Below are 144179 nucleotides of genomic sequence, written 5' to 3'. Positions count from 1 at the left end.
CCTTCCTACATGGACCACGACATCTGGCTGCTCACCCTCCCTCCTGAAAATGCCATGGACTCAATCTGAGATATCTTGGACTCCAGAGAGGCAACATAATGTCGGGATATTCCATCTCTTCCACAGAACCTCTTATCTGTTCACCTAACTATGGAATCCCCTATCACTACAGGTTGTCTTTTCTCCTCCCTTCCCTTCTTAGCCACAGGACTAGACTCCATGCCAGAGACCTGATCGCCATGCTTGTCCTTGGTAGGTCCCACCCAACAGTATTCAAAATGCTATACGTTATTGAGGGGAACAGCCACAATGCCCTGCAATGTCTGACTGTTCCCTTTCTCTCTCGTGACTGTCATCCATCTCCTACCTCCTAGGTGATAGTGTCCCTGTTACTCCTGTCTATCACCCCCTCTGACTCCCAAATAATCCAGAGTTCATCTAATTCCAGCTCCAGTTCCCTAACTCAGTTTAACAGGATCTGGAGCTGGATGCACTTCTCACAGATGAAGTCGTTAGGGATACTGCTGGTTTCCCTAAAGACCCACATTCTGTAAGAGGAGCATTCACTTGCCCAGGCTGAAATTCTCACTGTTTATGACTGGAGGAAAAAAATACTCTACCTGCTGAATACTCTTGGTTCCTTATATAGGATGGCCCTTTCTTTGTTCAAACCCTACTATCCCTTGCCTCTAACCTGTTGAGCCAAACCCTTACCACTCTGACTTAGTCCACTCTGACGATGACTGCTTCACTACTCAGTCCCTCACTTTTATAGGGATACTCGACTGCTTCCTCCAATCAGCTTCTTGCTGTTTCTCAGGTCACCTGACCACTTCCTCCAATCAGCTTCTTCCTCCATTCAAGGCAAATGGAATGCAGCATTTCTTTTGAGAGGGATAGAATATAATTTCTCAGTAGAATGTCATCCGGCCCCAATATTCTGTAACAGCGCCAGTGATCAGGACTGGGGTTCCAATCCCGTGTTGTCAGTAAGGAGTTTGTACGTTCTTCCTGTGTCTGCATGGATGGGTTTTCCTCCTAATGTTATGGTTTCCTCCCACTGTTTGAAATGTATCAGGGGTTATAGGTTAAAGGGATATAATTGGGCAGCATGGACTCGTGGGCTGAAAGGGCCAGTAACCGTGCTGTATGTCTAAATAAAAGCAGGAATGTAATGAGGCTTTATGAAGCATTGGTGAGAGCACAGATTTGGGCTCCATATCAAAGGAAGGGTGTGTTCCATTGGAGAGGCCCAGAGGAGGTTTCCAAGGATCTCTGGAGTGATGGATTTTCAAACAAGGAGAATGCGAAGGCCCTGGGATTGTACTCGCCGGGGAATGAGGCCGGAGGCCCCAATGAAACCCATGGAAAACTGAAAGGCCTGGATATAGTGGACGTGGAGAGGGTGATTCCTGTGGTGGGGGAGTCTGTGACCAGGGGGCACAGCCTCAGAATACAAAATGTCCCTTTGTAACAGAGAGGAGGAGTTTCTTTACACATATGGTGGTGAATTCGTTGCTGCGAGCAACTGTGGAGTCCAATTCATTGGGAATATTTAAGGCGATGGTAGGAAGGGAATCAAGGATTGCTGGGGTGGGGGGAATGGGATTGAAAAGAATAGTAAATCAACCATTCAATGGGCCAAATGAACTAATCCGCTTTTGATCTTAATGTATTACAGACAGCAACAGACCATGAAATTTGCCGCATTGGGAGAGGTTTCTTCTCCAGGATTTTAAATCGGTCTCTGTGTGTCAGAGGCAACTCCAGCTCCTAGTGCCCGACCATCACTCTCCCCACCTGCATTTTCAAGGTGGGGGTGTTAGCAATTCATCCCAAGTAAGGTGCCAGGAGCAGAGCACAGCATCGGGTCCTGGGACGGAGGGCTTCCGTGCTTCAGCTGCTAGCAATGCCCGACTAGAGGATGTTGTGCCCTAGGTCCCGGCCCTAGTCCCAGCCTGGATGTTGATTTAACCCTCTGCGCAGCTCTCTGGGAGCTTCCATCAGACTGAGCAGGTGCTGTGCGCCACGTGGCAGGACTGCATTGATATATTCCCCCAGTCACACCCTCTCATCCCCACAGCGATGAACCCATTTCAGTGCTCCATCTGTTGGAAGAACTGTAAAAGTTCAAGTGAGTTAACGAAACACCGGCGGATCCACACCGGGGAGAGGCCCTTCACCTGCCCTGAGTGCGGCAAGGGCTTCACCGAGTCATTCCAACTGCTGACACACCAGCGGGTCCACACTGGGGAGAGACCATTCACCTGCTTCGAGTGTGGGAAAGGCTTCACCCAGTCCTCCAACCTGCGGAGCCACCAGAGGGTCCACACCGGGGAGAGGCCCTTCACCTGCTCTGACTGCGGCAAGGGCTTCGGCGAGCGATCAAAGTTGACTACCCACCAGAAGATCCATAGCAGCAACAGGCCATTCGTCTGCCCTGAGTGTGGCAAGGGCTTCACCCAGACCTCCGACCTGTTGAGACACCAGCGGTTCCACACTGGGGAGAGGCCATTCATCTGCCCTGAGTGCGGGAAAGGTTTCACCCAGACCTCCAACCTGCTGAGACACCAACGGGTCCACACCGGGGAGAGGCCTTTCATCTGCCCTGAGTGCGGAAAGTGCTTCACCGAGTCATCCAGCTTGAGGACCCACCGGCAGCTTCACACAGGAGAGAGGCCCTTCATCTGCACTGAGTGTGGGAAGGGCTTCACAAAGTCCTCCCACCTGCTAACCCACCAACGAGAACACACCGGGGAGAGGCCTTTCGTCTGCCCCGAGTGCGGGAAGGGGTTTGCCCGATCGTGCCACCTGCTGAACCACCAGCGGATCCACACCGGAGAGAGGCCATTCACTTGCCCCGAGTGCGGCAAGGGCTTCACTCAGTCCTCCCACTTGCTGACCCATCAAAGAGAACACTCCGGGGAGAGGCCATTTGCCTGCCCTGAGTGCGGGAAGGGCTTCACCCAGACCTCGAGCCTGCTGAGACACCAGCGGGTCCACAATGGGGAGAGGCCGTTCATTTGCCCCGAGTGTGGGAGGTGCTTCAACCAGTCAATCCACCTGCTGACCCACCAGAGGATCCACTCCGGTGAGAGGCCGTTCGTCTGCCTCAAGTGTGGAAAGGGGTTCACCCGGTCCTCCCACCTGCTGAGCCACCAGCGGGTCCACTCCGGGGAGAAGCCATTTGTCTGCTCCCAGTGCGGAAAGGGCTTCACCCAATCGAACAGCCTGGTGAAACATCAGCGAGTTCACACATAAAGTTTGCAGAGTGGAATATTTAAACATTACTCACTCAAACACCAGGAAGAACTGAAGTCTTGTGGTTATTGAGGCAACAAATCCAAACAGGCCTTGGTCTTATTGTCAATTTGCAAGTTGTTTTCAGGTTCAGGTTTATTGTCACAGGCAGTGAGGAAGTTTGTTTTGGAACAGTCCAGCTGGACATCCCATACATAGTCCAGTGACTAAATCACAGTGCAGGAGTGTAGTTACAGGGACAGATCAGTTGGTACAAGGTAAAAGCAGCAGGTACGAGGATCATTCAGGAGTCTAATAACAGGAAAGGAACTGTCCATGAATATGGTGGAGGGTGATCCACGCTGGTGAATCTTCTCCATGGGAAGGAGGGTAGAGGGACTATGTCTGGGGGGGCGGGGGGGGGGAAAGAGTCTTTTAATATGTTGGTTGTTTTCCCAAGGCAGCGGGAAGTGGAGGTAGAATGGATCATGTCCTGGATCTGGACCAAATAAAGCAGCTGTTTGAAAACGGTGTCTCATCCCCTTGTATCTCTGTAATACACTCAATGTAGATACAAAGACAAGGTCATTCAGTCCAGCTGGGTCCACACTGGGAGCATCCTGGTATCTCCCCTCCTGTCCGTGTTTTTGCTTCAGACCAGCCCCCCAACCACCTCACCGTGCTGGAATACTCTTCAGTTTCTTTCTCCTTTCTGTGTTCACTGAGCTTCCACTTCTAGACATCTGCACTGTTCACCTCAAGGTGAGAAACAGGAGCAGGAGTCGGCCATCTGGCTCTGCCAGTCAATAAGGTCTTTGCAAATCTGGCCGTGGACTCAGCTCCAGTTACCCACCTGCTCCCTTACAACCCTTAATTCCCCAATCCGTTAAAAATCTACCCATACATTCAACAAGGCAGCCTCCACTGCTGAATTGGGTGAGAATTCCACGAATTCACCCTCTGCGAGAAGCCAATTTCTGGTTCCACCCAGATGGCGAGACACCAACATGCTGGAGAAACTCAGCAGGTCATCGAGCATCGGAGGAAGTAAAGGGGAACCAAGGTTTTGGGCCTAGAATGGTCCTTTATTTCCTGCGGATGCTACGCGACCTGCTGAGTTTCTCCAGAAAGTTTGTGTTTTGTACTTGACCCCGGATCTGCAGATCTTCGTGTTTAACTCCAGGCAGATGGTGTCAATATCAACCTCCAATTTCTGGTTTCCCCTTCCCTCTAATTTCCTTCTTCTCATTCCCACCCTCATTCCTTTTCTGTATCAGAGAGCAGCTTTTTCAGACTCTGACCCCCTCCCCTATCACCTCTCAGCTCCTTGCACCTGTATCCATTTGCTGATCTTTTCCCTATCCCCCAGCCCCTATATTCTTTGCATATTTGCCTGGTTTTTGGGCTCAAACAGCTGATCGCTTTCCATGGACACGACAGGACCTGCTGGGTTCCTCCAGTACTTCTATACTTTCTTCTTTGGCTTGGCTTCATGAATGAAGATTTATGGAGGGGCATCTCCACGTCTGCTGCAGGCTTGTTGGTGTCTGACAAGTCCAATGCAGGACAAGCAAGCACGGTTGCAGCGGTTGCAAGGGAAAATTGGTTGGTTGGGGTTGGGTGTTGGGTTTTTCCTCCTTTCTCTTTTGTCAGTGAGGTGGGCTCTGTGGTCCTCTTCAAAGGAGGTTGCTGCCTGCCGAACTGTGAGGCGCCAAGATACACAGTTGGAGGTGGTATCAGCCCACTGGCAGTGGTCAATGTGGCAGGCACCAAGAGATTTCTTTAAGCAGTCCTTGTACCTCTTTGGTGCACCTCTGTCTCGGTGGCCAGTGGAGAGCTCGCCATAGAACACGATCTTGGGAAGGTGATGGTCCTCCATTCTGGAGACATGACCCACCCAGCGCAGTTGGGTCTTCAGCAGCATGGATTCGATGCTTGCGGACTCTGCCAGCTCGAGTACTTCGATGTTGGTGATGAAGACATTCCAATGAATGTTGAGGATGGAGCAGAGACAGCGCCGATGGAAGCGTTCTAGGAGCCGTAGGTGATGCTGGTATAGGACCCATGATTCGGAGCCAAACTGGAGTGTGGGTATGACAACGGCTTTGTACACACTGATCTTTGTATGTTTCTTCAGGTGGTTGTTTTTCCAGACTTTTTTGTGTAGTCTTCCAAAAGCACTATTTGCCTTGTCCTTATTATCCCTGCCTTAAATCTACTCCCCTGTGTCTTGAGGCTCTGTCCCCAGTTCCGGCACCAGTTGCCAGTGGAAACAACCTCCCTGCTTCTATCTTTATTCCTTTCATGGAAATTATTTTCCTGACAACACCTTCGACCACAAGGCCATCAGGCTGTGAACAACATGGAACGTCCTGTAGATACTGAGAGATGAAGACTTGTTGGATCCGGATCCGGTGGGGTGGTTCCCTGAGCCGACCATCCAGGTCATCTGGTGAAATGCTTCATCATCAGGGCTCACAAACTAGAACCAGGACGGCCTGGCTGGTGGTGAGATTTCACCCAGTGAAATCCTTGTACAACTACAATATTACCCTCCACACACATTGTCCTGGGAAGAACCGAGATGAAGTGGAGATTGTCGCCCCATGTCTTTGCTGAATGCAAATGCGCCAAGAGTGAGTGGAAAAGGATGCAAGGGTTCTTGTTATGGTTCATCCCCAGCAGCTGCATGACAGAGGAATCTGATCTACAAGCTGTTCCCAGAGACACATTCTGAGTCCAACATCCAGAACTGCTGGAAGACTATCACTTGGTGAAATACCTCTTTTGTTCTGCCTGAAACCTGTTGATCTGTCAGCATGTGGAGATGTCGGCTGACCGCCTCATTCCAGGCTGCAGGAGTACGTGCTGAGGGACACATTGAGGCTTGGTGAAGCCAATATAAGGGGTCTGTGGGGAAGGACCACAGTCTTGAGTCTTCCCATTACCTGGCACCGAGGGGATGAGACTGAAGAAAGCCCCTAAATCAATATGGAGGGGGGAGCCACAAGGGGCCACAGAGAAAAGAATGTAAAATGCACAACGATGAGAATATATCAATATGATTGACATTATGAATGTAAAAAGTCTGGATGGTTTTCTTGTCTTGTAAATAATCTATTGTGAGTAAAGTAGAATTTGGAAAAAATTCCATATTGTCCGCATAAGACCCCTCCTCAGCCATAGAACACTACAGCACAGAAATGCCCTTTGGCCCTTCAAGTCTGTGATAAAACATTCCACTAGTCCCACTGACCTGCACCCATTCCATTATCCTCCAGACCTCTTCCATCCATGTATCTATTCAATTAATTCTTGAACTGTAAGGGTGAGCTCACATTTTGTATGTCAGAAGACAACTCGCTCCACACTCCCACCACTCTCTGTGAAGAAGTTCCCCCAACCCTTTCACCCTAAAGCCACATCCTCTTGTATTTATCTCTCCTAATCTAAGTGAAAAGAGCCTACTCAAATATACTCTGTCAAAACCTCTCTTAATTTTGTAAACCTCTATTAAATCTCCCCTCATTCTCCTACGGTCCAAGGAATAAAGTCCTAACCTGTTTAATCTTTCATTGTAACTCAGCTGAAGACCTGGGAACATCCTAGTAAATCTCTGAAATCATTCAGTCTTAATGATATCCTTCCTATAGTTTGGTGACCAGAACTGCACACAATTCTCCATATTTCGGCTCACCAATATCTTACGCAACCTCACCATAACATCCCAACTCCTGTACTCAATACTTTGATTTTTGATGGCCAAGATGCCAAAAGTTAGTTTTACAACCCTGTGACACCTGTTTTAGGGAATTATGGATCTTATTCCCAGATCCCTTTGTTTCTCTGCACTCCTCTGTGCCCTACCATTTACTGTGTATGTGCTCCCTTCATTTGTCCTTCCAAAATGCTACACCTCACATTTGTCTGCATTAAATTCCATCTACCATTTTTCAGTTGGCCCAGATCCCTCTGCAAGCTTTGAAAGCCTTCCTTGCACAACACCCCCAATCTTGGTGTCATCAATAAACTTGCTGATCCAATTTACCTCATTATCATCCAGAAACTCCAATGTATACAGACTGAGGCCACAAATCAAGCCCCCTTCTCACTGGAATCATCCCAGTTAACTTTCTTGGCACCATCTCCAAAGCCAAATTTTGTGAGAATGGTGTTCACATTGTCACTACTCTCTGAGGGAAGAAGTGGCTCGTGAATTGCCCATTGGATTGAGGTTGTATGTTGACCACAATTCTGAAAAGCACCAGTGTCCGGGGTTCATGCTTAAAGATTCGTGTGAAAGATACCACCCCCAATGACAGCACAGTTATTTAGCAGATTGTGCAATGGTGTAGTACCACCAACACAGGTCCAAATCTGGCGCTGTCTGGAAGGAGTTTGTACATTCCATGTTTGTGTGTGTTTTTTTCTGAGTGCTGAGGTTTCTTCTTGCCTTTCAAAAATGTACGGTGTTATGCAAGTTAAAATGTTTTTGACATACAGCACGGTAACAGGCCTACGAGCCCATCCCACCCAATAACATACAATTGACCTACCCCCCCCCCCAGTTCATCTTGAATGGTGGGAGGAAACCAGAGCCCACACAGACACAGGGAAAATGTACAAACTCCTTACAGTGGGATTTGCACTGGTGCTGTAACAGCATTGTATTAACTGCTACACTAATTGTGCAGAGAAACTTGTCCGTGAACTACTCTTTGCAGATGATGCCGCTTTAGTTGCCCATTCAGAGCCAGCTCTTCAGTGCTTGACGTCCTGCTTTGCGGAAACTGCCAAAATGTCTGGCCTGGAAGTCAGTCTGAAGAAAACTGAGGTCCTCCATCAGCCAGCTCCCCACCATGACTACCAGCCCCCCCACATCTCCATCGGGCACACAAAACTCAAAACGGTCAACCAGTTTACCTATCACGGCTGCACCATTTCATCAGATGCAAGGATCGACAATGAGATAGACAACAGACTCGCCAAGGCAAATAGCGCCTTTGGAAGACTACACAAAAGAGTCTGGAAAAACAACCAACTGAAAAACCTCACAAAGATAAGCGTATACAGAGCCGTTGTCATACCCACACTCCTGTTCGGCTCCGAATCATGGGTCCTCTACCGGCATCACCTACGGCTCCTAGAACGCTTCCACCAGCGTTGTCTCCGCTCCATCCTCAACATCCATTGGAGCGCTTTCATCCCTAACGTCGAAGTACTCGAGATGGCAGAGGTCGACAGCATCGAGTCCACGCTGCTGAAGATCCAGCTGCGCTGGATGGGTCACGTCTCCAGAATGGAGGACCATCGCCTTCCCAAGATCGTGTTATATGGTGAGCTCTCCACTGGCCACCATGACAGAGGTGCACCAAAGAAAAGGTACAAGGACTGCCTAAAGAAATCTCTTGGTGCCTGCCACATTGACCACCGCCAGTGGGCTGATAACGCCTCAAACCGTGCATCTTGGTGCCTCACAGTTTGGCGGGCAGCAACCTCCTTTGAAGAAGACCGCAGAGCCCATTTCACTGACAAAAGGCAAAGGAGGAAAAACCCAACACCCAACCCCAACCAACCAATTTTCCCCTGCAACCGCTGCAACCGTGTCTGCCTGTCCCGCATCGGACTTGTCAGCCACGAACGAGCCTGCAGCTGATGTCTTTTTTACCCCCTCCATAAATCTTCGTCCGTGAAGCCAAGCCAAAGAAAGAATTGTGCAGCCCATGTAATGGATTTGTGTTAGTATTAATCTTTAAAGTTAAGGTTTATATATATATATATATATATATATATATATTAGTAAAGTTAGTGTGGGCTGGATTCAGGGTCACACAGAGACACATAGTTGTACTCAACCATCTTTGGAGTCAATGCATCTGGAAAAACAGAGCCATAAAGCTGAAATAGCTTATTAATTGAAACTCAAGGACAATGGATGTTGGCTTAAAAGGGAACAAATGAAACAGTAAATTTTAAAATGTAAGGACTTGTTTCCAGATGTGCCATGATGTTGATGTTGGAGATACAAAACTTATAAAACAGCATCCATGTAGAATGAATATTGAAAAGTGTGAGCTGGTAGATCAAGAAACTGAATACATGTTAAACAATGATATTATTAGATATTCTACTTCAGATTGGAGTTCACCTTGTGTCCTGGTGTCTAAATCAGATGGGACGGTTAGATTTTGCACTGATTATAGAAAAGTTAATGGGGTAACAAAGACAGATGCTTATCCTAACCCGAGGGTGGATGATTGTGTGGAAAAAGTTGGAAAAGCTACATTCCTTCCAGAGATGGACTTATTAAAAGGTTACAGGTGTGTTCCTTTAATAGAAAGAAGTAGAGTACATAACTCCGACAGGTTTATATGAATACAATGTTTTACTATTTGGATTGAAGAATGCTGCAGGATCATTTCAAAGAATGTCTCAAAATTTACAACAGACAGATGCTTATACTGATGATTTGGTCACAGGGAATGATACTTGGGAAGCACATCTGTTTGCAGTAGAGGAATTATTTAACAGACTTTTAGAAGCAAAACTTACTGTTAATTTTGCTAAAAGTGAATTTGGTAATGCTACAGTTACATATCTTGGTTATGTTTTTGGTCAAGGAAAATTGGCACCTGTAGAAGTGAAAGTTCAGACAATTTTTGAATTTCCCATACCCTCGGGTATGTTAGGAGAGGTTTTATTTTAAGGAATAGTTAGATATTACAGAAAGTTCTGTAAAAAAAATTTCTGACGTCACCATTCTTCTGACATATTTTGACAACCAGTTGACAGGAAGCTTTTAACAAACTAAAGTTATTTTATGTCACAAGCCTGTGCTTAAATCACCTGACTTTGAAAGCCATTTTCTTTAGCAGTAAATGCTACTGATAAAGCAACAGGAGCTGTTCTGTAAAATAAAAAATGACTGTGAACATACTTTATGTATGTTATGTATGTATCAAGAAATTCAATCAACACCAAAAGGATTATTCTGTTGCAAAATGAATTGTTGTGCTTTTTATTGTGCTTTTTATCGGCTTTGCAACATTTTGAAGTTTATATTTGCAATGTTATGGGACTATTTACTGTTTACACTGATCTTAATCCATTAGTGTTCTTGAGTAAACATAAAAAATAGATGATTATATGATTTAATGATAACTCATATTAAAGGTAAAGATAATGTGATTGCTGATTGCCTATCCAGATTTTGAATTTGCATGTTGTTTCTGCAATATTTTTTTGCATTATATTGCATAATCTTAGGATGTAAAATCGATCAGATAAATGGTAGATTGCAGTTTAAAATTATGACCTTTAAGAAACTCAAATTTCTTCTATGGGAGGGTGGTGTAACAGATTTGTGTTAACATTAATCTTTAAAGTTAAGTTTTAGATATATATTATCTTAGTAAAGTTAGTGTGGGCTGGATTCAGGATCACACAGAGACATACAGTTACACTCAGAAAGAGAGGTTATTTTCAGAGTCAACATATCTGGAAAAACAGCCATAAAGCTGAAGTGGTTTCTTAATTGAAACTCAAAAATAATGGGTGTTGGGGGTGTGGTGCGATGGCATAGGTGGGAGACATGGAAATATGCCTCTCCTTGCAGAATTAATTAAAAACTGACCAAAAAGTTTTTTGTTTAAATTTTAACAAAATTACAAGCTTTCAGAACCTATCTGCAAAGCAATATACAATGGCCTCAAAGAAAGGAAAACCTCAAACGAGTAAGAAGACAGTCGCTAAAGAGGTCCATGTGGCTGAAGAAGTTGGGTCTACCTTGACAATGGAGCCTTGAGCTCGTTTCTCAGCCCCCGAGATCAACTCGTGCTGCAACAGCATGGATCCATGTGACCCAGGCACCATACCTCCAGAGAGCCAGAAACAAGCTGTTTCCATGTGGGGAACAGCTGAACCAATGAAAGCTGTCATTAGCAGCATTGCTATTCAAACATAGCCACAAATTCCACTATGTGGAATCTGGATCACCTGGAAGTGCTTCAAATGGACAAAGGGATTAAGATTAAGACAAAGAGAAGGAGGGAAAAGGTGGAAAAATTGGGGAAAGCAGGATCAGAATGTGAAAAGGATGAAGCCCAAGGTATCCTGAAACCAGAACTCAAGGTTATGGAAACACAAGAGCAAAGTTCTATATTAATTAATCAAATGCAATTAATGTGTAAACATATTGACCTGCAATTTGTATCTATCCAAAGTGATGGTAAAACACAATTTGAATATGCCAAAGAAAAAATGAAAAATATTACAGAAAAAAATGACAAAATATATGCAATTGGTTGATAAAGTGAAAGTTCGAGTTCAGAAAATTGAAGACAATATTCAAGATTATTGTTATGAAATGGAACAATGCAAAGATACAGTTAATAAAATGGAATATTCTGTTACAGCTTGGGATGTGCAAAGGAAAGAACTTTTACAAAAGATTGATGATATGGAAAGCCATAGCTACAGGAATGTGAAGATTGTTGGGTTGGTTGAAGATTATTTTGAAGGCTCTTGCCCTGTGCAATTCTTTCAAAAATGGATTCCATAAGTTCTGGGCCCTGAGAACTTTCTGAATGGACTTGAATTGGATAGAGCACATAGGACCAATAGAAAGAAGCCATTACCAGGAGAAGTCCCATGCTCTAGACAAAGAAACAATATTGAGAGTGGATGTTCAAACTGCCCTAAGGCCCATTAATGGCCCCAAGGTCCATTAATAGTGGCAAGTAATAGTTATTTTCTATGCAGATTTAAGTATGTCAATAGTGAAAAGAAAAAGGAGTTTAACACTCAAAATCAGTTTTGTTGGAAAAAGGATATAAATTTCCCTTTCGACATCCAACCATACTGTTTTCAGGAGAAAATCAAGCACAATTCTTTGCAAATGAAGGAGCAATTTTGAAATTTGTGAATTTTCTTCCAAATATTAATCATCATCAAAAAATGGATAAGCAGAATTCAGCTACCCAAGTAGTTTTGGCAGATCGATCTGAGATGGTACATGTCGCAGGATGTATCGATGCAGCAAGAATCGGTTGAGATTGATGATGATCAAGTGAATAAAGACCTTGAATAAGATCATTATACCTATAAGTGACTATTTAATAAAAGTAATGGGTATTCTGACCAGACGAGGTGGAGTTTTTTTAATCTTCTCCTTCCACAACCATCAGCCACTTTGTGGCGAGATCCACTTCCTGCACAATAGAGGGAATTAGTACTGGCCCTCTTTTTATTCTGTACTTTTTCTTTTAGGGGGTTTTCACCTTTTTTTTCAGTACTTCCCTTATTTTTTTCTTTTTTTGGTTGGAGGTGTCAAGTGTTATTGATGGTTTTGTGGAGTCGGGGGTCCATTGGAAGTGACAAAGGGAGTTCTTTAATTTTTGGATTTAAGAAATATCAGCTAATGAGGTATTGAATTTTGTAAGTTTTAATATAAATGTGCTTAATTGTAAAATTAAGAGAAAAAGGTTAACCCTTATATTAAAAAAATGAAAATTTATATTACTTTTTTTTCCAAGACACACACCTAACAGAGAAAGAACATCAGAAATTTTTAAAAAATGATTGGGTAAGACAAGTCGTAGCTTCATCGTTTAATTCTAAAGCAAGAGGAGCTTCTATTTATTACCTGTTAAAAATTAATCTGTCATTATGGATCATGCAGGGAGGTTTATTAAGAGATGTGGACACTTATTTATGATCCAAATGTTGATGGTGAAGGTTTTATTCATGATACCTTTATGCATTTAGTGAAGCTTATGTAAAATGTTTTAGTTGGAGGGGACTTTAATTGTTGTCTTGATTCAATATTAGATAAGTTGCAAAAAAATCAGTTGCAAAGATGATTTTGAGTTTGATGAAAGATCTGAATTTGATACATATTTGGTGAAAGTTAAATCCAAAGGGAAATTATTATTCTTTTTAGTCATCCAATAGACATAAATGATCTGGAAGAGAGGTGGGAGTATTGTGTATCTAATTTTGAAGGTAACTGTAAATTGAGTGGAAAAGAAAATCACTAAAGGATGAAGAGAGTCTGTGGAGAGATATAAATAGATTAAGTCAATAGGAATTTGGAAGATTGAGTAATTTCTTGCCAAATGTGAGATTATCCAATTTGGAAGGAAGAATAGTATATCAGAATATTATTTCAATGGGAAACGATCAAAGCATCTTGACGTGCAGAAGGATTTGTGCACGAACCACAAAATGTTAGTTTGCAGGTACAGCAGGGTATCATGAAGGCACATTGTACTTTGGCCTTCATTGCACAAAGGATTGACTAGAAGAGTAGGGAGGTTATGCTTCAGAATAACAAAGTACTGATGAGACCACATCTGGAGTACTGTGTAAGTTGAGCTCTTCTTGAGGAACTGGACTGGCTTTGGAGGCGGCGCAGTGGAGGTTCACCAGGTTGATTCCGTGAATGAATTGGCTGCCTATGAGGATAAATTGAAGTGTAGTTGACTTATCAAAAGTAAAATGGAGTGAGGATCCAAGAAGCACTGGAATGGAAAGCATTTTGTGCAAATTTAACCGCCATTATAACCCATTGGCTTGGTTATGAAAATATAACCAAAACGTGAGGTGACAGATATTTACTGCCCAATAATAAAACCTAACATTAGGTAGCACCAGGCTTCCATTCCTTTTTGACTCCAGTAAATAAACATTATTTAGATGAGGGGGCTTACCCTTCCAAATATAAGATGATATTTGCCAAATCAAACGAATCAAATAATGATCTTGTTGACTTAAGGGACAAAACTGTAAATGAGGAAGAGATTAAGGAAATGCCCTATGGATATTACTCGAAGGGTGAATTGTTGATGAGGAAATGGAGACTGCTTGATATTTCTGCTAATGAAGAGTGGGCGATGATTTATCAGGTAGTCATTCGTAGAATTTACCGGAATTAATTTTTAAATTTCAGGTGAAGAATTTTAAGACAGGAAGTATTTTTTTGATTTTGATTCCAACACATGACAATTCTTTGAGAGCAATTTTTTCTGGATCATAGGAAGTGAAATCAAAACTCAATGATGTTAATTATGTGATAATTAATCCAAATCTGTTTTGCAGAAACTGCCAAAATGTTTGGCCTGGAAGTCAGCCTGAAGAAAACTGAGGTCCTCCATCAGCCAGCTCCCCACCATGACCACCATTCCCCCCCCCCCCCCACATCTCCATCGGGCACACTGAACTCAAAACGGTCAACCAGTTTACCTATCTCGGCTGCACCATTTCATCTGATGCAAAGATTGACAAAGAGTTAGACAACAGACTCGCCAAGGCAAATAGCGCCTTTGGAAGACTACACAAAAGAGTCTGGAAAAACAACCACCTGAAGAAACTCACAAAGATCAGCGTGTACAGAGTCATTATCATACCCACGCTCCTGTTCAGCTCTGAATCATGGGTCCTCTACCGGCATCACCTACGGCTCCTAGAACGCTTCCATCAGCGCTGTCTCCACTCCATCCTCAACATTAACTGGAATGACTTCATCACCAACATCGAAGTACTCGAGCTGGCAGAGTCCGCAAGTATCGAATCCACGCTGCTGAAGACCCAAGTGCGCTGGGTGGATCACGTCTCCAGAATGGAGGACCATCACCTTCCCAAGATCGTGTTCTATGGTGAGCTCTCCACTGGCCACCGAAACAGAGGTGTACCAAAGAAGAGGTACAAGGACTGCTTAAAGAAATTTCTTGGTGCCTGCCACATTGACCACCGCCAGTGGGCTGATATCGCCTCAAACCGTGCATCTTGGCGCCTCACAGTTCGGCAGGCAGCAACCTCCTTTGAAGAAGACCGCAGAGCCCACCTCACTGACAAAAGAGAAAGGAGGAAAAACCCAACACCCAACCCCAACCAACCAATTTTCCCTTGCAACCGTTGCATCCGTGCCTGCCTGTCCCGCATCAGACTTGTCAGTCACTAACAAGCCTGCAGCAGACGTGGACATACCCCTCCATAAATCTTTATCCGCGAAGCCAAGCCAAAGAAAGAAGAAATCCAAATCACAGGTTTGTTACATAAATATGTTGAAAGCTTATTATGAGGCTAATGGTAGTGGAAAACAACCTGTCTCAGAGGTGTTAGTTGTTGATGGGGTTGACTAAGTTATGGATCATAAGATTATGGAAACAGAATCTTGTGAGGATAACCTTAAAGAAACCATGGTTCACTTTTGCCTGTCTAACTCAGCAATTTTGGAAAATCTGAAGGAAATGTTAGGCCATCTTAAGTCACAAGAACAGATGCAGTTGAAATATATAAATTTGTTTTCTGATGTGCCAAAGAAGACATCAGTGATTTATCATGATGTGGACATGGGAGAAGCAAGTCCCGTAAAACAATACCCATATAGAATAAACATTCAGAAGAGTAAAATCATGGATCAGGAGGTGGAATATATGTTGAAAAATTATATTATTAGGCCTTCAAACTCAGATTGGAGTTCTCCTTGTATTCTGGTACCAAAACCAGATGGAGCTGTTAGGTTCCATACAGATTATATAAAGGTTAATTCAGTAACTAAAACAGATGCTTATCTTATTCCGAGAATAGAATACTGTATTGATAAAATTGGAAAAGCTAAATGTCTTACTAAGTTGGATTTGTTGAAGGGTTTCTGGTGTATGCCTCTAATTGATAGAGGAAAGAATATTTTGGCTTTTGTAACTCCATCTAGTGTATACGAATATAATGTGTTACCTTTTGACATGAAAAATGTCCCTGCAACATTCCAAAGGATGATTAATTTGATAATCCAAGAATTGACATATACAGATGCTTATATTGATGACTTGGTTACAAAAAGTGACACATGGGAAGAGCATCTAAGGGAATTGGACACATTGTTTGCAAGATTATCCAAAGCAAATTTAACTGTCAATTTAGCAAAGAGTCAATTTGTACATGCTACTGTGACATACTTGGGTTATGTACTTGGCCATAGCTAAGGTGAATGCATTTTCTGAATTTCCTATTCCCAATGGCAAGAAAGCAGTGACAAGGTTTTTAAGAATGGCAGGATATTATAGGAAATTCTGCAGAAATTTTGCTGAAGTTTCTCTTCCTTTAACCAATCATTTGAAGAAAGGGAAGAAATTTGTGTGAACTAACGTTTGTCAGGCAGATTTGGAAAATTTAAAGGAGATGCTATGTCATTGCCTTGTGTTACAATCTCCTGATTTTGACAAACCATTTTCTTCAGCAGTGGATGCCAGAAAGGGAGCAGCAGGTACAGTTTTATTGCAAAAACAATATGAAATTGACTATCCAGTTGCCTACTTTTAAAAAATAATTAATGTTCATCAAAGGAACTATTCCACTTTTGAGAAGGAACTGTTGTCTATAATATTATTTGCTCTGCAGAATTTTGATGTATATCTCGGTATCTCTCATGAACCAATTGTGATATTTACTGATCATAATCCTCTGGTGTTTTTGAATAAAAACAGAAGATTGTTAAACTGGAATTTAATATTGCAAGAATATAATCTGTAAATTAATCATCAGAAATACAAATAATGTATTATTTTTGATTGTTTGTCAAGATATTAAAATTGATCATATATAGAAATATATACTCTCAACATTGGGTTACTTTATTATAGCATGTTATATATTGTGTATTATCACTTTAGTGATTTTTAAGTCAGTTTAACTGAATTTTAACTCAAGAGTTAAAATTCCTTTGATGGGGAAGTGTGATGGATAATGTTATATTTTATATTGTATATAGATATGTATTTTTAAAAGAGATAAATTGTGGGGGTTTCACCGCAAACAGAGTAACACTTCACATCACATTTAAAATGCAAGAGCTTTGCTGAAAGTGAGACAATGAGGCCCCGAGAACCTTTGCAAAAACAATAAAAACTATTTTGGAAATGCTTTGCCAAGGAACTTCAAAAGCAGGTGCAAATGAAGCAGTCCCGCTCAGAGGCTGATAAGATCTTTCAGAGACTGGGTCTTGAACCCTGCAAGAAGGTCATGTGGTTTTGCAAGCAGAGAGAGAGAGAGAGAGAGAGAGAGAGAGAGAGAGAAAACACAGTTATGTAGTGGCTTTTGAGTCTGTAACATGCAAGCTGGCAGGCTGGATTGAAAAGCCCATTTTGAAGATGGGTTATGAGTTCTGAGTTCAGCCTGTTCAAAACCTTGTGGTCCCTATAAGAGGAAAGGGCTAGCGAGAGTGTTTCACCTAAAATAAGGCAAACAAGAGGAACTCTGTGGAAGAAGAGATTATAATTTGGAAAACCCTGATGGGGCAAGTTTCTTAGCCAAAACACTGAAGTGACTGATGGAAGTAAATTACTTGTGTGTGTCCAATGAGCAACAAATCTCTCTCTGAAACCAACAAGAACCTTCCTGAGTGGTAATCAATTATCTTTAAGCACCAGAGCCTGGTGAAATACATCAACGTTAAATTCTGTGCACAGTGTAAGAATTGCCTGATCCCAGTGAACTTGGAGAAGTGAATGATTGGACTGTGAATCAAATAACTTTTCTGAATTATAGACACATGTGCACTTAGAATTAGAAGGGGGTTAAGTTAATAGTAACAAGTTTGATCCTGTTTTTATGCTTAAAGAAAATTAAAAGTAACTTTTAATTAAAGTAACTATTTGTCTTGGTGAATTTCTATTGCTGCTGGGTTTGGGGTCTTCTGGGCTCATAAAAGTACAAACTCCTTACTGACAGAGATAGAGCAGGATTCGATCCCTGGTGCTGTAAAGGTGTTGCACTGACCATTGCGCCAGCCATGCCTCCCCAGGTGAAGTGGAGATTCCAGATGAAAATGGAAACAACAAGGAATACTGACAGCTGTGGCGGGGTGGAAATTCCATAGCCTGTTACAAAACCAAATCCAGTGAAGTAGCAGATGGCAAGGTTTCTCTCCCAGAGGAATTCAATGCCTTCTACGCTTGATTTCACGACAGTAACAGTGAAAAACCACCCCTCCACACCCCCTCGCCCTCTGATGATCCCATCCTGTCTGTATCTGGGGATGATGTGCATACTGCCTTCAGGAGAGTGAATCTGAGGAAAAGCATCCAGCCCCGATGGAGTACCTGGCCGAGTATTAAAGATTTGTGCTGACCAACGCACAAAGGTATTCATGGATATCTCCACTATATCGCTCCAGCAGGGTGTGGTATCCATCAGCTTCAAACAGACATCAAAAAGAGTGTAATGACTATCAACCAGCAGCACTGACATCAAGAGTGATGAAGTGTTGGTGTTGAGTGGCGACATAGATCTGTTCCAGTTCACCTACCATTGTAATAGGTCTACAGTGGCTGCCATCTCACTGTCTCTACACAAAGCCTGGACAGCACAGATGCCCACATCAGGATGCACTTTATGGACTACAGTTTTGGATTTAACACCATCATCTCAGCAAACCCCAAGGCCTGGGACTCAACACCTCACTGTGTAATTGGATGATGGATTTCCTTAGCTCAGGACCACAATCAGTAAGGATTTGGTGGTACAGTTCGTGTAGCCATTAATGAAGTGCCTTTACAGCACCATAGATCATGGGTACAATCCCGCGCTGTCTGTAAGGAGTTTGTACGTTCTCCATGTGTCTGCGTAGGTTTTCCCTGGGGACTCCAGTTTCCTCCCAATGTTCGAAATGTAAATTGGATGGCCAAAGGGGCCTGTTCCTGTGCTATATGTCTGAATTAAAAATTGAAATTAAATTAATAAATTAACAATTAATATTTCCTCCACAATCTCCATTAATACTGGAGAACCACAGGATTGCGATCTTAGACCCTGCTCTACTCACTTCCCACCAATGACTGCATGGCATGTGCTGTGAGTAAGGAAACATGTTGGGAAGGCACGGACTCTGGCCACAGTTTTGGTGGAATGTACAGAAAGAGAAGGTGGGAAAAGGCAAATGATGCACCACACCCCCACCCACAACCACACCCCCACCCACCCTCACCCAAAACCACATTCCAACCCACCCCATCCACAACCACATCCCCACCCACCCTCACCCACAACCACATGCCCACCCACCCCCACCTAGAACCATACACCCACAAACACACACACATTCACACCCTCACCCACCCCACCTACAACCATACACCCACAAGTACACCCTCACCCTCACTCACCCTATCCACATCCACAGCCCCACTCACCCTCAACCAACCCATGCAAAACCACATCCCCACACACCCCCACCTACAATCACAGACACAAAAGCATACATACACACACCTACACCCAAAATGACATCCCCACCCACAAACACACACACACCTACACTTCAACCCACCCAACCCCACCAACCCACCCACCCACACACACACACCCACCCACACACCCACCCCTACCCACACACCAACACACACCCCCATACCCACACCCACACCCGCACTCAACCCCACCCACACTCCAATCCAACCACACCCCAACCCACACCCACCCGCACCCCACCCACACACACTCACACTCACACACACTTACACACCCCCATCCAACACCACTCACACTCCCACCCACCCACACACATACACCCAGCCAAACCCACCCATACAGTCACCTACCAACACACACCCCCAAACACACATACACTCACACACCCACACATGCACACATACCCACCCACCCACACCCCCCACACACCCACACTCCCGCACACACACACTCACACTCACACACACTTACACACCCCCATCCAACACCACTCACACACCCACCCACCCACACACATACACCCAGCCAAACCCACCCATACAGTCACCTACCAACACACCAACACAAACCCCACACACCCACACTCCCACACACCCACCCCCACCCACACACACATTCACACATACCCACACACACCCACACACTCCCACAACCACACTTCCAACACACAATGTCCCACACCTACAACCATGGACACTTACACACACAGACCCTCTCTCACACACACACCCACACACACATCCACAAACTTGCACCCACACCCACCCACAAACATACCCCCCATACACACTTACATACATCCACACACATACCCAGACCCCCACACCCACATACACACACACACACACACACACACACACACCCCCTTCCACACACACTCCTATCCACCCCCCCCCCACACACACACACACTGAACTGGTACATACAGTGAACAAGGAAAAATCACTATGATGCCCCACCACCACTTGACCCAGTGCAGGCACAATGATATGCTACAAGAGACATGAATTAAACACTCCCAACCCTTTTAACAGTGCACATCTTACCAACAGTTTCTCCAGCACCCTTCCACATTTCTCAGCCTAGAGTGAAGCAGGGTGGTTCTCTCTCGCAAAGAGAGAGAACAAAGAATACATGGCACCCTTTTAGTGCTGGAGGATCCAGCCCAGGTCATTAGCAGGGTTAATGGCTTGGTGCCAGAAAGGTTGATCCAATTATATCAGCCAATGGCCTAAGACCAAGTACAGACAGGCTGTAGAGTCCAGTCCAGGTCATTTACATGGACCAACAGTGAGGTGTGAACTAATGAGTGGGCACAACCAAACCTTGATTGGCAGCTGGTGTGTCATCCGACTGGGTATGAAACAGTGCTGTCATATGACAGCCACAACCCTTCCCAATACAGCTCAGTTTGACAATAACACTATCTATAAATTTGCCAACAATGGTGGGTTGAAGAAAGGATGGGGATGAGCCAGCATACAGGATGGAGATTGAAAACTTGGCTGAATGGTGCACCAACAACAACCTCGCACTCAATGTCACCTAAACTAAGGAGTGGACTGTGGGTTTGAAATGTACCGGGGGTTGTAGGTTAATGTGATGTAAGTTGGGTATCACGGGCTCATCCAAAATGCCCTGTTACCATGCGGTATGGCTACATTTAATTTAAAAAATTAAATTTATGCTAGGAAGGGAAAACCAGAGGTTTTCCAGTGAACCAGGATCCAGTGATCATTAAGGGGTCACTATCTCAGAGGACCTTTCCTGAACCCAAAACATGAAGAAAGCACATCAGCACCTCCATTTCTCAGGAATTTGTGGGTACAGAAAACTTAGGCAATCTTCTACAAGTATACAGTGGAACATGTGCTGACCGGCTGTATCATGGGGGCATCACTACCACTGCTCTTCAAAATGTAGTGAACACAACCCAGGACATGACAGGTAAAACTCCCCATCGAGAAAACACATGAACGCTGTTGACAAAGGCCCTCACCACCCAGCACATGCTCTGTTCTCGCTGCTGCCATGAAACACGAGATATTAGGGCCACAAGACTCGCAGCCACCAGGTTCAGGAACAGCTGCTCCCCCTCCACCGTCAAACTCCTCAATGACAAACTCAATCAGAGGCTCATTAGCAAACTCTAACTTTGCACATTATTTATTGTTGAATATTTATTTCACTGTTTGTTTACATTTCTTTCTTTTGTGGATGCATTTTTTCTGGAGCATAGTTTTTTTTTGCATGACCGATCAATAGAAATTCTTCCTGGCCAACAGGAAAAAGAATCTCAGGGTTGTATGTAATGCAATTTTAATTTAGACATTAACCTTTCTGGCCCATGGACCTGCGCCGCCCAAATGCCCCAATCACCTGTGACCCTGGTACACTTTAAAGGGTGGGAGGAATCCAGGGAGCCCAGAGGAAACCCATGCAGATGTGGGGAAAATGTACAGTTCCTTACAGACAGCACTGGATTCGAACCTGGATCACTGGCATGAGTAACAGCGATGCACAAGCCGCGATGCTAAACCTGCTGCCCATGTAGGTTCTCTGACCATAAATCTAAACTTGGAAAACTTTATTTTCCTTGCACCTGTCTCTTTTGAAAGTCCCGTCTGCACCACCAATGCCAACAATGTATTCCAGGCACCCACCACTCTCCAAGTTAAAAAAAAAACTTGTTTCTGACATCCTCCCTGAAGTTTCCTCCGCTCACCATTAACTGATCTCTTCTGGGATTTGCTAGTGTCGCCAGGGGAAGGTTCTGTCTGTTCACATTATCTCAGCTCCATTGACATCTTTGATTTAGTCACCCCTCACTATTCATTGCTCCAAAAGGAAAAAGCCTTTGCCCTGTCAAAATTGCTTCCTATTTACATGCTTCCTAATCCAGGCAGCATCCTGGTAAATCTCCTCTCCAAAGAATCTACCTCCTTCCTGTAATGTTGAAATTAAGGAGGAGAAAATGTTAAATCTTCTTAAGAACATTAAGGTTGGTAACTTCACGGTGCCATATGCAATGGTCCCCAGGTTGCTGTGGGAAGGGAGGGAAGAGAGAGCTGGGGCAGTGGCCGTGATCATTGAGTCCTACTTGGCTCGGGGAGGTGCCAGAGGATTGGTGAATGGCAAATGTGGACCCCTTGTTTAAAAAATAGCTGATGGGGAAAATCCTGGGAATTATAGACCAGTGTGTCTTACGTCAGTGGAGAGGATTCTTAAGGGCAGGATTTATGAGCATACCAGTCTTCTCAAGGATTGTCAGAATGGCCTTGTGAAGGGAAGGTCAGGCCTCAGATGCATAATTGAGTTTACTGAGGAGGTAACAAAGGAAATTGATGAGGGTGGAACAGTAGATGTGGTCGACATGAAATTTAGACAGGTATTTGACAAAGTCCCCCAGGAAGTTATGAGACCTTTGGAACCTTGGGTGTGTGAATAAAACATTGGCTTGCCTGTAGAAAGCAGACAGTACTGGAAGGAAAGGATTCTGCCTGGAGTTCAGTGACGAATGGAGGTCTGCAGGGATCTGCTCTGGGAGCCCTGCTCCTTGTGAGTTTTGGGCAGAGGTGGAGGATAGGTCGGTAAGTTTGTGATGAAACTGTACTATTACTGACTGTCACTCAAATAGATGAACTTGTGTATTGGCTCCTGCTGTAGGAGTGTCTGCCCAGCTGATATAACAGATGGTGCCCAGTGTTCCAGTCTGTTAATAAAAGCTGCATTATTCCATTCCCTTGTCTGAACTCATATTGATTGGAAATCAGACACAACGTTTGGAAAAGTCATGGATGGAGTTCAATCCAGATAAGTGTGAGGTAATACATTTTGGAAGGACAAACTAAGAGGCTGAGAGCAGGCAAGGTTAATGGTTGGTTACTTCAGAATGTGGGTAAACAGGGATTTTGGGGTCCAAATCGATACCAAATTCAAGAAAGACTCGAAGGTTGATGGAATAGTTAAAAAGGCTCAGGTAAACCCCAACACTGCTGGAAAGGTTATCAATCCGCTTCAGGAGATTGTACTTTCCCTATCACATGGGTGTTTTCCCGCGTTGTCCGGGTTCCTCTGATTCTTGAAAAAAAAGACCCATAGAGGGTTTGACAGGTTAATTGGGTATAATGGGCCGGAAGGGCTTCTACCCACCGTTTCACCACAACATTTCTCTGTGTGCGCACTGACAGACCCACGGAACCTCTCCAGCTTCTATAGTTCATGTTTCTTCTCAGCAAGTGTTCGGACGTTCACACATACATGGTCTGTGGAAGCTCGTAATGTACAATGGGCCCCTGATAGCTCGGCATGGAAGCCCCTATGGCGTCGTCCTTACCCAGAAATCCTCATGGCCCAGAAAGGAACATATGGGTGAATGGGTCTCAAGCACGCAGGCGCCAATAAGAGGGGAAAGATACGCATGCACAGAGAGGACAGAGTCCTGAGGGCCGGCAGCAGGAAGGAGGGCGGCACAATGGGCCCCCAGCCCCGAACCCGCCCCTGTCCCAATTCACCCCCATCCTCCGGATCGGTCCCGGTTAACTCCCCCATCCTCTGGATCAGTCCCGGTTCACCACCCCCCCATCTTCCAGGTCGATCCTGGTTCACTCCCACCCCTTCCTCCAGTTCAGTCCCAGTTCACCCTCCACCCTCATCATCTGGGTCGGTCCCAGTTCACCCCCCCCCCCACTTCCTGCTGCTCCAGGCTGGTCCCAGTTTCAACCCCCCCATCACTGCTCCAGGGCAGTTTCAGATCCCCAACTCTGCCCCCTACCCCCCGCTGCTCTGGGTCAGTCCTAGTCCCCCCACCATTACTCCAGCCGGACCAGTTCCCCTTATGCTTCGGGAGGTGGAAAATGTCCTGCACAATGTGCGCATGCACATTGCTGGGTGTCATGAGGGACTGTAAATCAGGACAATCTGTGGACACCTGGTTGATGTAAAACCCCAAATGGTGCAGAAACTCAGCTGGTCAAACAGTGTCCTTTATACAACAAAGGTACACTGATACTGATTTACTGCATCTAGTGATCACTTTGTGGCCTTCTCTACATCAGAGAGTCTACACGCAGATTGGGAGATCACTTCGCTCCTTCCACACCAGTGACAGAGACCTCCCAGTAGCCAATCATTTCTGTGAATTGCATAGTTTGAAATTGAGCCAAAGTCTGGCCAGATAGTTTGCGTGCTTGAAGAAGATAAGCTACACCTCTGGTAGCAGAATTAGCAGATAGCCCAGAAAATGTTCCTGTAAACATAAATGTTCCGATAAGAACGTTTGTGTGCAGAACAACAAAGAAATTCAGCCAGTACCTTAAATAAAAATACTCCATTCTAACCTATCAAATGCCTTGTCGGAGTTTAATGATAAGACCATTGTTAATGGTCTTCTGATAAATATGAATCAAACTAATTAATTTTGCAATATTATCTGCAGAATAACAATTTTTAATAAATCCAACTTGGTCCAAATGTATTAAACTAGGTAAATATTTCACCAGTCTGTTTGCTAGAACCTTAGTTACAATTTATAATCAACATTTAATAAAGAAGTAGGCCTATAAGATCCAGTTTTTAATGGAGCTGTCTTTCTTGAGAATAACTTATTCTTTGAAAAAGAATCTGGTGAAGAGTGAACTTCCATTGCATGTTTCAGCACATCCATTAATAAAGGCATTGTAGCGCATCAAATGACCCAAAACTTGTTAGCTCAAACCAAGGCTTTAATCAACAAAAGACTGGAGCATATTACAGCAAGGTCGACCAGTCCAGACTGACCTGGGCCCTTTATGACCCGCCAGTGGGTATGGCTATGACTCTCAGCCAATCACAACAACTATAAGCAAATATATACAAATATACATTGGTGATAGTATACTGTACTATCACAGGCATTAATAAGTCTTGAAATATTTTATAAAATTCCAATGTAAATCCATCTTCACCAGGAGATTTACCATTTGGTATTGATTTAAGTGCTTCTATAATTTCTCTGAGAGTTAAGGGAGAGTCTAATTCATTACATTCTTGAATATTTAAAAAAAGTTAATTGAAGTTCAGCTAAAAAATTATCAATTTTCTGTTTCAAATGTATATAATTTCATATAAAATTCCTTAAAAGCATTGTTTATATCTTGAGGTTTTATGTAATTTTGAAACCTTACTAACAGCATTAATTGTTCTAGAAACCTGTTCTGTCTTTAATTGCTATGCTAACATTTTATGGGCTCTTTCCCATAATTCATAATATTTTTGTCTAGTCCTTTGTAATAATTTCTCTGTTTTATAAGTTTGTAGTGAATTATAATGCAGTTGTTCATTTACTAACTGTACCTTTTTAGTCTCTGTTGAGTTCTTCAGTATATCTTTTTCTAAATTTTCTATCTCCTCCAATTTATCAATTTTACTAAAATACTGTTTCTTAATTTTAGTTGAAAAATTAATAATTTGTCCTCTTAAATATGCTTTTAAATCATCCCACAAAACAAATTTACTATGAACAGATTCTATCTTTTAAATATTGCTGTATTTGATCTCTTATAAAAGTGCAGAATTCAACATTTCTTAACAATGAAGGATTAAATCTCCATCTATACATCGTGTCTATTTGTTGTGCACCCATACAAGTTATTAACAAAAGGGAATGGTCTGACAATGCTCTACTCTTATATTCAGCAGTTTAGCCGATAAGTTTTTAAAAATTATCCTAGAATAAAAATCATATCAGAATGAATAAAACAAAATATCTTTCTCCTTAGGATTCAACCTTCTCCAAATATCGACTAAATTCATTTCTTTCATTAATGATAACATTTGTTTTGCCATTTTAATTCTAACTACTATTTTCAGAGATTTATCTAACAACAATTAAAATCTCCTCCAATCATCATCTTTTCCATGTGCCTGCACCAAATTAAGAAAGGAATTTTTAATGAATATTTAATTTATTCAACATATATAATTTCAAAAATTATTATATTTATTATATTTTTAGGGAAAACACTGATCAAGAAGGAAATAATAAAATCAAAATTTTAATTTCATTATTTTTGCTTACGGACTCCAAATTTGCAAAAATAAAGAATATTTATCCCTTAAATTATACGTAATTTTAAAATAATTTTTTATATTCTCAGCATGCCATCTCTCTAATGTTAATGAAACATCAGATTTCCATGTTATTTCCTTGCTATCACTAAAATCAACTTAACAAACTTTAATTCGGAATCTGACAACAATAATTTAGGAGTAACACTTTCAAAATTAATTCAAGATTTAAAGGAAAATTTATTCCCGTTATCCATTATAAAAATGTACTATTAGAAACCCAAAAAAGGGTTAAGACCACATAGAATGAAGGAAAGTTCCAATTTCTGTTCCACATCTGAAACATTGATCCATTTGGTGTACAAAAAATAAATGAAGTAATCTACATCGTACATTAAGAGTATTTGTCATAACTTATTTTACATAAATTCTGCCAAACTTGTTCATCTATTATCGTGTTGAAATCCCATTCCCATCTTTCTTTTGAATTAAACAAACCTACTTTAGGTGTCTGTTCTGGCAATAATAAATATGCTATTGAAATAAATTTTTAAATCATTTCCATCAACCATAATTTGTTCCAAATTTGAAAGAACTTTTTAAATAATTTCCGGTCCTAATTTCTCTCTTAATTAAGCCCTCAATTGAAAATAACAAAATAATGTAAGGTAGATCATATTTAATCATTAATTGATCAAAAGATAATCTATTATTCTCATAACAACTCCCAAATTAGAGATTACCTTATGATACCATTTACTTTAATAAAGATTATCATTTGAAAAAAAATCAATAAAAGATTAATTACTGGTGTTTTTAAAGAAAGAATATATCCATCAATTTCTTATTTAACTTTATTCCAAATGTTCAACAAATCTTTTAGAATGGGATCTATTACAGTGGATTTAAAATCTCATTTGTAAATAAACTCATCTGGTTTAACTTCTATCTTTTTTAGTTCAGTGTCCACCCATGATGGTCTAATTTTAATGAACATAAAAACTAATAACCTTAATTGTGCTGCTCTGTAATAATTCTCAAAATTGGTAAGTTGGAATCCTTCTTGTTCATATTTCCATGTTAATTTTTCTAATTACTTTCTTAACTTTCAAAGAAATTTCCTAATTTGCTTATTTAAATCTTGAATTTTTTGAGGGGAAGAGATAAAAGTAAAGTTTGGAATAAACATTGAAGTTGTGCAAAATTTTTCATTTTAATGCCAATACAGTTAACTCTCCAAATTAACAGAATCAGTAAACTAACCCATTTCTATAACTCTTCCTCTATCTCTTTAAGTAATGGAATATAATTTAATTTATATAAATTTTTCAAATTAGTATCAATATATATACCTAAAAATTTAATCTTATCTGTCCATTTCAAACAAACCTTTTGTCTACATTGTAAATAATCTCCTTTTACAAGTTCCATTACTTCACTTATATCCTGAAATTTCCCAATAATCTAACAAATGACTATCTCTTTGGCTTGGCTTCACAGATGAAGATTTATGGAGGGGTAAATGTCCACATCAGCTGCAGGCTCGTTTGTGGCTGACAAGTCCGATGCGGGACAGGCAGACACAGTTGCAGCGGTTGCAGGGGGAAATTGGTTGGTTGGGGTTGGGTGTTGGGTTTTTCCTCCTTTCTCTTTTGTCAGTGAGGTGGGTTCTGCGGTCTTCTTCAAAGGAGGTTGCTGCCCGCCAAACTGTGAGGCGCCAAGATGCACAGTTTGAGGCGATATCAGCCCACAGGTCAATGTGGCAGGCACCAAGAGATTTCTTTAGGCAGTCCTTGTACTTCTTCTTTGGTGCACCTCTATCTCGGTGGCCAGTGGAGAGCTCGCCATATAACACGATCTTGGGAAGGCGATGGTCTTCCATTCTGGAGACATGACCTACCCAGTGCAGTTGGATCTTCAGCAGCATGGATTCGATGCTTGTGGACTCTTCCATCTCAAGTACTTCGATGTTAGGGATGAAGTCGCTCCAATGAATGTTGAAGATGTTGAGGATGGTGTGGAGACAATGCTGGTGGAAGCGTTCTAGGAGCCGTAGGTGATGCCGGTAGAGGACCCATGATTCGGAGCCGAACAGGAGTGTGGGTATGACAACGGCTCTGTATACGCTAATGTTTGTGAGGTTTTTCAGTTGGTTGTTTTTCCAGACTCTTTTGTGTAGTCTTCCAAAGGTGCTATTTGCCTTGGCGAGTCTGTTGTCTATCTCGTTGTCGATCCTTGCATCCGATGAAATGGTGCAGCCGAGATAAACTGGTTGACCGTTTTGAGTTTTGTGTGCCCGATGGAGATGTGGGGGGGATGGTAGTCATGGTGGGGAGCTGGCTGATGGAGGACCTCTGTTTTCTTCAGGCTGACTTCCAGGCCAAACATTTTGGCAGTTTCCGCAAAAAAGGACGTCAAGCGCTGAAGAGCTGGCTCTGAATGGGCAACTAAAGTGGCATCGTCTGCAAAGAGTAATTCACGGACAAGTTGCTCTTGTGTTTTATGCAGGCGCCTCAGATTGAAGAGACTGCCATCCGTGTGGTACCGGATGTAAACAGCGTCTTCATTGTTGAGGTCTTTCATGGCTTGGTTCAGCATCATGCTGAAGAAGATTGAAAAGAGGGTTGGTGCGAGAACGCAGCCTTGCTTCACGCCATTGTTAATGGAGAATGATTCAGAGAGCTCATTGCTGTATCTGACCCGACCTTGTTGGCTTTCATGCAGTTGGATAACCGTGTTGAGGAACTTTGGGGGGCATCCGAGGTGCTCTAGTATTTGCCAAAGCCCTTTCCTGCTCACGGTGTCGAAGGCTGTGGTGAGGTCAACAAAGGTGATGTAGAGTCCTTTGTTTTATTCTCTGCACTTTTCTTGGACCTGTCTGAGGGCAAAGACCATGTCAGTAGTTCCTCTGTTTGCGCGAAAGCCGCACTGTGATTCTGGGAGAACATTCTCGGCGACACTAGGTATTATTCTATTTAGGAGAATCCTAGCGAAGATTTTGCCTGCAATGGAGAGCAGCGTGATTCCCCTGTAGTTTGAGCAGTCTGATTTCTCGCCTTTGTTTTTGTACAGGGTGATGATGATGGCATCACGAAGGTCCTGAGGCAGCTTTCCTTGGCCCCAGCAGAGCTTGAAAAACTCATGCAGTTTGGCATACAGAGTTTTGCCGCCAGCCTTCCAGACCTCTGGGGGGATTCCATCCATACCTGCTGCTTTGCCACTTTTCAGTTGTTCAATTGCCTTATATATCTGTTCCCGGGTGAGGACCTCATCCAGCTCTAGCCTTAGGGGCTGTTGAGGGAGCTGGAGCAGGGCGGATTCTTGGACTGAGCAGTTGGCACTGAAAAGAGATTGGAAGTGTTTTGACCATTGGTTGAGGATGAAGATCTTGTTACTGAGGAGGACTTTGCCATCTGAGCTGCGCAGCGGGCTTTGGACTTGGGGTGATGGGCCGTACACAGCCTTTAGAGCCTCATAAAAACCCCTGAAGTTGCCAATGTCCGCGCTAAGCTGGGTTCGTTTGGCGAGGCTAGTCCACCACTCATTTTGGATCTCCCGGAGTTTGCACTGAAGATGGCTGCATGCACGACGGAAGGCTTGTTTCTTCTCTGGCTAGGACGGCTTTGTAAGATGAGCCTGGAGGGCAGCTCGCTTCTTTGCCAGCAGCTCCTGGATTTCCTGGCTGTATTCATCGAACCAGTCCTTGTTTTTCAAGGAGGAGAAGTCCAGTATCTCTTCAGTGGATTGCAGTATGGTAATCTTCAGCTGATCCTAGAGGGTTTCAGGGGACGAGTCCATGAGGCGGATTGTATCCTCGAGCTTTGCTTTGAGGTTTGCCTGGAAGTTTCCTCTCACTTCGTCTGACTGCAGGTTTCCAACATTGAACCTCTTTCTGGGGGCTTTACTGTTCCTGGACTTTGGCTTCAAGTGAAGGTTGAGCTTGCAGCGAACCAGCCGGTGGTCAGTGTGGCATTCCGCGCTGGGCATGACCCTGGTGTGGAGCACGTCTCATTTGTCTCTTTCTCGCATCAGGACGTAGTCCAGGAGGTGCCAGTGTTTGGATCGGGGATGCATCTAGGTGGTCTTCAGGCTGTCCCTCTGCTGAAAAAGGGTGTTTTCAATGACAAGCCGCTGTTCTGCGCAGAGCTCCAACAGGAGGCGCCCATTGTCATGGCACTTGCCAACACCATGCTTGCCCAGGATTCCTGGCCAGGTTTCTGAGTCTTTGCCGACGCGAGCGTTGAAGTCGCCAAGGATGACAACCTTGTCGGCTGTAGGGGTGCATTGAATGAGGTTGCGCAGATCAGTCTAGAACTTGTCCTTTTCTGCTTGTTCCGCCTGGAGGGTTGGAGCATAGACACTGATGAGCATGATGAGACGCTTGTTTTGAAGGGGGAGTCGCATGGACATGATCCGGTCCGAGTGGCCTGTCGGGAGGTTTTTGAGTTTTGAGGCAATGGAGTTCTTGATCATGAAGCCTACACCAGATAGGCGTCGTTCATCCATAGGCTTGCCAGACCAGTAGAGTGTGTAGCCCGCACCGCGTTCTTGGATGCTGCCTAGATCTGCAAGGCAGACTTCACTGAGAGCGGCTATGTCGATGTCAAGTCTGAGGAGTTCATGTGCGATGAGGGCAGACCGACGTTCAGGTCGGTGGCTGTCAGCCTTGTCTAGCATGGTTCTGATGTTCCAGCATGCTAGCTTGAGTTTGTAAGCATCTTTTGAGGGGGAGGTCGTGGAGGGGGAGGACGTGGACATGTCCTCGGGCCTGCGCAAAGGAGCTTTTAGGTGGAGTGCAGTGTGCGCAGTACTGGCCCCACCCTTTACACCCATGGCCAAGCAAGCTGGGACATGGCAGCGAGGTCCTTGGGTCGTAGGTTTTATATTGGAGTGGCCTTCTCCTATGCAGGTTTCTTACCCGGGCTGAAGGGGCCTGCCTCCCCTCCTAGGTCAGACCATACTGCCCGGACCAGGGCCGGGGCCGCTGCTGCTTTCCCTGTGACCGGACCGGGGCCGCCGCCTCCTTCTTTCTGCCCGGACCGGGGCCTCCGCCTGCTTCGCTCTGCCGAGGCCGGGGCCACCGCCTGCCTCACTCGACCGAGGCCAGGGCCGCCTCCTCCTCCCCCTCGCTTCTGCCCGGACCGGGGCCTCGGACAAATGACTATAGAGTCTTGATAATGCCATTTGTGGTTGAGTTAATGCATAATCAGCAAATAAACTAATTTTATGTTGCAGCTGATTTATCTCAAATCCCTTTAATTGTTGGTCATCTCTAATTTTTTTGTGCAAGTGTTTCTATAGCTAAAGCAAACAAAGCTGGTGGTAAAGGACACCCCTGCCTACTAGATCTACTTAATTTAATAGATTTGAGATATCTGTCAATTAGTAATCACTTTAGCTGTGGGACTTCTATGTAAGGCCTCAATCCAATTTATATATTTAATACCAAAACCAAATTTACTTACCACCTTAAATTAAAAATCCCACGCTAACATATCAAAAGGGATATGTTTTCTGCATCTAAAGCTACAGTAAGACTCAAATCTTTCTTCTGAACCCAATGAATTATACTTAATAACCTTACTATGTTCTCTGAAGTCTAATTTTAACAAATCCTGTCTGATCCATGCAGGAAGATATTCATTAATCCTATTCACCAATATTTTTGTTATAATCTACATTTAAAAAGGATATAGGTCTATAAGAAGTAGGTTTTAATGGGTCCCTATCTTTTTTAGGAATAACTGTAATTATCACCATAGAGAAAGTTTCTGGAAGAAAATGTTGTTTAGAAGCCTGTTCTATTACTTTGATAAATAATGGAATCAATAAATCATTGAACTCTTTATAAAACTCAACTGGAAACTCATCTTCACCTGGACACTTATTATTATTTTATCTAGTAAGCGCATCATAAATCTCCTACTCAATAAAAGGGCTCTCTAATCGATCTAAATTTTCTTTGAGTCAAAGATGTGACAAATAATTATCTGTAGTCTCTTCATCTTGTAGTGAATCAGATGAATATAACATAAAATTCTTTAAATACATCATTAATTCTTTGTGGCTTATACATCACTTCATCATTATTCTGATGTATAGTATTAATAGTTCTAGAAGATTGTTCCACTTATAACTGCCAAGCCAAAACTTTATGTGATCTTTCCCCAACTCATAATATTTCTGCTTAGACCGTAACATCATTTTCTCTGTTCTATATAATTTTTTATTAATTAAAGTTCTATATTTATCCTCATAAATTATTTTTGAATTTCTTTTTTAAATAAAGTTATCTTCTTTTCCAATTTGTCTATATATTTCATATATTCTTTTTTAAGTTTTGAAGAATAACATAATTTGACCTCGTGTATAAACTTTCAATGTATCCCAAATAACAAACATTTTATCTACTGAATTTAAATTAATTTCACAAAACAATTGAATATGTTGTCTTCTAAATAAACAAAAATCCAGTCTCTTCAATAATAAAGAATTCAATCTCCATCTATAAATTAAATGTTGTTTTTCTGCAAATTCCAACTCAATTAAAAGAGGAGAATGGTCAGATTTTAATCTAGGTTTATAATCCACTTCTATAACTCTTGATTGATTTTGAGCAGAAAGCAAAAAAAAAATCAATTCTAGAATATGTATCAAATCTGCTAGAATAAAAAGAGTAAATCCCTTTCCTTAGGGTGCATTCTCCATTTATCAATTAAATTAAAATCTTTCCTTAAAGATAACAGTGTTTCAGCTGCCTTTGATTTCACTATATGTCTTGAAGATTTATCCAATACAGGTTCTAAACAAAAATTAAAATTACCACCCACCAAAACATTTTCTTGTACATTCACTAAATTTAAAAAAGTGTCCTGTATAAATTTCTGATTGTCTAAATTCGGTGCATAAATATTCAATAAAGTCCAATCTTCAGAAAAAATTTGACAATTTACTATAAGATACCTTCCCACCAGATCTGTAATTATATCTTGGATTTTAACTGGTAATTTTTTTAAAATAAAATTACCACTCCCCCAGCTGTAGAATTAAATGTAGAAAAAGCGACTTCACTGACCCAATCTCTTTTCAATTTTATATGTTCACTTTCAGTTAAATTAGTCTCTTGTAAAAAAGCAATATCTACTCCTAATTCCTTGATATATGATAATACATTCTTTCTTTTCATGGGTTCATTAATTCCATTAATATTAAAACTTAATATCTTAACTGTTTTACCCATTGAATTCCAAATTATTAACATGCATTCCTATCCAGGAAGAATTCCCATGTTAAATTGGTCTGAAGTGTCATCGTATGCAATCCAAAAACACTGAATTTATTCAAAATAAAAATATTATGTAAAAGTATTGAGTTAAAAAAACAATAAGAAAACCCTCCCTCCCCAAAATGCCAGAAGGACCAGCACTACTTCCCTCCATTTTATGGGTCATGGTTAAACTACGAAAACACATGTAGTTCCCTGAAACTAACAAACTCAATCCCCAACTCCCGGGGAAAAAGAAAAAAAATCATAGAAAGAGGAGAACATTTTAATAAATCATTTCAACAAGTCCTCTTGGAAGGCAAGCCTTGGGCAGATCTTTAACAAATTCTTTGGCCTGAATATAATTGTTGAAGAAGCTAAACTGGAATAAAAACTTTCAAATCTGTAACCTTTATCATATAAAGCTTTCTTAACCAGATAGAACTCCTTCCTCCTCTTCAAAAGAGCTTGACTCCAATCTGGATAAGAAAAGATCTTATCACCTTCATTATTCAAAGGTCCATGTTCATTAGCTCTTCTCATTGCCAATCCAAGTATGTTTTCTCTATCTTGGTAGTTTAAAAATCTGATCAATATAGACTGAGGTCTTTGATTTGGTTGGAGAGCTCTTTGGCGTCTCTCAATCAAAATTTTCTCTTCAACATTTTCTCATCCAAATATTTACGGTACCCAGACTTGAGAAAAAAACAAATTACATCTGGACCTTCTTTATCTTCAGACATTCCAACAATTTTAAGAATATTCCTTCTACTATAATTTTCCAAAATATCAACCTTCTCCAACAATTTTTCATTCGTAGAAAGGAAAGCAGTAACAGTCCTCATTAGCATTTGTTCTTTCTGCAATGTGTTGAATTTCTTCATGAATTATTTCTTCTAATTTATCAACCCTTTGTGAAACATTATTTATTGATTTATTTAAATCAATTTTAACTTGTTGTATTTCTCCAGTTAATAATTATTCTCCATTGCATTTGCAAGATTATCAATTCTATCCTCAATTTTATCCATTTTTTTTCTCAAAAAACTTTGCCTTGCCTTTAAATTCATCTTCTTCTGTAGGTGTATCTTCATCTTCACTTGTAGAGTCACTAGAATCATCTTCCATACCAGGTAAATCTTCTTCTTGCAGACATGAAGTGCTGGATGGCCCCTTTAAGAGGGTTGAAGATTTTTCTCCCTTTAATTTTTTTCATCTGCAGAGCGCATGCGTGAGGAGTGCGGAAGTAGTTTCCGGGACGGCGCCATCTTTGCAGAGAGCTGGATCCATTAGATGGTCCCTCTCCAGCCCTGTCTCCAGCAGGTCCAGGAAGAACTCCAGCGGCCGGATTCGTTGAAGACGTCAGCCTAGGGTCTTTTTCTTTCCTCGGTTTGCGTTTTCCTTTCAGTGAAGTTTTTGGAGTTTTCTTTTCTTTTTTTGGTGACATTGTAATTAAAATTGTCAGTATTTTAAAAATACTTTAAATTAACTTTAATGATAAAAACTTAATTAGCACTTTTTAAATTAATATCCCCGGGAGCTGTAAGTGAGTGCTGCGTTCCCTATGGCATCACGTGACCCCCCCCCCCCCCCCCGTGAAAGGAATCTTGAATAAATTTCTCATCATTTAAATGTGGGGCAGAAATATTCATGTGTCCAAAATTTGGAATAAATTTGACAATTTGCAACAAGTCTGCCAATGGAATCACTAAAGCTTTAAAAGACAACTTCTTATTAATCAAAATAGCCACACTTTAGGATTATTAGAAGCTATAACTTGACCAACTCAGTCTCTTTTTAACTTTTGATGCTCCTTGGTCAAATGAGTCTCTTGTCAGAAAGTAACTTTCTCTTAATTGGATTATTGAGCCTGTTAACATTAAATGTCTCAAAGTTTAAATTAGTTGGCATTGTGATGGCTCACATCCTCATGGCGAACCAGCCCTGCTTGTATGACCACATGGTGGGGCAGCCATGGGGAAATGACTCCAGCATCCCTTCGAGCCTGCGCACCCTGGGTAGGGATTATGATGTCACAATGCACCAGGTGACTGAACTCCTGCTGCCCTTATAGGGGTGTGCTGAATTTGAATAAAAACAGTCATTAACGACCTTCAAAGTGATGGCTGTGTTTCTTCCATTGTTTACACTACCACACCATCATGAAATTCCATAAGTATCGAATCTCCACCACCTGCAGTGATGGGGCTCCAGTCCATGGCTAATCTGCAAAGTAAAATACATCCCCTTGATAGAAAAGAAAAAAAAAGACCCCAAAAAGAAAAAAAGACCCCAAAAAGAAAAAAAAACCCTGCTAATGCAGTATTACCCTTGCAGTATTTTATGGAAAGTGACCAATGTCACCAAGTGGCCAACGACTTCGAAAAGAGAGAGAAACAAAACCTCCTCCCCCGAACAGAACAATTAAACAAACAATAACACCTAAAGACATTTCAGGTCTCTGTTAATTTGCTCATCATCATTATTGATTTCCACCTTCAATGAGCCATTCTTCTCTTCTTAAACTGGCTTCAGTTGTTGAAGAAATTGATCTTGCTGCTGGTTTTCAGGCAATTAATCTTCATCAGTAAAAAACTGTCTGAAATTCTCCTTAAAAAAAACCCTGAGGGTATCTAAAAGTAAATGTAGATCGTTTTTTCCAGAATACAACTTAATAATAGTTTGACTTAGATCTGTATAAAATATACTCTATTATTCCTAACTAACAAAGGCATATGATGTTTTCTGGCATTTTGTACTGCAACTGTCAGAATCATTTCTTTATCTTGATAACATAAACATGTGATTAGAATAGAGCATTGGCAACTGGTCAGGAAAAGGCTTCTCTTTCTTTCTGCTTTCTTTGGGGGTTGGGTTGGGAAGAGTTGGAGGTAGGAGGTAATGCGGGGAGGGGTGGGGGAGAAGGGGGTATTGGCATATATATCACTTGTATTTTTATATAATCCATTTTATTTGAATGTATTGTGGTTTTAAGAACTGCCAGCAGATACAAAATTTGTTTACAGGTCCAGCAGGAACCAGGGGAAGCCAGGATGCAGTGTGAAGAACTCAAGCTGGAAAAGAAGTCGTCTCATCAGGCTAAAGACCTTGAGTAAACAGATCCTCTCAAAGAACTGTTTGATCATGAGTTGAGCCAACAAGGCAGACGGACAAAGCTTGGCAGGAGGATAGAGCCAGTAACCAAAGAAGAACTGGCTTCAACTAGCAAGCAAGAAGAAGACTTTGTCAAGGCACTGCAGGCTTCATTCAATAGAACGGATGAATGTATGTTGCAAAGTCCCACTGGTGCTGTACCAGAAATGCAGAAAATAAAGAATCAAATAGCGGTATCTGAAAATTCAGGTGTAAATTCTGATTATAGTATTTTCAAGGTTATGAGCGCAGGAAAATCTTCAAAGTCTTCAAAGGCATCTAGAGCAAGTACAGCTCTAGTACAGTACAGTGTTTCATTGTATCAGCTCTGCATGCAAAGGCACAAGCAGACCTGGCTACTGTCCGTTCACAGCAACAATGGTTGGAGAAAAGATGTGCTTTAGAGGATAAGGGAAATTCAAATCAAGAATCAGCAACTGAGGCAAGAAGCTGAAATCAGGAATCAGCAACTCAAGATACAAATGGCTCATGAAGATCAAAAAAGATGATTGAATAGAGAAAAGACTCTGCAAAATTTGTCACTCTGACATATCCAAATGGCCAGCTTCTAACCTTCCAGCAGAACAATGGGTAATGCCGCCACAAGAAACAAATATATTCGAGCAAGAAGCCACGGGTGTTGCTGCTAGTACTCAAATGACAATGACCAATCCTATGGAAAGACCTAGTGACATTTCAACTCTCCAAAGCGCACAATGTAAGGATCTTCCCAAAAGGAAAGTATTTCAAAAAAACTCAACCATGTGAGGTGGGGGTCGTGGCAAGATGGCGTAGAGATCGGACGTGTAATCCCTGCCCTCTCCGGTCAAACTTTTAAATGCCCATGTTTTAACCCTTTATTTTTAATTTTAAAATTTAAATTTTTAGTTTGATATTTTGGTGAGCCATTATGGCTATTAATGTAAAAAAAAACCAAGTCTCAGTTACAAAAGAAAATACAGTTTCGAAGTGCAGAAGAATTGGGGCCTAAACAACTTGGAACAGCCTCGGACTGTTTTCAGCTATTCCCAAGCTTCAACGATCGCCAGTGGGGACAAAAGCAAAGGTAACAGTTACTCACCAGTCTCAAGATGGTGCTGGTTCGACCTCTTCTGCGGAGGAAGGAGCGCGCTCCAACACGTCGGGCACAAGCCTGGAGGCCTGCTACAAAGAACTCTCCCGTTTGAAGAGATGGGAGCACGGAGAAAGAAGATTCCGATGGCAGACACGCAGTCTGCAGTGACTATGTGCTTGGGTGGCGCTGTTAATTACTGAGAACTCTGTAATTTTATTTTTAAAATGGTCTGCGGGGGGCAGCAGCGACGACCCCCTGAGGAAGTTGGGGTATCGTCGTTGGGTGTCTAAACTCACAGTAAAACAACTAGAATGTTACCTTATGAAGAGCCACAAGAAGAAGACTTACTTTACTCTACTGCTGTACAGGAAATGGAAGAAGAGCTGGAAGAAATTATGGAACCAGATCCTGATGTGTGAAGGTATTGCTTCCTATTTCGATGTTATTACTGTCAGTTGAACCGGGTAGTTCAAATGAATACTGATATAATTTCAGACTTAAATGTGGTTAAGGCAGAAGTTAAAGAACACCGGGAAACCTTAAAAAAATTTGAAGCTTCTCTTTCTGAATGTAAACAACAGGTACAATCCAATACAGAAACAATAGTAAAGGTGGAAAATTCAGTTAATGATTTAGGAGCCTGTGAAAAAGAGTTAATAAAAAAAATGGACTATTTGGAAAATCAAAGCAGAAGAAATAATGTGAAAATTGTGGGTTTGCCAGAAGGTATCGAAGGTCAAGATCCCGTCAAATTTTTTAAAAATTGGATTCCCCAGATGTTGGGGGAAGAGTCCTTTCCTGATGGACTGATATTGGAAAGAGCACATAGAGCTTTAAGAAGACCATCTTTATCTGGTCAGCTGCCAAGAGCTGTGATAGTTCATTGTTTGGATAGAGAGACAATCCTTCGACTTGCAGTTCAAAATGCAAGACAAAGGCAAGCTCCAATGATAATTCAGAATAGTAGAGTTTTCTTCTATCCTGATTTGAGTCAAGATATCATCCGACGCCGACGTGAATTAAATCCAGTTAAAGATGTTTTATGGCGTAAAGGTTATAAATTCACTTTTCATTATCCTGCTGTGTTGAAAGTGTTTTATGGAAATTATCAGTTTCAATTTTTTGAGAGTGAGCATGAGGCAATGTTTTTTTGCTAATTCATTACTGGATGTCAATGGACAAAGAAGAGTTCACCATTATCTCCTAAAAGAAAATCTGATAGACTTGGAAATGGACAAAATGGCAGAAATGGAAAGAACGGGAATGGAAAGAGTTCATCATCTGGACTGGAATCTCAAGGCTGATTATTTTTGCAATATGTTAATATTTCTGACTAGCTGGCTGGGGAGGAGGGGATTGCACTAATTTCTTTGTTAGTCATCAGTCACTAGTGGGTAATCCACACCCAGTTTTTTTAGGGAGTTACTACATTTTGGTAGTTTTTTTTTGTTGTTTTATTCTCTCTTATTAACAATTTTTTTTTATTTGGAGAGCCTATATATTTTAATTTGAGGGTTCTATATATAATTTTTTTTCTTTTCTTTTTTTTCTTTGTTATTATTAATTTTGTGACTATATTTGGTATATGTCGAATTTGAAATTTGCTACCTTTAATGTTCAGGTCTTAAATAATCTGATCAAGTGTAAGCGAGTTTTGGCTTACATTAAAAAGATGAAGATTGATATTGCTTTTTTACAGGAGACGCATTTGAATGAAAAAAATTACATTGGAAATCTAAAGGTATAAAAAACTTGGATTGTTTTAAAGAAGGTCAATTTTTATCATTTAATCAAATGAGGGAAGATTTTGCATTAATGAGAATTCTTTATTTGTTTATTATCAACTTCGATCTCTAGTAAAACAAATATTTGGTAGAAATATGATTTTACCTAAATTGACTAAATTTGAATCTTTTCTCGTGACTGCATCAAAGAAGGGATATATTTTATTGATGTATCAAATATTACAGGGAAGTATGGAAAAAAAAGGGATGGGATAGATCTAAGATTAAATGGGAAAAGGATATCAACTTTACTTTTTCTGAGGATGACTGGTTAGATAGATTACTAGATGGTTACTAGATTGATAAATATTCATTATGCAATGGTTAATTACAATTTTTTACAATTGTATTTAACACCTGAAAAGTAAAAAAAAATATATATGGTTTTAGTGAATCAGATTCTTGTTTTAGGTGTGGTAATTAGGTTGGAATTTTTTTAATGCTGTTTGGTTATGTGTTCATATACAATGTTTTTGGAAATCAATTCAACTGTTTTTGGAACATTTGTATAAGATCAAAATACCTCTAGATCTGACAATATTTTTGTTGGGTGAGTTGAATCCTTTGAAATATTTAGGATTAGATAAATTTCAGATTGCTTTTGTGTATTTAGCTTTATCTGTTGCAAAAAAAATGTATAGCAAGAATGGAAAAATGCTAATGTGATTGATATTAATAGATGGTATAATGAGATGAAAACTTGTTTTATAATGGAAAAAAATATGTATGTTTTACATGATAATTATTCTTTTTTTAATGTGGTCTTTATATTTAGAATAGTAAATATATTTGGTTTTTTTTTCTTTTTCTTTGGCTCTCCTAAAGAGAGTAGGCTGAGAGGGGGTTCTTTTTATTTTCTTTTTTTTTAATATATATAAAGACAGATGAAGGAGTTAGTCAAAAGTTTTCAATATATGAATCTAGAACAAGGTTTTAAAAGGGCAAAAGGATTATTGCATCATCATTCTGATGATGAACATAAAATTGCCAGGGCCCACATGGACAAAATTCTTTCTTGGTCAGCAATAAAATCAGAGGATACTAAGGCTTTACAAGCATATGGACTCTTTCTGAGATGATATTGAAACACAATGGGAAGTAGTGTACATTTGAAAGAGCTGAATTTGCTTGCTAATTTTTTGATTATTATAAACAAATTGCCTTATACATTGAAGGATTTATGGAGAAACAAATCTGCAGAGCTTAAGATTCCTCCTGGAAGGGAAACCACTTTTAAGGATGTTGTACAATTTCTGGAATGGCATGTGCATGTTAACCTTGTACTAGTATTTGGTAATATTAAGGATACTTCAATAGTTCCTAAAGATGTAAAGAAGTCTAAATCATCGTGTCAACAGAAACCAAAGGGAGGTGGGACCTATACCAAATGGACAGGTTGCATCTGAATATCAGAGGGACCAGGATCCTGGCGGGGGCTACTAAGGAGGCTTTAAACTAGAATGGTTGGGGGAAGGGGTCCATATAAAGGAGAACAGCAAAGAGACATTTTGTCCACAGAGAAGGCTTGTAGACAAAGTCCGGGGGTGGAAAGACAGGTGATCGAGAAGGAAAATGATTCGTGCCATGATGGAGGGGGATGATGTTGACATTATTAACCTTAATAATAAAGTTGTCCGTAAAGATCGGGATAAGCAGAAAGTAAGTTGTGGGAAATCTCTGAAATGCATTTACTTTAATGCTAGGAGTATCGTAAAGAAGGTGAACACTTGGCAGTATGACGTGGTTGTAGGAGGGATTTGACTGGCAGCTGTTCTGCGATTTTGCTGCTTTAGGTGTGATAGAATTGGAGGGGTTAGAGGGTGTGATGTGGCATTGCTTGTCAGGGAAAATATTACAGCGATGCTGAAGTAAGATAGATTGGAGGGCTCATCAAGGGAGGTGATATGGGTGGAATTTAAAAATGGAAAAGGAGAAGTTACAATTATAGGGGTGTATTATAGACCACCTAGTGGGGAGTGAGAACTAGAGGAGCAATGTGCAAGGAAATAGCTGAGATTTGTACAATTGATTTTGTTGACTACATTATGTGAATATCAAAGAATATCTGCTGGTTATTTTGTCTTGAAATTTTCCAACATTCCTTTCACAAAAAGGCGTTGGTGTTTTAATTCTACTTTACTTTCAGGTGATTTTTTTTTAACTTTATGGAAAAACAAATACAATCTTTTTTACTACCATTTCTTCCCCAACTATTTTGAATTTAATTGTATGAAAGCATATTTGAGAGGGCAAATTATTTCTGATGCAGCTAATATAAAGAAGATGACAATGACTAATAAGGAAAGATTAGAATTAATCAGATTAAGCAAATTGATTTATAATATGCTCAAGAATTCTGATTTATATAAAAGACTAAAATTTATCTTTCTACTTAACCTATTGAACAGCAATTTCTGAGGAGTCTGTCAGTTTTACATTCATGTGAAAAATCTGGAAAGATTTTGGCTACCCAACTGAAAGCTATGGCTGCTACATTCTCTCCTTGGTGGTAACTTACCAAATATTCAGTTTTTTAGATAATTACAAATTAGACATTTTGTCCAATCTCAGATCCCTGACTTTCCGCGAATCCCTGACGCAAACACTTTTTGATTTGCAGCCTTCCCATAAAGGTTCGATGTCTCGTATTTATAATAACTTGCTGGATTTAAGAAATGCCTCACTAGTAAATATCAAGAATGATTGGGAACAGGTTTCAAATTTATCATTTTTGGATGAGGTTTGGGATTCTATCTGTAAAGTTTACAAGATGTTAGTAAAGCCAAATTTGGAGTATTGTGTGCAGTTTTAGTTTTGGTCACCCAACTACAGGAAAGATAGAGTACAGAGAAGATTTACTCGAATGCTGCCCAGACTTCAGGAACTGAGTTACAGGGAAACATTAAAACAGTTTAGAAGCACAGAAGAATGAGGGGAGATTTGATAGAGGTATTTCAAATTATAAGGGGACAGACAGAATAAAAGTAGATAGGCTGGCTTTTTCCACTGAGGGTAGATGAGATACAAATCAGAGAACATAGGTGACGGGTGAAAGGTTTAGGGGGAACATGAAGAGGAACTTCTTCACACAGAGTGGTGGGAGTGTGGAATGAGCTGCCAGCTGAAGTGGTGATGTGGGCTCAATTTTAACATTTAAGAAGAATTTGGACTGGCCCATGGATGGGAGAGGAATGGAGGGTTGGGTGCAGGTCAGTGGGTTTAGGGAAAAAATGGTTCAGCACAGACTATAAGGGCTGAAGGGGCCTGTTTCTGTGCAGCAATGTTCAATGGTCACACCACAGACTCCCTTTAGGGAATCCTGCACAAGAAATCCCAAGTCCCTCTACACCTCTGATTTCTAAAGGTCGACACCTTTATTCCTTCCACCAAAGTGTATGGTCCTACACTGCACTGCATTTGCTTGCCCAATCTCCAACTTGTCTAAATCCTTCTCAAGTCAAGTCACCTTTTTTTAAAAAAAAATCATTCATACCATAACTGCTAATAGATGAGATAGTGTTTCTTCAGGATCATGGAGTAAATTTACAAAAATAAAAGTTAAACATTGAAACACAATACAATAAAAATCCATAACATTTTTAAGGAATTGGGAAATCTGACAGCTTGGAAAAAGAAGTTGGCTTGGTAAAAATAATCTTGCACCATCTGGATGTATGGGCCCAAATACTATGGTGCCTCCTTACAAGAGGGGTGTGAAAAGTCCTTCACAATGTTATTTGCCTTCCATATGCATCACGTGCTGCAGATATTTATATGGTAGGAAGAGAAGCCCAATAATCTTCTCCGCTGACCTCACTATACCCTGCAGGGTCTTATGGGCTGAGATGGCAGTTTCCCAACCAGGCAGTGATGCAGTTGCATCAATATATCCTTTAGAATGTAGTGAGGACAGAGGGTGGGAGATGAACTTTCCTCAGCCTTCGCAGGAAGTAGAGGTGCCGCTGGGATTTCTTGGCTATTGTATTGGGAAGGGTTGTGGCTATCATGACAGAACTTCCCCCAACCTAATCAGAGGACAAACCAGCTGTCAATCAAGGTTTGGTTCCCCCCCCCCCCACCCACCCACCCATTAGTGCACACCTTGCTGTTGGACCCATGTAAATGACCTTGACTGCACTCTCCAGCCTGTCTGTACTTAGCCTTGGGTCATTGGCTGTTGTAATTGGATTAATTCTCCTGACACCGAGCCATTGGTACCCTGTAAACTATCTGGGCTGGACACTCTAGCACTATAAAGGGCTATACTTTCCTTTGTTCTCTCTCAACTCCTCATGACCCATGAATATCATCTTCTGTATTGGGTTGGGGTGAGTCCCAAGACCAGTTAGTTAGAGCCATGTCCATACAGGTCAAGGGGTGGGGGCATATAGCATTACCTTGATCTGATTGTTTACTTTATGTGTGTTTGTGCCATTCCTAAGTTTTGTAATTTTTACCTTGTTACCCGTAGTCCACATTCATCCCCTTTCCAACTGTGTGTTTGTTAATTTAGCCTTTAGATTCCATTGCTTCCTCTGCATCTCGAAAATAAACGTGTTTGTACCTCAATCTCAATCTGGTTCTTATCCTGTGGAACCCACATGAACCCCCTCACTTAAAACAGCTGGTGTTGAAGGATCAGGTGAGATTCTCTGCCAAGTGCATACCAAGAAACTTGGTACTCTTGATGATCTCAATGGTAGAACTGTCAATAGTCAGTGGAGAGTGACTTCCTCAACACTACCCGCCCTCCTCCCATCCATGTATTGTCCACAAAGAAAACCGCTTCAGGGTAGGCATTCCTTGAAGAGACTTCTCAGAGGAGCAGCTGTATGGAGTTAAACAAGAAAGTCCGCAGATGCTGGTTGAGAGCAGAGGGCCACAGAGGGACTCTCACAGAACTCCCTTCAAAGGGAGACTTGTGTGTTAGTTCTCAATCGCCAGTTTTCCCCTCTTATCCACTGACGTGAACAACAATGGCAAAGAACAGATCACAGAATTTGTTCAGATCGGCCAATACGGAAGAGTGTGGAGGGACTATGTTGTGAAGAGAGTATTGCATTTAGTTCTGGTTGCCTCATTACAGGAGGGAGTGGGGGAAGAGACTGGGGCAGCTCAGTTAGCATAGAGCAAGGCTTCCCAAACTTTTTAGCTCACAGAATCCTTTTGGGGACCACTTGGAGATTGCAGAACCCCAATCATCAATTACAGTTTAAACAACACAAGCATAGAAAGTATATGAACTCACCAGTAGTGGATTAACTCCCACCTGAGCCCAAGGGTGAGCTTGCCCAGCGAGGTCCTGGCCACCCGGTGCCACTCACGACTGGCCTCTCATTTAACTTCACTGGCCACTGGTCAGATCCACACATCTCTCCCATTGTTCACTTTGTACTGACAATAACCACACCAGGAGTGCGAGTATAAGACAGCTTTAATAAACTAATATGTACACTTGTCTCTTTGCAAGACGAACCTGGAAGGCTAGACTGTAGTTCTGGACTGCTTTATATAAAAGGTCACTGGGATGAACCCTGGTGACCTAGTGGTGTAATTACATATCACCACACACTTGCTACCACAGACAGCAGGCTGGACACCAGTATTTCAGAGTCCTTCTCACACATGCCGCAAATCTTCATGTCACCGTTGCAAGCTCCCAGAAGCAATCGCGCATATCATCTCAGCAATGATGTGGCGCTGACTCTGGCCCACAGTCACTGGCTTCACCCATGCAAAGTCAGGGTGTTGGAAAACACAGTGCATGCACCTTAAGACACAGTGCCCCAGGTTTTCAGAGTCTGGTTTAGCTCCCCCTCCCCTTCTGGCACCATCTTGAAACAACAGAGGTAAAAAGTAATTTAAATAACAGGTAGATCATTATTACTCCCTGTCATTTCTTCCACGGAACCCAATGCTGTTACAGAGCCAGTGATCAGGATTGGGATTCGAATCCTGTGCTGTCTGTAAGGAGTTTGTACTTTCTCCCCATGTCTGCATGGGTTTTCCCAGGGCCTCTAATTTCTTCCCACCATTCAAAACATAGAGGGTTCTAAATCAGTTGGGTGTTATTGGCCCGAAAGGGGCAGTTACTGTGTTGGATGTCTAAAAAATTTCTAACCTGCAAACCCTGTACAGTGAGGGGGAGGGGGGGAATAAAGCAGTGAACGGGGGAATAAAGCAGCAAAGGGGTGGAAATAAAGCAGCGAAGAGGGGCAAAAAAACAGCGAGGGGGGAATAAAGCAGTGAAAAGGGGGAATAAAGCTGTAAAGGGGATATAAAGAAGGGAAATGGTAGGGAGGGAAACAGGAGGGGGGTAAAACTGGCCCAAAATTGGGCAAATAGTCAAGCGGAGTTCATGTTGGGGCTTTTAAAGGGGAAGCTGCGCTCAGTTAGGGGTGGACGGGGGTCCGGGCCCAGCGAAGATTATGGTGTGGGTGCAGGTTGACAATTTGAATAGTTTGGCATGGACTCGACGGGCCGAATTGTTAAAATACATAGGACAGGGGATGGGTCCGAATCGTTAAAGGGGAAGGGGTTGGGTCCGAATCATTAAAGGGCGTGGGGTGGGGGTGGGACTCTCCTCCTCATTGAAGGACAGAATCAAGAACCAGGGAGCCTGGTCTCAGGGTGGCCACTTTGCACTGAGATCAAGAGGAGCCTCGAGGCTGGTGATGGTGAACCACCATCTAGTGCACTTTGAAGGTGGTGAAAATAGGGGAGGGGGAACCATCCAGGTCCTTGTCACAAGCCAAGATGGGACCGAGACGATCCCACATCTCCCTGCAACGAGACTTCCAGTCCCAGAATCTCCTCTGCACCCCTTCAACTTATTACGTCCTTCCTAGAGCTGGGCAACCGGAACTGTGCATAACATCCTCAGTGCGGTCATGCCAGCGGCTATATCAAAGGTTCCCAATCTTTGTACTCGACATCCTACCCAATGAAGGCCCAAACACCTGCTTCACCTCTCTGTCCAGCAGAGTGACCACTGTCAAGGAACTATGCCCCTGTCTCCCAGGTCTCTGTTCTTCACTCTACATGGCTGTGCCATTCACCACATCAGTCAGCCCCTGGGTTAATTACCAAAGAGCAACACCTCAGACTGAGAACATCACAGCTCCCTACAGGCCCATGATGTTGTACAGGCCCTGATGGAAACCTACTGAACAAACTAAATCTTCTCTACCCACACCCATAACCCTCGATTATCCTTGCATACACATCTGTCTAAAAGCCTTTTAAATGTCCCTGTTGTACTATCCCTGGCAATGCATTCCAGACCCCATCACTGTGTTTACCCCTGACGTCTCCCTGAACATTCCTCTCCTCACCTTGGACAGATGTCCTCGGATGTTGCTCGCCTCACCCATGAAAAAGATGATGGTTATCCACCTTAGCTAGCCTCCTGTAATCTTGTCCAAACAAAGATTTGGCTCTGGCAACCTTGCCTCTAAAGACGTGTTCCCCAATCCAGGCAACATCCTGGAAAATCCACTCTGCACCCTCTCCACAGCTCTCTTGTAATGAGATGACAAGAAGTGAACACAACATTCCAAATATGGTCTAATCAGAGTTTTATAGAGCTGCAACATAACCTCGTGGTTATTGAACACAATCCTCTGACTAATGAACACCAGCAGACCATAAACCTTCTTCACTGTGCAGCAACCTTGAGAGATGCATGGATTTGGACCCCAAGGTCCCTCTGTTCTTCCACACCATTAGGAATTCTGCCATTAACCATGTTCTCTGCCTTCAGGTTTCAATTTTTAAAATACATTTCTTTTAATTTTAACAGGCCCTTTCGGCACATGAGCCCATGCAGCCCAAATGCACCCCATTAACCTCTAATCCATGTACGTTATTAGACTGTGGGAGGAAACCCAAATTTGTCAAACAAACAGTAGCAGATTCTAACCTACATCACAAAATTTAATTTTTTTAAAAACTGGAACACATTTATATGCCTAACATACGACAGATTTATATATTGTCCTGTGTGAACCCCTGGTGGGTCATCATGTTGAATGACTAAGTGAATCTTTTCCACACACTGCACACCTTTCCCCAGTGTGAACACGCCAGTGGGTCAGGTAGTCCGATGATCAATTGAACCCCTTGCTGCACTCCAATGCAAGTGCAGGGTCTCTCGCTGGTGGGTCTTCAGGTGGGATGACTGGGTGAACCCCCAGCCGCATTTGGGGGACAGGTGAAGGGTCGCTTGCCAGTGTGTTGACGACGGTGGGTTATCAAGTGGTACGACTGGGTGAAGCCCCAACCACACTCGGGGCAGGTGAAGGGCCTCTCCCCGGTGTGGAGACGCTGGTGGGTTTTCAGGCTAGAGGACTGGGTGAAGCCCTTGCCGCACTCAGGGCAGATGAAGGGCCTCTCGCCGGTGTGGACCCTCTGATGGGTCTTCAGTCTAGAGGACTTAGTGAAGCCCTTGCCACACTCAGGGCAGGTGAAGGGCCTCTTGCCAGTGTGGACCTGCTGGTGGGTCAGCAAGTCTGAGGATCGAATGAACCCCTTGCTACACTCAGGGCAGGTGTAGGGCTTCACACCAGAGTGGAGACGCTGGTGGGTCTTCAGGCTCGAGGACTGAGTGAAGCCCTTGCCGCATTCAGGGCAGGTGAAGGGCCTTTCACCAGTGTGGACCTGCAGGTGGGTCAGCAAGTCTGATGATCGATTAAACCCCTTGCCGCACTCAGTGCAGGTGTAGGGCCTCTCCCCGGTGTGGAGACGCCGGTGGGTCTTCAGGTTAGAGGACTGAGTGAAGCCCTTCCCACACTCGGGGCAGGTGAAGGGCCTTTCGCCAGTGTGGACCTGTCGGTGGGTCAGCAAGTATGATGATCGATTGAACCCCTTGCCACACTCAGTGCAGGTGTAGGGCCTCTCCCCGGTGTGGAGACGCTGGTGGATCTTCAGGCTACAGGAGTGAGTGAAGCCCTTGCCACACTCAGGGCAGGTGAAGGGCCTTTCGCCAGTGTGGATCCGCTGGTGGGTCAGCAGGTCTGATGATCGACTAAACCCCTTGCCACATTCAGGGCAGGTGAGGAGCTTCTCACCAGTGTGTTCATGCAGGTGGTTCAGCAAGTCTGATGATTGAATGAACCCCTTGCCACAATCAGGGCAAGTGAAGGGCTTCTCGCCGGTGTGGAGTCGCCGGTGGATCTTCAGTTTAGAAGACTGAGTAAAGTCTTTGCCGCACTCGGGGCAGGTAAAGGGCCTCTCGCCGGTGTGGAGACGCTGGTGGGTCTTCAGGTTAGAGGACTGAGCGAACCCCTTCCCACACTCGGAGCAGGTGAAGGGTTTCTCGCCGGTGTGGACCCGATAGTGCCTCAGCAGGTGGGGGGACTTTGTGAAGCCCTTCCCACACTCTAAGCATGTGAACGGCCGGTCCCCAGAATGGGCCCGTTGGCGGGCACTCATTTCGGAAGGCAGTGTGAACCCCTTCACTCACAGCAGCTGAGTGACCAGGCTTCAGTTAGGATGTGCTCTTGATGCACCAAATCATCGGTGGAAAGAAAATAGTGTTCGCTCCAGGTTCACCCAATTACTTCCAGGTCGAGACCAACTAATCTTGAAGCACAAATCAGTCTGGGACAGATAATTGGTTTTCAAGCTTCAAAACGATCGTTAACTTTTAACCTGGAAATATTTGCTCACTCCTTCAGTAGTGTGGAAAATAATTTATTTGGTTTCACTCCTGTTTAGTTCATCAAAGCCTCTCAGAGGATGTGCTTGTGTTTCCCTCCATGACTCTCTTCTCAAATGGCTAAAATTCCTTGCAGTCACAGGTCTTTAACACTTGGGGGGGGAGGGGGGGGCAGGTGAACCTCACAGCCCGGCCAGTCACACTGTGGCTTCTCATCGCTTCTCAGAAATAAAACATGCAAGCATCTCCTCTTCACTGACGTGATAGGGTCTAACGTTGGTCCCCATCCACAACTCCTCTGCTTTTATTACCCTGCAAAACAAATGTACCCACGTCATTACAAAGGGAGAGGCGGCAAGGTAGAACAGGCCACTTTGGTCTCTGTGGTCAACTAACGTCAACCACCTCACACAGAAAGTTGGGACTTTATAGGAATTAATTGAGCCAAGTTCATTGAATCAGAAAGGTTATGAGAGTTTTGTAAAGGGTCCCAAGCTGAAACATTGGCCTTAGATGAGACATGACCCACTAACTCCCTGCAGCTTCCCATCGTTCACTCAAACTTCCAGCATCTGCAGTTATTGTGTTGTTCCAGAGAGGGTTTTATTTACTGGGAATTACATTTAATTCTTTATTTTTAATTTCAGTCCCAAGGGAAGTGGTTTCCTCTACAATGTGGATGTCGGCGAGGCCTTCATCCATCCGCATGTGCTCAATTTGCTCGGCTGACTGACAGGGAAAGTGTGACTGGCGAGTGGAACCAATGGAGTTGAACGAGGAAGTCTGTAGTGGCTGGGGCTGAGGGCTCCACACAAACCTGCTGGAGAAATCAGCTCACGCAGCATCCATGGGAAATAAAAAGGAACCTACTCCTTGAAAGGCTCAGGCCCAAAACAACAGTAATAACCTTTTCCTCCAATGGACACTGCAAGACCGGCTGAGTTCCTCCACCATTTCTGTGTGTTTTTATGACCAACATTTCCAGCCTGGGCCCTTGCTTAGGTATAAGCGAAAATAGACAGGGATCAGAATGAAAAGGTGGGGGAAGGTGAAGATCCGAGGCCACCCGTAAATTGGAGGAACACCACCTTGTATTCTGACTGGGCCCTCTCCAATCAGACAGCATTCCAACTCCCTATCAGAGATACTCTTTTACCCCCATCACCTCAGCGGTTTTTCTCTTTTCCCTTCCCATCTATGTCCACTTGTGACCTCCTCCACAATTTCCAGTACTGACTACATGAGACCACCATGAGACACCCACTTCTACAGGGACCGCTCCCTCCGTAACTCCCTTATCAACTCCTCCCTCCCCATCAATCTGAAGTAATAATGTATAAAACCCTTAGAATATTGAAATCTTTAGAATCTTGTCTAGGGAAGAGGTGAAAGTTTAAAAGCAGTCCTGTGTTTTAATTCCTCTCACTGACTGGAACAACCTTCAGGTGCCCAGAAGGGAGTCAATCCAGAGTGCAGGAATGCAAGAATGATGTTTTCGCTGAGTCTGAATATTATAAACTGTCTCTTTGCAACATTTCACTCGTGAATCTGCATCCGGTGCTCCCGTTGTGATCTCCTCCACATCAGAGATTGGATGCAGACCGGGAGATCTCTTTGTGAAGCACCTAGGCTCAATCCGCCTCAGTAGTGTGGATCTTCCAGTGGCCATCCATTTCAGTTCGCCATCCCATTCCCTTGCGGACACATTTGTCGTTGGGCTCATGACCATACACAAATTGGAGGAACACCTCATCTTCCAACTGGGCATCCGCCAACCAGATAGCATTAGTAACAACTTTGCCAGTTTCTGTTAAACCCCCTCCCCACTTCTTCCCCATCACCCTTCCCCCAGCTCTGTCTCTCGCTCTCCCCTTTTCCCGGTCTCCTTTCACAGAGCCCAAACTGATTCTCACCTCACCTCTTATCATATCCCATTAAGAACTTTTGTTGATGGACTCCTCCCCCAGCCACTCTTCAGCCTTTATTCTGACACCTTCCTTTACTTTGCTTATTCCTTGAAGATGACAAGAGACATTGATCGTGTGGATAATCAGGCTTTTTTCCAGGGCTAAACTAAAATGGTTGCCAAGGGGGACACGGGTTTAAGGTGCTGGGGAGAAGGTGGAGGAGATGTCAGTTGTGGGAAGGGCTGCCGGAAACGGTGCTGGAGGTGGATACAATAGGGCCTTTTGAAGAGATACACGGAGCTGAGAAAAATAGAGGGCTCTGGGTAAGCCTGGTAACTTCGAGGGAGGGAAATGTTTGGTCCAACTTTGTTGGGGTCTGTGCTGTACTGCAGGTTTTCTCTGTTCTTTCCACGTGTGTGAGGGCACAGGGCCGAACGGTCGGTGATATAGCGGTGCCTCCTGTGGAAATGGTGAGACCAGCCGAGGTCCAGCATCTGTGTGTCTTCCATGTGTGACTTGAGTCCCCGCCCCAATTTGTAATTCAGTGTCTGCCAACTAAAGTCCGCCTCTTTACCCAGAATGCCCGCCTTCCTGAAACCACTCTATCGGCCGCAGAGAACTCGACGGGCCGCCCCCCTCCCTCCAGGGGCCCCGCGGGGCTTCCCTTGAGAGCCAGCCCGCCCCCTTCCCCCTGGGCCCCACCGGTCCGCCCTCCCTCCCCTGGGATCCCGCCCGGCCGCCGTTGCCCACCCCTTCCTCCCCCTCCCTCTCCCCCTCCCCCCCTCCCTCTCCCCCCCTCTCCCTCCCCCTCCCTCTCCCCCTCCCCCCCTCTCCCTCCCCCCCTCTCCCTCCCCCCTTCCCCCCCCCTTCCACCGGGCCCCACCGGGCCGCCCGAGCGATCCCTTCCTTACCAGGTCGGTCCGGGCTTCCCACCTCCTGCGCAGCGGCCGGTCCCACTGAAAAACGGGTTCTAAAGCAGCCGGCATCAATCGACGGCCGCGGCCTCCACTCACCACGTCAGCGCCGGCCCGCAGCCCCACCCCACTTTATGACGTCACTGTCAACGGATCCTGTTCCCACCAGACCGAGGGACGCTTCTGCGTTGTAGGCCCGCCCTGTGCTCGCGTTTGACGTATTCGCTCCGCGGCTCGGAGAGGGCGCTTTCTTAGCGAAAAAGGATTCTGGGAAGGTTCAGCTGCCATTGCGTTCTGTGGCGGCGAGGGGAAATGGGCGCGTTAAAGGCAGCGCCTGAACTTATCTTCACCGCTGGACGGGACCAGTGATCGGATGCAAGGCTACAACGCTGAGGGTCATACAGCACAGAGCAGGCCTTTCGGCCTCACACGTGACCTTCTGACCCCCCCCCCCCCCCCTGGGTCCCGTCTCACGCAACTTCCCCCATCATTCTCACTCTGGGGAAAAGACTGTAAACCTCTGGTGGGTCATCATGTTGGATGACCCAGTGAATCCCTTCCCACATGCTGCACACCTCTCCCTAGTGTGAATTTGCCAGTGGGTCAGTGTTACAAGATCAAACTAGCAACCACAAAGAAGGCCTATCACACAGGGGTAAAGATGAATAAATATTTTATTTTAAAAAATTCACCTTCAAACTTTCATTGAACCCCACCCATTTATAACAATGCCTACTGGTTACTATGCAAATTTCTATAAAAGTGTAAAACTAATAAATTCCCCAGCCTAAATATAATGTGAGAGATGGGAAAACTGATCTAAAATTATGAACATGAAGGAAACTAAAATTCATACATCAGTTAATGGCTGTAACCAGTACAAACAGGATGAGCTTGGGGATTAGGATGCAGGAAAGCAGAGTCAGCACGATTAACATAAAAATCTTCTACTCTTTGTGACAAGAGCCACCATAAGACTAAGATAAGGAGTGGTAAGGAACAATAGAATGTAGGAAGTTGAGGTAGTCTGGATCAGATAAGGGTCTCCTAGCCCTGGACAGAAGTACCAAGTCCTACATATCTAATTAGCTAACCTTACACAGATTTATACATTTTAAATTAGCCAATCCAAGACAGGATGAGCCAACTCTGCATATCAAGAGACTGTAGCCCCGAGAATCAGGAAGGTGTGAATAAGGACAATAACATGAAGGGACACCAACAGGATACCCCCTGGTCCTCCAAGTATACTGAAACTGCACGTAGGCAGGAAGGATTGCCTAATGCCAAACCTCTCCAGCAGGAGGCAGAAGAATGTAAGGGGGGGGGGTTATTCCTATACTGAAATCAACTGTATAAAAGTTGGGTGAGCCCCAGTGTATGTGTGTATTCCCAGGGTAAGGGGAAGCACCCAACTTTGCATTGTTGTAAAATAAATGTTCTTTGTTCTCAATTTTTGTCTCGAGCAATTTCTTTAAAGGTACTTCTATTTCTAACAATAACATATGTAATTAAAGTCTAAGTTATATTTCCAACCAGCCCACAGAAAAACTTAAGACACAAAGCAAACACAAATCACACAAGACTCACAAAACTTTGATCTCAACCAAAACAAAGATTATAAACAAAATTCAGTTTGTTTGGTATAAACTGAAGCCAAAGAACTTTGAGAGAGAGCACAAAATTTTAAGTTGTCTTCTTGTGTTGCTTGCAGAGAGGAACAACTGGCTTGGTCTGGATCATTCTGGCTGCCTTCGGAATGTTCATCCCTTTGAAAATGCCCAACATTCTAAACTGCCCCCCAAACAATGATTCATGCATGGGCCTCCTTCCACTTCACAGCCACACCCAGTGGTGGTTTATCATCCAAGTCCAGAAATTTCTTGATCATCTCCACATGCCCAGTTCATCTCCCACTCTCTCAGCAGTCCACCTTCACCTTGACTCTTAAAGGCAAACTGTCACTTTTTAAACACTCCATTTTTTTTTACAGTATGTGATTAGATTCGTATCTACCCAGATTAACATCTTGACAAACAATCTGCTATCTGTCCCCTTTATGTGTGTAATAATTAAGTCATATTCTTGCAACATTAAGCTCTATTTCAATAACCGTCTGTGCTTATTTTTTATTTTAGAAAGGAAAACTAATGGATTATGATCAGTATATATTATTAATGGTTTTTGAGCAGTACAAATATACACATCAAAATGTTGCAACACTAAAACAAGCACTAATAACTCCTTCTCAATGGTTGAATAATTTTGTTGATGGTTGTTAAACCTTTTTTGAGAAATACGAATTAGGATGTTCTACTCCATCTCCATCCTTCTTCTGTAACAGTACAGCACCAACCGCTTCGTCACTAGCGTCCACGGCTAAAGTTTTGTTAATGGGAGTGCAATTTCTCCAAAGTTTTTACAAAATCTACAATAGTAGCCAATCATACCTAGAAATCTCTGAAGAGCTTTCTTATTATCAGTTAGGTCACACAGTGATAGCCAATACATTTGCTCCAACTGGTGCCACCTGTCCCTGTCCTCCCACATAAGCCAGATAAATTATAGTGGCATGTCCAAACTCACTCTTGTGCAAATTCAATGCGAGGTGTGCTTCCACCAGTCTCTGAAATAACTGCTCTAATTCAAGCATATGTTCTTCCCATGTATCCGTACTAATTAATAAATCATCGATATAGGCTCCTGTGTGCTCTAACCCCTGAATTACTGGATTAATCATTCTCTGAAATGTGCCAGGTGCATTTTTCATCCCGAAAGGCAGAACATTATACTCATACAATCCCGAAGGTGCAACAAATGCAGAAATCTCCCTGCCTCTCTCTGTCAAAGGAACACACCAGTATCCTTTTAAGAGATCAATCTTTGTAAGAAACTTAGCCTTCCCCATTTTATCTATACAATCATCTATTCTGGGAATAGGAAATGCATCAGTCTTTGTCACCATGTTTACCTTTCGATAATGTGTATAAAACCTAATTGAGCCATCTGGCTTAGGCACCAGAACACAGGGTGGACTCCAATTTGAACTTGATTTTCGGATGATGTCATTTTTGAACATATAATCCATCTCTTGATCCAACAATCTGCTCTTTTCCAAATTAACTCGGTAAGGATGCTGCTTAATAGGCATTAATCACCAACCTCCACATCATGACAAGTTGGAACATCTGGGAATATATCCTTAAATTTCATAAGTAATGTCTTCATTTCTTCCCTTTCTGATTTCGTCAAATGCATTAACTTGGTTTCTAAGTTTTGCAAAACTATAGAATTTTCCAGCCTGGGGCTTATCACTTTCTGTGCTCCATGATCTTCCATGAAACATATCTCCTCCTTACTTTCCTCTATAACTAGCACCTTGTTTGGAATCCTCCTCTCCTCCTCAGTTATTTTCTCAAAGTAAGGTTTAAGCATGTTCACGTGACAGACCTTGTCTCTCTTCGACGATCAGGTGTCTCAATGACATAGGTGACCTGGTTAATTTTTGATTTCACCTTGTATGGTCCTGAAAACTGAGCTCTCAAACGGTTTGACTGCATTGGTAACAAAAACAATACTTTGTCGCCAGGTTTAATGTCCCTATTTTTTGCTTTTTGATCATACCAAATTTTCATTTTCACTGAGCAGTTTTTACATTTTTCCTTGCCATCTCACAAGCCTGATGTACTGTTTTTAAATTTGAAAACATAATCCAACAGATTTGATTGTATATCATTATGTATCCACTATTCCTTCAACAATAGTAATGGACCCCTGACTTCATGACCAAACACCAGCTCAAATGGACTAAAGCCAAGAGACTCCTGTGTTGCCTCTCTAACAGCAAACAATAACAAATGGATTCCTTCATCCCAATCCTTATTATTTTCCTAATTTAAAAAAATTTACAAAGTATTACTAAAAGTGAAATACCAAATACAGATATAAAAAACATAGAAAATAGAAAAAATAATACTGATAATGAATAATCAAAATACTAATAATGAGTAATGAAGATAAAAATGAAAAAAAAGAAATTAAAAATAACCCCCCACCACCTTCCTCTACTCCTTAACTCGGAGCCTTAAATGCTCACATTTAGTATTAGTTAATCAATCAACTCTTTAAATCCGACTTAAGATCAATACTCATACAATTCAAATATAAACTCCACATTTTAATAAAAAAGGAATAATTACTTTGCCAATTATGTTATTTTTTCCCAAATATAAACACAATTGTAATTCATTATACCATCTCTGTATATTCAATTCCACATCATTTTTCCAAGTTATCGCTATACATTTACTTGCAACCGCTAACCCCAACCATAAAAATGCCAACTGTGGCTTATCAAGCAATTTCAAAATGACACTATCTATATAGCCCAACAAACACATCTGTTTTGGGTGAACTTGTACCTCTCATTTTGTTCATTTTAGATTGGTCACAGTGTTTGAGCTACCGAAAGAAAATAGACACACACACCGAGAGCAGTTCAGTTTATACAAGTCTTTATTACTAAATCTAAATTCACACTACAACATGCAAGCCTTTCCCAATTATACTTATCAATGCCTGGACTGGTCCCAACTGCCAAAGCGAGGCAATGACTGCACACTTGTAGTAGGCTGTCTGGGTGCCAGTAGCAGCTTCTCCAGCTCCGTTGGTTTGGAATCTTGAAGTTCTTGAGAGATGTTGCCACCTCTTGGAGAGTCTCAAATTTCAGCAGTGGGACCATGACCCAAAAGTTGTTTTCTTCAGATCTTATCTCTTTGAACAAAATGATTTAATTATCTTCAAGGTCTCCTGACAGTCTGCGACCAACAAAAGACAACTGCATCTCTGGACCTTCATGGTGGAAGTTGGATAATGTCTACTGATTCATATGCATCCCTGGGCCCCATAATGTAAATTTAGATAATGTCTTCCTATTGAACTGCATCCTGGGCCCCATGGTGGAATTTAGATTGTGTCTTCTGATGCAACTGCATCCCTTCTTGCTTAAGCTGGTCTAAATCCTCCATTACATTCCACCCCTTGGTCGCAGCATGTCACTTACGAGACCTAACAAGTATTTGAGTACAGAAGGAGCAAAAAAAAAAGAAACTAAAATAAGCACAAAAATAAGCAATAATGCAAGCAACCAATGGAGAATATTGTAGTCCAATCCCTCAAATGTACCATTTAACCATGAAAAAGGATTCCAATCAAGGCTCAAACTATCCTCGTGGGCCACAATACCAGACACTGAAGCTCACAAACAGATTTTGAAACATGCTTAACAATATCAGATATATTAGTGGATACATCGGGCCGTGTCCCCCACGGGCAACTCCTTCGGAACATCCTTGACATTACAAATCCAATTGCTGGCATCAAAGCAGCGGTTAAGCCAGATCAGCAGGAGTGCAAGACGGAGGACCTGGAACAAAGAAGCCTGACATATGTCACTCATGATGCCGTAAGCGTGCAGTATTTAAACAAACTAAACCATCCTGTCCCTCAACAGCTACCCACCGAGTGTTACCCTGCGCAGGTGTCACTATTTCCCCTTTTGCAGGAGGGCTGTTGGTGCCACCCATACCTTTTGTCCGACATTCTCTAGATTATTCTGAACCATCGGGATTATTCTGAACCATCAAAGGAGATCTATTTTGCTGGGCATTTCTAATAGCTATACGTAAAATTGTCTCTCTGTCACAATAGTTTAAACAACGGATCAGAACAGGTCTTGGATTCTGTCCTGAAAAAGATTTTCTTCTTAAAACTCTATGAGCACATTCCAGTATTAAACCTTCAGGGAATTTATCCTGTCCTAACACTCGTGGAATCCATTCAGTAAAAAATTTTCTTGGATCTGGTCCTTCTATGCCTTCTGGCAAACCAACCGTTGTAATTGAAGATGCATTTTGCAACGCCACCACTGTAGCAGTCAAATGACAGCTCTTTAACTCTCCAGCTGGTGGCGCCCCAGCTGATTCAACTGTCAAAGTCTCAGTAACAGCACTCACTGTGGACGTTGTGTGAAATACTGGCACCCGACCAGCTCTTTGTTCTGAAAGCTGCTGAGTGCGACCTTCAGAGAACCTTACCGGTTCAAAACGGAGTTTCAATGCCGAATTCTGTACGTCTTGTTCTGGATCCATTCTACGCTGAGTCCTGGCTTCTTGTAAACAAGTAGGCTCAGATAATTTCGGAAAATGTAGTTTTTTAACAGTCTGTTGATGTTTTCTTTAACTTTTTTTTGCATATAAACTATAAGGTATTAATTCAGCACCTCTTATTATTTATAAACTTTTAAAAGAACTTTAACGGGCACTTAAAGACAAAACAATAAATCAGAGTCAGGAGAGGTCTGGAAGGCACATCTGTTCCCTACGCCATCTTGCCACGCCCCCCAGGCCCACATAGCTGATCTCTCCACCCCCAAATGTTCACTCTGTTCATGTGCCCATCGAGCCAGGGGGACAGTATCAGCGTGGCGGATAGTGGCAAGCTGATCTGCAACTGCATTATGTTGTGCCATGTTCGACGTCGCATTGGTATGGGCGTCAACATGATATACGGTTATCTCATGATGATGGGAAGCATCCCACCACAGCTGCCACAACTGTTTGCCCCATATTGGGAGGTCATGTTCTTTTGCCAATCAGGCATCCGTACCACTAGTCCATTAGCCACAGCCCAGGAATCAGTAAACAAGTGAAGAGGGTGATCATGGGGGTCTAGTGGTAAAGCAACCACCTTCAATTCAGCATACTGACTGGAGCCACCATCCCCCTCCTCCAATAAGTGAGTTCCTGACCTGGGATGGTAAGCCACCGCCTTCCACTTCTGCTTTCCTTGCACCCACCGGCTGCTACCATCAGTAAACCAGGTGTCCTCTTGTTCTGCTTTCTGTAACATCTCTTCCATGGCCCCTTGGATCATCACATCATCAATATAATAGTGAATCGAGAGAGAAGGCGATACTGGCACCAACTCCAAATCACGGGCAATTAAGCTGTGGCAAATAGTGGGAGAGTGTACATAGCCCTGAGGGAGATGGGTGAAGGTATACTGGCGCCTCTTCCAGGTAAAGGTGAACTGATCCTGTGAGACCTCGTCTATAAGAATAGTGAAAAAGGCATTAGTGAGATCAATGACAGCATACCATGTTCCTGAGTTCCCAGTAGCAATGTTTTCAATAAGGGTAACAAATGTCCGGAACTGCCGAAGCAAGTGGTGGGGCATGTTTGTTCAAAAAACGATAGTCAACTGTCATTCTCCAAGAGCCATCCGGCTTCTGTACTGGCCAAACAAGGGTATTAAAGGGCAACATTGCGGGCCTCACTACCCCTTCTTCTTGCAAAGCATTGATGGTGGCAATAATCTCTTCCTGCCCCCCAGGGAGGTGATATTGTGGAATGCATACTGGTTTCGGGGGGGAGCCACTATCACAAGATCCCATTTAACCCGACCCACCACTAGTCTTTTTGTAATAGTCCGAATTCCAAATGCAAATCCCCCTTGGCTAGTATTAAGGGCCATACCGGCCAACACCAGGATACACTCGTCAGTGGCAGCCACCAGGGCATGTAACCATATAGGGGAAGGGCCATCACCTACCGTGGTGTAGACTTTTATTTCCTGCACCAGGGTGATCTCTCCTCCCATTCCCTCTATTCGAAATGTCGGTCCAGTCCAGAGGTTAGGGTTACCCGGAATCACCGAGTGCTCCGCACCGGTATCGACCAAGGACAAATATTGATGGTCATTACCCCCACCCCAATGGATTGTTAACGGCGGTATGTAGGGCCGCGGGTCCCCACGTATCCGTCGTGTCTCAATAGAGTAGACATGGGGGCCCTGCCCACACCCTCATACTTTAGTTGGGTTCGGGTCTTCCAGGCCCACATGCCACTATTATCCATAGAGCCTTTTTAAGCATTTGTTGTATCTCATCACGGATAACTGGAGCAAGAGAAGCTGGCTCGATAGGAGCAGCAGTGGGAGCAGAAGGCACAGTTGGACCAGGAAGACTCAACAGCTGGGGATGATGTTCCCCTGCCTTCCTCTTATAAAGGGCATAAAAGATCGCAGTAGGTTTCCCATCAATATCACTTTTAGGTACGCCTAACTTTAACAAGGTTAGAAAAAGGTCCTTTCTTGTCGGTCCGTTATTAGCAGTAGCCCCTCTCTTTTCATCCTGCTTGTCTGATTTAACCTGGGTTGTACGTGAGTGGATTTTACCTCCCAACTCTAATTCTTTAAGCCCAGATAAGGCGTGCACCGCCTTAGACACAGGGTGCCCAATTAGCAGACTAGTTACGGACAGAACCAGAACCCGTACAGTGGGTTGGGCGGAACGAACCAATCTGGTATACATTCCAGCTGTGAATATCTCTTCATCAGAGCTCCCCCCATGTACCCATAGCCTCAAACGCCCTGCATACAAGGGAGAGGCCAGGGCCTGCTGACGAATTACTGCTATACCCTCCTCTGGGGTGCCCCAATTGTTCTGTAGATGTAAATCCCAATCTACTGGTGATGGGTATACTCGTAGCAGGGCATCCCCTAGAGTGGCAAGTAAGTAATCCACCTCTCTTCTACCCCGCAGCTTAGCAGTGACCCGGATATCAGTTGTCAATGTTCCTAATCCCAACAATTCCTCAGGGGTTAAATATACATTACCCCCTCCTTGCTCCCAAACACGCAGGAACCAGGCTGCCAGAGTTTCTCCCGCCTTTTGCCTAAATCGATCTCCATTGGCAGCCAGCTGTTTTATAGAGAAGTCACAGATCATTGACTGCTCTTGACCTCTGCTCCCACTTTGGCCCACAGGGTCCTTTGCCCAGTGGACAGGGCGAGGGCTAGGCCTTCCCGTAGAAGGGGTGGGCCATTGAGCATAAGCAGGGGTTCGGGTACCTTCCCCTGGGTCCTCTAGTGAGATCAGGGGAATCATCTATCTCTTCAATCTCGTCAGTTACATTCTGCCCCTCTCCCACTTCGCGTTTGGAAAATCTGCTGCCTTACATGAACAGCGGGTGGAGAGGGTAGTATGTTAGGCACATGCTGAGGAGTATCTGCATTATTACCATTGTCATCATTCCAGATATTCCCGTCCCATTCATCAATTGCATCAGGATCGTCGTCATTCCTTATCATGGCACGAATACGATATGGATCGGGTTCTACTCCATGCCTTTCCTTATCTGCATAGAGCTGCTGCCGGAGTTTAATATTACAGCAGATCTTTTGGACATGCTTATCCTCCCATTCTTTGGCTCGGTCCTGACTGGTGCAAACAATCTCACTCATCATGGAACAGCGTTGTCGCAGGGCTTCTCACTCCTCCTCTAGTTGCTCTCTCTGACACTGAGATTCTACTTCTCGCTGAACTGATTCTGCTTCACGCTTAACAGAGTGGCGTCAGGCTGTGGCCAGCAGCCAAAAACCATCCATCAGTGTCCCCTTTTTAACAGGAAATTTCCTTTCTCGAAGGAGAGTGGCAACCCGCTCTCCCAGAGGTGCACTTGATGGATCTAACTTCTGATCCCAACTGAGGGGTGGTCCCAACAAAGACAGGGTATTGGCCAACATGCCAAACCCATAATCTTTGGAAGTCCATCCCAGAATCAAGAACTGCTTAGGGCGCACCTCTTTCTTTCGGCAAAACATCTTGAGACCAATCCTGCCGACTACGCCAATTGTCTTGGGTAAACTTGTACCTCTCATTTTGTTCATTTTAGATTGGTCACAGTGTTTGGGCTACTGAAAGAAAATAGACACATACACCGAGAGCAGTTCAGTTTATACAAGTCTTTATTACTAAATCTAAAGCTGAATTCACACAACATGCAAGCCCTTTCCAATTATACTTATCAATGCCTGGACTGGTCCCAACTGCCAAAGAAAGGCAATGACTGTACACTTGTCGTAGGTTGTCTGGGCGCCGGTAGAGCTTCTCCAGCTCCCCGGACCGGGACGTTGGTTTGGACTCTTGAAGTTCTTCTTCTTGCTGAGATATGTTGCCACTTCTTGGAGAGTCTCAAATTTCAGCAGTGGGACCATGGCTTATATTACCCAAAAGTTGTTTACTTCAGATCTTATCTCTTTGAACAAATGATTTAATTATCTTCAAGGTTTCCTGACAGTCTACGAATAACAAAAGACAACTGCATCTCTGGGCCTTATGGTGGAAGTTGGATAATGTCTACTGATTCATATGCATCCCTGGGCTCCATAGTGCAAATTTGGATAATGTCTTCCTATTCAACTGCATCCTGGGCCCCATGGTGGAATTTAGATAATGCCTTCTGATGCAACTGCATCCCTTCTTGTATAAGCTGGTCTAAATCCTCCATTATATTATCCTTGAATCCATTTGTAAATCAATTGTAAATAAATCTCTCAAAAATTTAATAACTTTTTCCCAAAAAAAATTAACTTTCTTACATTCCATACACAATGTACAAAGGTACCTATCTCTTCTCCACATCTAAAACAGAAATCTGTTAATCTAAATCCATATTTCTTCAATTTCTCAGGAGTCAAATATAATTGATGAATAAAATTATAATTAACCATACAATATCTCACATTAATTAATTTTGTAACACTGTCCATACACATATGAGACCATTCCTCCCAAGACAATTCAATGTCCATGCCTCCCATTTCTCTTTTAATCTATTGTAATGGAGGATGTAGACCATCTTATGCAAGAATGTATACATGTGAATCAGATGACATAATCTAAATTCCACCATGGGGCCCAGGGATGCAGTTGAATCAGAAGACATAATCTAATTTACACCATGAGGCCCAGAGATACAGTTGTCTTTTGTTGGTCGCAGACTGTCAGGAGACCTTGAAGATAAGTAAACCATTTATTCAGGGTGATGGGCTATGAGTAAACATTTTTTGGGTAATATAAGCCATGGTCCCGCTGCTGAAGTTGCAGACTCTCTGAGGGGTGGGAACATCTCTCAGCAAGAAGAATAACTAAAAGAGTCCACCCAAAGTCCCGATTGGGGGAGGTGGAGAAGCTGCTACCAGTGCCCCGACAACCTACTGCAAGTGTGCGGTCATTGCTTCGCTTCGGCAGTTGGGACCAGTCCAGGCGTTGATAAGTATAATTGGGAAGGGCTTGCATATTGTAGTTTGAATTCAGCTTTAGATTTAGTAATAAAGATTTGTATAAACTGAAGTGCTCTCGGTGTGTGTGTGTGTTTTCTTTCGGTAGCTCAAACACTGTGACCAATCTAAAACGAACAAAGTGAGAGGTACAAATTTACCCAGGAGATCTATTTAACCCCACTTTATCCATCTTTTCTTGCAACAATCTATACATGTCCGATATAAATCCTTTTGTGTCTTCACCAATCATTACAAGCTCAAACTTAGATTGACTAGATAAAATTAAATCTTTACCAAATTGTGTTCGCAAGAAATCTCAAACTTGAAAATAAGCAAAAATAGAATTTACAGAAATACCAAATTTTTCTTGTAATCTATGAAATGTAGAAAATTTACCTGCCTCAAAACAATCCTGAATAATACTAATTCCTTTCAATTTCCAGTTTTTCAAATAAGGATTATTTAAAGAAAACGGAATTAATTTATTCTGATATAATGGAGATTTAATCAAAAATTTCCCTTTAGAACCTATATATTGATCCTGCTTATACCAAATACCCAATATATCTCTTAATACTGGTAAATTATATTTTTGTAACAACAAAGGATTCCATTTACAAATAAATTGACTCACTTCCTATTCAAAAATTTGATCCAGCTCCACTTTAGTCCAAACCAACGATTGTTGAACATCACACAACCTAATAACAAATTTCAACTTAGCCGCTTCATAATAATTTTGAAAATATGGTAACTGAAGTCCTCCCCATTCATATCACCATGTTAATTTATGCATAGAGACCCTAGATAATTTACCCTTCCATAAAAATATTCAAATAGCTTTATTTAATTCTTTAAAAATTTCTTCTGAATCCCACGTAGAATTGATTGAAAAAGATATTGTATACAAGGATAAATATTCATTTTTATACAAATTACTCTCCCAATTAAAGTTAATAGCAAATATTTCCATTTCTGTAAATATATTTTAATCTTATTCAACAAAGGCACAAAATTCAAAACATATAAATCATGATAATCTTTATTAATTATAACCCCTAAATATTTAATCTTGTCTGACCACTTAAACTTAGTAATCTGTTTGCAATCTAAATAGTCCTCATTTAATATTGGCAATATTTCACTCTTCTCCCATTTAACCTTATAACCTGACAATATACCATATTGTTGTAATAAATTTTGCAATGTCCTCAAGGATTCTTTAGGATATGTTAAATATACTAAAACATCATCTGCAAATAATTTGCAGATCGCCTACTTTAATACCTTTAATATCCAAATTTTGCCTAACAGCTTGAGCTAAGTGTTCTATTACCAATGCAAACAACACTGGTGAAAGAGAACAACCTTGCCTAGTTGATTGAGATAATGTAAAGGCCGATTAAATCAAACCATTCATCATTATTTGCGCTGTAGGATCAGTATATAAAGCTTTTACCCAAGTAGTAAAAATCGGTCCAAATTGAAATTTTTCGAAAACTTTAAATAAAAATTCCCATTCAACCCTAACAAAAGCCTTTTTCTGCATCTAACGCCACTATCATTGGTTGATTAGCTTGTTTTCTAGCAGCATTAATTATAGAGATTAATTTAATGACAATATCAACCGAATATCGACCCTTTATAAATCCAGCTTGATCAACATGTATTAATTTGGCAAGTAATTAACCAACCTATTAGCTTTCACAACAATTTTATAATCTACATTTAAAAGCGATATCGGTCGATAGGAAGACACTTTTAATGGATCTCTATCTTTTTTTGGAATAACAGTAATCAACACCCTCGAAAGAACCCACCTCAGTTGCCTGCTTCAAAACTTCCATATAAAGCGGAAACAACAAATCATTAAATTCTTTATAAAACTCCACTGTCAACCCATCTTCACCCGGGGACTTTCCTCCTGGCATTAATTGCAATGCTTCCTTTAATTCCAATTCCGTAAAAGGACAATCTAAATCATTAATATTCTTCCCAGTCAATGATGGCAAATTTAAATTAGCCAAAAACAGGTCAATTTGCTCAATATTTTGTCTACTTTCAGATGTGTACAATTCATTATGAAACCTAAAAAAAATCCTCATTAATTTCCTGAGGTTTATAAGTAATCTCTGAATCTTTCCTAATAGCATTAATTGTTCTTGATGCTTGTTCCAGTTTTAATTGCCAAGCTAAAATTTTATGTGTCCTTTCACCTAACTCATAATAACACTGTTTTGATCTTTGAATCATTTTTAATATTTATCTTCTTCTTTCTTCTTTGGCTTGGCTTCGCGGACGAAGATTTATGGAGGGGGTAAAAGTCCACGTCAGCTGCAGGCTCGTTTGTGGCTGACAAGTCCGATGCGGGACAGGCAGACACGGTTGCAGCGGCTGCAGGGGAAAATTGGTTGGTTGGGGTTGGGTGTTGGGTTTTTCCTCCTTTGCCTTTTGTCAGTGAGGTGGGCTCTGCGGTCTTCTTCAAAGGAGGTTGCTGCCCGCCAAATTGTGAGGCGCCAAGATGCACGGTTTGAGGCGATATCAGCCCACTGGCGGTGGTCAATGTGGCAGGCACCAAGAGATTTCTTTAGGCAGTCCTTGTACCTTTTCTTTGGTGCACCTCTGTCATGGTGGCCAGTGGAGAGCTCTCCATATAACACGATCTTGGGAAGGCGATGGTCCTCCATTCTGGAGACGTGACCCACCCAGCGCAGCTGGATCTTCAGCAGCGTGGACTCGATGCTGTCGACCTCTGCCATCTCGAGTACTTCGACGTTAGGGATGAAAGCGCTCCAATGGATGCTGAGGATGGAGCGGAGACAACGCTGGTGGAAGCGTTCTAGGAGCCGTAGGTGATGCCGGTAGAGGACCCATGATTCGGAGCCGAACAGGAGTGTGGGTATGACAACGGCTCTGTATACGCTTATCTTTGTGAGGTTTTTCAGTTGGTTGTTTTTCCAGACTCTTTTGTGTAGTCTTCCAAAGGCGCTATTTGCCTTGGCGAGTCTGTTGTCTATCTCATTGTCAATCCTTGCATCTGATGAAATGGTGCAGCCGAGATAGGTAAACTGGTTGACCGTTTTGAGTTTTGTGTGCCCGATGGAGATGTGGGGAGGCTGGTAGTCATGGTGGGGAGCTGGCTGATGGAGGACCTCAGTTTTCTTCAGGTTGACTTCCAGGCCAAACATTTTGGCAGTTTCCGCAAAGCAAGACGTCAAGCGCTGAAGAGCTGGCTCTGAATGTGCAACTAAAGCGGCATCGTCTGCAAAGAGTAGTTCACGGACAAGTTCCTCTTGTGTCTTGGTGTGAGCTTGCAGGCGCCTCAGATTGAAGAGGCTGCCATCCGTGCGGTACCGGATGTAAACAGCATCTTCATTGTTGAGGTCTTTCATAGACCCCATGATTAATATTTATAAGACTGTAATATATATCGTAATTTTAATTTAGATAAACGGATCTTATTATCTTCAGGGGCATTCTTCTGAAATTCTTTTTCTAATTTTCCTATTTCTTTTTCCAAATATTGTTTTTTTTTTAAACTCTAGCTGTAAAACTAATAATCTGACCACTCAAATATGCTTTTAAAGCATCCCATAAAACAAATTTACTTTGTACTGAGTCCTGATTTGTTCCCTAATATCTTTAATAAACTCATATCTTTTTAATAACATCTCATTAAACCTCGAATAATAAATATTAACTATTAACTACTTTCTCAGTCCCTAAACAAGAGGCTAAAATAAACTCTGGTCTTTTTAATAACATTTCATTAAATCTCCAATGATAAATATTAACTACTTTTTCAGTCCCTAAACAAGAGGCTAAAAAATAAAGAATGGTCAGACAAAATTCTACTTTTTTTACTCTGCATAAATCTACTCTGCAATTGAGCTGAAATTAAAAATAAATCAATTCTAGAAAAAGAATTATGTCTTGCCGAATGAAAAGAATAATCTTTCTCAGTAGGATTCAATTTTCTCCATATATCCACCAGATTTAAATCTTTCATTACCTCAATAATTCTCTTTGCCATTTTAGTTCTCTTCACAGTTTTTGGAGACTTATCCAACAAAGATCCTAAACAACAAAGTCCCCTCCCACTAAAATATTTCCGGTCGATTGTTTAAAATTTAAAAAAGTATCTGTAATAAATGCTTCATCATCCTCATTTGGTGCATAAACATTCATCAAAGTCCAAACTTCAGAAAAAACTTTACAGTTCACCACCAAAACACTACCTGCATTAGCAAAAATAGATTTCAAGATAAACAGTACTCTTGTAGCGGCGGCTACACTGCTCCTGCAAGAACACACACAACCAGATGGGTTGAGGTCAGTGAGCAGACTAGTTTATTACAGGTTGCTGGGGTGCCCTTGTACTCCCAGCCCTGGAGGGCGCTGATGTCATCTGGGCATCACGTGGTCCCCAAGCGCAGGTTTCTGAGCCCTGAGCTGGATGGAAGGGAAACCCCTGACGGCAGTATTTTGGTCGGCTGCCCTGCTGCGTGGGTTACAAGCGGGGCTAGTTCACCTGCCTTGTGGTGAGCTGCCAAACAGCCCCCCCCCCCAGAACCGGCGCCAATGTCCTTTTTTGCCGGGCGGCCTCACTTCTTGGGCTGGGTAACAACCATGGGCTCGGTGAGATCGAGGTGCACTGGCTTCAGCCTGTCCATTGTAAACAGCTCAGGCCTGCCGCTCAAGTCCAGTTTGAACGTTGAGCCGGAACGCAGTTTAACACTGTACGGCCCCTCGTACGGTTGTTGAAGAGGTGCCGCAGTTGGGCCCCGCCGAACGAAAACGAATTCTGCGGAAAGCAGCTCACCAGGAACGTGAGTCAGGTAGGTGCCATGCCTGGGTGGCAGTGGGGTTTTGAAGGAGTCCTGAGGTTTGGAAGTAGTTCATGTGGCAACCGGTGGGGATTGTGAGGTGCATTGACCAACTCAGCAGGAGGTGCCAGCAGCGCACCGTAGAACAGCTCAGCTGATGACGCCTGCAGATCTTCCTTGGGAGTGGAGCGGATCCTCAGGAGCACCCAAGGCAGTTCGTCCATCCAGTCGGGTCCGGTGAGGCAGGCCATGAGCACAGACTTAAGGTGGCGGTGCAGACTTTCGACCAGTCCATTGGCCTGCGGGTGGTAGGCCGTGGTGCGGTGTAGCTGTATCCCCAACCTGTTGGTGAGCTGTGCCCAGAGAGCAGGTGTGAACTGGCCACCCCGATCACTGATGAGGTGAGCCGAGATGCCGAACCGGGTGACCCAACCATGCAAAAGGGCTCAGGAACAGGAGTCAGTGGAAGTGTCTGGCATCAGGATCACCTTGGGCCAGCGAGTGATGCATTCCACCACTGTAAAAAAGGTTAACAGTTTCCCCAGGAAATGGGTAAGGGCCCGACGATGTCCACATGAATGTGGCTGAACCATTCCCAGACGTGCTCGAACTCCTGTACAGGCATCCTGGTGTGCCTGTGCACCTTGGATGTTCTGGTCCAGCCCATGATCTGCTTCCGCAGCCCATTCCATACGAACCATTCTGCCACCATCCGGACCGTGGACGTGATGGATGGATGTGAAAGGTTGTGCATGTGATGGAAGACCTGCCTGCACCACTGCTGTGGAACCACTGGGCGCGGGGTGCCCAAAGAGATATCACACAGGATGGTGCCTTCGCCGCTCAGAGTTGGGAGGTCTCGGCTGCTGATGGCTGTCTTGAAGCCCCTCGTCTCCTCATCAGCTTCCTGGTCCCGAGCGAGCTGGTTGAAGTCGAAGCCGGGCATCAGCACGCAGATGGCCAGTCACGAGAGTGCATCGGCAACCACATTGTCCTTCCCCGCCTTGTGCCGAATGTCGGTGATAAACTTTGACACGAAGAAGAGGTGACGCTGCTGGTGGGCCGACCAGGAATCCTTTGCCATCGTGAGCGCCTGGGTGAGGGGTTTTTGGTTGGTGAAGATGGTAAAAGTCCTCCCCTCCAAAAAAATAGCGGAAATGATGCACCGCCAGGTACATGCCATGTAACTCGCGGTCAAAGGCACTATACTTGTGTTCCAGTGACCGGAGCAGGCAACTGAAGAATGCCAGCAGCTTCCAATGCCCATTCACCTGCTGCTCCAGGACGGCACCGATGGCTGTGGCAGAGCCATCGACAGAGAGTGCCATGTGCAGGTCGGTGTGTGGGTGATTGAGCATGGTGGCCTTCGCAAGGGTGTCCTTGGTGGCCTTGAATGCGGTGCAGGCTTCTGGATTCCAAACAAGTACCTTGTGCTTGGCTGCGATGAGGGCGATCAGCAACTGCATGATGCGTGCAGCTCCCGAGATGAAGCAGTTGTAAAAGTTGACCATACCCACGAACTCCTGCAGCCCCTTGAGGTTGTTCGGGCATGGTAACTCCCTGATGGTGGCAATCATCACAGCGTCAGGCGTGGCTCCTTCAGCTGTGATATTATGGCCCAGGAACTGCATGGACTCTTTCCCAGACTGGAACTTGGCCGGGTTGAAGTTGGCCAGCCGGGAGAAAAGAGCACATAAATGAGCCTTGTGTTGCACCCAGTCCTTGCTGGTGACAAGAATATCGTCCAAATAAATAAAGACAAAATTCAAGTCCCTGCCCACCAAGTCCATGAGGCGCTGGAAGGTCTGAGCGGCATTTTTGAGCCAGAAAGGCATGCGCAGGAATTTGAACAGGCCAAAGGGGGTGATGATGGCCTTCTTGGGTATGTCCTCATGATATCAGCACACCAGGTCAACCTTGGAGAAGGTTGGCTGTAAAATCCTGGATGTAAGGGATGGGTTAATGGTCAGGAACAGTTGCCTCGTTGAACCGTTGATAGTCTCCGCAGGCATGCGAGCCGCCAGAGGCTTTCGGGACCAGGTGGGGCAGTGAGGCCAACGGGCTGTCAGACTGCCGAATTATCCTCAGATCCAATAGGTGTGAAAACTCCTCCTTCGCTAGCTGGAGCTTGTTAGGTGGGAGCCGGCATGCCTTGGCGTGAACTGGTGGGCCCTGGGTGGGGATGTGGTGGAACATCCCATGCTGCGGTGAGGCAGTGGAGAACTATGGCTTGAGGAGTGTCGGGAACTCGTCCAGGATATGCTGGAACTCATCTCTGGGTGTACTGATCATGGTGTGTTGAGGCAAACAGCCTGGAAGGTACAAACGTCCACCAGGTGCCTACTTTGAATGTCCACCAGAAGCCCGTGTGCAAGGAGAAAGTCTACACCCAGGATGGCAGTCAGGATGGACATAACGTTGAACCTCCACGTGAAATTATGTTGGCCGATCTGGAAGTGGACTATCTTGTCTCCATACATCTGGATTGCTGTTGTGTTGGCTGTAAGGAGGTGAAGTCCACAAGGTCGGTTCCTGGATTTGATGGCCGTGGCCAGTATGACGTTGATCTGGGCTCCAGTGTCAATGAGGAACCGCCAACCGCTGACTGAGTCCTGCAGGTAGAGAAGGCTGTGTCCTGGGCCAGCCACCGTAGACATTAACAGCGGCCAGCCTGGTCGTTTCCCTGGAGCAAGCAGGGCTAATGACATTTCTGAGCCTTGGCTCCCCAGCGCTGGTGGTAGAAGCAGAGGCCTGAATCAGATGCTGTGGCCTTGGTTATGCTCTTGGGGGCCCCTGCAGGGGCCAGATGCTCTACCGCACCACTAGGGGCAGGCTGGGCATGGTCGTGGTTGTGTGCGTGCCTCATGACCTACTGGACCACTGAGTCTTCCGAGAATCATGCAAGCCATAGCTCTTGAGCTTTCTGGGCGACCTTCCTCGGGCCACTGAAGTCCTCCTGAACCAGCAGTGGGCGGATGTCCCTGGGCATATGTTCAAGGAAGATGTGCTCGAAAAGTGGGCAGTTAGTGTGCTCACCCATGAGCACGAGCATCTTGTCCATCAGTTCCATTGGGGACCTGTCCCCCAGGGTGTCGAGGTGCAGCTCCCAAGCTGCACGCTGGTGTCCAGCTAGTCCAAGAGACCCGGTAAGCACTCGCGGTGGTCTTGTACTTGTCCTCAGCAGGTGGTTGCTGAACAATGTGCAGCACTTGTCTGGCAGTGGCTTGGTCCAGGGAAGTAACCATATGTTAGAATTTGGTTGTGTCGGACAAAATCTGGTGGAGGTTAAACTGGGTCTCCGTGTGGACGAACCAGGTCTCCAGCTCCTGAACCCAGAATTCAGGCAGTTTCACGGCTATAGCGTTGATCCAAGGCTTACTCATGATGGGTTCAAAGACGTTTGAACCAGTTGGGGTCACCAATTGTAGCGGCGGCTACACTGCTCCTGCAATAACACAGGCAACCACAGGTTGAGGTCAGTGAGCAGACTAGTTTATTGCAGGCTGCTGGGCTGCACTTATTCTCCCAGCCTGGACCTGGCTGAGAACTGACCTGGAAGGCGCTGACGTCATCCAGGCGTCGCATCGTCCCCAAGCGCGGGTTTCTGAGCCCTGAGCTGGAAGAAAGGGAAACCCCCGAAGGCGCCATTTTGGCCAGCTGCCCCACCGCATGGCTTACAAGCGGGGCCAGTTCGCCTGCCTTGTGGTGAGCTGCCACACTTTCTTATTTATCAAAATAGCTACTCCTCTGGCTTTAGAATTAAAAGATGAATCAATCACATGTCCTACCCAATCTCTTCTCAATTTCAAATTTCAAATGTTCCTTCTCAGTTAAATGGGTTTCTTGCTTTATCGGATGATTCAACCCCCTAACATTAAATGTCGCAAAAGTCAAATTATTCATCATCCCCTATAGAGTGGCACTTGACAAAATGTACTGTTAAATGTACTGTTACAATGGCTCCCTCTCAAACTAATAAAAAACCCCAATAAATATATTAAAAAATATATTTAAAAATCCCAAAAACAAAGCAAAAAAACCTCCTCCCTACTAAGCAATCAAATATCATCACAAAAATTCCCCTCGTCCCCTCCAAACTGCTAAGCAGTACCCCACCCCCCCGCCCCCTCACCAACCAGGTGTGGTTGATATCACTAGTGGCAGATGACTTCAAATTCAGCAGGTCATCTGCTTCTCCCCAGCAGGACTTCTAAACACAAAAAGATTTTTTTTCCCGTAAAATTATTGTCCAGTCTGTTTTTATAATATCATCGGCCACATCGATCAACTGTAGCATCTCCATCTTCTGCGATTCACTCTCATTTCCATTCTTGACTTTTGGAATGTTGACTGCTGGCTTCTTAGAAAGATCTAAACTCAGCTTGTTATCTGGTAAAGAATTAGCAAAAGTTAAAGCATCTTGAGCTTTCTCAAAAAATTGAAATTGAGATGGCCCATAAAACACTTTCAAAACAGCTGGATATCTAAATGTCAACCTGTAACCCTTCTTCCACAATACCGACTTAGCTTGATTAAACTCCTTACGTTGCTGTATAACCTCCTGACTTGAATCCAAATTATAAAAAAGACTCTACTACCTCAAACCATTATTGGATTCTGATCAAATTGGGCTTTTTGCACCGCAAGGTGCAAAATCATCTCTCAATCTTGATATCTTAAACACCTAATTAAAACTACTCTTGGAGGTTGTACAGGAAAAGGTTTTTGTCTTAAAGCTCGATGAACCCTGTCCAATTCCAATCCATCAGGAAACACTTCCACCCCTTATATTTCTGGGATCCATTTACGGAAAGATTTCGTAGGGTCTCGACCTTCGAAGTCCTCAGGAAGTCCAATTATCTTAACATTATTTCCAGATATTCAATTAATTTTTCTTCCTTATCTTCAGGTATTAGAATATCTTCTCCATGCAATAAGCCCTCATCATATTTTTCAGTTAAATGAACCTTTCCAAGGCCCTTTGACTTTCAGGATAGGCAGACAACACAATTTGATGGAATCCCAATTCATACACCACCTGTTGAAATATTCCAGACTGAAAATTACTCCCTTGGTCCGAATGAATTTCCCTTGGTAGGCCAGACAGTGTGAAAAATTTTAGCATAGACTTCACAATCGTCTTTGCTTTAATGTTTCTCAGGGGAATAGCCTCTGGAAACCTTGAAGCTGTGCACATGAGTGTTAACAAATATTCATTTACTGCTTTGGATTTTTGGCAATCCACTATCACTTTTGAGGGCTCCCCGAAAGCAGGGATGGGTTGTAAAGGTGCCACTGGTGGTCCTTGATTAGGCTTGCCTACCAGTTGACAAGTGTGACAGGTTCTACAAAAGTTCACAACATCCTTTCTTAATTTCGGCCAATAAAAGTGTTTCCTTATCTTTTTCTACCGACTTCTTCACTCCAAGATGACCTCCTAAAAGTGTACTATGAGCCAACTTTAATATTTCATTCCTGTAAGTTTTGGGAATTACAACTTGCTTTACTACCGGGTCAGATACAGCAATGAGCTCTCTGAACCCTTCTCCATTAACAATGGCGTGAAGCAAGGCTATGTTCTCGCACCAACCCTCTTTTCAATCTTCTTCAGCATGATGCTGAACCAAGCCATGAAAGACCTCAACAATGAGGACGCTATTTACATCCGGTACCGCACGGATGGCAGTCTCTTCGATCTGAGGCGTCTGCAAGCTCACACCAAGACACAAGAGAAACTTGTCCGTGAACTACTCTTTGCAGACGATGCCGCTTTAGTTGCCCATTCAGAGCCAGCTCTTCAGCGCTTGATGTCCTGCTTTGCGGAAACTGCCAAAATGTTTGGCCTGGAAGTCAGCCTGAAGAAAACTGAGGTCCTCCATCAGCCAGCCCCCCCCCCCCCCCCCCCACATCTCCATTGGGCACACAAAACTCAAAACGGTCAACCAGTTTACCTATCTCGGCTGCACCATTTCATCAGATGCAAGGATCGACAATGAGATAGACAACAGACTTGCCAAGGCAAATAGCGCCTTTGGAAGACTACACAAAAGAGTCTGGAAAAACAACCAACTGAAAAACCTCACAAAGATAAGCGTATACAGAGCCGTTGTCATACCCACACTCCTGTTCGGCTCCGAATCATGGGTCCTCTACCGGCATCACCTACGGCTCCTAGAACGCTTCCACCAGCGTTGTCTCCGCTCCATCCTCAACATCCATTGGAGCGCTTTCATCCCTAACATCGAAGTACTCGAGATGGCAGAGGTCGACAGCATCGAGTCCACGCTGCTGAAGATCCAGCTGCGCTGGGTGGGTCACGTCTCCAGAATGGAGGACCATCGCCTTCCCAAGATCGTGTTATATGGAGAGCTCTCCACTGGCCACCATGACAGAGGTGCACCAAAGAAAAGGTACAAGGACTGCCTAAAGAAATCTCTTGGTGCCTGCCACATTGACCACCGCCAGTGGGCTGATAACGCCTCAAACTGTGCATCTTGGTGCCTCACAGTTTGGCGGGCAGCAACCTCCTTTGAAGAAGACCGCAGAGCCCACCTCACTGACAAAAGGCAAAGGAGGAAAAACCCAACACCCAACCCCAACCAACCAATTTTCCCCTGCAGCCGCTGCAACCGTGTCTGCCCGTCCCGCATCGGACTTGTCAGCCACAAATGAGCCTGCAGCTGACGTGGACTTTTTACCCCCTCCATAAATCTTCGTCCGCGAAGCCAAGCCAAAGAAAGAAAGAATTCTTCTCTTGACAACAGCAAAGCTGGATCCTTAGGTTTGTCCTCAATGCTTGCCTCCACTACAGGATCATCAGACTTTCTCTACTTTTTTTCTAGACATGGCTCTTGTAATGGCACACACAGGGTAGATTTCCAAATCCTTTTCAGACTCATAAACCAATGACTTACTTGTGAGTTTCACCGCAGGTATGACGTTACCTTCTGCTAAATCATTCCCTAACGAAAGAGAAACTCCATCCACCAGCAGACTTGATCTTATCCCTATTGTAACCGGGCCATTAAGTAAATATGCTAAGGGATAGGCTCTGCTTCACCAGCAATGCCTTTAATTAAATTCATATCTCCAGTATCGGTCTCCTCACCAAAATTCAAAATGTTGCTTAATACAAATGTTGCTTAATACTGGCTGATCCAGTATCCCACAGGATTTTAACTGGCACTTGATTGGATCCTTCTTTAACCGAAATGAAACCTTCAGTCATTAATACTTTTAAAATATCCCTAACTTTCTCACTCTGAACACAGGCAGTTGGCAACACCCCTTTCTCTTTCTTCCTTTTCAGAACAGGACAATTTGCTATTATGTGCCCTGGCTTCTTACAATAGTGGAAAATGACAAAATTTTTTCCTTCACCCATTTCTCTTCCTTTAACCTTACTTCTAGATTTTCTCTCTAATCTACTTGAATCATCAGCAGTATTCCTTTCAAAAGTTTCCCCTGGTGTCCTTAGCCTTGTGGGTTAAAGCATATTCCTCTGCGAATTTAGCCAATTCTTGCCAAGTTTTTATATTTTTCTCTGCCAAAGTACACTTGAATATCGTCAGGAATACAATTTTTAATCTCTTCAATCAGAATGATTTCCCTCAATAAATCAAAGTTATTTCCTACTTTCTTTGCGGCACACCACCGATCAAAACACACATCTTTCCTATAAGCAAAATTGGCTTGTTGCTTTTTTAAAACTCCTGAACTTTTGTCTATAAGCCTCTGGGACTAGTTCATAAGGTCACAGATTAGCCTGCTTTTTAAAATCAGCTGCTTGTTGTACTGTGACACACAAATACACCTGTTGGGCCTTCCTTTTAAGAACACTTTGTAGCAGGAGTGACCACTGGTCTGGTGGCCATTTTAAATTTACAGCTACTTTCTCAAAATGCTGAAAATACTCATCTATTTCAGCTTCCTCAAATGGAGGAACTAACCTCACTTCTCTACTGACCAGAAACCTCTCCTCCTGACCAGTACATGGGTTTTGGGATTCTCCTTCTCCTTGCATTAGGGTCAGCTTTAACTTAGCTAGTTATAGCTCATGCTTCCGTTCTTTCTCTCTCTCCTCCATTTCTAGTTTTCTCAAAGCCAACTTTACTTTCTCTGAAGTTTTCTCCTTTGGAAACTTACAATGCAGCTTCTTCAAATACCACCTTTCCTACATAGTGCTTAACAATCTTTTGGGCAATTTCCTTTTTTTTTCCATCCCAGTTCTTACTGTAAGAAGTTTTAACTTGCCAACTATAACCATCAGTTCTGACTTTTTAGCCATTTTTAAATTAACCATTGAAGGGTTAGTTATGAACTGGTCAACATTCATAGTTGCTGGTGATTTATACACTCACCGTTTATTTTTAATTTCAAGCTGGAGGTTGAACAACTGATAACTAAGCACAGGTCAATCACCCCTAAAGCTTCCAAAGTGGTTTGATCCTGGACGATTCCCCCAAATTATGTTACAAGATCAAACCAGCAACCACAAAGAAGGCATATCACACAGGGGTAAAGATGAACAATTACTTTATTAACAAAAATTCACATTCAAACTTTAGTCTAAACCCCCACCCCCCCCCCGACCTTTATAACAATGCCTATTGGTTACTATGCAAACTAATAATTTCCCCAGCCTAAATATAACATATGTAATTAAAGTCTAAGTTATACTTCCAACCAGCCCACAGAAAAACTTACACAAAACAAACACAAATCACACAAGACTCACAAAACTTCGATCTCAACCAAAGCAAAGATTTTTTTCTGTTTGTTTGGTATAAACTGAAGCCAAAGAGAGAGAGAGAGAGAGAAGAGAGAGAGAGATAGAGAAAGAGAGAGAGAGAGGGAGAGAGAGAGAGAGGGAGAGAGAGGGAGAGAGCGCACAAAATTTTAAGTTGTCTTCTTGTGTTGCTTGCAGAGGAACAACTGACTTGGTCCAGATCATTCTGGCTGCCTTCGGAATGTTCATCCCTTTGAAAATGCCCAACATTCTAAACTGCCGCCCAAACGATGATTCATGCTTGGGCCTCCTTCCACTTCACAGCCACACCCAGTGGTGGTTTGTCTTCCTAGTCCAGAAATTTCTAGATAATTTTCTCCACATGCCCAGTCCGTCTCCCACTCTCTCAGCAGTCCACCTTCACCTTGGCTCTCTAAGGCAAACTGTCACTTTCCAACACAAAACCTTAGGTAACAACACAACACAGAACTCTGTAACACAGGAAGTATGATATCAATAGCACGCCTTGCTGCACCCAGTGCACGTGTAGGGTCTCTCTCTGGTATGGAAACACTGGTGGGTCTTCAGGTGGGATGGCTGGGTGAACCTCCATCCGCACTTGGGGGGCAGGCAAAGGTCCTCTTCCCAGTGTGGAGACGCCGGTGGGCCTTCAGGTTAGAGGACTGAGTGAAGCACTTCACACGTTCAGGGCAGATGAAGGGCCTCTCGTTGATGTGAACCCTCCGATGGATCTTCAATATAGAGGACTTAGTGAAGCCCTTGCCACACTCGGGGCAGGTGAAGGCCCACTTGCCAGTGTGGACCTGCTGGTGGGTCAGCAAGTCTGAGGATCGAATGAACCCCTTGCTACACTCAGGGCAGGTGTAGGGCCTCTCCCCTGTGTGGAGACGCTGGTGGGACTTCAGGTTAGAGGACTGAGCGAAGCCCTTCCCGCACTCGGGGCAGGTATAGGGCCTCTCACCAGTGTGCAGACGCTGGTGGGTCTTCAGGTTAGAGGACTTAGTGAAGCCCTTGCCGCATTCGGGGCAGGTGAAGGGCCTTTCACCAGTGTGGAACTGCAGGTGGGTCTGCAAGTCCGGCAATCGATTAAACCCCATACCGCACTCGGGGCAGGTGTAGGGCCTCTCCCCGGTGTGGAGACGCCGGTGGGTCTTCAGGTTAGAGGACTGAGTGAAGCCCTTCCCACACTCGGGGCAGGTGAAAGGCCTTTCGCCAGTGTGGACCTGAAGGTGGGTCAGCAAGTCTGACGATCGATTGAACCCCTTTCCACACTCAGTGCAGGTGTAGGGCCTCTCCCCGGTGTGGAGACGTTGATGGGTCTTCAGGCTACAGGAGTGAGTGAAGCTCTTGCCACACTCAGGGCAGGTGAAGGGCCTTTCGCCAGTGTGGATCCGCTGGTGGGTCAGCAGGTCTGACGATCGACTAAACCCCTTGCCACACTCAGGGCAGGTGAGGGGCTTCTCACCAGTGTGTTCCTGCCGGTGGTTCAGCAAGTCTGACGATTGAATGAACCCCTTGCCACAATCAGGGCAAGTGAAGGGTTTCTCACCGGTGTGGAGTCGCCGGTGGATCTTCAGTTTAGACGACTGAGTAAAGTCCTTGCCGCACTCGAGGCAGGTGAAGGGCCTCTCCCCGGTGTGGAGACGCCGGTGTGTTTTCAGGCTAGAGGACTGGGTGAAGCCCTTGCCACACTCGGGGCAGATGAAGGGCTTCTCGCCGGTGTGAACCCTCTGATGGGTCTTCAGTCGAGAGGACTTAGTGAATCCCTTGCCACACTCAGGGCAGGTGAAGGGCCTCTTGCCAGTGTGGACCTGCTGGTGGGTCAGCAAGTCTGAGGATAGAATGAACTCCTTGCTACACTCAGGGCAGGTGTAGGGTCTATCGCCAGTGTGGATCTGCTGGTGGGTCTTCAGGTTAGAGGACTGAGCAAAGCCCTTCCCGCACTCTAAGCAGGTGAATGGCCACTTCCCAGTGTGAGCCCGTTGGGGGGCACTCATTTCAGAAGGCAGCATGAACCCCTTCACTCACACCAGCTGAGTGACCAGGCTTCAGTTAGGATGTTCTCTCGATGCACCAAATCATTGGTGGAAAGAACATGGTGTTTGCTGCGGGTTCACCCAATTACTTCCAGGTCGAGTCCAGTTAATCCCGAAGCACAAATCTCAGTCTGGGACAGAATATTGGTTTTCAAGCATAAAAACGATCGTTAACTTTTAACAGGCAAATATTGCTCACTCCTTCAGCGTTGTTGAAAATAATTTATTTGCCTCCACTCCTGTTCAGTTCGTCAAAGCCTCTCAAGGATGTGCTTCTTTCTCTCCATGACTCTATTTCCACAACTGGCCAAAATTCCTTGCAGTCACAGGTTCTTAACACTCAGGGGTGGGGTGAACCTCACGGCCCGGCCAGTCACACTGTGGCTTGTCATCACTTCTCAGAAATAAAACATGCAAGCATCTCCTCTTCACTGACGTGACAGGGTCTAACGTTGCCTTTGGTCCACATCCACAACTCCTCTCCTTTTATCACCCTGCAAAACAAGTGTACCCATGTCATTACTCAGGGAGAGGCGGCAAAGTAGAGCAGGCCACTTTGGTCTCTGTGGTCAGCTATCGGCTGTATTCTCACCTCACGCAGAAAGTTGGGACTATAGGCGTTAATTGAGCCGTTCATTGAATCATAAAGGTGATGAGAGTTTTGTAAAGGGTCCCAAACTGAAACATTGGCCTTAGATGAGACCTGACCCACTAATTCCCTGCAGCTTCCCATCGTTCACTCAAACTTCCAGCATCTACAGTAATTGTGTTCTTCCAGAGGGTTTTATTTACTGGGAATTACATTTAGTTCTTTGTTTTTAATATCAGTCCCAACTGAAGCGGTTTCCTCGACAATGTGGATGTTGGCAAGACCTGTATCCATCTGCATGTGTTTCTCAATTCGCTCAGCTGACTGACAGGGAAAGTGTGACTGGCGAGTGGAACCAATGGAGTTAAACGAAGAAATCTGTAGTGGCTGGGGCTGAGGGCTCCACAAAAACCTGCTGGGGAAACTCAGCTCACGCAGCATCCATGGGAAATAAAGGGGAACCTACTCCTTGAAGGGCTTAAGTCCAAAACAATGGTAATTACCTTTTCCTCCAATGGACACTGCAAGACCAGCTGAGTTCCTATAGCATTTCTGTGTGTTTTTATGACCAACATTTCCAGCCTGGGCCCTTGCTCAGGTATAAGCAAAAATAGACAGGGATCAGAATGAAAAGGTGGGGGAAGGTGCCGTTCCGAGACCACCCGTAAATTGGAGAAACACCACCTTGTATTCTGACTGGGCCCTCTCCAATCAGACAGCATTCCAACTCCTATCAGTTACTCTTTACCCCCATCACCTCAGCGGTTTTTCTCTTTTCCCTTCCCATCTATGTCCATTTGTGACCTCCTCCACCATTTCCAGCACTGACTACATGAGACCACCACGAGAAACCCCCTTCTACAGGACCACTCCCTCTGTGACTCCCTTGTCGTCTCGTTCCTCCCCACCAATCTGAAATAATAATGTATAAAACCCTTAGAATATTGAAACCTTTAGAATCTTGTCTAGGGAAGAAGTGAAAGGTTAAAAGCAGTCCTGTTTTAATTCCTCTCACTGACTGGAACCACCTTTGGTTGCCCAGAAGGGAGTCAATCCAGAGAGTGCAGGAATGCAAGACTGGTGTTTTCGCTGAGTCTGAATATTATAAACTGCCTCTTTGTTCCAACAGCATGTTTTTCAACTTTGATGTATAATCTACGAGACTGCAGGGTAGTTGGGGGCAGTTGCCGCTTGTCCTACTTTGAGTATGCTATATTTTTAGATCACGTGAGTTTGTGAGTGACAAGTTTTTTCTAACTTGCTTGAATGTATAAATACTTGATCCACCTCCTTGGTGGATGGAGACCCTACTAGATTGCTTCAAGAGTGACAGCAGTAGAGGACTCTTCCAGGTAGCTGCTACCTAATAAAGAGTTAACAAAGAGGTTTTTGTGTGCTGTGACTGATTGCATCGGAGTGACGAAAACCCACTACAACACATCATCCCCTTGGAGCCTACCCCCATGCCCACACCTTGTTCCTCACCAACATTTTGGGTCCCAAACAGTCCTTCCAACTGAAGCAACATTTCACTTGTGAATCTGCATCCGATGCTCCCGTTGTGATCTCCTCCACATCGGAGAGATTGGATGCAGACCAGGAGATCTCTTTGTGAAGCACCTTGGCTCAATCCGCCTCAGTAGTGTGGATCTCCCAGTGGCCATCCATTTCAGTTCGCCATCCCATTCCCTTGCGGACACGTCTGTCGTTGGGCTCATGACCATACACAAATTGGAGGAACAACACCTCATCTTCCAACTGGGCATCCTCCAACCAGATAGCATTAGTAACAACTTTGCCAGTTTCTGTTAAACCCCCTCCCCACTTCTTCCCCATCACCCTTCCCCCAGCTCTCCCCTTTTCCCAGTCTCCTTTCACAGAGCCCAAACTGATTCTCACCTCACCTCTTATCATATCCCATTAAGAACTTTAGTTGATGGACTCCTCCCCCAGCCACTCTTCAGCCTTTATTCTGACACCTTCCTTTACTTTGCTTATTCCTTGAAGATGACAAGAGACATTGATCGTGTGGATAATCAGGCTTTTTTCCAGGGCTAAACCAAAATGGTTGCCAAGGGGACACGGGTTTAAGGTGCTGGGGAGAAGGTGGAGGGGATGTCAGTTGTGGGAAGGCCTGCCAGAAACGGTGCTGGAGGTGGATACAATAGGGCCTTTTGAAGAGATATACGGAGCTGAGAAAAATAGAGGGCTCTGGGTAAGCCTGGTAACTTCGAGGGAGGGAAATGTTTGGTCCAACTTTGTTGGGGTCTGTGCTGTACTGCAGGTTTTCTCTGTTCTTTCCACGTGTGTGAGGGCACAGGGCCGAACGGTCGGTGATATAGCGGTGCCTCCTGTGGAAATGGTGAGACCAGCCGAGGCCCAGCATCTGTGTGTCTTCCATGTGTGACCTGTTGGCCTGAGCCCCCGCCCCAATTTGTAATTCAGAGTCTGCCAACTGTCCGCCTCTTTACCCAGAATGCCCGCCTTCCTGAAACTACTTAATCGGCCGCAGACATCGGCTACCATCCCTCCCCGGGCTGGGCCGCCCACCCTCCTTCCTCCCCCGACTGGGCCGCCAGCCCTCCCACCCCTGGCTGGGCCTCCTGCGCTCCTTCCCTCCCCGAACTGGGCCGCCCGCCCTCTCGTGGCTGGGTCGCCCGTGTTCTCTCGGGGCCTCGCCAGGCCGCCGTTGCACCCGCCCCGACGGGCTGGCCGGGCTTCCCACCTCCTGCCGCAGCGGCCGGTCCTGAGAAACGGGTTCCCGAGCGAGCGACCGCGGCTTCCACTTACCACGTCAGTGCTGCAGCCCCGCTTTATGACGTCACTGTCAGCGGGTTCTGTTCCCACCGAACGGAGAGATACGCGTCTGCGTTGTAGCCCCGCCCTCCGTTCGCATTTGACGTCACTGCCTGCGTCCTTCGCTCCTCGGCTCGGAGAGGGTGCTTTCTTAGCGAAAAAGGATTCTGGGAAGGTTCAGCTGCCATTGCGTTCTGTGGCGGCTAAGCTGGCCAGTGACCGGCTGCAAGGCTACAACGCTGAGGATCATACAGCACAGAGCAGGCCCTTCGTCCCAACTCAGGCAGCCTCACAGGTGACCTTCTGACCCCCTGGGTCCCGTCTCACGCAACTACCCCCAGCATTCTTACTCTGGGGAAAAGACTGTGAGCGTTCACTTTGTCCTTGCCCGTCCTTATTTTATACAACGTCTCAGCCACCTTCATGCTGAAGAATAAAGACCCAGCCCTCCAAGGGTCCAGGACATCACAGACAAAACCCTCCACACTATCGAGTACATCTCCAGGGAAATGCTGCCATGGGAGAGCATAAAGGATCCACACCCTCCAGCACACTCTCAGTTTTCGTTGCTGCCATCAGGAAAGAGGTGTCGGTACCACAAGACTCCCACCACCATCATGTTTAGGTTCAGCTGCTCCCCCTCCACCACCAAACGCCATCAGGGACTCATTTAAGGACTCTTACTTGTGCACTTTATTGATCTACTTTTGTTCTCTCAGTATTGCAGTTTGTTTACATGTTTATGCTATGCACAGTTTATTTTTCACTAACAATTAGTGGTGATTCTGCCATACCCACAGGAAAAATTAATCTCAGTGTTATTTGTGAGGTCATGCATGTTCTCTGACAATAAATCTTAAATCTGAAAGAACATCCTGCTGATTCTCTCCACCCCTTCCAAAATATTGATATTCTTCTGATAACCAGACAGCACAGCACTCAAAGTGCGAATGCTCCAGCACCTTGAGTATATAGATATATTTTTGTGAGATAAATTGGGAAAAGGTTTGTTAGAGTAGGTCATATACAAACACTTTAAAATAGAACTTGATTGAAATACTGGATCTTTGCCCCATGCTAGACATATCAGCTACACAGCATTTGCAAGTGCTTTGGAGAGTGCGCAAGAGACTTCACTAATAGATTGTTGTTTACAAAAGGCAACAGATGAAAGAGCATGTTGGACCTGATGCTGTCTGTAAGAGGGTCACGTGGTTTTGTAAGCAGAGAGAGTAAAACAGGCTTTCTCTCAGAGAGAGAGAGACAGAGGTCATTTGTACAGTGTTACAGCCAGCACAAGTAGCTGGGATTGGAACAGGACAAGCTAGCAAGCCCATTTGATAGATGGCTGGGTCAAAGCCCTTGTGGTTCATGCAAGAGGAGAGGACTAGCTGTCTAATGTTTCATGTGGAATAAGTGAAACAGAAAGGAACTCTGTGGTGACCTGAAAGAAAGTGGTTATCATCTAGGCAACCCTGAAGGGGCAGGTTTCGTCAGCAAGACCCTGAATGGCTGATTAAAAAGGAACAACAAATCTCTCTCTGAAAACCAACAAGAACCTACCTGACCATTTACCTTTAAATCACCAAAGCCTGGTAAACTTTATAAATGCTAAATCCTGTGCATAGGATAAGAAATGCCCATGAACTTGGAGGAATGAGAAGTGAGATTGGACTGTGAACCAAAGAATTTTTCTGAACTTACATACATTACATTACCTAAACAAGAAGGGGGTTAAGTTAGGTTAAGTAAGTTAATAATGATAAGTTAAAGTTTGATTCTGTTTTCATGTTTAAAGATAATTAAAAGCAACTTTTGTTTAAGTAACATTTCTCTTGGTGAATATCTATTGCTGCTGTGTTTATGGGTCCTTTGGGCTTGTAACACTTGTCAAACTAAATCTGATGTCATGCCCTAACATCATACGTGGCAAGGTACTCAAAATTTGCACCAACCAACTAGCCAAAGTGTTCATGGACATTTTCATCCTCTCATTGTGGCTGGCAGAGATTCCCACCAGCTTCAAAAGGGCATCAATCATCCTGGTGCCCAAGAAGAGTAGACGGAGCTGCCTCAATGACTGCCAATAACTTTTACTGTGATTAAATGCTTTGAGAGGCTGGTCATGGCCAGAATTAACATGTCCCAAAGTAAAGATCTGGACCCACTGCAAATCCCCTATTGTCACAATCGCTCCACGCCAGATGCAACATCACTGGCTCTCCACGTAGTTCTCGATCACCTTGAAAACAGCAATTCATACATATGGCTGCTCTTCATTGACTACAGCTCAGCTCAGCCTTCAATGCTATTATTCACTCAGTGCTGGTCAACAAGCTACAATCTCTGGCAACTGGATCCTTGACTTTCTCATTGGAAGACCACAGTCAATATGAATGGGAAACAATGTCTCCTCCTCATTGATTATCAACCCAGGTGAACTCCAAGGATGCATGCTTATCCCACGGCACTCCTCATTAAACACCATGACTGGGTGGCCAGTAGGACTGGCTAGACTATATTGTGCCCAAGATAAAGCCAACTACTTTCAATCCCCCCCCCCAAAAAAATTAAAGTCTTACCTGCGAATGTTCAGAGGGTCACCATGGGAATCAAAGACACACACAAGGTTTAACAGTGAACATGAGCTCTCAGGGAGAAGGGGAGAGAGCAGTGGGAACTGGGTGAGGAAGATAACAGGGGAGCAAGGACCTGATTTGGGTGTAATGGGGGAGCATGGACCATAGTTGGGTGGGGGTGGAGCAGAACGGGGAAGCATGAGAAGGGGGATAACAGGGACCGGGAGGGAGTACAGAGATTGGGAAGGGACAGAGCTCAGGGGGGGAAAATATCAGGGAGTGGGTAGAGATATTGGGGAAAGGGGACAGAGTTCAGGGAGGGGCAGAGATTGGAGAGGAGGCAGAGATCAGGGAGGGGGATAGAATAAAGGAAGGTGGGGTCAGAGTCCGAAGAAGGGGAACAGAGATCGGAGATGGGGGGGAGTGAGATCAGGGATGGGGGAAACAAAATGGGGAGGGGAACAGAATCAGGGAAGGGGACAGAAATCAGGAAAGAACAGAGATTGGGGATGAGGAAAGTGATTGAGGAGGGGGGGACGGAGATTGGGGAGGGGGACAGAGATCGGGGAGGGGGGAGTGAAATTGGGGAGGTGGACACAGAATGGGGAGGGTGACACAGAACAGTGAGGGGGACAAAGATCGGAGAGGGGCAGAAATCTGAGAGTGGGGCAGAGTTGGGGGGGGCAAAGATCGAGGAGGACCCCAAAACCCAGCAGCAATAGATATGCACCACGACAATGGGTTACTTTAAAAAAAGTTTCCTTTAATTATCTTTGAACATGAAAATAGAATCAAACTTTAACTTATCTCTTTTGACTCACTTAACCTACTTTACCCCCTTCTAATTCTAAGTGCACGTGTGTGTAATGTGTGTGTAAGTTCAGGAAAGTTCTTTGGTTCACAGTCCAATCTCACTGGTTGCAGGCAATTCTTGTACTGTGCACAGAAGTTAACATTAACAAAGTTCACCAGTCTTTGGTACTTAACAGGCAAATGGTTATCACTCAGAAGGGTTCTTGTTGGATTTCAGAGAGAGAGAGTTTTTCTTGTTTCAGGTCACCACAGAGTTCCTTTCTGTTTCTCTTATTCCAAGGGAAACATCAGACACCCAGTCCTCTCCTTTAACCAGGTCATTTTCCAAAGCTTGCCAGCTTGTCCCTCTGGAACCGATGTCTGTATCTCTTCTCTCTCTCTCTCTCTCCCTCCAACTCTGAGAGCAAAGCCTCTTTTTTTCTGCTCTCTGCCTGCAAAGATCACATGACCCTCCAACAGCAAGTTCTGTTTTCCAGACAAAGCTGCCCTGCCTGCTATTACATTTGTTGCCTTTTTGCAAATAACAGTCCATCATGAGTCTGTGAGCACTCTGCAAAAGCTCCTGCAAAAATTCTGTTTAAAACTGTTTGTGTGTGACTTGCTCTAACAAATCTTTCCCAATTTATCTCCCAAACACCTCTATATACTCTGTCACACCTTTCCCCTTTAAAGGAATTTTAACTCTTGAGTTAAAATTCAGTTATAACTAAACTGTCTCAAACTGTCTCAAAAAGCTCTAAAGAGATAACAATACACAATATTTAACATACAGTAACCCAATTTTGAGAGTATTTTTAAACACGATCAATTTTAACATCTTGACAAACAAACATTATTTATAGCCCTGATATGGTTAATTTGCAGGTTATATTCTTGTAATATTAAACTCCAGTTTAACAATCTTCTGTTTTTATTATTCATGTTATTCAAAAACACCTGAGGATTGTGATCAGTGAATATCACAATTGGTTCTTGAGAGGTACCAGGATATACATCAAAATTCTGCAGAGCAAATATGATAGGCAACAGTTCTTTTTCAGTAGTAGAATAGTTCCTTTTATGAACATTAATTTTTTTTTAAAGTAGGTCAATTTTATTACGTTTTTGCAATAAAACTGCACCTGCTGCTCTCTCACTGGGGTCCACTGCTAAAGAAAATGGTTTGTCAAAATCAGGAGATTTTAACACTGGGAAATGGCATAGCATATCCTTTAAATTTTCTAAAGCTGTCTGTCGATCTTTAGTCCACACAAATTTCTCCTCTTTCTTCAAAAGGTTGGATAAAGGAAGAGCAACCTGAACAAAATTTCCTGTAATATCCTGCCATTCCTAAAAACCTTCTCACTGCTTTCTTACCATTGGGAATAGGAAACTCAGAAATTGCATTCACCTTAGTTTGAATAGGTACAACTTTGCCATGACTAACTACATAATCCAAGTATGTTAGCATGGGATTTGCAAATTGACTCTTTGCTAAATTAACAGTTAAGTTTGCAAAAAATTTGTCCAATTGCCTTTGATGTTCTTCCGATGTGTCATTTTTTGTGACTGAGTTATCAATATAAGCATCTGTATGAGTTAACCCTTGGATAACCAAATCAATCATCATCTGGAATGTTGCAGGGGCATTTTTAATGCCAAAAGGTAACACATTATACTCGTATTAACTGGATGGAGTTACAAAAGCTGAAATATTCTTTCCTCTCAGTTATAGGCACACACAAGTAACCCTTCAACAAATCCAACTTAGTAAGAAATTTAGCTTTGCCAATTTTATCAATACAGTCATCTATTCTCGGAATAGGATAAGCATTTGTTTTAGTTACTGAATTAACCTTCCTGTAATCTGTACAAAACCTAACAGTTCCATCTGGTTTTGTTACCAGAAAACAAGGAGAACTCCAATATGAGTTTGAAGGTCTAATAATGTCATGCCTCAACATATATTCCACCTCCTGATCCATGATTTTACTCTTCTAAATGTTTATTCTATATGGGTGATGTTTTATAGGATTTGTCATCAGTAAATCACTGATGTCCTTCTTGGAACATCAGGGAACAAATTTGTCTTTTTCAAAAGTAATTCTTTCAACTGCATCTGCTCTTGTAACTTAAGATGGCCTAACTTTTTTTCCAAATTTCCCAAAATTGTTGAGTCAGACAGGCGCATACCAACCATGGTTTCTTTAAGGTTACCCTCACAAAATTCTGTTTCCATAATCTTATGATCCATAACTTCCTCAACCCTGTTAACAACTAACACCTCTGAATCAGATTGTTCTCCACTACCTTTAATCACATAATAAGTTTCAACAAATTTATGTGACAAACCTGAGTTTTATTCCTTCGATCTGGAGTGTTAACAACATAGTTAACATCATTCAGTTTTGATTTAACTATGTACGGTCCAGAAAATCTAGCTCTCAAAGGATTGTCATGTGTTGGAAACAAAATCAAAACTTTACTTCCTGTCTTAAAATTCCTCACCTGAGCTTTCCTGTCAAATAAACACTTCATTTTACCCTGAGCCATTTCCAAATTCTCTTGAGCCAAAGTCCATACTTTTTATAGCCTATCCTTAAATTTAGAAACATAATCCAGCTCCACATCCTCATTAACCCACTGATCTTTTATCAACATTAAAGGCCCTCTAACCTGATGTCCAAACACAATTTCAAAAGGGCCGAAACTTAATGACTTCTGCAGAACCTCACTTGCTGCAAACAACAATAAATGAATACCTTTGTTCCTATCTTTTCCATTCTCCAGACAATAAATCCTCATATTTTTAAGAGTAGAATTAAAACTTTCCAAAGCTCCCTGAGTTTCAGGATGGTACACAGATGAAATGATCTGTTTTTTTCCCCAACTCATAAACTAACTGTTGAAAAAACCCAGACATAAAGTTAGATCCTTGATCACTCTGGATCTCTTTCGGTAATCCAAAAACTCTGAAAAATCTTTCCAGAGCCTTTATCACTGTTTTGGTTTTAATCTTCCTTAATGGTATAGCCTCTGGAAATCTCAACACTGCACATATAATTGTTAATAAGTACTGGTTACCAGACTTAGTTTTTGGCAGGGGACCGACACCATCTATAATAACCCTGGTGAAAGGTTCCCCAACAACAGGAATATGTTGTAATGGAGCCACTGGAGGACCCTGGTTAGGTTTCCCCACAACCTGACAAGTGTGACATGTCTGGCACCAATTTACCACATCCTTCCTCAAACCAGGCCAGAAAAATTGTCTGAAAATCTTATTCATAGTTTTCTTTACACCAAGATGACCACCCAAAGGTGTACTGTGGGCTATATTTAATATTTAATTCTGGTAATTTCTAGGTACAACCACCTAATGAATCATTCCCCATTCTTCATTAGCAGGAATATCAAGAGGACTCCATTTTCTCATCAACAATTCACTTTACAAGCCATTTCTTTAATCTCCTGTTCACTTTTTGCTTTGTCCCTTAAGACAACATGATCTGTATTATTTTCTGTTGCTAAATTAACTCTTTCCTTGACAAAGAGAAATCCTTACTCTCATACTGACCCTGCTGTTTCAAAACGACTTCAGAAGTACTGGGAAGTCTCTATCAACTGGATCTTCTTCAGCTCTCATCATTTTCTTAGTCACAGACTAAGGTTTGTAGGATGTATCTCACCATCCTCTCTAATCTCATCCTTACTAGGCTGATTTGTTAATCTCAAAACTGACCCAACTTTATCCTCTGCCAAATCATTCCCCAACAAAAATGAGACACCCTGCATGGGTATCTTTAAAATTATTCCTACTAAAACAGATCCTTTAACTTGTGAAGCGATATTGGCTCCACCTCACCTCCAACACCTTTAATCGAAGTTGACTCCCCTGTGTCAGTCCTTTGATCCAGAGTTAAAATGTTATCCCAGTATCTCTAAGAATTTTAACTGGAACCTGTGGTTCTCCCTCCTTTTTTGAGACAAAGCCCTCAGACACAAAAGGTTTGAAAATATCTATGACATCCTTACCAGGTTTAGAACATTTGCTCTCCTTAAATTCCACTATTTGAATACATGCTTCTGGTATAACTTCCTTTTCTCATTTCTTTTTCACTAGACAATTCGCAATCACATGACCATGTTTCTTACAAAAATGACATACAAATGCAGAAGTTCTGGGGTGGGGTGGGGGTGTGGCATGATGGCATAGGAAGAGGATGTGGAACAACACCTCCCCCTGACAAAACTAATTAAAATCTGAATTACAAATTTTGAAAAAGTTTTAAAGATACTTAAAGTATTGGTGAATATCCCTGCCTTTCAACTGAGAGGAAAATGAAAGCACAAGTTGGGAAGAAATCCACAATTAAAAAGCTGGAAATATGAAAGAAATGTGGCCTACTTGTAAAGTGAGCCTCCAGGTTCGACTGCAGCTCTTCCCCAACCTCAACGGACATTGCTGGGCGAGGTACATCTGACCCCGACGCCAGTTTTGCATCCTGCGGCACAAGATGGCACCGGCAACTGACAACAATCTTCCCCTGATGTGGAGGATACACACAATGACTGAACGAACCAAGGATGTGGGGGCTCCTGACCTCAAACGGCCTAGTGATTGGAGGGGGGGTCCCTACCCACAGTTGGGTGGTCTCAACTGTTTTATCGATGGAGGGAGAAGAGGAAGAAGAATTCCCCATGCTGGCTGAAGAGTAAATACAGTTACTGGAGGAGGCTGTAAGTTTAACGGAGGTTAGACCTGAAATGCAGAAGCTTGTCTTACCTAAGTTAGATTTATCATCTATTAATCCTGCTTTAAATGATATAGTTAATCAAATTGGAAGTTTGGCTATGCAAACGAATCAGAGATTTACTGAAATGAGAGGTGCGATGTTCAAGATACGGGGAGAAATCTCTACTGTTAATATCGATGTGAGTAAATGTCTTCAAGCTGTTAATAAAGTGCAAGATAATTTTTAAAAGCTTGAAGAACCCTTTCTTGAGTGTAAAGACGAGATGGACCAATATAAAGAAAGGGTTGATCAGTTAGAAAATTCATTCGCTGGTTGGGAGGTGCAGAAGACAGATTTGTTGAAAAAGATTGATACTTTGGAAAACCAAAGTCAGAGAAATAATATTAAGATTGTGAGATAACCAGAAGATATCGAGGGTCCAAATCCACTTCAGTTTTTCCAAAAATGGATTCCCAAGGTCTTAAGAGTGGCAGAATTCCCAGATGGACTGGAATTGGATAGAATTGAATAGAATTGAATAGAATAGGTGGTCAGATGAAAACCATATCCTGGCCAAGCTCCTCAATCAATTTGATCCAGTGCTTACGGTACCAAGACCTAGAGACAATTTTGAGACTTGCGGTTCAGAATGCCAGATGTTACCAGAGTCTATTGATTGTTCAGAACAATAGAGTTTTCTTTTATGCTGATTCAAGTCAAGATATTATCAAACATCATAAGGAACTGAATTCAGCTAAAAATGTTTTGTGGCAGAAAGGGTATAAGTTTGGATTTCATTATCCTGCGGTGCTGAAGGGTTTTTTTGGAAATTTTCAGTCTCAGCTTTTTGATAATGATCATGTGGCTTTTGTTTTTGCTAATTTTTTGGCAGTTAATAAGCAGGGTCAGGATCAGTCCTCTCATCAACAAGTGGTGATTCCTGGAGGAGGGACTGAGTAAAGACAGATGGAGACACGACAACAGATTGATATTGATGATGATGAGCAGGTTAACCATGCATTGGAGGCAGCTTATTATTCTTGATGCAATTGTATATTTTGATTATTGCTTGTTCTGTTTGGGGGGGGGGATGCTCAGCTGCCAACTCTTCTGAAGTCATCAGCCACCTGTGGCGTTGGTCACTCCCGTGTAATTGAGGGAGGTCCTTCACTTATATTGTTGAAGTTTTTTTTGGGAGGTTTTTTTCTATGTTTTACTTTGGGGCTTTTTTCTTTTTAATTTTTAAGGAGTTCTTTATTTTCAATTTTGAGCTGTGGGGGTCCCACTCTGGAGGAGATTTAGGGCTTATGGCTAATTTGAATTTTGCAACTTTTAATGTTAACGGGCTTAATAACCCAATTAAAAGAAAACTGGTGTGAGCTTATATCAAGAAGATCTTGCATTTTTGCAAGAAACACACTTGATGGAGAAGGAGCATTAGAAGTTGAAAAGAGTTGGGCATGTTATAGCATTGTCTTTTAATTCTAGGCAAGAGGTGTTGCTATTCTAATACATAAAAAGTTATCTTTTACATTGGACTCAGTTTTTGCAACAGCAGGTAGAGTGTTAGTGGCAAATTGTAATATTTTTTCAGAGGCCTGGACATTGATGAATGTTTATGCACCTAATGTGGATGATGAGGCATTCATGACAGAGGCTTTTTTTGAATTTAAATCAGGTGTATGATAATGTTTTGGTGATTTCAATCGTTTGGACCCTTTATTAGATAAATCTCCAAAAAAGTTGGGTTAAACAAGAATGGCTAAACCGCTGTCAATGGTAATGAAAGAGTTGAATTTGGTAGAGATCTGGAGGAAGTTCAACCCGACAGAGAAATACTTTTCTTTTTATTCAGCCAGGCATGATTTTTATTCTAGAATTGATTTAGTTTTAGTATCAGCACAATTCTTTGGCTTGGCTTCGCGGACGAAGATTTATGGAGGGGGTAAAAAGTCCACGTCAGCTGCAGGCTCGTTTGTGGCTGACAAGTCCGATGCGGGACAGGCAGACACGATTGCAGCGGTTGCAGGGGAAAATTGGTTGGTTGGGGTTGGGTGTTGGGTTTTTCCTCCTTTGCCTTTTGTCAGTGAGGTGGGCTCTGCGGTCTTCTTCAAAGGAGGTTGCTGCCCGCCAAACTGTGAGGCGCCAAGATGCACGGTTTGAGGCGTTATCAGCCCACTGGCGGTGGTCAATGTGGCAGGCACCAAGAGATTTCTTTAGGCAGTCTTTGTACCTTTTCTTTGGTGCACCTCTGTCACGGTGGCCAGTGGAGAGCTCGCCATATAACAGGATCTTGGGAAGGCGATGGTCCTCCATTCTGGAGACGTGACCCATCCAGCGCAGCTGGATCTTCAGCAGCGTGGACTCGATGCTGTCGACCTCTGCCATCTCGAGTACTTCGACGTTAGGGATGTAAGCGCTCCAATGGATGGAGCGGAGACAACGCTGGTGGAAGCGTTCTAGGAGCCGTAGGTGGTGCCGGTAGAGGACCCATGATTCGAAGCTGAACAGGAGTGTGGGTATGACAACGGCTCTGTATACGCTTATCTTTGTGAGGTTTTTCAGTTGGTTGTTTTTCCAGACTCTTTTGTGTAGTCTTCCAAAAGCGCTATTTGCCTTGGCGAGTCTGTTGTCTATCTCATTGTCGATCCTTGCATCTGATGAAATGGTGCAGCCGAGATAGGTAAACTGGTTGACCGTTTTGAGTTTTGTGTGCCCGATGGAGATGTGGGGGGGCTGGTAGTCATGGTGGGGAGCTGGCTGATGGAGGACCTCAGTTTTCTTCAGGCTGACTTCCAGGCCAAACATTTTGGCAGTTTCCGCAAAGCAGGACGTCAAGCGCTGAAGAGCTGGCTCTGAATGGGCAACTAAAGCGGCATCGTCTGCAAAGAGTAGTTCACGGACAAGTTTCTCTTGTGTCTTGGTGTGAGCTTGCAGGCGCCTCAGATTGAAGAGACTACCATCCGTGCGGTACCGGATGTAAACAGCGTCTTCATTGTTGGGGTCTTTCGTGGCTTGGTTCAGCATCATGCTGAAGAAGATTGAAAAGAGGGTTGGTGCGAGAACACAGCCTTGCGTCACACCATTGTTAATGGAGAAGGGTTCAGAGAGCTCATTGCTGTATCTGACCCGACCTTGTTGGTTTTCGTGCAGTTGGATAATCATGTTGAGGAACTTTGGGGGACATCCGATGCGCTCTAGTATTTGCCAAAGCCCTTTCCTGCTCACGGTGTCGAAGGCTTTGGTGAGGTCAACAAAGGTGATGTAGAGTCCTTTGTTTTGTTCTCTGCACTTTTCTTGGAGCTGTCTGAGGGCAAAGACCATGTCAGTAGTTCCTCTGTTTGCGCGAAAGCCGCACTGTGATTCTGGGAGAATATTCTCGGCGACACTAGGTATCATTCTATTTAGTAGAATCCTAGCGAAGATTTTGCCTGCAATGGAGAGCAACGTGATTCCCCTGTAGTTTGAGCAGTCTGATTTCTCGCCTTTGTTTTTGTACAGGGTGATGATGGTGGCATCACGAAGATCCTGAGGCAGTTTACCTTGGTCCCAACAAAGCTTGAAAAACTCATGCAGTTTGGCATGCAATTACAAGGTAGATTTACTCAGGCAGAATATTGGTGCTGGTTCTTTTTCATTTAATAGACTTGGGGAAAATTTTGGAATTATGTCAAATGCACTGTTTGCATATTATCAAGTTCGTGCTTTATTGTTAGATAATTTTGGATGTGAGTTAAAGTTACAAAATTTGAAACTTTAATTACAGATGAAGGCAAGAAGGGATTTATTTCAGAAAGGTATGCTTTGTTACAATGTGAAATGAGGAAGTTAGATCTGTATAAATCAAGAATGAAATTGGAGGAAAATTTAGCTCTTCCAATATCCCAGGAAGAATGTGTGAAGATAACATGACTAAATTGATAAGTGTGAGATATGTGCGGTTCATTATAATTTTCTTCATCAGCTGTACTTCACACCTGAGAAGTTAAAGAAATATGGATTTAGTTCTTCAGATTTATGCTTTCTATGTGGTAAAGGGACCTGTTCTTTCCTACATTCAGTCCGGCTTTGTGAAAGGTGAAACCTTTCTGGTGTAGAATTTTGGAATTTTTGGAAGGACTGTTCAAGTTTAAATTGGAACTTGACCCAATGTTAATTTTGCTGGGATACAGTACAACATTGATTTTGTGTTTAAAAATGGATAAGTCCCAACTTGCATTTATTCAACTGGCTTTAGCGGTGGCTAGGAAGTGCACAGCAATTACCTGGAAAAATGAAATTGAGTTGAATATCCAGAGATGGCACACTGAGTTGTGATTGTGTATTCCATTGGAAAAGATAACTTACATGATCATTCTTTTTTTTATTAAGGTCTTGGACCTGTATATGAAATATATGGGTTTAGTAATGTAATGAGGTTTTTTTCTTCCCGGAAAGAGAGGGCACCCAACACAGCAAGAAGTAAATGACCATACATATGTTAACTCCATTTTATTTTATCTGGGGTAGATTTTGGGGGAAGGGTAAAAAGGAGGGGGGAATAAAAGGGAGAAAAAAGTTTTGTATATCTGTACTTCTTTATGTCTGTGTACTATATCTTTAACAAATAAAATATACAAAAAAAATGCATAAGTTCTGTCCTTTCCAACCTTACCATCTTTTCTCTTAACATTTTCTCCAGACTTTATTCCAGGCCTACTATCCTGCTCCATATAACCATTTACGGAGCAAAAACAGGCCATGTCACCCTTTCAAGTCTGCACCGGTTTACTAGAACAACTCCACTAGCTCAAACCTCCTGCTCTCCGCCAATAACCCTCCAACCTCCATGTACACATCCAACCTTCTCTTAAATAACAGAAGGGACCCTGACACAACTATCTCATTCAGAAGATCATTCCATTCTGCCACCACTCACTGAGTGAAAAAGCCACCTCTAATATTTCTCCGAATGGAGTCACACAGGTGGGGTTATTCCCAGGAGGGAGCCTCACAGGGAGGATTATTCCCAGGATGGAATATCACAGGGCGGATTTATTCCCAGGATGGGTATTCACTGGATGGTTTATTCCCAGGATGGGTTCTCTCGGGGGGATCATTTCCAGGATGGTTTCTCACAGGGAGGATTATTCCCAGGATGGGTTCTCAATGGGGGATTATACCCAGGATGTAGTCTGACAGGTAGGATTATTCCCAGGATGGGATCTGTCTGGATTATTCCCAGGATGGATTCTCAGAGGGGGGATTATTCCGAGGATGGGTGGTTCTCACAGTGTGATTCTCTCCCAGGATGGGTTCTGACTGGGTTGATTATTCCCAGGATGGTGTCTAACAGGGAGGATTATTCCCAGGATGGGTGGTTCTCACAGTGGGATTATTCCCAGGATGGTGTCTGACAGGGTTGATTATTTCCAGGATTGGGTCTCACAGAGTAATTTTTCTAAGGATGGGCACTCATGGGGGGATTATTCCCAGGATGGAGTCTTACAGATAGGATAATTCCTAGGATGGGGTTCACACAAGGATGATTATTCCCAGGATGGGGTCTCTCAGCGGGGGTTTATTCCTAGGATGGGCCTCATAGAATGGGATTATTCCAAAGTTGGTGTCTCACTTGGGTGGATTATTCCCAGGATCTGGTCACACAAGGTGGATTATTCCCAGGATGGGGTCACACAGGGAGGATTATTCCTAGGATGGGGTCACTCATTGGGGATTATTCAAATGATGGAGACTCACAGGGGGGATTATTCTGAGGCAGGGGTCTCACAGGGGTATTATTCCCAGGATGGGTTCTCAGAATGGGTATTATTCCCTGAATGAGGACTCACTGAGGAGATTATTCACAGGGTGGTGTTTTACAAGGTGCATTATTGCTAGGATGGATTCTCAGAGTGAGGTTTATTCCCAGGATGGAACTTCACTGGGATTATTTCAAGGATGGGGTCACTGAGGAGGTAATATTCCCAGGATGGGGTCTCATCAGGAGGGTTATTCCCAGAATGGTGACGCACAGTGGGGAATATTCCTCGTATGGGGTCTCATCTAGGGTTGGGGTTATTCCCAGGATGGTGTCTCACAGTGGGGATTATTCCCAGGATGGAATATCATAGGGGGCAATTATTCCCAGAATGGGCATTCACTGGATGGTTTATTCCCAGGATGGGTTCTCTCGTGGGGGTAATTTCCAGTATGGGATCTCGCAGGGAGGATTTTTCCTACGATTTGGTCTCACAGTAGGGGATTATTTGCAGGATGGTGTCTCACAGGGGGATTATTCCCAGTACGGAGTCTCACAGCGCTGATTATTCACATGATGGAGTCACGCAGAGGTGATTATTTCTAGGATAGTTTCCCACAGGGGGGACTTTTCCAAGCATGGCCTCTTATGGGGTGATTATACCCAAGACATAGTCTCACAGGGGGGTTATTCCCAAGATGTGATCTCATAGGGGTGATTATTCCCAGGATGGATGCTCACAGAGAGCACAATTCCCAGGACGGGGTTCACACAGACTTAATATTCGCAGGATGGAGACTCACAGGGAGGATTATTCCCAGGATGGGGTCACACAGTGGGGAATATTCCTAGGATGGGGTTTCATAGGGGGGATAATTCCCAGAATTGAGACACACAGGGCAGATAATTCCCAGGATGGAGCCTTACAGGGGGATTATCAACTCATTGGGTCTCACAGTGGAATTATTCCCAGGATGTGGTTTCACAGGGAGGATTATTCCCAGGATTGGCTTTTCACAGATATATTGTACCCAAGATGTGTTCTCAAAGAGTGGATCACTTCCAGGATGGAGTCTCACAGGGAGGATTATTCCCAGGATGGGGCCTCACAGGGTGATCTCAGAGTGGAATTTATCCAAGAATGGGGTCACCTTGAGAGGATTATTCCCAGTATGGAGATGCACAGGGTGGATTATTCCCCGGCTGGGGTCTCACAGGGGGTATTATTCCAAAGATGGATAGTCACAGTGAGGATTATTCCCAGGATGTAGGCTCAAAGGGGGTGGGATAAATCTCAGGATGGGGGTTCTCATGAGGTATATCAGTCCCAGGATGGTGTCTCATAAGGCAGATTATTCCCATGATTTATTTCTACAGGGGTGATTATACCCAGGATCGAATCTCAAAGTGGAGATTATTCCCAGGATGGTGTCACACAGTGGGGATTATTCCCAGGATGGGGTCCCACAGGATGGATTATTCCCAGGATGGAGACTCACAGGGTGGATCGTTCCCAAATGGTACCTCACAGTGGGGATAATTCCCAGAATGGTGTCTGACAGGGAGGATAATTCCCAGGATGTGATTACTCAGGGGTATTATCCCCAGGATGGTGTCCCTCAGGGGAGATTACTCCCAGGATGGAGTCACACATGTGGGATTATTCCCAGGATGATTTCTCACACGGGGGACTATTCCCAGGATGGCTTCTCACTGGATGGATTTTTCCCATAATGGGGTAACTCAGGGCAGATTATTTCTCGGATGGTGTCTCACATGGCGATTATTCCCAGGATGGATGCTCAACCCTGTCAGACACCACCCTGGGAGTAATCCCACTGTGAGAACCACCCATCCTGGGAATAATCCCCCCACTGAGAACCCATCCTGGGAGTAATCCCACTGTGAAAGCCACCCATCCTGGGAATAATCCCCCCTCTGAGAACCCATCCTGGGAATAATCCTACCTGTCAGACTCCATCCTGGGTATAATCTCGCATTGAGAACCCATCCTGGGAGCACACGGGGGACTATTCCCAAGATGGCTTCTCACTGGATGGAGCACAATTCCCAGGATGGGGTCACACAGTGGGGAATATTCCCAGGATTGGGTCTCATAGGGGGGATAATTCCCTGAATTGAGATACACAGGGCAGATAATTCCCAGGATGGAGTCTTACAGGGGGATTATCAACTCGTTGGGTCTCAGAGAGGAATTATTCCCAGGATGTCATTACACAGGGAGGATTATTCCCAAGATTGGATTTCACAGGTGTATTATTCCCAAGATGTGTTCTCAGAGAGTGGATTATTCCCAGGATGGAGTCTCACAGGGAGGATTATTCCCAGGCTGGGTCCTCACAGGGTGAAATATTCCTATGATAGTGTCATAAAGGGGGGATTATGCCCAGAATGGGTTCTCACAGGGGGTTAATTCCCAAGATGTGATCTCAGAGTGGAATTTATCCAAGAATGGGGTCTCTTTGAGAGGATTATTCCCAGGATGGAGATGCACCGTGTGGATTATTCCCAGGCTGGGGTCTCACAGGGGGTATTATTCCAAAGATGGATAGACACAGGGGGGATTATTCCCAGGATGGTGTCCCTCAGGGAAGATTATTCCTAGGATGTGGTATCACAGGGGTGATTATCCCAGGATATTATTCCCAGGATGGTGAGGTACCAAATGGTACCTCACAGTGGGGATAATTCCCAGAATGGTGTCTCACAGAGAGGATAAATCCCAGGATGGGATTACTCAAGGGGATTATTCCCAGGATGAGGATGGTGTCCTTCAGGGGAGATTACTCCCAGGATGGAGTCACACATGTGGGATTATTCCCTGGATGATTTCTCACATGGGGGACTATTCCCAGGATGGTTTCTCACTGGATGGATTTTTTTCCAGAATGGGGTCACACAGGGCAGATTATTCCTAGGATGGTGTCTCACATGGGGATTATTTCCAGGATGGTGTCTCGAAGGTCTGAATATTCACAGGATGGATTCACACAGGGGGGACTTTCCCGGTATGGGTTCTCACACGGCAGATTATTCCGAGAATGGAGTCACACAGGTGGGGTTATTCCCAGGATGGAGCCTCACATGGAGGATTATTCCCAGGATGGAATATCACAGGGGGGATTATTCCCAGGATGGGTGGCTTTCACAGTGGGATTACTCCCAGGATGGGTCCTCAGTGGGGGGATTATTCCCAGGATGGGTGGTTCTCGCAGTGGGATTACTCCCAAGGTGGTGTCTGACAGGGTTGATTATTTCCAGGATTGATTATCAGAGGGGGGTAACTCCAAAAATGGGTCTCAGAGGGGGGATTATTCCCAGGATGGTGTCTAACAGGGAGTATTATTCCCAGGATGGAGTCTCAGAGGGAATTTTATTCCCAGGTTGGAAATTTATAGGAAATTTATTTCTAGGTTGGGGTCCATCAGGGAGAATTATTCCCAGGATGGGTTCTCAATGGAGGATTATACCCAGGATGGAGTCTGACAGGTAGGATTATTTCCAGGATTGGTTCTGTAAGGTAAAAACATCATGAGATGGGACCGGAGAAGGAGTCACCCAGTACTAAGGAGTAACAGAATGCAGATGTGTCCTTGTACACTCAAGATAAGCTTTGCACTAACAAGAATGATGTGCAGCAGACTAACAGAGAAGGGTAGCAACAGTTTATTCATTGGACAATGTCATGGTAGGATAATTTACTAAGTACGTATCCTGAGGTATAAAAAACACCACTTGCTGATAACGGCAGAATGCGCCTTCTCCAACTAACACTGTTAGTTGCAAGTGTTACAATCCGGCAATAAAGAACAAAGAACCTTGATTTCGACTCAGTCTGGTGTTTGACTCACTCATTCATGAACAAAGCAGACCTAAAAATTTGGTGACCCCGACGTGATGGGTGAGTGGACACTGGACGACGGTTTCTGTTTTTCTTGACAATCATCTCAGCTGGCTGATAAAAAGGTCCAGAGAAGCCTGTTTTAACAAAATTCTCTCTTTTAAAATCTTTATGATTGTCAGTAAGAACTGGAGATCGGACAAATTAGACGACCATAATTGAAGGTCGTCACCTGCTGGGATTGTAACACATAAGTGGTTAAAGAGAGAAGAAAAGTCCTTAAGGTGGTTGAATGACATTTGATAAGTGCTTCGCCGACAAACTACTAGAGTTTAAAAAGTCTTTATTGTGTTGTTGCAAAGTCCAATAGAGTGAGTAGGTGGTCTATGAACAATTGGGGACCTGAGTTTTCTGCCCTAAACTGGTTATTAAGAGGAGAAATCTCCCATGTGAAGGTTGGGCTTTGAAAGAAAACAAAGGTTCAGGCTTATTGGTCTCAATTGTATATAAAGACCCACTTATAAATGTCCGGTAGGTATGATAATGTTTGTACACTTGAAAACTTAAGAATTTATTTCCCCAATTCGCCGTGGTGGAATACCACAGCGGACATAAGAGACCTTGAGACGACAAAAAGAGTACTCAGGGACGCCTGTCTGGTGAACAAGGACGACGACGAAAGGCTGCAAAAGCTGTGTCCGGATCAGGTAGGAGATATCAATGAAAAAGTTGACAGAATCTTAAGAGACACCCGGTTTATTCGAAGTATTTTTGATAAGTTAAATGAGGGTATTCCCAGCATCACCAAGGAGATAAAGTTACGTAAATTCATAGATTGGTACAGGGAAACTGGACAAAAATATACCCCAGAAAGTTGGTTTCCTAGTTGTAACCTAACCTTCCGACCTCTTTGGGAAAAAAGAGAGTGGAGGACGGGCATTCAGAGTACACAGGATAGTCTGAGGTCCACCGGAGAAACAGGCTTGGAGACTGTTTCGCTAAAAAACCCTTGTCATCCGGCCTGTAAGGAGACATTTTTAAAGGCGGTTTTTGTTAACATAGATCCTCTTAACGGACAAGAACCTAAATTAAGAGAAGCATTAGGAAACGGTCCCGCAGCAATGGCTACACAGTCGCCTGCTAAGACCTTTGACCAAGTTATTAAGGAAATTAATCAGGAGTTAGGAAAGCGGAATACCAGTAATGTGGCATTGGAGAAACAAAAAATTCTCCGAAAATGTGTAGATCGTTGGAGGAAGAGAGGATGGTTACCCGGGAGCAATGAGATGTTCCTGACAGGTGAGGGAAACAAAATTTTAAAACGTAGAGTCTTAGATAAGCTGGAAGAAACAAAACGGGACATAGAAAGGAAAATCATTAATCGAGAGTCTGCACAATAAAAGATGAGAGACAAGGAGATGCACTACCGCAATGTCCTAGCTATATTCGAAGAATTTGGTCTCCCTGATAACCCACCTATTATGGCCCCTGTAGAAATAGCTTGTAGACCCCCGCCCTATGCATATGTGGAGTCACAGGGTACCCCTGACACCCCAGACGGGACCCAGGAGTCACGTCCCTTATATCCAGATATTGAAACACTGGGACATGACAGGAACATCAGGAATAGGGACACGTCAGACAAGGTACAGGCCCCTTTACTAAATTAGAAGGGGGAGTAATAGATGTCGAGACCCCCGCGGAATCCGAGAAAATAGAAAAAGACTTAGAGACGCAGAAAAGGAACATGAAAAAGGTTCAGGATAACACTGAAAACTTAAACAAAGATGTGAATGTGCTGGGGCAGACCAGCAAGGAACAAAAAGAATTAATGGTAGGTGTATTGAAAGAAATGGAAAAGATAACTACAACACTGTCAGCAGAACTCAAAGCTGGAGGAACAGTAATAGGAATAAAGGACGAAAAGTGTAGTACAGATGAGGAAACGAGATATGACCCACCATGGGAGGAAAGTAGCATAAAAGAACTCGGGAGGGAGAAGAGTAGACATGCCCGCCTGGACATAGTTAGGACGAAAGAGAAAGACGTGAAACCACTAGGCTATGACCGAAAAAATTATTTTAGAGACGAACGTGAACGATATACCTTTGACTCTGAGACATCAGAACCTGACGGGGACAGTGACAGTAGTGACGAAGAGGTGTCTGAACAGGGGGGAATAAATGGATGTATTCCAAGAGTAAAGAAGGAACAGAAATCCCCAAAATTGAGATATCAATGCCCATTGCTGATCACGGGGCCCTGGAGAATCAAAAATCACGCCTCCCTGGGAGCCACCTAAAATTTGGGGGACGGTAAATGGAGAAAAAATTGAATTTATGATTGACACAGGGGCAGCGGTTACGACCGTGATTAAACAGCCCCCAGGGAGCACATATTCGGGCAAAACGTTATCTACAATAGGATTCTCCGGGATAAGGGAAACACAGCCCTATACAGATAACATCGACATGACATTTGGACGACAAAGGGTTAGAGCACCTGTCCTGGTTGTGCCAAGTTGCCCCATTAATTTATTGGCAAGGGACATTCTTACTAAACTGGGAATAACCATACAATGTTCTGAGAAGGGCCTTCGGTTAACATACCCAGGGGACACAATAGAAAGGGAAGGACAGTTTATAGTAATGACTCCAGCCAATGCTTCAGAAGACTCTGTGGAGGTTATTATTTTCTGGAGTCGACTACTGTATGATGAACCAGGCCCAGGGTTGATTAAACAGTTATTTGAGTGGAGGGCCAGTATTCCTCAGTATGGGGATTACCAATATCCACTGGATCCTATGCATGTAACATTAAACTATACCATCCAGGAGTATGAGGAGAGGTGGGACTCTCTAAAAGAAGGGAAGACAGAAATGATACATTGTCCATTTATCTTTGTGGGTAAGGAGGGAATAGCTGCTATGGTTGTCATGACAGAAGAACAAATGGAGTGGTTCTGCTTAGGAGCAGAAAGTGTGCCACATGTAACCTTGGGAATTGCCAAAGATCACCACGCCCGACAGTTGGGTCCGATGGTGAAGGAAGCGATGGGGTGTGAATACAGGCAGACAGAAATCCTGGGATATTCCACCTCGGAGGGAGGGAAATTTATCAGACTGAATATTGAAGCATGGGACCGGGTAGTGAATGAGAAAGTAGAAAGAGACCGACCCATAAAAGGAGAAAATATTGATCACGGGGACTCAGACAAATATCTTTCTGATCTGAGTCCACAAATGTGGACAATGCCGAGGGCCCTATGGGCATTCCTGTTGGTGGGTTGCCAAACAAGCCAACAGAGTAGTTCGGATCCATGCGGGGCCAAAGTTATTGTGAAGATAGATAAAGACAAGGATAGCACCTTCCAGTTCAATCTATGCTGCACTTCTATCTCTAATAACACAGGGCAGATGGGTCACTCACTAAGGGGCTGACAAAACTTAAGGCATTGGCGAAGGAATTAAAAGCCCAATCTGGAGTCTCTAACCCTGTTTTGTCCTGGTTACATGGAGTGTTTTGGAAATGGGGCACAATGTTGGGAGAACTTTTCCTAGGATTGTTCATTTCTGTATCCATTTTTATCACTTGTGGCTGTTGTTGTATTCCATGCATTCGAATGCTGGTCACGAGGACCATTGAGAGAGCCTTTGCCAACCGCGATGATCTGCCTCCGAAATATCAAGCTCTACAAGCTACAGAGCGGGACTATCTCACTTCAAAGGAGGCGTCAAAAAATGCTGAGATCGATCTGGAGTCGGATGAAGAATGCGACAGGGAGGAGATGTTATAAAATAGACTGTAGCACGAATGTTAACTTTTATCTTAACTAATTACTAATGCTTAGAAGGGATAGCTAGTTATTTGCTTGGGGGCAAACGGGGAGAAAACTTGTAAACGGGCAATGGGATCGGGGAAACGGATGGGGGGTATACGCTAAAGAGGGTTGGGGGGAGCCCTCGCCCACCAGCCGAACAACCCCATGAACAGAACCCGTATAGAGCTTGGCAATAGTAGGCGAACTAACGTAACGTGGTGGTAGCGTAGTCAGGGCAAGATTGTCCTCTAAAGAGGACAAAGGAGGGATTGTAAGGTAAAAACATCATGAGATGGGACCGGAGAAGGAGTCACCCAGTACTAAGGAGTAACAGAATGCAGATGTGACCTTGTACACTCAAGATAAGCTTTGCACTAACAAGAATGATGTGCAGCAGACTAACAGAGAAGGGTAGCAACAGTTTATTCATTGGACAATGTCATGGTATGATAATTTACTAAGTACGTATCCTGAGGTATAAAAAACACCACTTGCTGATAACGGCAGAATGCGCCTTCTCCAACTAACACTGTTAGTTGCAAGTGTTACAATCTGGAAATAAAGAACAAAGAACCTTGATTTCGACTCAGTCTGGTGTTTGACTCACTCATTCATGAACAAAGCAGACCTAACAGTTCTCACAGAGTAATTTTTCCAAAGATGGGCAATCATGAAGGGATTATTGCCAGGATGGAATTTCACTGGGATTATTTCAAGGATGGGGTCACTCAGGGGGTAATATTCCCAGGATGGGTCTCATAGTGTGGGTTATACCCAGGATGGTGATGCACAGTGGGGAATATTCCCCGTATAGGGTCTCATCTGGGGTTGGAATTATTCCCAGGATTGAATAACTCAGGGGGCAATTATTCCCAGAATGGGATTTCACTGGATGGTTTATTCCCAGGATGGGTTCACTCGGGGGGATTATTTGCAGGATGGTGTCTCACAGGGGGATTATTCCCAGATCGAGATACACAGGATGGATAATTCCCAGGATGGAGTCTCACAGCACTGATTATTCACAGGATGGAATCACACAGCGGTGATTGTTCCTAGGATAGTTTCCCACAGGGGAGCTTTTTCCAAGGATGGCCTCTTATAGGGTGATTATACCCAAGACAAAGTCTCACAGGGGGTTTATTCCCAAGATGGGATCTCACAGGGGTGATTATTCCCAGGATGGATGCTCAGAGAGATCACAATTCTCAGGATGGCTTCTCAGAGGGGGGATTATTCCCAGGATAGGTGTTTCTCACAGTGGGATTACTCCCAGGATGGTGTCTGACAGGGTTGATTATTTCCAGGATTGGTTCTCAGAGGGGGATTATTCCCAGAATGGGTCTCAGAGGGGGTATTATTCCCAGGATGGGGTCTCAGAGGGAGTTTTATTCCCAGGCTGGAAATTTATAGGAGGGATTATTTCCAGGTTGGGGTCTATCAGGGAGAATTATTCCCAGGATGGGTTCTCAGTGGGGGATTATACCCAGGATGGAGTCTGACAGGTAGGATTATTCCCAGGATGGGGTCTGTCTGGGAGGATTATTCCCAGGATTGGTCGTTCTCACAGTGGGATTATTCCCAGGATGGTGTCTGACAGAGTTGATTATTTCCAGGATTGATTGTCACAGAGTCATTTTTCCAAGGATGGGCACTCATGGGGGGATTATTCACTGGATGGAGTATTACTGGTAGGATAATTCCCAGGATGGGGCTCACACGGGGGGGATTATTCCCAGGATGCAGAGTCACATGAGGATTATACCCAGGATGGGGGTCTCATAGTGGGGGTGGGGGTTATTCTCAGTTTGGTGTCTCACAGTGGGGATTATTTGCTCGTTGAGATCTCACAGGGGGGATTATTCCCAGGATGTTATCTCACAGGGAGGATTATTCCCAGAATGGGGTCTCTCGGCGGGGAATATTCCCAGGATATGATCTCATAGGGGGGATTATTCCAGGATGGAGACACAGAGTGCAGATAATTCCCACGGTGTGTCTCACAGCGGCGATTATCCGCTCATTGGGATCTCACAGTGGCATTATTCCCAGGATTGGTTTCACAGGGTTAATATTCCCAGGATAGTTCTAACAGGGGGGGGGGGGTTTATTACCGGGGTGGAGTCTCACAGGGAGGATTATGCCTAGAATGGCGTGTCTCAGGGAGGATTATTCCCATGATGTGATCTCACAGTGGGGATTATTCTAAGAGTGGGATCTCTTTCAAAAGATTATTCCCAGGATGGTGACTCACAGTGCGGGTTATTCCCAGGCTGGGATCTCACAGGGGGATTATTCCTTGGATGGGGTCACACAGGGGTGATTATTCCCAGGATGGGGTCTCTCAGGGGGGTTTATTCCTAGGATGGGCCTCCTAGGATGGGATTATTCCAAAGATGGGGTCTCACTGGGTGGATTATTCCCAGGATGTGGTTAAACAGGGTGGATTATTCCCAGGATGGGGTCACACAGGGAGGATTATTCCTAGGATGGGGTCACTCAGTGGGGATTATTCAAATGATGGAGACTCACAGGGGGGGATTATTCTGAGGCTAGGGTCTCACAGGGGTATTATTCCCAAGATGGGTTCTCACAGGGGGATTATTGCCAGGATAGATTCTCACAGGAGGATTATCCTTAAGATGGGTCTCTCAGGGAGAATTATTTCCAGGATGGATTCTCAGAGGGGGGATATTCCCAGGATAGGATCTCACGGGGGGATTATTCCCAGGATCCCATCTAATGGGGAGTATTTTTCCCAGGTTGGAGTTTCATTTTTCCCAGGTTGGAGTCCCAGTTTCGGGTCTCACAGTGTGTATTATTCGCTGGATGGAGTCTAACAGTGGGTATTATTCCCAGAATGGGGTCTCATAGGTGATTATTCCCAGGATGGAGTCACACAGGGGGGATTATTCCCAGGTTGGTGTCTTACGGGGAATGTTATTCCTACGATTTGGTCTCACAATAGAGGATTATTTGCAGGAAGTTGTCTCACTGGGTGGATTATTCCCAGGATGGTTTCTCACAGGGAGGATTATTCCCAGAATGGTATCTCACAGGGGTATTATTCCCAGTATGGAGTCTCTCAGGGCTGATTATTCCCAGAAAGGAGTCACACAGGGGTGATTATTTCCAGGATAGTTTCCCACAGTGGGGATTATTCCCAGGATGGGGTCTATCAGGGAGAATTATTCCCAGGATGGGTTCTCAGTGGGGGATTATACTCAGGATATAGTCTCACAGGGGTGGGGGGGGGGGGGTAGTCTCAAGATGTGATCTCACAGGGAGCACAATTCCCAGGATGGGGCCTCACAGGGTGAATTATTCCAATAATAGTGTCATAAAGTGGGGAATATGCCCAAAATGGGCTGTCACAGGGGGCTTATTCCCACGATGTGATCTCAGAGTGGGATTTTTCAAAGAATGGGGTCTCTTTCGGAGGATTATTCCCAGGATGGAGATGCACAAGGTGGGTTATTCCCAGACTGGCGTCTCACAGGGGGTATTAGTCCAAAGATGGATAGTCACAGGGGGGATTATTCCCAGGATGGAGTCCCTCAGGGAAGATTATTCCTAGCATGTGGTATCTCAGGATGCTGTCTCAAAGGGGCGGTGGAATAATTCTCAAGATGGTGTTCTCATGAGGAATATTATTCCCAGGATGGTGTCTCAAAGTGGGGATTATTCCCATGATGGTTCCTCATAGTGGGGATTATTCCCAGGATTGGGTCCCACAGGATGGATTTTTCCCAGGATGGAGACTCACAGGGCAGATCGTTCCCAAATGGTCCCTCACAGTGGGGATAATTCCCAGGATGTGATCTCTCAGGGGGATTATTCCCTGGATCGGGTCTCACAGGGAGGATAATTCCTAGGATGCGGACTTACAGTGGGATTATTTCCTGGATGGAATCTCACAAGGCTGATTATTTGCAGGATGGAGTCACACAGTGGTGTTTATTCCAAGGATGGAGTCTATCAGGGGAGATTACTCCCTGGATGGAGTCACACAGGTATTACTATTCCCAGTATGGCTTCTCACGGGAGGTGCGGGGGGGGTGGGGGGGGATTATTCCGACGATGGTGTCATGTAAGTGGGATTATTCCCAGGATGTCATCTCACACGGGGAATTATTCCCAAGATGGCTTCTCAGTGGATGGATTTTTCCCAGAATGGGGTCTCTCAGGGCGGATCATTCCCAGGATGGGATATCTCAGGGAGGATTATTCCTATGATGGGGTCTCACAAAGGGGGATTATTTGCAGGATGGGGTCTCACTGGGTGGATTATTCGTAGGATGCATTCTCACAGGGAGGATTATTCCTAGGATGGTGTCTCACATGGGGACTTTTCCCAGTATGGGTTCTCACACGGTGGATTATACCGAGAATGGAGTCACACGTGGGGTTATTCCCAGGATGGTGTCTCACAGGGAGGATTATCCCAGGATGAAATATCACAGGGGGGATATATTCCTAGGATGGTTTCTCAGAGGGAGGATTATTTCCAGGATGGTGTCTCACAGGTGAATTATTCCCAGTATGGAGACTCACAGTGGGGATTATACCCAGTCACGGGTGTCACAGGAGATGTATTCCCAGGATGGGTTCTCACAGAGGGATTATCCCCAGGATGGAGTCTGAGAGGTAGGATTATTCCCAGGATGGTGTCTGTCTGGGAGGATTATTCCCAGGATGGGTTCTCAGAGGGGTGTTTATTCCCAGAATGGGGTCTCACTGTGGCGATTTCTTGCAGGATAGAGTCGCACTGGGGGTCTTTTCCCAGAATGGGATCTCACAGGGGAATGTGTTCTCACGGCATGGATTATTCCCAGGATTGGGTCTAACTGGGGAATTATCCCCAGGATGGTGTCTCACAGGTGGGATTATTCCCAAGATGGGGTCTCACAGGGGGATTATTTGCAGGATGGGTTCTCACAGACGGTTATCCCCAGGGAGGATTATTCTCAGGATGGAGATGCACAGGAGGGATTATTCCCATGATGGGGTCTCTCACGGAGGATTATTCCCAGGATGGGTTCTCATAGTGGGTATTATTCCCTGAATGAGGTCTCACTGAGGGGATTATTCCCAGGATGGATCCTCAGAGTGAGGTTTATTCTCAGGATGGAATTTCACAAGGATCATTTCCAGGATGAGGTCACTCATGGGGTAATATTCCCAGGTTGGGATCTCATGGGGGGGGGGTTTATTCCCAGGTTGGTGACACACAGGGAGGAATATTCCCAGGATGAGGTCTCATCTTGGGTTGGGGTTATTCCCAGGATAGAGACACACAGGGCGGATAATTCCTAGGATGGTGTCTGACAGTGGTGATTATTCACTCGTCGGGATCTCACAGTAGGGATTATTACCAGGATCGAGTCTCACAGGGAGGATTATTTCCAGGATTGCGGTCACACTGGGGGCCTATTCCCATATGGAGTCTTTCAGGGGAGATTATTCCGAGGATGGAGTCACACATATAGTTTTATTCCCAGGACGTGGTCTCACAGTGGGTATTATTCTCAGGGTGGAGTAAACAGAGGGGATTATGCCCGGAATGGGGTCTCACTTTGGGGTTATTCGCAAGATGTGATCTCACAGGAAGGATTATTCGCAGGATGGGGTCTGTAAGAGTGGATTATTCCCAGGATGGGCTCACACATGTTTGGTTATTTGCAGAATGGTGTTTCACGGTGGTGGGCGTGATTATTCCCAGGATGGAGTATATAGGGGTGATTATGCCCAGAATGGGGTCTCACTGGGGGGTTATTCCCAAGATGTGATCTCACAGGAAGGATTATTCGCAGGATGGGGTCTCTAAGGGAGGATTATTTACAGGATGTGATCTCACAGTGAAGATTATTCCCAGGATGGGATCTCACAGTGGGTATTCTTCCCAGGATGGGGTCTCACAGGTCGGGATTATTCCCAGGATGGTATCTAACTGGGTGGATTATTCCCAGGATGTTATAACACAGGGTGGATTATTCCCAGCATGGGGGTCACTCAGGGAGGATTATTTCTAAAATGGGATCACACAGTGGGGATTATTCCTAGGATGGAGACTCTCAGGGAGGATTATTCCCAGAATGGGCTCACACATGTTGGATTATTTGCAGAATGGTGTTTCATGATGGTGGGTGGGATTATTCACTGGATAGAGTTTATAGGGGGGATTATGCCCAGAATCGGGTCTCACTGGGGGGTTATTCCCAAGATATGATCTCACAGGAAGGATTATTCGCAGGATGGGGTCTCTAAGGGTCAGTTTTTCCAAGGATGGGGTCTCACATGCTATATTATTCCCAGGATAGAGTCTAACAGTGAGGGATTATTCCGAGGATGAGGTCTGATGGTGGGGGGGGGGTGAATATTTCCAGAATGCAGTCTCAGAGGGAGGATTATTCACAAGATGTGATCTCTCAGGGGGGATTAATCCAAGAGCCGGGTCTCTGAGATTATTATTCAAAGGATGGAGACTCACATGGGGGATTATCCCCAGAATGGAGTCTCAGAGTGAGGATTATTCCCAGGATGGAGATTCACATGAGAGATTATTCCCAGGATTGAGTCTCACAGGGAGGGTTATTCCCAGTATGGAATCTAACAGGATGGATTATTCGAAGGATGGGGTCTCTCGGGGGTATTATTCCCAGGATCGGATCTCACAGGGATGATTAATCCTATCATGGGGTGTCACAAGAGGATTATTCTCAGTTTGGAGTCTCATAGGTCTGATTATTCCCAGGATGGAGTCACTCAGGAGTAATTATTTCCAGGATGGAGACTTACAGGTGGGATTATTTCCCAGGCTGCGGTCTCACAGGGGGATTATTCCCAGGTTGGGTTCTCACAGGGGGATTATCCCCAGGATGGAGTTTCAGAGGGAGTATTATTCCCAGGATGGTAATACACTGGAGGAATTATTCCCAGGATGGTAATACACTGGAGGGATTATTCCCAGGATGGGGTCTCTCAGGGAGGATTATTCCCAGGATTGGTTCTCAGAGGGGGGTTATTCCCAGAATGGGTCTCAGAGGGGGGATTATTCCCAGGATAGTATCTAAAAGGGAGCATTATTCCCAGGATGGAATCTCAGAGGGTGGTTTATTCCCAGGTTGGACATTTATAGGAGGGATTATTTCCAGGAAGGGGTCACTCGGGGAGAATTATTCCCAGGATGGGTTCTTAAAGGGGGGATTATTCCAAAGATGGGTGGTTCTCACAGTGGGATTATTCCCAGGATGGGTTCTCGCAGGGGCATCATCCCAAGGAAGGAGTCTCAGGAGGAGGATTATTCCCAGGATGGAGATTCACAGGATGGAATATTCCCAGCATGGTATCTCTCAGGAAGAATTATTTCCAGGATGTGTATTCAGAGGGGGGATTATTCCCAGAATAGGTCTCACAGTGGGGGGGATTATTCCCAGGATGGAGTCTAACAGGGAGCAATATTCCCAGGATGGTGTCTGAGAGGAAGGTTTATCCCCAGGTTCGGGTCTCACAGGGAGGTTTATTCCCACGACAGTCTCACATTTCATCTTATTCCAGGATGGGGTATCATACGGGGATTATTCTCAGGATGTAGTCACACATGGGGTATTATTCCCAGGATAGGGTCCCACTGTGGGTATAATTCCCAGGATGTGGTCTCAGATGGGTTGATTATTCCCATGATGGGTTCTCACAGAGAGTATTATTCCCAGGATGTGGGTCACAATGTGGGAGGTTATTCCCAGGATGGAGCCTTACTGGGGAGATTATTCATAGCATGGGATCTCTCAGGAGGAATTATTCTCAATATGGGGCACACATTGGGGAATATTACCAAGATGGGGTCTCACATGAATGTTTATTCCAAGGATGGGGTCTCACAGGGGGTTTATTCCCAAGGAAGGATCTCATAAGGGCGATTGTTCCCACGATGGGTTCTCACAGGCGGAATTATTCCCAGGATGATGTATCATAGTCGGATTACTCCAAAGATGGTGTCTCACAGGGTTGATTATTTCCAGGACTGGTTCTTACAGAGGAATTTTTCCAAGGATGGGGACTCATGGGGGGATTATTCCCAGGATGGAGACTTACAGGTCAGATAATTCCCAGGATGGGGGTCACATAGGGGGGATTATTCCCAGGATAGATAGTCACATGAGGATTGTACACCAGCATGGGGTCCCGTGGGTGGTGGTGGGGGGGGGGGAGGCTATTCTCAGGATCGAGACACAAAGGGCAGATAATTACCAGGATGGAGTCACACAGAGAGGATTATTCCCAGAATCGGGTCACTCGGCGGGGAATATTCCCAGGATGGGATCTTATAGTGGGGCTTATTCCAGGATGGAGACACACCGTGCAGATAATTCCCACGGTGTGTCTCACGGTGGTGATTACCCGCTCGTTGGGATCTCACAGGGGGATTATTCCCAGGATTGCTTTCACAGGGTTATTATTCCCAAGATGGGTTCTAAGAGGGGTGTTATTCCCAGGGTGGAGTCTCACAGGGAGGATTATGCCCAGGATGGGGTCTCTCGGGGGGTTTATTCCCAGGATGGCGTCTTACAGGGTGGGATTATTCCCAGGAAAGTGTCTCACTGGGTGGATTATTCCCAGGATGTGGTCACACAGGGTGAATTATTCCTATGATAGTGTCATAAAGGGGGAATTATGCCCAGAATGGGTTCTCACAGGGGGTTTATTCCCAAGATGTGATCTCAGAGTGGAATTTATCCAAGAATGGGGTCTCTTTGAGAGGATTATTCCCAGGATGGAGATTCATAGGGAGGATTATTCCCAGAATGGGGTCTCTCGGCAGGGAATATTCCCAGGATATGATCTCATAGGGGGGATTATTCCAGGATGGAGACACAGAGTGCAGATAATCGCCACGGTGTGTTTCACAGTGGCGATTATCTGCTCATTGGGATCTCACAGTGAGTTCACTCAGGGAGGATTATTCCTAGGATATGATCATACAGTGGGGATTATTCCTAGGATGGAAACTCTCAGGGAGGTTTATTCCCAGGATAGGCTCATACAGGTTGGATTATTTGCAGAATGGTGTTTCATGGTGGTGGGCAGGATTATTCCCAGGATAGAGTATATAAGGGGGATTATGCCCAGAATGGGGTCTTACTGGGGGGTTATTCCCAAGATGTGATCTCACAGGATGGATTATTCGCAGGATGGGGTCTCTAAGGGTGGATTATTCCCAGGATGGGGTCTCACAGGGTGGATTTTTCCCAGAACGTGACGCACAGGGTAGTTAATTCCAAAAATGGTGTCTCAAAGGCAGGATTATTCCCAGGCTGGGTTCTCAATGGGGGATTATTCCCAGGATGGGCTCTCACATGCTATATCATTCACAGTGAGGGATTATTCCAAGGAAGAGGTCTGACAGGTGGGAATATTCCCTGAATGCAGTCTCACAGAGAGGATTATTCCCAAGATGTGATCTTTCAGGGGGATTAATCCATGAGCCGGGTCTCTTTGAGATGATTATTCAAAGGATGGAGACTCACTGGGGGAATTATTCCCAGGATGGGGTCTCACAAAGGGATTATTCCCAGGATAGGTTGTCACAGGGGGATTAACCCCAGAATGGAGTCACAGAGGGAGGATTATACCCAGGATGTGTTCTCACTGATTGCATTATTCGAAGGATGGGGTCTCTTGGGGATATTATTCCCAGGATCAGATCGCACAGAGAGGATTATTCCCAGAATGGGGTCTCTCGGCAGAGAATATTCCCAGGATGGGATCTCATAGGGGGGATTATTCCAGGATGGAGACACAGAGTGCAGATAATTCCCACAGTGTGTCTCACCGCGGCAATTATCTGCTCGTTCGGATCTCACAGCGGTATTATTCCCAGGATTGGTTTCATAAAGTTATTATTCCCACGATGGGTTCTAACAGGGGGGGGGGGTATTCCCAGGGTGGAGTCTCATGCACAGAATAGCATCTCTCAGGGCAGATTATTCCCAAGATATGATCTCACAGTGGGGATTATTCCAAGAGTGGGGTCTCTTTCGGAAGATTATTCCCAGGATGGAGACTCACAGTATGGATTATTCCCAGGCTGGGATCTCACAGGAGTGATTATTCCCAGGAAGGGGTCTTTCAGGGTGGATTTTTCACAAAACGTGACACATAGGGCAGTTAATTCCCAAAATGGTGTCTCATAGGCAGGATTATTCCCAGGATGGGGTCTCAGAGTGGGATTATTCCCAGGATGGGCTCTCACATGCTATATCATTCGCAGGATAGAGTCTCACAGTGAGGGATTATTCCGAGGACGAGGTCTGACAGGTGGGATTATTCCCTGAATGCAGTCTCACAGAGAGGATTATTCCCAAGATGTGAGCTCTCAGGGGGGATTAATCCATGAGCCGGGTCTCTTTGAGATGATTATTCAAAGGATGGAGACTCACAGGGGGATTATTCCCAGGATGGGGTCTCACAAGGGGATTATTCCCAGGATGGTTTGTCACAGGAGGATTAACCCCAGAATGGAGTCTCAAAGGATTATTCCCAGGATGGTGGGATTATTCCGAAGATGCAGTCTCACAGGAGGATTATGCCCAGGTTGGGTTCTCACAGGGGGGTTATCCCCAGGATGGTTTCAGAGGGAGTATTATTCCCAGGATGGAGTCCCTCACAAAGGATTATTCCCATCATTGGTTCTCAGAGGTGGGGGGGGGGGGGATTATTCACAGGATTGTGTCTAACAGGGAGTATTATTCCCAGGATGGAGTCTCAGAGGGAGGTTTATTCCCAGGTTGGAAATTTATAGGAGGGATTATTTCCAGGATAGTGTCTCTCAGGGAGAATTATTCCCAGGATGGGTTCTCAGAGGGGGGATTATTCCCAGGATGATGTCTGACAGGGTTGATTATTTCCAGGATTGGTTCTCACAGAGGAATTTTTCCAAGGATGGGCACTCATGGGGGGATTATTTCCAGGATGGAGACTTACAGGTAGGATAATTGCCAGGATGGGGCTCACACAGGGGGGGGGGGGGGGGATTATTCCCAGGATGCAGAGTCACATGAGGATTATACCCAGGATAGGGTCTCATAGTGGGAGGAGGGGTTATTCTCAGGATCAAGACACACAGGGCGAATAATTCCAAGGATGGTGTCTCACAGTGTGGTTATTTGCTCATTAAGATCTCACGGGGGGATTATTCCCAGGATGGAATCTCACAGGGAGGATTATTCCCAGAATGGGGTCTCTCGGTGGGGAATATTCCCAGGATGGGATCTCATAGGGGGGATTATTCCAGGATGGAGACACAGAGTGCAGATAATTCCCACAGTGTGTCTCACAGTGGTGATTATCCGCTCCTTGGGATCTCACAGTGGCATTATTCCCAGGATTGGTTTCACAAGGTCATTATTCCCAAAATGGGTTCTAACGGGGGGGGGGGGGGGTATTCCCAGGGTGGAGTCTCATGCCCAGAATGGCGCCTCTCAGGGAGGATTAATCCCAAGATGTGATCTCACAGTGGGGATTATTCCAAGAGTGGGGTCTCTTTTGGAAGATTATTCCCAGGATGGAGACTTACAGTGCAGGTTAGTCCCAGGCTGGGATCTCACAGGCGCATTATTCCCAGGATGGGGTCTCTCAGGGGGTTTTATTCCTAGGATGGGTCTCATAGGGTGGGTTTATTCCGAATATGGGGTCTCACTGTGGATTATTCTCAGGATGGGGTCACTCAGTGGGGATTATTCAAATGATGGAGACTAACAGGGGGGATTATTCCGAGGCTGGCATCTCACTGGGGCATTATTCCCAGGATGGATTCTCACAGGGGGATTATCCCCAGAATGGAGTCTCAGTAGGATGATTATTCCCAGGATAGGATCTCTCAGTGAGAATTATTCACAGGATCGTTCTCACAGGGGGATTATTCCCAGGATGGGTTCTCACAGGGGGATTATCACCAGGAGGCGTCTCTCAGGGAGAATTATTTCCAGGATGGATTCTCAGAGGGGGTTTATTCCCAGGATGCCATCTAACAGGGAGTATTTTTCCCAGGTTGGAGTCCCAGTTTCGGGTCTCAAATTGTGGATTATTCCCTGGATGGATTCTAACAGTGGGTATTATTCCCAGAATGGGGTCTCATAGGTGATTATTCCCAGGATGGAGTTACACAGGGGGAATTATTCCCAGAATGGTCTTACGGGAAATGTAATTCCTAGGATTGGGGTCTCACAGTGGTGGATTAATCCCAGGGTATGTCTTCACAGGAAGATTATTCCCAGGATGGTGTCTTACAGGGAATCTTATTCCTAGGATTGGGTCTCACAGTGGGGATTATTCCCAGAATGGGGTCTCACAGGGGAGATTATTCCCAGCATGGGATCTTACAGGAGGGATTATTCCCAGGATGGGGTCGCAATGTTGGGTATTATTTCCAGGATGGAGTCTCACAGGGGAGATTATTCCTAGCCTGGGATCTCACAGGAGGGATTATTCCCAGGATGGGACACACATGGGGTCTCACATGGACGATTATTCCAAGGATGGGGTCTCACGGGAGATTATTCCCATGGTTGTGTCTCACATGGTGTATTATTCCCATGATGAGTTCTCACAGGGGTTTTTATTTCCAGGATGGTTTCTCAGAGCAGGGATTTTCCCAAGTATGGGGACTCACAGTGGGCATTATTCCCAGGATGGGTTCTCACAGGGGGGATTATTCCAAGGATGGAGACTCACAGGGTTGATTAATCCCAGGATGGGATCTCACCGGGGGTATTATTACCAGGATGGTGACTTGCAGGGAGGATAATTTCCAGTATGGGGGTCACTCAGTGGGAATTATTCCCAGGATGGAGATACAGGGCGGATAATTCCCAGGATGGGTTCTCACAGGGGGCATTATTCCCAGGGTGGGGTCACACACGGGGGATTATTCCCAGGACGGAGTCTCATTGTATTGGAATTTTCCACGATGTAGTTTTATTTCCTGGGTTTTTTTTAAAGTTAGTTCCAACGGTCTGCGTTCGTTTGTGACCTTGAGTGCACATTGTATGGAATCTGAATGTGACAGTGTGAGTTTTAACTAGGTGCCTGATTTCCTCCCACATACCTGTTGGCAGCTTATTTGTTCCTGGGTCGCAGGAGAATCAGTGGTCGGAGATGGGTATAGAGGCAGCAGAATGGATGCATATGATTTGACTGATGACCAGGAATTGATGGACCAAATGGTCTTTTTCTATCACAAAATGTGCAAATCAAATTTTGCATTCTGGAATTTTAGAAGGCATCATGAAGTTTAAAAACTGAACCGGTCCCTAATACCCAGGTGAGTCCTGTCTGCCCAATGTTGTCCAAAACGTTCCTGCATTCTGCTCATTTCCCTTAAAGCTTTTGCTCTCCACACACTTAAGTATCACATATGTCAATGTGGGAGATGACTCATGTATCGGAAACTCCAGAATTTGCTCTTAAAATGTTGGGTTTGAGGTGTACTCACTGTATAAAATCACCCCAAGTCCGGCAATTCCCCCTGGGGGCTTACTGCCCATTAGTCTTGTACCAACCATCCCACTAACCAGTGGAGTGGTGCTGTCACAATATTTTAAAGGCAAATGGCCCAGTGAAGGTTGAAAATTTATTGGCATATATTAAAAGAAGCCACTGTTGGTTCCTCTAACAGACTGTTTCGAGCCTTTACAGAGGTGACGGCGGTTAGTGTGGGCGTATGGAACCTGAGGGGTAGCGCTGAGACTTCACCAGTCAGCTGCTGCAAGTGGCGGCTGGTGTCCACTGCTTGTTTGCTGAGCTGTTATTTTAAGGCATGTTGGGTCTATAATACATTTTAATTGCTTTAATTAAAAAATACTATTCATTCAGTTTCCCAAATGTAATTTACAGGAGAAAATGTTGACTGGTAGGACTGTAAGAGTTTCAAGGTTCTGATGTTATTCTTGATATACAAGACGACCCCTGGTTTTGGGCTGACATTTTTAAGGTCGTATTTGTCGCGTTCTCCCCACGTGAGCTTGGAGAAGAACCACACGTACAACAAAGCCTTGGAGTCGAGACTGGTTTATTGCACTGGCCATCATGTTTATATGGGCCCCAAGCACTGACGTCAGGGCACCGTATCATCAGAGCGCCAGCCTGGGTTGGCCAGCGTTCCCGCTACAGCTCGCTTTCTGCCATGTAGGAGGTCATCTGGGCCACGTTTGTTGGCCATTTTGGGGGATGTCCGCATTTCCCTGCAAAGGCCGCTGCACGAGCCCTCCCACCGGAACCAGAAATCGGACTGCCCCTGCATTGAGTGGGGAGGAGTGGAGTCCGGTTAGACATCCCGGTTTTAGGTGGTCGACAGTAAAGATCTCCTCCTTACTGCCAATGTCGGGGACGAAAGTGGAGCTGTTATCCCTGATGACCCTGTTGGGCCCTCGTAGGGTTGTTGTGGGGCGGCTGGTGTACACCCCTTTGCACAAACACATACTGGCAAGTCCCTGGGGATGTTGTTTGGGCTAGCTGTGTGGTGGGGTTGCCATGGGACCCATTTTCACTTCAAGTTCTCAAGGGTCGCCGCGGGGTCTTCCAGGTATTTTTCAGGGGCCAGGAACTTCCCAGAATGATTAAAAGTGCATCACAGATCACCTCTGCTATCGAGGCATTGAAGTCCTCCTTCAGCGTGGTGCAAATCCCGAGCAGGACCCAAGGCAGATTGTCCACCAAGTTAGGACCCTTGGGGAATTATGTCTCCCAGTCCAAGGTTAGGTGTTCTGGGACCCTGAATTGGGACACCCATGTGTCGATGAGTACCCTGGTGCAAGTTTCTGTGATGGTATCAGCTAGCGGGACCGCCTCCTGCCACCTCATGGAGCGGACGACCATGATCAGTGGGTATCTCACCCCGCAAGAAATGGAGGGGCCCCACTATATCAATGTGTTCATGGCTGAAACTGTGCCACGTGGGAGTCTGCACTTTTGAGGATTGGCAGTATGTGCAGGTCTTGGCCCATTGGTTGACCTGCCTCCAGAGGCCATGCCAGACAAATCTGCCAGCCATCACCTTGACAGTGGTTCATATGCCCAGATGTGCCAGGTTGTGGATGGTGTTGAAAACCTAGTGCCTCCATACTGCCAGGATGATGGGCCAAGTACTGTCTGTGGAGATATCACACAGCAGTGTCAGGTGATCTGGGGTAACGGGGACATCTTCCACCCTGAGACCAGAGTAGGCTGTCCTATACACAGGGATCTCAGGGTCCTGCTGCTACACCTTGACGAGGGCCATGTAGTGGACACCCTGGGACAGGGCATATACCAGCTCGATTGCAGGGCGTGACAAGAGAGTCAGCTAGCATGTTGTTTTTTTCTGTGATATGCTGAATGTCCGTGGTAAATTCTGACATGTATAACAAGTGTCTCTGCTGCTGGGCCAACCACTAGTTTGATACCTTATGGAAGGTGAAGGTCAACAGCTTATGATCAGTGAAGACTTTGAATTCTCAAACCTTCCAAAAAGTAACATTAAGTGTATGACCGCCAGGTTCTCGGTCGAAGACACTGAAATGTAAGCTCTGGGGGGCAGATGTGTCTGCTGAAAAACCCCAGAGGTTGCCAATGGCCCTCAATGAGCTGCTTCACACATCTTTACTGCTGTGCTGGAGGCTCTCAGGGCAGTAGATGCCTCCAGTCTGGGCCAGGAGGGTGGCATTGCCCAGTTTGTCTATACATTCTGCAATGCCTTTCAAGACTTTTTGTCCCAGGTAATGTCCTTTGTCTCACCTGCCGTTAGCACAAAGAGGGGGCACATGATGCAGGCCACTGCCAATTTGAATCTGTGGTAAATGTTTATCAAACTGGTGAATTCCTGGAGCCCCTTTACTGTTCATGTCTTGGTGAAGTGCTGGACCACCTCGCCCTTTCCGGGGAGGGGTATTACATCATGTTTGTTTATTCTGTGCCCCAGGAAATCAATAGTATCCAGGCTGAAATGGCACTTTGCAGGGTTAATTGTTAAGCAGAATCTGCTTAACTAGGGCCCCAGTTGTCTTGGGGGCAGCTTGGTCTTTGCGGCTGTGGCTAGCGATGTGCCCAAGCGGATGAATAAAAATGGAAGGCCCTGCCACGTTTTTCAGCCTGAAGGGCATCTATAGGATTTTGAACAGGTCAAAGGTGGTTATAACCACGGTCCTGGGGACGAACTGGGATTTGGTGGATGAGGTTCACCTTGGAGAACATCCATGCCCCGTGCAGGTTGGTGGCAAAGTCTTGGATGTGAGGAAAGGGCCCTGGTCTACGAGCCGCTGGTGTCCTTCTTTGTTCTCTGGGTTGCAATCCTCCGAGGGTCAATGAAGTCCTTGTCTGTGAGCAAGAGTCAGATATCCTCAGGAAGCTGCTCCAGAAAGATCTGCTCAAAGAGCATAAGGCCCTTGGTTAGAGAAAGCATCTAAGTCATTAAGGTGGATGGAATCCTGTCCCCCAATCCATCCAAATGCATCAATTGGATGGCGCACTCATGTTGGGAGAGCCCAAAAGTGTGGGTTAGTAGCCCTTCAAGGGCTGTTGTAGAAAATCAACGACCCTTGCTGCAGTCTGATCGAGGGCGCTGACAACATAGAAATAGCAGGTTACGGCAGTGGTGATGTCCTGAAGCTGTAACTGATCATCAACCTGCTCAAACCACACGTGCAGCTGTGACACCAAAAACGTTGGAAGCCTAAGGTCGCTGGCTCAACTTGATCCATCATTTCTGGACCTGTCAGGGTCACCAATGTAGTGTTTGCACTATGCGAGTGTGGAGAAGAACAACACTCACACCAAGTCTTGGAAAATGAGACTGGTTTATACCTCAGGCCGTCAGGGACCCACATCATCGAGCGCTAGCCTGGGATCGTCCGGCATTCACACCACAACTCACTGACTTACAGTGGGCAGGTCACTGCCTCCTGGTCCGCATGGTCGCCAAGTACTTTGGCCATATTGTGGGCCAGTCTGCATCTCCCTCCCCTCCATCACCCTCTCCCCTCCTCATCTCTTCCCTCACCCTGTCTCCCTCCCCTCACCACCATTTCCCTCCCCTCACCTCCATCACCTTCTCCTCTCACCCTCTCCCTCCTCTCACTCTCTCCCTCCTCTCACTCTCTCCCTCCTCTCACTCTCCTCATCGCTCTTCTCACCTTCTCTCCCCTCACACCCATCTCCCTCCTCTCACCCCCAACTCCTTCACCTCACTCCCATCTCCCTCCCCTCTGCCCATCATTCCCTCCCCATCCCATCACCCTCTCCCACCCATCTCTCCATTTACCCCCGTCTCCCTCCCCTCCCCTCCAGTCATCCCCATCACTCCCTCCCCTCACCCTCATCTCTCCCCTCTTCCCATCCCTCCCTTTGTGTCTCCTTCCCCTCACTCAACTCCCTCCCCTCACCCCCTGTCACCCTATCCCAGTCGCTCCCTCCCATCACCCCCTGTCTCCCTCCCCTCCCCCTCTCCCTTTAGCCCACGTTGCTCCCTTCCCTAACTGCCAGTCTCCCTCCCGTCCCCTCACGCCATCTCACTCCCTTCACCCTTCACATCTCTCCCCTAACCCCGTCTCCCTCCCCTCATCCCCATTGCTCCCTCCCGTCAAGTGTCTACCTCCCCTCACCCTCCTTATCTCTATCTCCTCACGATCACTACCTCACCTCCCCTCACCACCATCTCCCTTCCCTCCATCATCCTCTCCCTCACCCCGTTTCCCTCCCACCCTCATCTCTCTTCCCTCACCCCCTCCCTCCCTTCAACCTCATCTCTCTCCCCTCCCCTGTCACTCCCTCCCCTCCAATCGCTCCCTCCCCTCCTCATCTCTCTCCCTTCACCCCATCTCCCTCAACACCATCGCTCCCTCCCCTCACCCCGTGCCTCCCTCCCTTCACCCTTCTCCCACCTGTCTCTCACCCATCTTCCTTCCCCACCCTGTTGCCCTCTCCCCTCCCCATCTCCCTCCCCACCCCCTCACCCCCACCTTCCTCCCCTCACTGCCTTTCCCTCCCCTCATCTCACCCCCATTGACCTCTCTCTTCACCCCACATCGCTCCCTCCCCTCACCCCATCTCCCTTCCCTCAACCCTGTCGCTCCCTCCTCACCCCCATCTCCCTCCCCTCAACCCTGTCGCTCCCTCCTCACCCCCATCTCCCTCCCCTCAACCCTGTCGCTCCCTCCTCACCCCCATCTCCCTCCCCTCAACCCTGTCGCTCCCTCCTCACCCCCATCTCCCTCCCCTCAACCCTGTCGCTCCCTCCTCACCCCCATCTCCCTCCCCTCTCTTCACCCCATCACTGTCCCCTCAACCCCTCATCTCTCCTCATCCTCCACATCTCCCTCCCCTCAACACTATCCCTCCCTCCACTCACCCCCGTGCCTCCCTGCCCACCCCTTCTCCCTTCTCCCTCCTCCCACCCGTATCTCCCCTCATCTTCCCGTCGCTCTCTCCCCCCCTCCCCTCAACCCCGTCGCTCGCTCCCTCCCCTCACCCCCGTCTCCCGCTCCCTCCCCTCACCCCCGTCTCCCTCCCTGCCCCTCGCCCCAACTCCCTCCCCACCCCCTGTCTCCCTCCCCTCCTTTCACCCCCGTTGGCCTCTCCCTTCACCCCACGTCGCTCCCTCCCCTCAACCCCATTTCCCTCCCCTCATCCCCGTCGCTGCCTCCCCTCATCCCCGTCGCTGCCTCCCCTCACCCCCTTCTCCCTCTCCTCCCCATCACTCCGTTCCCTCAACCCCTTCTCATCTCTCTCCCCTAACCCCCATCTCCCTCCCTTCCCACACCCCCATTACCCTCTCCCTTAACTCCCTGTCGCTCTCCTCTCCCCTCCATGAGTACCTTGGATGCATCGCGGCCGTCTCGGCCCTCAGTCTCTGAGGGCGGGGAAAGCCGCCAAGCAGGAAGTGACGTCAGAATCATATGACACCAGTAGGCTAGTCCGGCAGCGGGTTATGGGGGTGAGATTGGTACAACTGTTTCCCCGCGTTTGGGGGGGGGGGGGGAGGTTAGTTGAAGTGGTCGATTGGGGGACGGGATAGATATCCAGGGGGGGAATGGGAGATAAGGGACGGGGATGGAAGGGGGAAGGTAGGGAAGGGGGATTGAGATAGGGGGTTGGGAGGAGAGGGATGGGGATAGGTTGAGGGGGACAGGGTTGTCGGTTGTTGATGGGATGGGAAGGGGAGAGGATGGGAGGGAAAATGGGGGTGGATGTGGTGTGGGATGGGAGGGTGGGATGGGATTGGGAGGGACCTGTCAGCCTGTGTTCTTTCCCCTTCCTCTCTCTTCCCCTTTTTTTTCGTTCAGACCTCTGCAGATTTTTCATTTTATTCCCGATCAAGGCAAAGATTTATGAGCATTTCACGGATAGTCACCGTGTGTTTAAAACGTTACTAACGTGCCCAATGATACTCGATTAATCCACAACCCTGGTACTTTTTGAAGGTGGGAGGAGACCGAGTCCCCGGCGGGAACCCACCAGATGCGAACCCGGATCGCTGGTTTTGTAACAACACTGCACTAACTGCTACACGAACCATTCCAGCTGTGTGAGGGATGGTTGAGTCTCACGAGGCTAATTGAGTTTTTTGAGGAGGTAACAAAAGAATTTGATGAGGATAGGATGGTAGATGTGGTCGACATGGATTTTAGCAAGGCATTTGACCAGGACCCCCATGGAAGACTAGTCCAGAAATTTACGAGGTATGTGACCCATGGAACCTTGGCTGTGGATTAAACATTGGCTTGCCTGTAGAAAGCAGAGAGTAGTTATGGATGGAAAGGATTCTGCCTGGATGTCGGTGACTAGTGGAGGATCTGTTCTGGAACCCCTGCTCTTTGTGATTTTTATAAGTGACCTGGATGAAGAGGTGGAAGTATGGGTCAGTATGTTTGCAGATATTACGAAGGTTGGAGAAGTTGTGGATGGACCTGAAGGTTGGAGAAGGTTATAACAGGATATAGACAGGATGTAGAGTTAAGAAAAGTTCTTTGGTACACAGTTCAATCTCACTTCTCACTCCTCCAACTTCACTGGTTGCTGACAATTCTTATACTGTGCACAGAATTTAACATTTATAAAGTTCATCAGGCTTTGGTGATTTGGAAGGTAAATGGTTACCGCTCAGGAAGGTTCTTGTCAGTTTTAAGAGAGAGATTTGTTGTTCCAGGTCATCCACAACTGATGTACTTCCATCAGCCACTCCAGTGTCTTGCTGATGAAACCTGATAACTGGATAACTGGATTCTCCAGATTCTCTGATCACCACAGTTCCTTTTTGTTTCACTTACTCCAAATGAAACATTAGACAGCCAGTCCTCTTGCATGAACCACAAGGGCTTTGACCAGACTGTCTTAAAAATGGGCTTTCCATAAGCTTGCCAGTTTGTTCTGTTCCAGTCCCAGCTGCTTCTGCAGGCTGTAACACTGTACAAATGATCTCTGTCTGTCTGTCTCTCTCTCACACAGAGAGAAAAGCCTGTTTGACTCTCTCTGCTTGCCAAACCACATGACCCTCTTTGAACAGCAAGCTCTCTTCCAGACTGCAGCATCTCCGACATGCTCTTTCATCTGTTGCCTTTTGTAAACAACAATCCATTAATGAATTTTCTTGAGCACTCTCCAAAGGTCTTGCAAAATCTCTGAGGCTTCAAGATATGTCTAGAATGGGGTAGTCCTTCAGTATTTTAAATAAGATCTGTTTTAAAGTGTTTGTATATAACCTACTCGAACAAACCTTTCCCAATTTATCTCCCAAAAACATATCTATATACTTTGTCACAAGTGGTACATGGATTTCAATCTAGATGAGAGTGAGGTGATGCATTTTGGAAGATCAAACAAAGACTGAATGCAGCGTTATTATTCGGATACAACAGTGTGGATGAACAGAAGGAACTTGAGGTCCAAATCTCTCAGGTTTTCCACATTAGTTGATCAGATAGTTAAGGTGACATATAGTTTGATGGGCTTCATTTGTTGAGGAATTGAATTCAAGATTCATGAGGTAGTGTTAGAGTTCTATAAACCTCTGGTAGACCACACGTGGAATATTGTGTTTAGTTTAGTCACCTTATTACAAGAAGGATATGGTAGCTATGGTGAGGGTGCAGAGGAGACATTAGGATTAATAACAAGGCGCTGAAGAAAATCAGCGTAACTCAGTTCCTGAAGCTCGGGCAACATCCTAATAAATCTCTGCAGTCTTTGAAACTTATTGATACCTTTCCAATAGTTAGGTGACCAAAACTGCACACAATACTCCAAATTTGGTCTCACTGATGTCTTATACAACTTTATCATAACATCCCAGCTCCTGCACTCAATACTTTGATTGATGAAGGCCAATGTGCTAAAAGCTCTCTTTACAAGCTTATCCACCTGTGATGCCACTTTCAAGGAATTATGTATCTGTATTCCCAGATCCCTCTGTTCTACCGCACTCCTCAATGGCCCACCGTATATGTTCTTTCTTGGTTTGTCCTTTCAAAATGCAAAACCTCACACTTGTCTGCATTAAATTCCATTTTCTATTTTGTAGCCCATTTTTCCAGCTGGTCCAGATCCCTCAGCAAGTTTTGAAAACTTTCCTCACTGTCCATAACACGTCTAAACTTTGTTTCATCTGTAAACTTGCTGAATCAATTTACTACATTGTCATCCAGATCATTGATATAGATGACAAACAACAATGGTCCCAGCACCGATCTCTGAGGCATCACTAGTCACAGACTCCAGTCTGAGAAGCCATCGTCCACCACTATTCTCTGGCCTTTCCCGTCCAGCTGTTGTCAAATCCAGTTCACTACTTCACCGTGAATACCTAGCCTCTGAACCTTCCTGACTAACCTCCCATGTGGAACGTAGTCAAAGGCCTTACTAAAGTCCACGTTGACAACATCCACAGCCTACCTTTGTCTATTGGAATTCTTTGAGATGGTGACAGGTAAAATAGATGGGGGAGAGCCAGTGGATGTGGTGTACCTGGACTTCCAAAAGGCCTTCGATAAGGTCCCGCTTAAACGACTGGCTTACAAAATCAAGGCTCATGGGATTGGGGGCAAAGTATTGATGTGGATTGAGAACTGGCTGGCAGGTAGAAGACAGAGAGTTGGGATAAATGGCTCGTTTTCTGAGTGGCAGGCGGTGACCAGTGGGGTGCCACAGGGATCTGTACTGTTCACAATTTACATTAAGGGGATCTCATAGAGACGTATAAAATTCTGGCAGGACTGGACAGAATGGATGCAGATGGGATAAACATAGAAACATAGAAGATAGGAGCAGGAGTAGGTCATTCGACCCTTTGAGTCTGCTCCGCCATTCAACGAGATCATGGCTGATCTTAAAGTTCAGTACCCCGTCCCCGCCTTCTCTCCGTAACCTTTAATACCCTTATACTGAAGAAATATATCTAATTCCCTCTTAAATATATTTAATGAACCTGCCTCTACTGCCCTCTGTGGCAATGAATTCCACAGATTCACCACCCTCTGGTTAAAGAAATTCCTCCTCATCTCGGTCCTAAATGGTTTGCCTATTATCCTCAAACCATTGCCCCGTGTTCTGGATTTTCCCATCATTGGAAACATCCCATCTGCATCCATTCTGTCCAGTCCTGCCAGAATTTTATGTCTCTATGAGATCCATCCCCTCTCAATCTTCTAAACTCCAGCGAGTACAATCCCAATTTGCGCAGTCTTTCCTCATAAGTCATTCCTGCCATTCCAGGTATCAGCCTGGTGAATCACTTCTGCACTCCCTCCATTGCAAGAACATCCTTCCTTAGATAAGGTGACCAAAACTGCACACAATACTCCAGGTGTGGTCTCACCAAGGCCCTATACAGCTGCAGTATCCTTGTTCCTATACTCAAACCCTCTTGATATGAAGGCCAACATACCATTTGCCTTTTTAACCACCTGCTGTACCTGCATACTCGCCTTCAGAGACTGGCGTACAAGTACCCCTAGGTCTCTCTGCACTTCCCCATCTCTTAATCTATTGCCCTCTGGTTAGTATTACCAAAGTGGATAACCTCACATTTATCCACATTGTAGTGCATTTGCCATGTATCTGCCCAGTCCCTCAATTTATCCAAATCACACTGGAGCTTCCTGACCCCCTCTTCCGTTCACACAACCCCTCCTAGCTTAGTGTCATCTGCAAATTTGGAGATATTACATTCAATCCCCTCATTCAGATCATTAATGTAAATTGTGAACAGCTGTGGTCCCAGTACAGATCCCTGTGGCACCCCACTGGTCACCGCCTGCCACTCAGAAAACGAGCCATTTATCCCAACTCTCTATCTTCTACCTGCCAGCCAGTTCTCAATCCACATCAATACTTTGCCCCCAATCCCATGAGCCTTGATTTTGGAAGCCAGTCGTTTATGCAGGACCTTATCGAAAGCCTTTTGGAAGTCCAGGTACACCACATCCACTGGCTCTCCCCCATCTATTTCACCTGTCACCATCTCAAAGAATTCCAATAGATTTGTCAAGCACGATTTACCTTTTGTAAATCCATGTTGACTCTGTCTGATTCCTTCTCTGCTAGTCATATGCTCCGCTATTACATCCTTAATAATGGATTCCATCATTTTGCCCACTACTGATGTAAGGCTCACCGGCCTATAACTCCCCGCTTTTTCTCTACCCCCCTTTTTAAATAGTGGGGTAACATTAGCTCCCCTCCAATCCATGAGTACTGATCCTGAGTCTATCGAGTTCTGGAAAATAATTCTTAAAGCATCTGCTATCTGAATGCCCACTTCCTTAAGTACCCTAGGATGTAGATTATTAGGCCCTTGGGATTTATCTGCCTTCAATCCCATCAATTTCCCCAAGACCATGTCCTTAGAGATGCTGATTTCTCTCAGTTCCTTGCATTAGTCTCTATGTTTCCCAATATCCTTGGGGGGTTATTTGTATCCTCTCTTGTAAAAACAGAACTAAAGTAAGAATTTAATTGGTCTGCCATTTCCTTATTCCCCATTATATATTCTCCTGATTCCGACTGCAAAGGACCTACTCTGGATTTCACCAATCTTTTCCTCTTGACATATTTATAAATGCTTTTGCAGTCGGTTTTTATATTTGCCGCAAGCTATTTTCGTAATTTATTTTTGCTCTCTTGATTAATCCCTTTGTCCTCCTTTGGTGCATCTTGAACTGCTCCCAGTCTTCGGTTGTGGTACTTTTTTTGGCCAATTGATATGCTCTCTCTTTTGACCTAATGCTGTCTCTAATTTCCCTTGTTATCCACGGTTGAGTCACCTTTTTTGGTTTATGTTTCCAATGATGGGAAAATCCAGAACCCGGGGCCATGGTTTGAGGATAATAGGCAAACCATTTAGAACCGAGATGAAGAGGAATTTCTTTACCCAGAGGGTGCTGAATCTGTGGAATTCATTGCCACAGAGGGCAGTAGAGGCAGGTTTAGAGGGAATTGGATATATTTCTTCAGTATAAAGGTTTTAAAGGTTATGGAGAGAAGGCGGGGACGGGGTACTGAACTTTAAGATCAGCCATGATCTCGTTGAATGGCGGAGCAGGCTCGAAGGGTCGAATGACCTACTCCTGTTCCTATCTTCTATGTTTCTATGTCAACTTTACTGGTAACCTCTTTGAAAAACTCTGTAAGATTGGTTAAACATGATGTCACACGCAGACTATCCCTAATCAATCCATCGCTATCCAAAAAATTGATCTCTTAGAGCACCTTCCAATAATTGACGTTAGTCTCACCTGCCTATAATTTCCAGGGTTACTTTTGGAGCCTTTTTTAAACAATGGAACAACGTGAACTACCTTCCAATACTCTGGCACCAGACCCATGGCTAAGGACATTTTAAATATTTCTGCCAAAGCCCCTGAAAATTTTACACTATCCTTCTGCAAGGCCCGAGGGAATATCTTGTCGGGCCTGAGGGATTTATCCACCGTTATTTGCTTTAAGGCAGCAAACACTTCCTCCTCTTTTATCTGTATAAGGTCCATAACCTCGTTTTCCTTACTTCCCACAACTCTGAGCTCTTTTCCTGAGTAAATACTGATGAGAAAATAATCAAGACCTCTCCATACAAAGCTGAGCACTTTGATCTTCAAAGGGATCAATTCTGTTCTTTATTATCCTTTTACTCCTAACATACTTGTAGAACTCCTCAAAATTTCCCTTCACATTGTCGGCCAAACCTACCCAATGTCTTCTTTGAGCTCCTTGATTTCTTTCTTGAGGTTTTTCTTGCATTTTCTATGCTCCTGAAGTACCTCATCTACTCCATGTTGTCTATACCTGTTATACACCGCACTTTACTTCTGAACCAGATCCCCAATATCTCTTGAAAACCAAGGTTCCTTCTGCCTGTTAACTTCGCCTTTAATTCTGACAGAAACATGCAAACTCTGTACTCTCAAAATGTCATCTTTGAAGGTCCCCCACATACCTTGCACGTCCTTGACCAAAAACAACTTATCCCAATCCACGCATTCTAAATCCTTTCTCATTTCAAGGCCCAGACCTATCCTTCTCCATAATAAACTTGAAACTAATGGTGTTATGATCACTGGACCCAAAATGTTCCCCCTACATACTTCTGTCAGAAGGAACTTGAGGTCCAAATCTCTCAGGTTTTCCACGTCAGTTGATCAGATAGTTAAGATGGCATATAATTTGATGGGCTTCATTTGTCGAGGAATTGAATTCAAGATTCATGAGGTAGTGTTAGAGCTCTATAAACCTCTGTTAGACCACACGTGGAATATTGTGTTTAGTTTGGTCACCTTATTACAGGGAGGATATGGTAGCTATGGAGAGGGTGCAGAGGAGACTTATTAGGATTAATAACAAGGTGCTGAAGAAAATCAGCGTAACTCAGTTCTTGAAGCTCGGGCAACATCCTAGTAAATCTCTGCAGTCTTTGAATCTTATTGATACCTTTCCAATAGTTAGGTGACCAAAACTGCACACAGTACTCCAAATTTGGTTTCACTGATGTCGTATACAACTTTATCATAACATCCCAGCTCCTGCACTCAATACTTTGATTGATGAAGGCCAATGTGCTAAAAGCTCTCTTTACAACCTTATCCACCTGTGATGCCACTTCCCCAATATGAGATCCAGGATTGCACTCTCTCATTGGTACCTCTATATATTGATTTAGAAAAGTTCCCTGAACACATTTGACAAATTCCAAGCCACCCAGCCCTTTTACAGTATGGGAGCCCCAGCCAATATGTGGAAAGTTAAACTCTCCTTTTATCACGATTTTACGTTTCCAGCAGCTGTCTGCTCTCTCTCTCTACAGATTTGCTCCTTCAATTCTTGCTGACCATTGGGGTGGTCTCTAATACATATAATAAATTCTCATTCATGAGTGGGCTCAGGTGGGAGATGGTGGTGGAGGCTGGAACAGTAGGGCCATTGAAGAGACTCTTAGATGAGTTCATGGATAGTTATGAGATAGGGAAGGTTTAGTTTATTTTAGTAGCACGTATGGGTCAGTACACCATCGAAGGGCCTATACTGAGCTGTATTGTGATCCTTCCTGATAGTTAATACCCCTGTCAGAATTCCTTCATCCATCTGTCCTGAGAAGAGTTCTCTACTCTCCCAGATATGCCACTAACCATCAGCTCCACCATCTTGTGAGACCCAGGGGATAAAATCCGCTGATTGTGTCCACCGGAGAGAGCAAAATTTTAAAGGACACCAGTTCTACACTGCAGTCTTTGACATTTTATACCTGGAATAAATCGTTGGAACAAAAGAGTAGAACCAACTATGTCACAGCTTATCATAGAGATGAGAATTTTCTTCACTGCTAATGTTACTCTTTTGGTTAACAGGGTATTTTCCAGATGTGGGATTGCTGTGTAAACAAATCTCACCCGGCATCGCATCAGATCCGCAGTGTTAGTGAGACCCTGTTGGTGTCACTGGCACCTGAATGTCACCAGTATTTAAATGCCCAAGACGACGGCATGTTTTCCTTCTGAGAAGAGATTCCAAGGTGCAATCCAAGTTGAAAAGCAGTGGGTCCCCCCCCCCCCCCCCCAGCCCTGCCTGGGGGTGTTGAGGATCACCGCATGTGGACAGAACTTCGGTCGGAGTAAGTAGTGCACCAGCCACAGCAAGGAGTAGCCCCACATATATTCTGCGTGTGTTGGAGGTCTTGATGAAGATTCCCGAAGAAAGTTTCCTGCAGTTCTTGGAAGGACTGTGCTAATATTTCCTTAATAAAGGCAAAGAGAAAAGCAACAATTTTCCAACCCAGCTGGAAACCTGTGCTTCAGCTTTTGTCCAAAATGAATATACCCTGTTGTTAAATCACTGCAATCCTTAAACTTGATCCACTGCCTGAGGTCACACCAGCCCCTAAACATGATGAAACACCAGCGGGTTCATGGTGGGAAGAGGCCCTTCACCTGCTCCCAGTGCAGTAAGGGGTTCACTCGGTCATACCACCTTATGAGGCACCAGGTGGTTCACACCGGGGAGAGGCCCTTCACCTGCTCCCAGTGCGGGAAGGGCTTCTCAGAGTCCTCCCATCTTCAGGCCCACCAGGTGGTCCACACTGGGCAGAAGGCCTTCACGTGCTCCCAGTGCGGGAAGGGGTTCATCTACTCGTCCCACCTGCTGACCCATCAGCGGATCCACACCGGGGAGAAGCCCTTTTCGTGCTCCGAGTGCGGGAAGGGCTTCTCCTGGCTGTCGCAGTTGGTGAGACACCAGCGGGGTCACACGGGGGAGAGACCATTCACCTGCCCTGAGTGTGGAAAGGGCTTCATTCAGTCATCCCATTTGCTGACCCATCAGCGAGTCCACACCGGCGAGAGGCCATTTACCTGCCTCGAGTGTGGCAAGGGCTTCACCCAGTCATCGTATTTGGTCAATCATCAACGCATCCACACTGGGGAGAGACCCTTCATCTGCCCGGAGTGTGGGAAGGACTTCAACCAGTTGTCCCACCTGCTGAAGCACCGGCGGGTGCATTCCATGAATTAAGTGTTCCACCAAACACCCATGCATTGTGTCCCCTTAGGCTCAGAACTGAACCCGGGTAAAGGGCATACCCTGGGGATTGGTTCTGCTGATGGTGGAAACCCAGGTAACTGGGCTGGAGTTGTAGTTCTGGGGCTGTGATAAATAAACCACTTCTCTTTCAATCCTCCCACCCCCCCCCCCCCCCCCCCCGTGTCACAGACCTTTTATGTCTGCAGAGAAATGAGGACTTATTCATTTCAACATTCACAGGGAACTATGAACTCTGCACTTGTGACATGGTTAGAACGTTATGGGTGTGAAATTGGCTTCCCTTTGCTCTATTCCACCTGGTTGCTCTCGTTCTCTCTCATTTACCCCTATCCCCACCCCCTCTCTCTGCCGCTTGCTCCTCCTTCTGCACCACCTCCTCCTTCTGCACCACCCCCTCCCCCGCTAGTGGAAAATGTTCTTTGGCGAGGGAGAAACTCACTCTTTCCCAGAGATGTTAGGTCGTGGAAAGAGGTGCCAGAAGAGGTGAGAACAATTGCAAGTTTTAAATAAAGCATTTGGCCATATCTATGGCTGGGGAAGGTTCGGAGTGATGTTGGCCAATGGAACCAGTTCTAGTGCCAACATAGCTGGCACGGCCGAGTCGTGCTGAAAGACCTGCTTCAGTGCTGTGAACCTCTACAATTGTCCACAACATGGAGTAAAAATGGAGGCCATTTGGACCTCAGACCATTTGGTCTGAGATGGAAACTTCTGCCAACGCATCCCACCATCTTGTCTCAATGCCCCATCTCTTGTTCTGAGATCTCTTCTCCCCCTCACTGCTCCACTCCCGGCTCAGGAGTCTTGAACTCTACTGGGATGCTGCAAAGAAGAATCTTAACAGTCCTTGCATGTATTTCTTTCCTTTCAAACAGTTTTCTATATCCAATCCTCTCTCTTCCAGATTCTCCTCCTGTCATTAGACTCCCAAATGCAAGAAGTGATGTCCTTCCGCTGCTTTTATTGATCTTTCTTTCTTTGTCCTCTGCACTGACATTTCAACACCACTCCCCACACCTTTTGTTTATCATTGCCCATCCAGCACACAGAATGAAGCTCTTCTCTGCAGGTAGTACGTGTAAAGGTAGAAGGATAAGATGGGTAGTGCGGGATTTTATTTCACCCCGTGTTTGGCTGAGGTCTGGATGCAAGGGTCGCAGAGACAGCCAAACTCAGCATAATTAAGTCGGACTTGAATGTGTGTTGTGTGGCCTTAACCAGCAAACCCTGGGGCCACGCTGGACCATTCCTTATCCCAGCAGCATAGACGCAGTGGACAGGCTGATCTGGACATGATGTGAAATGTTGGTGAGGCCCCATTCGGAGGATTGTGTTAGGTTTCGGTCACCATGCGGCGGGGAAGATGCTGTGAGGGTGCAGAGATTTTGGAGATGCACATCATGCAAACTGGCCCAATGTCTCCATAATGCCCCACCCACACTGGCCCCACCTGCCTGCATTTTGGTCAGATCCCTCTCACCCCATCCCATCATGTATCGGTTTTTTCCTTAAATATTGCAAGAGTTTCTGCCTCAACCACCTCATTTGTCAACCTGCTGTTGTCTGTTTAGAAATAATATTCTCCCACAGGTTCCCGTTAAAGTTTTTGAGGATGTTGCCAGCACTCGGGAGCTTTTGAGAGATGCTGAGCAGGGTGGGGTGTTATTCTTTGGGGTGCAGGAGGATGAGGGGTGATCTCACAGAGGTGGACAACATCCTGAGAGGAATAGATGTGAACGCAGAGTCTTTGGTGCAGAGCTGGGAAACTGGTAACCAAAGGTTTAAGGCAGGGGTCTCCACAGTGGTTGATATTGATGCCTGAGGGTCTGTTTATATTCTGTTTATTGAAACATACTGATAATAATATAGTTATAATAATTTGCTATTAGTTGGACACAAGACAGTGGGTCATTGTAATGCCTGTTTCCACATGGATGAATCGATTTGCATTTCTTTTATCGTGCTCTTTTTTAAATACTCTATTAACATAACAGCCATGTTATTCGTCATGGACATTGTAGTCTTGTAACACTTCAAAACGTTTTCGCTAGCCTTAATTTTATTTTCAAGTATGTAACAGAATCTGGGTTGTGGCACAAGGAGTGGACATTGGAATGTGGATTTGACCCTTCGTTTACTGATGAAACAGTGTCGACATGAAAAGATTTTCAGTAATGATGCCTTGAAACTTGCAAAGATGAATGATTATCTCGAAAGGATTCGCTCTAATGTGAAAAACAAAGATCTTGATTGTTTTAAGGTGCTGATAGAAAAAAATCATAAACTAACCAAATGTAAGGATATTTTTTAAAGTGGCTGCCAGTGGAGGAGGGGCTGAATACAGATCTGCAGTTTCCGTCACTGATGAACATGGAAAGAGTATGTCTACGGCAAGAATTATTTACTTATTTGAACCTGCCTGGGGGTCAATGGGGGATCAAGGTTTCCATGAAGGGGTCGATGGTCTAATTTGTTTGGAGGCCCCTGGTTTAAGGTTGGGGGAGAGATTTAACTGGAATCTGAGGGGTAATTTGTTTTTGCAAAGACTGATGGCTGTATGGAACTAGGTGTTCCGGAGGAGGTGGTTGTGGCAGGTGCTATTGCAATGTTCAGGAAAAAGTTGGATGGCTGACACCTGTTTCGGAAGATCAGACCGGTTTTATAAAAAAAACTAACTCTTATTTTAATATTCGTCAGTTAATGGATAATTCATATTTACCTTCTAGCACAGTCCCTGAATGCGTTCTTTCTTTAGATGCTGAGAAAGTGTTTGATCGGGTGGAATGGATAATTTGGGGGTAATTATTTATGATCTTAATTTTGGACTCTTATTACAAGGATTAAATTACTGTGTTCGTGCCCCACCACTTCCATTCTTACTAACTCTCAATTGTCTCAGCCTTTCAATTTGCAAAGGAGTTGCCGCCAAGGATGCCCTTTAAGTCTACAACATTTTGATCTGGTCATAGAGCCATTGGTGATTGCATATCAGGAGTGTCAATATATTCCTGGGATTTGGAGGAAGCGGATGAAGTCTCTCTATGCGGATGATCTTTCACTTTACATATTGTTTTGTTGATCCCAAATAAATGTTATGTCTAGTCTTTGATTTCTGTTTTGGTGAGACATGCTGAATGACACAGGTGGAAGGACATGGCCCCGTCTACTTGTGCTCAGTAGCTGAAAGATATTCTGTTTAAATTTAGAAAAGATTCAATGTCCAATCAATAATTCCAGCATAAGATTCCACGTGTTGTGGGGACCATTCTTTAGATATATTTTACAATCTGAGTTTTGTTGGTTGTTTTCACTCACCTTTATGAGTAAAGTTTATCGTTGGTTCTTTCTGCTGCGCAACATTTTTCGAGGGATGGGGTTTTGAGTAACTTTTGATTTCTATTTTTGTTATTTTTTTTGTCCTTGTATCTATTTGTTTGCTGCGATATTATGGCTGTGATGCAATATGTTGATTTGTGTAATTTCTAACACATTTTGCATTCCGTATAAACTATGAACTGGCTTGGATATTTATGTATAAAATCAATATCTTAAAAAGATCGGATGAGATTTGAGTGATATGGGCCAAACAGGGGCAGGTTGGAGAGTAGTCTGCCTGGGCATTGGGAGGAAGGGCCTGTTCCCACCCTGGTTGACTCGGTTTCCTCGAATTGAATCACGTCCCTCATCTATGATCTGAGAAAGAATGTGGTGATGTTGGGGGGGTGGGGGGGGGGAATGAAGAGGAGGTTTACCAGGATTATTCCTGGAATGCGAGAGCTAACATATGAGGAACATTTGGCAGCTCTTGTACTGTATTCACTGGAATATAGAAGAATAGAAGGGATCTCATGAAGACATTTCGAATGCTGAAAGAATTGGACAGAGTGAATAAGATGTTTCCCTTGGTGGGTGAATCCAGGACAAGAGGGCCTGAGAAGCTACCATTTAAAACAGAGATAGGAAAATACTTTAGTCCGAGGGCTGTGGATCTGTGGAACTCATCACTACAGGCAGTGGTGGACACCGATCACTGGGAGAGTTTAAGCAGGAATATCTCATTGGTTGGGGTGTCGGGATATGGGGAAAAGGTTGGCAATTGGAACTAGGTGTGAGTATAGTTCAGCTCAGGGTAGAGTCGCAGAACAGACTCGATGGGCTAAGTGGCCTACTTCTTGTGATCTATTGCATTGTGAAAGCAGTTCACAAATGATATAGTGAGTGCAACATTAAAGAACGTACAGTAATTTTCCCAGGGTGGAAGGTTCCAGAACCAGAGGGCTTAGATTTAAGGTGACAGGGGAGAGATTGAAGAGGGATTTGAACGCAGAACACTATAGCACAGAACAGGCCCTATGATCCACAATGTTGTGCTGACCTCAGTAAAACTACTGGTGAGCAAGTTCTTGGGAGTCACTATCTTGGAGGATCTTTCCTGCACCCAACACATGAATGGCATCGTGAAGAAAACCCATCAGCGCCTCGACTTCCTCAGGAGTTTGCGGAGGTTTGGTTTGACATCAGAAACCTAGGCAAATTTCTACAGAGGCGTGGTGGAGGGTATGCTGACTGGCTTTATCACAGTCTGGTATGGGGACATAAACATAAAGCCCTCCAAAACGTAGTGGACAAAGCCCAGGACATCTCACGAAAAATCCTCCTCATCATCAAGAACATCCATGGGGAACGTTGGTGTCTGAGAGCAGCACCAATCATCAAAGACCTTCACCACCTAGCACACGCTCTGTTCTCGCTGCTGCCATCAGGAAAGATGTAGAGGTTCTCCAAGACTCGCACCACCAGGTTCAGGGACAGCTGCTACCCCTCCACTATCAGACTCCTCAACGACAAACTCAATCAGAGGACTCTTCCTTCTGCACTTTATGGATTATCTTTATTCTCCCTGTATTGCACAGTCAGTTTGTTTAGAGCTGTTTACAGTTCTTTATTTGTTTACAAGTTTACTCTATGTACATTTTTTTTTGCACTACCAGTTAGTGGTAATTCTGCCTCGTGGCAGGTAAAAGAATCTCGGGGTTGTACATGATGTCAGGTACGTACTCTGACAATAAATCCAAAATCTGACTATTCCACCACAATCTAATCCTTCCCTCCTTCCCCCCAAAATCCTCCAGTTTACTGTCAAAGGGGCAGCTTTATTGCTCAGTCCGTATCTGGATCGAGCTGTCGGGGACCGAAAGAGTCAGGTTCCATTACGGTGTTCAAGTCATTCGGACTTGTATATGGATGGGAAGTGGACCAAAGTCTAGGCCAAGGCCCAGAATGCACTGTGGTTGGGCTGCCTAATGGTCCCTTCTTCCAACTCAGTCCCTGTGTTCGGCACTCATGAGGTGCCCTCCACACTGGAGAAACCAAACACAGGTGGGGTCAATGCTCTGAGGATAACCCACACTCAGTCCAATTCTTCTACCCACCCTCACCTTCTCACCTTGAATCTCTGTCCTCTGATTCCCTGCCTTGGGGACGGTTGGTGTAACAGTTAGTGCAATGATGTCACACTGCCAGCAATCGGGACGGGTTCAAAACCCAAGCAATCTGTAAGGAGTTCTCCCCATGTCTGTGTGGGTTTTCTCCTGGGGCTCCGGTTTCCTCTCACCGTCCAAAATGTACCAGGGGAGAGGGGGTGGGTTAAAGGGGCATAAAATGGAAGACATAGACTCGTGGGCCAAAATAGCCTGTTACTGAGCTGTATGTCTAAAGTTAAATTTAAAGGGGGTTGTGACTACCTTTGGTCTGACCCTTGTAATTTTCACAAACCTCCAGAGCATATCTTCTGAAGCAAGGTTGGCAAAGTTTGGGATTTTCTCTGGAGGAACAAATGGTGAGAGGAGACGATAGAGGAATTTAAGGGGGCTGAGATCGGCAGCCAGGCAGCACCTTTTCCGACCTCTCTTCCCTTTCTGAGCCCCACTAATCTTGTCAAAAGAAATACCAGAGGACATTTGTTATGAGTGAAGTTTAGGGGAGACTTCAGAGGAAAGTGTTTTTACACAAGAGCCTGGTGGGTGTTTGGAGTGCACTGACTGGACATTCCAAAAACTTTTCGATAGGCTCGTGGATGTAAGAGAGATAGAGGGTTATGGGTGTGAGGTGGGCAAGGTTTAGATTGTTGTGAAGGAGGTTTCCATTGGTCGACACCATTTGCCGAAGAGCCTGTACTCCACTGTAATATTCTATGCTCCATATTTACATTAAGTGCTGTCTGTAAGGAGGTTGTACATTCTCCCCATGTCTGTGAGTTTTCCCCTGGGGCCCCGGATTCCTCCCACTGTTCATTGGGTGTAATTGAGCAGCACAGGCTCGTGGGCTGGAATGGCCTGTTATCGGCCTGTATGTTTAAATTTAAATGATTGACACTGTCAGAAATATCATTGGGAGACGGCCCGTTTTGATACAGCTCTTGTTCAGCAGGACAAATCACTGAGAAGCTAAGTTGTAGCATTAACTGTAGTCAAGGAGGCAAAGGGTGTTTATTGACTTATCCTTCAAATTAGACCAAACGGAGATTTTAAAATATACAAAAATCATCATAAAGTCCTTGATGGAGTTTTCGATGGGGTTATCCCATAATGTAATCCTACTTTCTATTACAGCTTGTTTGTCTCTCTGTATAAATATTTGTGCTTGTTGAAGTAGATTTCAGAGTCAGGTAGCGGTGGAGGTGGCTACCAGCTCCCCATGATGTATCCTGTGAAATAAACTCTGAAATGATACTCGAGGACTCCGATCAGTTAATTTCGTCGATAGAATTGTCATAATCGGTAGGATCCTATAAAAACAGGATGCAAATGAATTTAAAAAACAACCTTTTTTAGATTTTGAAAATATCAAGACCTGGGGAAGAGAAAGAGAGTAAATAAAAGTCCCCACTGAGCCGAGATGCCAATGGGCTGAGGTTACAAATGGGGAAGAAGTGATGGGACTAGAGCTGTATGAGGCTTGGAAGAAATTATCAGAATAAAAGTTGAAATTGGAGAGATTCTACCTTCATGTCAGGAACCACTATCTTGTAAAATTGTTAGAATTGTTTATTGAGTGAGAAAATATTTAATTTCAGTGATAGGAAATCACCCTGGTAAAGATACTGTGGGATCAAAGACAATGTGATTTGTGAAGTCAGGGCCCCAGAATCATGGAAAGATAAACCAATTCCACTTGCCTTTTGGATGACGAGGGAAACGTATCAGAAGATAAAACAATCATTAAAATATCAGCAGCAGGTAGGAGATCCTATTGTTCCTCCGGGATTCCCTGCGGACCCAGTAAATAGATCCAGTGGTAATGATCCAGTGGACGGTCTCCTTTAGTAGTGATTTGTGTGGGTGGTCTCAAGGTAGTGGGCATCTGGAGGACCTTTTAACCCAACCAAATTTCAAACTTGGTGGTTTGGCGAAGTGACACCAACCTCTGAGAACTAAGAAGTAAGTGACTGCAGCCCCTGAGGTATCTGAGTCCCTCTCAGAACCCAAAAATGCCCTTGGTAAAACGTGAGGAACCTGAAGAGTTCGAGCAGCTCCTCATGGCTATTGCTGCCACTTGCAATCCCACTGGAGGTAGAATCTCCATGGCTGCTGGGACTGAATCCCAGCCCAGTGCTCTCCCACTAAAAGGGCCCCTGACTGGACGAAAAAGGATAAAGCAGGTCACAGTGCCTGTTAAATGGGAGTAATCAGATTCTGATCAGGAACCCAATGCCTCCATGTATACCAGAATGATGATAGGCAGCAGACCGGTCCTTCAATCTTGGACTCCCACTAAGATTACGAATATGATGAGGAAAAAGGCAGCAACGCTTGGCGTGGTCGTGCAAAGGTGTTGAAGCACTGGCATTCAGGATCTGGTTTTGAACCCCGTGTTGTCTGTAAAGAGTTTGGATGCTTTCCCCATGTATGTGTGGGTTTCCCAGGGGAATCAGTTTCCAGCCATAATTCGAAATGTACCAGGTGTGTAGGGGCTGGCATGGGCTTGTAGGCTGAAATGATTAGTTACCATGATGTGCTGCAATCCCAGCCCCTAAACGCTCTCTAGTGCGAGTGTGTTGACTGTAATACCAGCCCCTACGCGCTCTCCTGTGGGGATGTGTTCATTGTAATCTCAGCCCCTACACACTCTCCAGTGCAGGGGACGGGGGGGGGGGGGGGTGGGGGGGTGGTGGTGTTAGCTGTAATTCCAGCCCTTACACACTCTCCAGTGCAGGGGAGTTTACTGTAATACAAACCCCTACAAACTCTCCAGTGGGGATATGTTCATTGTAATCTCAGCCCTTACACACTCTCCAGTGGGGGGGGGGGGGTTATTTTAATCCCAACCCCTACACACACTGTGTGTGTGTGGTGTGTGTGTGTGTGGGGGGGGGGGTGTTTGCTGTAATCCCAGCCCCTACACACTCCAGTGCGGGACGGGGGTGGGGGTGGAGTTCACTCTAATCCCAGCCCCTACACACTCTCCAGTAGGGGGGGGGGTTTACTTTAATCCCAACCCCTACACACTCTCCAGTGTGGGGGAGGGGGGTGTTTGCTGTAATCCCAGCTCCTACACACTCTCCAGTGCGGGGTGGGGGGTGGGGATGTTAGCTGTAATTCCAGCCCTTACACACTCCAGTACGGGGGAGTTTACTGTATACAAACCGCTACACACTGTCCAGTGGGGGTGTGTTCACTGTAATCCCAGCCCCTTCACACTCTCCAGTTGGGGGGTAGCTTACTTTAATCCCAACCCCGACACATTCTCCAGTGGGGGGTGAGGGGGTGTTTGCTCCAATCGCAGCCCCTATGCACTCTCCAGTTTGGGGGGGAGTTAACTTTAATCCCAGCCCTTACACACTCTCCAGTGGGTGGGTAGGGTGTATGCTGCAGTCCCAGCCCCTACACAAACTCCAGTGTGGGTTGTGGGGGGGGGGGGGGGGGTGATGTTAGCTGTAATCCCGTCCTCAGCACTCTCTCCAATTGTGGGGGGGTTGGGTGTATTTGCTGCAATGCCAGCCCCTACACACTCCCCAGTAGGGGTGGGGTTGTTTGCTGTAATCCCATCTCCTACACTCTCTCCATTGTGGGTGTTTTTTTGTTGTAATCCCAACCCCTGCACACTCACCAGTGGGGCTATGTTCACTGTCATTCCAGCCCCTACACTTACTTCAGTGGGGAGGGGGGGAAGGGGTAGTGGTGTGTACTTCCTGTCATCCGAGACACTACACACTCTCCAGTTGTGGGAGGGGGGTGAGGTTTACTTTAATCCCAACCCCTACACATTCTCCAGTGGGGTGGGGGGTGTTTGCTGTAATCCCAACGCCTACACACATTCAAGTGGGGGTGTGCTGTAATACCAGCCCATGCACACTCTCCAGTAGGTGGGATTGTTTGCTGTAATCCCAGCCCCTACACACTCTCCAGTGGGGGTGTGTTTACTGTAATCCCAGACCTTAAACCCTCTCCGGTGGGTGGGGCGGGGGTGGGGTTTGCTGTAATCCCAGCCTCTACACTCTCTGTGCTGGGGGGTGAGTGTTTGGTGTAATCCAAGCCCCTACACACATTCCAGTGGGGGTGAGTTTACTGTAATCTCAGCCACTCCACTGGGGGCGGGTATTTGCTGTAATCCCAGCCCCTACACACTTTCCAGTGGGAGTGTGTTTATTATAATCCCATGTCCCTATACCCTCTCCAGTGGGGGGGGGGGGGGTGTTGGGGTGGCTAGTGTTCGCTGTAGTCCCAGCCGCTACTCTCTCTCCAATGTTCGGGTGTCATTGCTGTAATCCCATCCCCAACACAAACTCCAGTGCGGGTTGGGGGGGGGGGGGGTGTTAGCTGTGGGTGTGGGTTTGTTGTAATCCCAAAACCTGCATGCTCTCCACTGGGGCTATGTTCATTGTAATTCCAGCCCCTAAACATTCTTCTGTGTGGACGTGTCATGTGCTTCCTGTAATCCAGACCCTACACACTCACCAGTGTGGCGAGTGTTTGTTTTAATCCCAGCCCATACACACTGTACAGTGTGGGGGTGTTTAGTGTAATACAAACCCCTACAAACTCTCCAGTGGGGGGTTGGGGGGGAGTTTACTTTAATCCGAACCCCTACACACTCTCCAGTGGGGCAGGGGTGTTTGCTGTAATAGCAGTTCCTACACACTCTCCAGTTGTGGGGGGGGAAGTTTACTTTAATCCCAGCCCCTACACACTCTCCAGTAGGGGGGTGTTTACTTTAATCCCAACCCCTGCACACACTCCAGTATGGCGGGGGGGGGCTGTTTGCTGTAATCCCAGCCCCTACACACTCTCCAGTGCGGGGTGGGGGGAGGGGGATGTTAGCAGTAATTCCAGCCCTTACACACTCTCCATTATGGGGGAGTTTACTGTAATACAAACCCCTACACACTCTCCAGTGGGGGTGTGTTTACTGTAATCCCAGCCCCAACACACTTTCCATTGTGAGTGTGGGTTTTTTGTAATCCCAAGACCTGCACGCTCTCCACTGGGGCTATGTTCACTGTAATTCCAGCCCCTAAACACTCTTCTGTGTGGACGTGTCATGTGCTTCCTGTAATCCAGACCCTACACACTCTCAAGTAGGGGGGTGTTTAGTTTAATCCCAACCCCTGCACACTCTCCAGTATGGCGGGGGGGGGGGGGGGGGGAGGGGTTTGCTGTAATCCCAGCCCCTACACACTCACCAGTGCAGGATGGGGGAAGGGGGGATGTTAGCTGTAATTCCAGCCCTTACACACTCTCCAGTACGGGTGTTTACTGTAATACAAACCCCTACACACTGTCCAGTTGGGGGGTGTTTACTGTAATCCCAGTCCCTACGCACTCTCCAGTGGGGATGTGTTCATTGTAATCGCAGCCCCTACACACTCTCCAGTTTGGGGGGGAGTTGACTTTAATACCAGCCCTTACACACTCTCCAGTGGGTGGGTGGGGGTATACTGTAATCCCAGCCCCTACACACACTCCAATGTGGGTTGGGGGAGATGTTAGCTGTAATCCCGGCCTCAGCTCTCTCTCCATTTGTGGGGGAATTGGGTGTATTTGCTGCAATGCCAGCCCCTACACACTCCCCAGTGGGGGTGGGGGGGGCAGGGTGGGGAAGTTTGCTGTAATCCCATCTTCTATACTCTCTCCAATGTGCAGGTATCATTGTTGTATCCCGGCCCCTACACTCTCTCCATTGTGGGTGTGTTTTTGCTGTAATCCCAACCCCTGCACACTCACCAGTGGGGCTATGTCATTCCAGCCCCTACACGTTCTTCAGTGGGGTGGGGGGGTGTGGTGTGTACTTCCTGACATCCGAGACACTACACACTCTCCAGTTGGGGGGGGGGGGCGGTTTACTTTAATCCCAACCCCTACACATTCTCCAGTGGAGGTGGGGGGGGGGTGTTTGCTGTAATCCCAACGCCTACACACATTCAAGTGGGGGTGTGTTTACTGTAATACAAACCCCTATAAACTCTCCAGTGGGGGTGGGTTAAGTGTAATCCCAGCCCCAATGCAGTCTCCAGTGGGGATGTGTTTATTTTAATATCAGCCCCTACACACTCTCCAGTAGGGGGAGAGTTTACTTTAATCTCAACCCCCACACACTCTCCAGTGGGGGTGTGTTTACTGTAATCCCAGCCCCTACACACCCTTTAGTTGTTGGGGAGGTGATTGCTGTAATCCCTCCCCACAAACTCTCTGTTATGTCTGGGTGTGTATGGTATAATCCCAGCCGACACGCTGCAATCCCAGCCACTAGGCACTGTCCAGTGGGGGTGTATTTATGTAATCCCAGCTCCTTCATACTCTCCTGTTGGGGTGTGTTAACTGTAATCGTAGCCCCTACAAACTCTCTCGTGGGGTAGGATGGGTTTACCGTAATAGCTGCCCCTACACACTCTCCAGTGGAGGTGTGCTTATTCTAATCGCAGCCCCTACACTCACTCCAGTTTTGGTGAGGGGGGGGTGTTTGCTGTAATCCCTGCCCACAAACTCTCTCAATATCGGGGTGTGTTTGCTGTAATCCCAATGCCTACACACATTCAAAAGTAGGGGTGTGTTTGCTGTAATCCCAGCCCATGCAGACTCTCCAGTAGGCGGGATTGTTTGCTGTAATCCCAGCCCCTACACACTCTCCAGTGGTGGGAAGATGTTTGCTGTAATCCCTGCCCCCATACTATCTCCAATGTTGAGGTGTGTTTGCT

The 144179-nt window shown here is 44.9% G+C and overlaps 3 protein-coding genes and 1 long non-coding RNA gene across 13 annotated transcripts in view; 2 read left to right on the top strand and 2 right to left on the bottom strand.

Annotated features, from left to right (window-relative positions):
• Positions 1–3665, top strand: part of LOC138761543 (zinc finger protein 135-like) — a 7453-nt gene extending 3788 nt beyond the window's left edge. Inside the window, exon 2 of the mRNA XM_069933842.1 lies at positions 1682–3665. Within this exon, the coding sequence (XP_069789943.1) occupies positions 2086–3261 (1176 nt within the window). The 5' untranslated portion in view covers positions 1682–2085 and the 3' untranslated portion in view covers positions 3262–3665. The remainder of the gene's footprint in view (positions 1–1681) is intronic.
• Positions 3666–45224: 41559 nt separating this feature from the next.
• Positions 45225–89834, bottom strand: LOC138761535 (zinc finger protein 229-like). 7 transcript variants are annotated; one of them, XM_069933833.1, is made up of 3 exons: positions 82402–82510; positions 77699–79516; positions 45225–49215 (listed from the first exon to the last, which is right to left on the bottom strand). In XM_069933833.1, exons 2-3 carry the CDS (start codon positions 78996–78998, stop codon positions 47975–47977), a joined length of 2541 nt encoding a protein of 846 aa, XP_069789934.1. In that variant the 5' UTR covers positions 78999–79516; positions 82402–82510; the 3' UTR covers positions 45225–47974. The 7 variants fall into 7 exon arrangements, with proteins under 7 accessions (XP_069789934.1, XP_069789932.1, XP_069789933.1 ...); XM_069933831.1 differs by lacking the exons at positions 77699–79516; positions 82402–82510 and adding an exon at positions 52285–52673 and having other exon boundaries at positions 45225–49778; XM_069933832.1 differs by lacking the exons at positions 77699–79516; positions 82402–82510 and adding an exon at positions 51385–52014 and having other exon boundaries at positions 45225–49778.
• Positions 89835–117987: 28153 nt separating this feature from the next.
• Positions 117988–122863, bottom strand: LOC138761568 (uncharacterized). The gene is made up of 2 exons (XR_011356374.1): positions 122782–122863; positions 117988–120332 (listed from the first exon to the last, which is right to left on the bottom strand). It is a non-coding gene; the product is annotated as an uncharacterized lncRNA (long non-coding RNA).
• LOC138761553 (zinc finger protein 436-like) lies at positions 122707–135689 on the top strand. 4 transcript variants are annotated; one of them, XR_011356367.1, is made up of 3 exons: positions 122709–122900; positions 130798–134784; positions 134886–135689. XR_011356367.1 is itself a non-coding variant. In XM_069933869.1 (2 exons), exon 2 carries the CDS (start codon positions 131333–131335, stop codon positions 131954–131956), a length of 624 nt encoding a protein of 207 aa, XP_069789970.1. In that variant the 5' UTR covers positions 122707–122909; positions 130798–131332; the 3' UTR covers positions 131957–135689. The 4 variants fall into 4 exon arrangements, 3 of the variants coding, with proteins under 3 accessions (XP_069789970.1, XP_069789969.1, XP_069789971.1); XM_069933869.1 differs by having other exon boundaries at positions 122707–122909; positions 130798–135689; XM_069933868.1 differs by having other exon boundaries at positions 130798–135689.
• Positions 135690–144179: the final 8490 nt, after the last annotated feature.

Source organism: Narcine bancroftii, chromosome 4, assembly GCF_036971445.1.
Source record: "Narcine bancroftii isolate sNarBan1 chromosome 4, sNarBan1.hap1, whole genome shotgun sequence".
Lineage (NCBI taxonomy): Eukaryota > Metazoa > Chordata > Chondrichthyes > Torpediniformes > Narcinidae > Narcine > Narcine bancroftii.
Note: the sequence above shows the minus strand (reverse complement) of the source record. Positions and strands in the feature narration are given on the sequence as shown.

Excerpts from the sequence above, each read along its gene's own strand:
- LOC138761535 (XM_069933833.1), bottom strand. The coding sequence starts at position 78,998 with ATGCTGCCTTCTGAAATGAGTGCCCCCCAACGGGCTCACACTGGGAAG. Across the intron at positions 49,216-77,698 it reads GATCCATCGGAGGGTTCACA|CTGGGGACCGGCCGTTCACA; the intron begins TCAACGAGAGGC and ends AACGGGCCCATT.
- LOC138761553 (XM_069933869.1), top strand. The coding sequence starts at position 131,333 with ATGATGAAACACCAGCGGGTTCATGGTGGGAAGAGGCCCTTCACCTGC.